The sequence below is a fragment of the Cydia fagiglandana genome, chromosome 12, assembly GCF_963556715.1.
Source record: "Cydia fagiglandana chromosome 12, ilCydFagi1.1, whole genome shotgun sequence".
Lineage (NCBI taxonomy): Eukaryota > Metazoa > Arthropoda > Insecta > Lepidoptera > Tortricidae > Cydia > Cydia fagiglandana.
In genome coordinates this window covers 14622134-14766312 of record NC_085943.1, presented here as the reverse complement: position 1 = coordinate 14766312, position 144179 = coordinate 14622134, and the positions used below count along the sequence as shown (strand labels likewise).

At 36.0% G+C, this 144179-nt stretch overlaps 1 protein-coding gene across 1 annotated transcript; it reads right to left on the bottom strand.

The window, feature by feature from the left end:
* Positions 1–26494: 26494 nt before the first annotated feature.
* Positions 26495–106689, bottom strand: LOC134669653 (limbic system-associated membrane protein-like). Its single transcript, XM_063527328.1, has 7 exons — positions 106589–106689; positions 88045–88237; positions 80038–80174; positions 63593–63803; positions 55035–55134; positions 36670–36827; positions 26495–30964 (listed from the first exon to the last, which is right to left on the bottom strand). The coding sequence occupies exons 2-7, from the start codon at positions 88082–88084 to the stop codon at positions 30696–30698; spliced, it is 915 nt and encodes a 304-aa protein (XP_063383398.1). The 5' UTR covers positions 88085–88237; positions 106589–106689; the 3' UTR covers positions 26495–30695.
* Between the last annotated feature and the right edge of the window lie 37490 nt (positions 106690–144179).

Below are 144179 nucleotides of genomic sequence, written 5' to 3'. Positions count from 1 at the left end.
GTCTCAGCCACGTAAGTAACTTTAACTTGAGTAAGTATATCTTCGTAACATCATTTTATATCCGGCCGCGTCGTAACTCTACATGCGTGTCCGCAAGTATTCCCTTTTCTTTTCTTTTTCTTTTTTTAAAGGATGGGGTTCCCATTTTTTAAGCGGGGTCAAACCATCAAGCATCTGTGTGCGTGAATGCGTAAAGGTACTTAAGTATGCGACTATAGGTCCACTTAATAAAAATAAACTACTATCAATCGTGACTAAAAACTCGTAAATACTCGTATCTTGTTCGATCAATTATGTATGGGATGCATAGAGTTACTGCGTTTTAACTTTGAGTAGCAGTGCAAGATACGAGATTTTTTCAAAGCAATGACGCTATTTGTCTGCTGTATGACATATATCATATATGTCAGTAACAGTAATTAGTATAAGCGTACTTGGGATATAGCGACTGTCTGACGGAGTAACAGACAGACAGCGGAAGCTTAAAAAGGACAGTTACTTATACTTGTATCTTAATATTGCATTGGTCTATTTGCAAAAATAAATAAATGACGACCGGTCTGTCGGCATTTATTTGTGTGATGAACACAGATATTTATTCCTAAGTCATGGATGTTTTCTATGTATTTACGTATTTGTATGTTATATTTAACGTTGTCTGGGTATCCACAGCAGAAGCCTTTTTGAGCTTACCGTGGGACTTAGCAATTTGTGTAAGAATGTCCTTATAATATTTATTATTTATTTAAATGTCGAATTAGTTGTGCGCGGCGTCTCAATAAAGCCGGTTCGGATCAAGACAATAGGATTTGAAGGATTGGCAGTTCTGATATCCCATCGACATTACGTAACGTAAATGAAGCCATCATTGGAGTCTCGAGGAACAATCTGATAGGCAAGTTTAATGGCAGCGACTAAAACAGATTATGGCCAGGAGACCCGAAGATTGGTCGTAAAACTTCTAACGATCACGCTAAATTACAATTGGGTCCAAGTAAGTTTTTCGAACAATTTAATTTATAGGAACCTTGGACCGCACAGTCACATATTAAAAGGGAATCGAAAGAGATTTATAAGATGAAATTAATCGTTACTACGTCAATTTTATGATTTAGTGAACGTTTGAGTCATGTTAGAACGTGCATTATAGAATGGCTATATTTCACGCGTTGAGAAAAAAGTTCAATTGTTTATTCTAGATTATATCTAGTTGATTGAGGAGCAAACATACGAACTTTAATAACTATAAATAAATATTATACTTAAAACTTTATTAGGATATTTTTACACATATTGGCTGAGTCACACAGTAAGATCAAAAAGGCTTGTGTTGTGGGTACTTGGACAACGATATATACAATATATAATCACACAACACACAAGACACAACAACACACAACAACAGCCGACACAAGAGCAGCCGATGCAACGGAGCCACGCCGTTTTGTCGACTAAATAGTGTTTAGTTTTAAGTTTATAAAATACATTATGTGTGTTAGTCTGTAAGGTATTTGTAATATGGCTTGTTGCCTGAATTAAATTTCTAAATAAAATAAATAATAAATACTTAAATACAAAAAGAAAACACCCATGACTCAGTAACTAATATCTGTGCTCATCACACAAATAAATGCCCTTACCGGGATTTGAACACAGGACCATGGGCTTCATAGGCAGGGCCACTACCCACTAGGCCAGAGCGGTCGGTATAATACGTACCTATTAGTAGGATACCTAGTAAATCACAAATACATGAAAACGCTTTAATTCTAGAAAAAGATGATGTTCATAAATTGACTTATATAAATATTAAAATCAAGTTTTTGAAACTTCTTTCCACTTTGCTGGATAAAAACTTATGTAGTATATTTAAACGTCTATTCACGAGACTTCTTCTGTTTTTTGTATCTCCTTGAAGGAGAGTCATAGTGATGGGAAAAGTTGTAAGTGCGGGGAGGATTGAAAAGTTGAGAAATAACTCTCCAAGGCAATAAGACAAGACCGTTTTGTTACCATTTGTAAAAAAGTTTCCCAAGGTTTTTAAAGAATTTCATTTATCTACAGTTTAGTGAGCACTTTTGTGTACTTAAGCATTCTCTTGGGATTCCATTGGAATAGTTTTGAATTTGAAACCTTCTCGAGAAAAAAAGTTCAGTTATCAAGAAATTTTAAGGGAATTTAATTTTTTTTTCATTGACTGCTTCAGAGGGTGGACAAATCCAGCATTTTGCGATTGTTGTGTTTCTGTTGCCGAAATGGCTTGTTAGATTTTTATACAAGGGGGCATTTAGTTTTGTGACAGATCAGACAGATGTATTAGGGGCATGGGTCTAGATCAATTTGGCACCACGTGCACCACAATTGATTTAAATATGTACATCGTATTAATTTCATCACCGTGTTATTATTTTTGTTTTATATTGTTAGTCTTAACTACCAGAGCGTAATTAGTTTTCGATAATTTTTTAAGCAGTGGCAATGTACCTAATTGCGTCCATAATCATCACTCGTGACAGTTCTGACATTATGTCAGTGTTAAACTGTTGCAACCCCATTAGGTAAATAGAGTTAGACCAAGAAAAGAAAGTAAGGGGGAGGCCTGTCTTCAGCAGTGGACGTCTTATGGCTGAGATGATGATGATGATGAAGAAAAGTCTGCAACGATTTTGACAGAATACGCAGTGCAAGTGTTATTTATACGTTATTATTTCATTAAAGTTTAACGTTTAAAATAACACTTGCACTGCGTGTGCAATCAAAATCGTTACAGACATGTCTTGATTTTACTCTGCATCTTTAGGTATTTAAATAAAAGTAAACAAATAATTTGTACATTTTCGGGTAGTTATAACATTTATTGGTTAACCAACTAAATACAAAACTGCCTGGATCTGTCACTGAACCTGACTTTATCATGTAATGTTTTCATCTACCCTTGACTTAAGGAGCCATTTGAGGGTAGATTTTGTTAACGTTTATTTAAATACCTAAAGATACAGACTTATAACTCTAAGGAAATTTTGGCCTGAATTAGTAAAATTTTAACTAGGAATGTTCGTGGAAATAGAATTCAACTAACTGAATATACAAACGCATAAATAACACAGGAATGTCACTTAATCTCTTTATAAGTAGACAGAGGTTGACGACGGGTATACGTGATTTTTCAGGAAAATTTTAAAATATTTATTTGTGCACATTACGCACATTCGTTTACATCTTTGGATCCCGACAGTTGGCGATTTTACTTTTTTGTTTGTTAAAAATATTTAGTATTAAAACAGTTAAATAGTACGATTGCATCATTAATAGATTTTAAATATAGAGTACCCAAAAGGTTATCTGGAACAGATTACTTCTTATCGGTAAGGCCGCGTGTTGCTTCCGAATTGTACTCGTGTACTCGTTGTTGTTTTGATTCGTCCCTGTGTAACTTTTCTCTTTATTTATTAATTCATTAATTTTATTTATCGTGCGTACTCGTTTATCGCCACTAAACTTGTCAAGTGGCCTAAGTACTACGTACGATAATTATAGCTAATTGTCACAAGCAAATACTTTTGGTACGACTCAATCGAAATAATAAAACAGACTTGATATCCACATCTTGTGTAACTTATGTGTAAAACCTAAGTCCCGCTGCAATGAAGTAGAAGCCTTTTCAGTCAAACGCTAGTTCATGTCTTTTGATCTATTGTTTCGTGGTTATAATTTGGTCTACAAACTATTAAAAATTGAAGTTGACGAGTAGAACAAACGTATTTTTAAGCTATTGACACCAAACACTTTCAATTTTAAGCCAAAAAATAATTTAATGTAGTTATCAGACAGACATACACCGAAATTTGTACAAAGGTGATAACCACTTCGTTATTTTCTTGTCGATAAATCAATGTCGACCTTCTTTTCTTTTAATGCATTAAAATAATTCAAAGCTCCGTCGGCTGGGCAGTTTCTTTTTGTACAATAGCAGTGAATCACGTAGGGCATCCATTTATCATCGGAGAGGGTTTCAGCATCCAGAGACGTGTCGCGATAACGCCACAGAGGAACTTTACAACGAAGCTGCTTCTACAGAAATTGTGGGATCGGTGTAATGTAAGAATTTGTTACGGTTGTAAACGGTATCTTTACCACGAGTTTCACACTGACATATTCGCTAGCTACTGCTAACTCACAATGCGCCTCCCTCGTACCTACTTCCATTGTTAACTGTACGTGTACATTGGTGGATCTTATGCCTTTTGTAACAAGGTCCACCGATGTAGAGTTAGGAGTGTTGTTGTTTGTACTGACATCGGTGCCAGCGAGTTGCACTGCGTTTAAGTTAACACACGCATTGTTACGCGATTAAATTGTATTTATGTTATTTCCCATTTTGTATAACATGCCATGCCATAAGACTAAATAACATTTTTATTTTCTTACATTACTGGTAACGACCAACTTCTCAAGCATCAAGCGCGCGAGTGCCAAAACTTTGCATTATATCTGACCTACCATAATACTCGTAAAATAAATATCTCCCACTTAAAGCGAATGAACCTTCTTTCGTACCTTTTCGTAGGGCTGCTTTCGTACTGATAAAAACGGGCTCTGAAACCTTACACAATATACCTAACTCTCGTACGTGTTTTGGGAAAACATGCTGGTCTATTGAGATAGAGGTACTTTTAAAGGACACTGCATACAGCCTGTTTGATACGACGGCATAATCTAATCTAGTGGAAAGTTAATTAGTGTAACTAGGCCCTTATGAACACCCTTTCATACGTGTTATAAAGAAATGTTCGACTGTATTTTTTTTAAATAAAATAATTCATCAAGCAACTCGTAAACAACATACCGAAGTGGATCTTGGCCTCCGTCTGATACACATGTTGGGGCCAGCGCGCCTTATCTTGTGATAATTCTTCCTAGTTTTCTTGACAAAGAGGCCAATTCTCACTTACATTTTGACATTAAAATGAAATTTTAATGCCATTTTGTTATAATTTGACCGTTCGTCTCACTCGCGGCAATACACGTATGAAGAAGTATGTAACAAGTACGAGTACGCCAATTTGAACTAATTAATTTAGATGTCCAAATGTAAGTTAAATTGGCCTCCAGGTCTCTCCCGTAGCTGGTGCAAACAGATGGTCGCATGTTGCTTAAAACATTGTTTTATCCTCCAGATCCAATTAATCAACATTTATATGTACTTCAATAAGTGATTCCCCTCCTCGGTGCTCCTGCTTTTATTGTTCTTCCAAATTGTCCAAATGCAAAATAGAACCTTCCTTATTATTGAAACCACTAAACATATCACAATTTAGAATTTAAACCAAACTTTTATAAGTTTATAAGCAACATCAGTGCCTGATGTCAGCAGTTGACCACGACACTCTGCAAAGAGTATAACGACTAAGAAGGTAGAGAAGAGAACAACAATTTATGACCCATTTCGTATCTTGTCACAGTGACAATCAATATGAGTCGCTAGAGACCTCATACTAATTGTCATTTTGACAAGGTACAAAATCGGTTATTAATTAAAACTTTTCGACTGTACCTCTACCGATATCATTGTCACTGTAAACTGGGAACGTTGACCAAAACCGCAATCTACCTAATTGCATAATTTACCTGCGGATAAACAAATTGTTTACAACTTGATCAAGCTAATTTTGAACTAAATATAGAAACCTTAGTGGGCTATGTTATTGACGGGCTCTTTCATCTTTTAATTACTTTCTGACGAGTTACAGAGCCTTTGTTTCTGAATTAGCACGAGAAAGGCGAAAGGTTATATTTTAATTTGTTAAAAATAGAACGTTGTCCACCCTGGGTGCTCGTCACTCACTCATCTACAAGCATCAACAGAAGCACCAGCCTCCCAACACTCCCAAGTTTTCTTATAACATACAAATGTGTTATTATTAACTCCCAAACCTCCCAGTAATGGTGGTAGCGGTATCCAAAGAGAATATAACCACTATGCGGTATCAAGGAGGAGGAGGTAACCTGCAGCAGCCCAGCCAGCGTGTTCCAGTCGCCGTGTACGTTCCTGACTTCGGAATCATCGAGTTATACAGTCTACGCTCGACAAACGTAATAAGGAAATCTGCTTGAAATAACACGAAAATCATAATATTAAAATTTAAAAGCTGTTTCATTGAAATGTAATATGACGATTTATATATTAGATAAATAGATTTACAGCCATAACAAAGCCTCATATACACACACCACGTCTTTTTTATGAAAACAAGACTTTTTAGTATATACATTGTACAAGGACTTTGGTACTGTATATTTTTGTATACAGATTATAATTATTACTAAGGTGCTGGGGGACAATTTCGACTGCGTGATAATTTCGGCTAATCGAAATATCTTCCAAGTTTTACATTGTTAACTAGAGTCACAGTAGTCACACTCAACACATCTTTTTCGCTGTCTGGACAATATGGCACACTAGTAAACAATGTAAAACATGGAAAATATTTCGACTAGGTAGTTTAAATTGCCCTGCTGTAGAAATTTGACCCCCTGCACCGGCTGCACCTTATCTACTTATCTGTAGAGATGACATTATAATTAAGTAGGTTGTATAATATATTGTCATCAGCATCACACTTATGTAGCTTATGGCCACTTGCACCATCCTACTAACCCGGGGTTAAGCGGTTAAACCGTTAACCTAGTGTCAAATTGTACTAGTAACCATGGTAACTCCAGGTTTAACCGGTTAACCCTGGATCAGTGGAATGGTGCAAGTGGGCCTTAGTATATTAACTCAATACACTATAACTAACTGAATACCTTCGTATAGTCACTCGTTCAAACATCGCACTTCAAAACTGCACTCATATTTGAAATTCGAACGCAGAACACTGAAATTGACAATTTGCGGTTTGCATGACAACACGTCAGACCCATTGACAAAGCCTTGCGGTTCGGACATTTTTCTTCGGCGTTTCCCGTATAAAGCTGGATCGATTTTCAAACGGAAAATACTTTGACAAAAAGCGTCCCACTAGACTTTCGGCGCGATTCGGAAAGTGAATTAGAGATTAACTAGATACGATTTAGTAAAGATATGTGGCGTCCCACGGATAAAGGTACCTTATGGCGGTTGGCGCTTACGATTATTAACGTCGCTCCAATATTATTGCGGCGCTATGCGACGTAAGCGCCAGCCGCCATAAGGTACCTTTTGTCGTGGAACGTCACATAACTTTACTATTTCATATCTAGTGAATCTCTAATTAATTTCCCGAATCGCGGCGCCAGCCGCCATAAGGTACATTTTGCCGTGGAACGTCACATATCTTTACTATTTCATATCTAGTGCATCTCTTATTAATTTCCCGAATCGAGCCGTTTATCCTTTGTCGGGCTTGAGATAATATGATATTGCGAAAAAAAACTACTGCTACACACAGCCCTTTCTTTTGTGTTTGTTAATCCCATTGCGAAGCATCACAATGCGGGATACTACGAACACACTACGAATACATAGGTTATCGGGTCGGTAGTAGAGTGTGTTCTACGCCGGTGTTGTTAATACTTAATTTAGGATATAATAGATTTGAGGACTTTGTTATATTTAGTTTGAAATTGACAGGTCTGGCTCAGATAATTTCTCCCTGTCAATCTCTACATAGTACCTATAGTAATAATAATAATGCTGCCCGCAGGGCAGCTTGTGGCGAGCTGTTGGGGAGTAACGACCCCACGGACCCGAGTGCTCCCGAGAGTCGGTCAGGGTCTCCGTCTCCGGCGTGTCTTCGTCGGTCGGAGTGGACACCAAGGGGACCCGCAGGACTCTCAGCTCTGGCTTGCCTTAATTGGCCGTTCAGAGAGGAGTCGTTAGAGCTATATGTTCGAGGGGTGGAAGTGAAAGATGCATAAGACGCGAGTTGGCACAGTGGCTGTTACTTGATAATTTCCATAATATTCGCGACACTAATCGCGGGAGTTGAGGACGGTCATTATCCGTAGACAATAGGACAAGGAGCCCACGGGTCGGCATTCAGACAAGCATAATACCGCTCGCCGCATGACAAATTGTGTGGGTAGTCCTCGTCGGACAATCGCCTTAACGACGGCCCGCACAATGCACACGTCTGTTTTGGCACTGTCAGTGCCTTATTAGGATAAACTATTTGACAGTCAAAATTGCATGGCCTAAACTTTAAACTGCAGCATTTAATAAAATTATTTAAACGGATTATATCGCTTATATTGAATAGGTACATACTATAGTTTGTATTTTTTTGCATTGGAAAGAACTTCGCAGAAGCTGTCGAACGCTGTAAAGGGTTCGAAACGTCGAGATGTACTATGTATTCAATATACGCGATATAATCCGTTTCAATGGTTTTATTTCATGCAGCATTTCAATTATTATTCTATAGGAATTTCAAATGGAACAATGAAACTAGTCCAGTATGATATCTAATAAATTACAGACATGTATACAATATGATGTAATCTATCCATGTTCATGCCACCGAAAAGCGGCATATAATATGGGGATCTGATGAACATTTAATATTACATTATATTATAATTATGCACATTATGCACACTCTTATTGAACGTAAATAATTACATGCACATTCAAATTTACGTAAAATAAATTCTAAATGAAATACGAGTATTATTATAAATAGCATTATTTTAATTTATTCAATAACAAAACTTATACAAACTATTATTAAAATTAAGTATAGACTAAATAAATAGCGACATTCTCGGTAATTGTACGAGTTCTCTTTAATTCTCAAATAAATTTTCTCAATGGAAAAACAATATTTTCGTTCGTTAGTCAGATTCTGCGTAAAAAAGTTCGGCTTCAGCCACGCTTTTGATTGACTCGGCTGTTACTCGTGTTCAGTAGGTACCTACATCGTTTGTAGTGAAAACGAAATATTTACATGTAAAATTTATTTTACCCAAAGTGCCTTAATTTTTGGATTTATTTTACCCAAAGTGCCTTTTTTTTCCTTCGTTAATTTCTTGCTGTTTGTTTGTCATTTTTATATAAGTATTTAGACATGGGACAAGGGCAGGAGAATGATGATATAAGTATTTAGACACTTAAAAAATAATAAAGTATTTTGAAGTTTTTTTTACCTTCAAGTTGACGATGTTTCCGACGAGATTAAATGATCTCTAAATACATATGTTTTTAGATTTAAACGAATATATATACCTAAGTCTATAAGTACATCTTATAGTAATTTATATTTTTATGGAATTTACGTTACATACTTCTTATGTAACGTAACCTAAACCTACCTATACCTAATGGGGTATCGTGGACCGAACACCGCACCAACGTCTCCATAGTCCAAGAGCTCGGCATCAAGCAGCGTCTATCCTCCATCGTTCAGGCTCGCATCCTCACTTTCTTTGGACACGTTTCTCGATGTGGAGATGTATCCATAGAGCGACTGGTGGTGCAAGGCAAAGTAGAAGGTATGAGCCCATGAGGTGGACGGACCAAATAAAGGCAGCAATGGACGGCCCCTTGCACGAATGCGCTAAACGCGCAGCCGTCAGGGAGGAGTGGAGGCGAGCCGTCAAACGTGTCACAAAGGGAGACTTCTAATGATGACCACGACCGCTCTGTCAAGAGTGACCCGATCAAGAAGAGACCTATACCTATGTACTCGTAGATAAAGTAGTAACCCTCCAAATTTCAGAAGCATTGACTTAATAACCATTCCAAGCTATAAATATAGTGTACACACAAAATATGAGCTATAATTTATTATTTGCAATGATTGATGTTTGAACCTCTAACAAGGAATTATTACGCTATAAATCACCACCGCTCCTATATTGCTCCTAAACTTATTATATTGGGTACTCGTATGTCTAGCAATACGTAAACAATTGAATCATCGGCGTGTGAGTCACAATAAATCCTTGATTGAACCAGGGATGTACAGTCACCGCTCGGGAATGTTATGCCGTTTATGGTTCTTGCTAAATTGGAAATTCTATAGTGTAAGTAACAACCAATTTAGCTACAACCCTAAATAGCGCAACAATCGCGAAGCGTGATAGTACTAAGAACCGAATAGCACTATCACTTTTTTAAATAATTCTTATCACTGAGCAAGCCAGTTGGTAATAGGAGATTAGAGAAAATGATCCGAAATATAGTATCAAACGTAAAATTTGTGGGGTCGATTGTAATTTAATAATTTGTTATGGATCTGAACTGCGTCTCTTCACTGAGAGAAAAGACTAACAAATACACACTTAGAATCACAAAAATAAAACTTAATCCGGGGACAAGGAGAGTCAACTAATAGGAACAAATTTGAAATTTCTATTAGTTCTTGCAATTTCTATTATCTGTTTGTTGAAATTGGATTTAGGATTACTGAGCTGTTTGTAAAAATAAATAAAATTTACAGAAATAGTGAAACTTCCATAATTATTACTAAACCTTCATTTTTTCCCCCAGTACAGAACTGTTTTTTAATTCCTGGTGATGATTTCTCTCTCAGTGTTTTGCGTCTCTTTCTATAATACTCAATATCATTCCGATTTTGATCGTACATTTGATATTTAACAGGCAATCTTGTACATCAATCCTAAATCTATACAGGTCTGTGGATTGAACTCGACAGAGCGGGTATTCCGTCAGGCTTACCGCTAGTACATATTAGCCGGTGGACGCTGCAGGAATAACAATCTGCCTCTTTATGATAATAGCGAATTAACTTAGGCTCATCGCTAGACAGGTTGAGATGACTACCGATGAGGATATATATTACAACTTACAGACAATATCCTACCTACGTCAGGTTTCAATCCTATTCAAGCCTTTTCCGAGAAAAACATTATGAGATACCGTTCGGATTCAGATTAGGTACATTATAGTAATCGTCATAAATATTGTAAATATCAACAAATTTTTAGTGGGAACTGATTCACCCTGTGATCCGATTCGCCTCTTTGTTCTTGGAAACCTTTTTAACCTGAAGAAGAATAATTAAAAAGACTTTAACAGCGTGTTCAAGACAATATTTTACGTTAAAAATGTAAAATATTTGCTGAATTTATCTTGATATTCTAGATGTTTCAATTTTAAAAAGTTGTACTTAATGAAATCTCCAGTACAAAACATCTTTAAGATTACGTTTCGTGACTTCACATCTAATTTGACTGCAAAAGTCAATTGCAGCTCTATCACTATCATAATTGTGTACATGTCTATTGTCTACATCAGTTTATTTTTCTTCCGAAATCAATAAATATGAAGAATCTGTCACGTATCAATTGGATTCGTATCTTTTATGACGTACATTTCAATGTATAGTTTCATTACTTACCTGCTTTGTTCTTACACGTGTTCACATACTAAATAATATAGCTTTTACGTAGTTAAACTTATATTATTTACCTACAACAGTAGTAAACATAGTGTTATTTAACATCCTCCAATCATTAATTACTATTTACATTACCCTAACCAAATATAGATACTCGTGTTTTCCATAATGTCAAGATATCAAACCTATGCATCGAGCATGTTATGAAAATATTAAGACCCAACAAGAGGTCACCTATATTTCGTCAGTACAACGGTTGACAAACGAGCGGGTTGGTGACTTGCTAAACCTCATACTTTCAACACGAAAGGTCGTAACGACCACCTATTTACTCATAACATACGATGTTTAATGAAGATTTATGTCGGAGCTAAGCCGTGACCTGTGCACAATGAAGCCTTTACTAATATTTTTCGTAGCCCGATTTGAGCCTTACGACGGTTGTCGTAGAGTTAACATTTTTACTAAGGCTTTAGAACTTTTTTAAGTTTATGTTTGTGTTACGTAGATGTAAAAGAGATACTATGAAGGTGATTTTTCTTAAATTTTAATTTTACTCTATTTCATCTTAGGAAGACAGGTAAAAGTGTGTAGACTAGGTACGTACTCGTACCTACTTTTTAACATAGGTAGGTACTTACATAACTATCCACTTTATGTAATTATATTTTTAAAAAATGCGACTGCGCATTAAGATATAGTGTATCGTTTAAGGCAGCTTTGATTTCATTGTATCTTAATTTCGTAATACATATTTACAAATATACTTAGATGTCTAAACTAAAAAACATCGAAAGTAAATTTATCACACACTGCTATCTAAATACCCCTCTCACAGAACTGAGGCAATAAGTCCCACTCTAACAGCTTACATACACAGTATCCAGTGATACGAACGTAAAAGATTTTTCCAATTTGGCAAGAAGGGCGCGGAATGGTCGCACAGCGGATGGCAAAAATACATACATTCTATAAACGTGCCAGTAACTTGGCGACTCAGGGGAGCGCCGAACATGACATGACGCTTACGGACGAGACTATCCGCAATCCGCAACCGTAATCGACTTTTAGGGCCTCTTAGGTTGAAATAATTTTTGTAGTAACTCTAAAAGTGCAAAATGTTTTTTCGGCGCAAGTCACGTTTAAAGACAACTAGAGAACATAACAAATATATTATTATTTCGTCAGGTGACAAGCAAAAGTCACTAATTACTAAAGACTTTAAATAAAAATCGACCTTCTTTTAGTACTAATATGGTTCACTATGGCTATGAACTTGTGGTGCTACTTAGTGACTTTTGCTTGTCACCCGACGATTTATAGCCGGTTAAACAATTTTGTCAGCAGAAAAAGGCGCGGATAAAATTTTCTATGGGACGATAACCCTTCGCGCCTACAAATTTTACATTTACCGCTCTTTTCTACTAACGGAAATGGCTTAAGAGAATATATTAAATACTAGCGACCCGCCCCGGCTTCGCAAGGGATAACATATTATACACCGAAATCTTTCTCAAGAATCACTTTATTGGAAGGTGAAAACCGCATGAAAATCCGTTCAGTAGTTTTTGAGTTTATCGCGAACATACAAAAAAACACACAAACGCATAGACGCGGCGGGGGACTTTATTTTAAAACGTATAGTAATTTTGATTTGTGTTTTTTAGTAGTACACATTCCGGCTTCACGGCACTAGGCCACTTTTTAGTATATGACATCTATTACAGCCCAAAATATTTTTTTATGATAAAATATTGCTGTAACTTGATCTCATTAACTGTTTTCAATAAAACTGAAACGCGCCTCTAGAATATGCATGAAGGAGGAATAAGTTTTTTCTGCGAGGTAATAAAATTATGACTAATGGTACTTTTTATGGCATGCTAACTTGGCATTGCTAGGCCGAGCCGCCATGTAGCACTATATTTTCGCGTTGAATGGAAAGAACATTTAATAAAACATTAAAAATCATTTAACGTAAGTGTAGAAAATACAAAACGAAAACACATATCCATAATATATTTTGATTTTGAAAAATTAAAGCATGTGAGAAGCGAGTTCTAAACCTTAGGTCGTTTGCGTCGTCGTAGCGAACGAAGCGCTAATGTATCTTTGTCGCACTAATATGGAAGAGTGTGCGAGAGAGATTACCTTTTCTCTCAGTTGTCATTCTGAGGTTCCATTCTGAACACACAATAATTCAGTCGAAGCCAAAAATATTTCCAAGGACAAAATGCTAAATGACTGTAAACTTTAAATCTAACATAAATATTTGCAGATACTTGTTTATAGGTTAGATATCTTAGTTACGGACCTAATCTAAGCGCATTCATATTTGTAGACATCTGCTACTGACAAGTTTGTGCCTCAGTTCAAATGCGTTCGGCTTATCTCCTTTGAACTCACAGACGGGACGAAGCCGTTGAGTGTCAAGTTCCAAAGTCATTATTCACATCGTATACCGTCCACGTATATTCTAACAAACCAGTTTACATTCCAAAATTACACGAACGGGTCTGCCGCCATTATGATTAAATTGTTTTTACCTTAAGTTCCAACGTTTCAGCTGAGTTGCACCAGCGTGATCACGGAAAGACTGACATCCTAGCAAAACGTCAATGGTGATATATGTAAGTAAATAGCACTATTTTAAACTCAAGTAATTCCGTTCACAAGTTAAAAATAGGTAACGTTATTTTTGGCTAGCTACCTACATAAAAAAGTTCTAAGTATAAGTAGTAAGTAAGTAGTTATTTCAGTACCAAAGTTACAAAAGTTGAATCTATAATAAATCGTATATTTGTAACCTCCAATGGAGAAATGTCCAGCCCAGTCCCACTTAAGCTTAGCGGTCTTGACACCTACATCTACAACTGCAAGCTTAAGTGGGACTGGGCTGGACATGTCTGCCGCATGCACCCTGAAAGGTGGGCCAAAATGGTTACGGAGTGGGACCCACGGAACACCATAAATGGTGCTGGCCGGAGTGCAGGCAGACCGAAAAGGAGATGGCGGGACGACTTGGACGCATTTTATCCGGATTGGCGGGAAACTACAAAAAACAGGGTCGAGTGGAGGAAACGAGGGGAGGCCTTTGCTCAGCAGTGGGACACTCAACCAGGCTAAAAAAAATAAATAAAAAAAAATGGAGAAATAACTACATCTATTTAAGTTATATTGAACTTTCAACCTGAAATAACTGAGTTTGTTTCACCAAAGGAAGTAAAATCGATCACCGCAACTTCTTGATGGATGAGTTCTGATTCGAAACGTTACTTGTTTAATCTCCTCAGGTTGTTAGCTGGGCCCTATTTCACCAACGTGACAAATGTCGCATTTGTCGACATCACTGTTACTGACGTCACAGGCCTCCATAGGCTACGGTAACCGCTTACCATCAGACGGGCGGTGTGGTTGTTTGCCACCAACATGTTAATTAAAAAAAAACTCCACTATATCGCCAGTAACTAAGTATTTATTTTGCGAAGCCAATGACAATTGTCACAAGAAATACGACAATTGTCACGAAATTCCGACACAGACAAGAATTACCGAAAGTTCTTTGAAATCTTGTGACAATTGTCATCATTATCATCATAAACATCACAAGAGAAATACCTGTTTTTTGCCGATATAATAAAGTTTTTTTAAATAATACAATGATGGTGACAAACAGGAATACGGCCCGCCCGATGGTAAACGATAACCGTAGCCCATGGATGCCTGTGACGTCAGCAACAATGAGACTTGTCGAATTGTCGCACCTGTCACGATGGTGAAATAAGGGCCTGAAGAATACACCGCAAAAGTTAAAAGACGTATCTCTTTCTAAATCTTAGTCGCATACGACCTTTTAACTAATGCATATATTATTTTTATCTAATTCAATGACGTAAACATTGCTTGGACGTGGCAGCTTTCCGGAAGAAAGAAATCGGTTAGTACGTCGAATTTGAACCTTAATATTGGACAATTAGGTTCAAAATAAAGTGAGTAAGTATATGGGGTATTTTTTTACACGTGTTAATTTACTTTATTTTTACCTTATTTACTATTACCTTATTTTTTACACGTGCCTACCCTATGCCCTTCTATTTTTTGACGTCGAAACAGACACTCAATTACATTGATGAAATATGTCACGTTCATTACATTACTGCCGCGATTGTGATGTTCAAGCTTTCATTTTATCAAGGAACAGTGACTATCGGCGCGATTCGGGAAATGAATTAGACATTCACTAGATATGAAGTAGTAACGATATGTGACGTTCCACGTCAAAAGGTACCTTATGGCCGTAATAATAATGGAGCGGCTCTATAATAATAGCGTTTAAGCGCCGATCGTCATAGGGTACCTTTTTCATTGGAACGTCACATATCGTTACTATTTCATATCTAGTGAATGTCTAATCCATTCCCCGAATCGCGCCGAGCGTCCGCGTCAAGCCGCAGCAGTAGGTAATGTAGCTGCAGTTGCCATCCCGATGTCACTATCAATCCTACCCTTTACAACATTGTTACTCCCGTGAACGTGTGACCTATCTGGGAAACTGATTTTAGGTTAGGTTAGGTAGTGATGAACCGAGAGCATGTAACTATTACGCTACGTCTTACGTAGGCGAACAACGCGCGAACGCGGCGCGGCGCGGCGCGGTGAAATCAATCCTTTGATGCCCATAGAAGTGTCCTACGTAAGCGATCTCGTTGCGAACGCGGTGCGGCGCGATTTGCACGCGAATGTCAGGCGGCGCGGCGCGGCGCGGCGCGGCGGCGGCCGCTTTCGCCGCGCCGCGCCGCGCCGCGTTCGCGCGTTGTTCGCCTACGTAAGACGTAGCGTTACGGACAGAGAACGCGAAAGTATCTGATACCGCGAATATTCAATAGCATTCCCCCGGAAAGTGACTGCTCATCTAAACAAATATCTAAAAATAAGGTAAAAATGTCATTACCAGAAAACTCTGTGAAACAGAACCCAAGTAATTAGTCTGTAGAATTAGTAAAATAAGTAGTGGAATATTGCTCGAAGACGTATCTGCATGTTTAAAAAGTTTATTTAGCAAGTAGGATTAGATTCACAATTAAGTAATTTATGTAAGCGCACACAATAGGTTAAGAAAAGAGTGTTTTTATTCGCCAATAAACTGTTCCGCAGTTTGGCGAAATTTCAAATCTGTAAATTTGTTTATTGTGTATGTTACAAAATATTATAAATTAAAAATTAACTGGTTTGCAAGACCAAAGTGATCCCATAAGTGTTCCGTGAACAAAGTTTTGTACGGAACACTAAAAAGGTACTTACCATCACACTTCACTACACTCATCACTTTTAGTTAAATACATAGATGATTAACACCCGCGGCGGTGATTGCGGCCAGATTTGGACCCGATGTCATGGCTCCTCTACATGATGGGCCAACGCCGGCCACTCCAAGGGACGCATTTATGCGTTAGAGGGATCAAGTGATATTGCTATCTCATTCTACCGCACGGCTGCGTCCCTTGGAGTGGCCGGCGCTGGCCCATCGTATAGAGGAGCCATCATATTACGTTCTTCGAATCAAAAAATCTTTGCATTAATCTGATAGCCAATCAGAGATATTATCACGACTTGATTAAATATTTCACGTTGAATATCCAATCGAGTGAATGTATCTAAGTACTTAATTATCTGCTCTTTCATCTCATAGATCTCTAACTTATTTAATTATGTTGTAAAGTATTTTCACTCGAATATTCTAAAATGACTTGTGAAGTGACCCATACATTTTGGATTATTGTACTCCTAGTGTAAATTTAATTTGATAGCGTGAAGTACGCGTTTGCATTAAGTGTCATTATGTAAGAGATTTTGAGTTTCCAAAACGTCCCGCTTGGCGCGCTGTTCAAAATCCCATTTAAAATGAGACAACGGAAACGTCACGTCATGCTTTCGAATGCAATAAATTTACACTAGGGTTTCGGAAATCTTACATTGATTTTAAATTACAATCCGTACCTGTAATCACTTCGCAGTAAAAAAAATTAACAAGCTTTTATTAGGTCGACTTGTATGTAAGTAACTATGTAATGGAATCTAAGATAACTAATTTAACCATCTTCCAAGGATCGTAGCGTCATGAAAATTGGCAGCTGTATGTAGTTCTGATGACAATACAATAATATGGTGCTGTCGAACTGATCTGATGATGGAGACAGGGGGTGGCCATAGGAACTCTGTGATGAAACAACGCAACCTAATTGTGTTAGGGGTTTCTAGAAATGTCTCGATGATTATTAGTTGTCTGTCGTAAGAAAAGTACAGTTAGCGATAAAAGCTTGTACCAAAAATGAATTTTTTGCCAAAAACTTATTTAAACTTACAATATCAGTATATAATAGAACCTAATCAAGTAATCATAGTATAGAACGAAAAACCAAATAGTAAGTAGTTGATAAAGTGTCCGCCCAATATGAACACCCCTTACGCATATATCAGCCTAAATGATTCCGTGGCGCACATATATCTAAGACGATAGGCTGAGTACTTACTTCTAAAACGGCTTAACTCCCCGCGATTTCGTATGCAGATAAGCCCTTTGTAATAAATAAGTCAGAATTCCGCGTTTCTGCTCCTTTTCATTTAGATACGCTCCGTTTCGGGCCTTTATCCCCTCCGTCGATGCCTTCATCTCTGCAATACTTAGAAGAAGAAGGTCTTAATGATATGCAGATCTCCATAAATTTATCAGGTTGTTCTTTTCAGTGGTTTGCTCCGAATTACTTAATACAATGATATTTTTCTTCTTTTTAACTTGTATACTTTGGGCATGTTTTGTTTGTTAAGTTAAACTAGATTCTGTTCATTTTTGCTTTATTTAATTTGGAGTCTTAGAATTAAATGAACAGAGAAATTTATTAACTTTAAAAGTTTAAAAAAAATACTGTCTACATAATAATTTGCATATAATTATAAGTACTGGTTAGTTATGCACATTGTAATTTTAATGAGGTGAATACATATTTTTCCTTAATCTCCCGTTTACCAGAAATGTATTTTACCACTGCCTTCAGCCAGAAATTGAAATTTTTGAGTTTTGCTATTCAAAATTAATTTTAATTATGTTTATCGACAGCTGTAGGTGTAGATGACCAACATTTTAATACCTAAGTTTTTATAATTCTCGTCTGTATATCCTGTTATACTGCCGTATTCGAACTTCAAGATATTCACAAGAGACGACACGTACTAGATCCATTCTAGATACGTTATAGTTTAGATATCAATTAGTTCTCTTTTGCAGCGCAATTCGGGCAACCAATGTCACTTTTACGTTAGATAGAGTAAGATATCTATTAGATGTGAATTGGATCTGTAAGTCATATCCTGTGAAAATCGTTCAAGAATGTCTCCAGAATCGCCCAAATGTCAAATTTGACAGGTTAGATCTTAAACATATCGTTATCGTATCTTTGTGATGTCTAAAAGATATCTAATAGATGTCTATTTCAAAATCCGAATCGGGCTCTTAGTCCTTTCCACTAAGGGGAAATGATCACTTCTCCACTCCGTTACATAACAACCAATGTTATTGTAGTGATAGCGGTACAGCCTGAAATTCGGGAATCAGCTGCAAATGGTGTTAAAGGTATGAAAATCAGCACGATTAATCTTTAGGCCATTTGAATCAATTTGACCCGTAGCACCAATAAAAAAAAACTAACGGAAAGGAGTTATGACGTCATCTTTTTTTTGAATGGAAAAATAAAAATTATTGTTCAGAAACCTATCGTGTGTGGTATTCAATGAAAGGGCATTTTGAGCCGGTTCTAAAAATATATCACATTATTATATTTCCGTCACTTGCATTCAATTAAAATAAAAATAATTTTCAAAACATACCAAGTTTGGACTCCTCCAGATACGAAACTGTTGAATTATTTTTTGCGAAATATACCTCAAGTAATACCCAATATCCTCATATCTAACCCCAAGCAACCAATTTCGAAAATATTTAGTTGAAGTATTTTTTTTTTTAATTTTTTATTAATACAAGTTGTGATATATCAATCTATCAATGAAACGGCCTCCTAGCCTAGTCGATAGTGACCCTGCCTATGAAGCAGGAGGTCTCAGGTTCGAATCCTGGTAAGGGCATTTATTTGTGTGTTCACCATCATCATCATACAAATAAATTCCCATATACACATATACAAGCCCTGGTAAGGGCATTTATTTGTGTGATGATGATGATGAACACACAAATAAATGCCCTTGACAGGATTCGAACTTGGGACCTCCTGCTTCATAGGCAGGGTCACTATCGACTATGCTAGGAGGCCGTTTCATTGATAGATTGATAGATCACAATTTGTAATAATAAAAAATTTAAAAAAAATACTAAAACTAAATATTTTCGAAATTAATTTCTTGGGGTTAGATATGAGGATATTGGGTATTACTTGAGGTATATTTCGCAAAAAATAATTCAACGGTTTCGTATCTGGAGGCGCCCAAACTTGGTATATTTTGAATATTATTTTTATTTTAATTGAATGCAAGTGACGGAAATATAATAATGTGATATATTTTTAGAACCGGCTTAAAATGCCCTTTCATTTAATACCACACACGATAGGTTTCTGAACATTTTTTTTTATTTTTCCATACAAAAAAAACATGACGTCATAACTCCTTTCCGTTTGTTTTTTTTATTGGTGCTACGGGTCAAATTGATTCAAATGGCCTAAAGATTAATCGTGCCGATTTTCATACCTTTAACACCATTTGCAGCTGATTTTGGTCAACCGCTACTACTATTGGTTGATTTCCGCACGTCGCCTCTGGTTGGAAACCATGGTCAACTTGTTCGGAAGCTTTGTTGACGACCGTATAAACACCCTTTTGGTTGATAGGTATCTTCGATTTTACCAAGTTTCGATGATAACTTAAGTATCTGTAAATCTATGGTAATTGCCGCCGACTTGTGTGAGGGCTCGTCTGAGTGCAATAAGGGTCTTAATCTCATTTCCGGGAGCTTTACCTTTTAATTACCATCTCGGATGCTTCATGTAACGAGAAGGGACTAAAAAGATAATTGCTACTTAATTCAAGATGATTTTCTAATTTCCTGATTCATTATGTTACGGGGATTATTTCTTTATTTATCGTAGGTCTCGAGTCAGGTTATGAATCTATCTATACATATAATAAAGCTGAAGACGGTCGAAAGTCTGTACATGGAAGATATTTGAAAAAAGTTGGCTGGGGATACTTAGAATCGATAACAGAACACGTTCCAACAGTTTTTAGATTTTTTGTCTGTTTGTCTGTTTATTTGACCGCGCATCACGTGAAAACGGCTGAACGGATTTTGATGAAATCTTTACTAATCTGTCGAGAAATCGCCGGCCAGGTAGGCTATAAAAATTCAACCCCTAAAAGGGGGGGTAGCCACAATACTCGATTGACTTAAGTTTGCCCCTGCATCTTATGGCGCTACTTAGGAAAGAGGGGCAAACTTTATTCAAATATGTGCTACCACTATAGAGTACCGTGGTAAACTAACCGATGGCGCTGAATTTGATACGTTGTGATATGAATAAGCTACTGAGGAAGGATTTTGTCAAATTAACTCTAAGTTTAGAAGAGGGGGTACGGATATCAACAAATTTAATTGAATAATTGTGTTGATTTAATAATACAACAAAATTAAACGACAATAAATTAATTGTCACACATTGCACAGTGCCATCTTTTGGGGAACTGAGTAAACATTAAGTAGGTAATCAAGAAAACTAAAAATGAGTTTACATAGTTACGTCCAGAGATGTGAAAAATACTTTATAAAAAGTATTTAAATACAAAATACAAATACTTCCTTGATAATACTACAGTGAAACCTGGATAAGTGAGATCTCAAGGGACGAGCAAATTTATCTCACTTAAAGAGGTTTTCCACTTACCCAGGCTCCCAATTATCCAGGTACAAATAAATTTCTGTCTCATTTACAGAGGGTCCCATTAATAGAGGTGAGAATAGAGGATATATCTCAGTTATAGAGGTGGTTAATAAGATATTTTGTAATTATCTTTGAATGTTTAGGTAAAATAATCCTTGTCCCTAAATATTTTTTAAGTCTGTTTAAATATTTCGTTGAATTGAGGTAAAATACACTCTGTGTCTCAATTATAGAGGTAAATGTGACTATAAAATCACAACAACTAATCCCAGTTATAGAGGTTCGCTTTATCTCACTAACAGAGGTAATTCAGTGCTAAAGTGTCGGGACCGCACCATGAGTCCCAGCTATAGAGGTTTCTCACTTATCCAGGTCCCACTTAACCAGGTTTCACTGTATTTCAAATGCAAAATACAAAATAGTTTTTGAATTTGTATTTAAATACAAAATACGAAATAGGTATTTTCAAAATACTTATTTAAATACAAATACTTTGCGATAAAAGGTACTCTGAGTAGTGAATACCTAGTCTGAATTAAAATGTATTACTCGGAATTTCCGAGTTGAAAAGACTCTCTTTATTATTTCTCTTTATTATTCTTTGAAATCAATCCTCTATCTAAAGTGTAAATTTCTAGTTGTTTGGTCATATTAACCGGTAGGATGTAGGTATGGATGATGGTTTTTAACGGCCAACTTGTAAAGCATTAATTTGTAATGTTTTACAGCTAGTATAGCCTCGTTAGTGTGATGAAAACGTTTGTGTTTCACCAGGGCAGAAAAGTTTGTTCTCCTCTCGTGCCTTGAAACCCTCGCAACACTCAAGATCCCACTTTTTTAACCACTCGCTACACTTGTGGTCATGTGCGACGTTTCTAAACAGATCCAACAGTTCACTTCAACAGATCAAACAGATCCAATGTGAAAAGAATGAGAGAGTTGCCAGGATTGTAACATCAGAAGAGATTGTAACTCCTACCTACATTACCTACCTACTATAAAGTATTTTGTATTTTGGAAATAGAAAATAGGGCCCAAAAACTATTTCAAATAAAATACAAAATAGTTTTCTTCAAAAGGTATTTAAATACAAAATACAAAAAAGGTATTTTGCATTTTGTATTTGCATTTTAAATACAAGTATTTCAAATAAGTCACATCTCTGGTTACGTCGTGGTAAAATAAACACACATAATTATCAACACGAGTATTATTTATTTAATTATTTAAAATTATTAATTTTCTCCGTCATGAATTATACCTAATCGTAATTATATCGCATCCATATCAAATCCATATTCATACGTATAACTGGGTCAAGCAAATCTTGTCAGTAGCAAACGGCGGCAAATTTGAAAAATCGCGGGTTAGCAACACTGTGTTCGAATAATTCGAAAATCGCGTGTCATATGTGCTTTATCTGTGGAATGTGGATCGGGAATGACAGCCATCATCTTTGTTTACATTCTGAATCGATTCTATTTCAAGAGATATTTCTGCTGTGTCACCATTAAATACCAATATATTAAATAAGATTGTGCTTAATCAAAGCTAAGATGTCTACAATGCCTACGGTGGCAACTGAGAAATCTAATAAAATATTAAAATCCAGTAGTAGGACATCTACCTGCTGAAGCAATGATTTTATTCATACATTCTTGTTTGACGGCATAGTCCACTTCTAATTTTATTTTGAGATCTTCAAATTAGTTAATCATTATTATCAACATCACACACCGCTTTTAAATTGTTCGTCCATACCTATTAATAACAATTTCAAACATTGTCAATAGAGAATCCGCGAGTGACAATTTGAATTGACGGGCGCGCTCAGCGGAAAAAAGTTTAGGTTCGATGTACATTGTACATTGCTGCTTTTCTTAGCGCAATACTACTCTTTGAGTGTTGCCCTACTTTAGTTTGCTTTACATTGCTACTGACAAGATTTGCTTGACGCACTATATTAAGCACTTAATAATGGCCACGAAAATGGGTATTTAAAAAAAAAACATTGACCTCTGTCATTTGCAGTGCCGGATTAACCTTTTTAAGCAAAATAAGCACTTGCTTAGGGCACCACGTCTAGGGGGCACCAAAACCATAGGCAAAATAACGCGCAGGCTGCATCATGAGTGCATGCATGAGTAGGTATCTACATGAAACTTTTATACGTGTACATGTACCCATCTAATAACGAAGGGTCGTAGGGATCAAGTAAGAGAGTGAGGGTAGGGTACGTAAAGAACATCTCCAACGTAGGCTTTCGATTTGACCTTACGCGGAGACCCTTAAAGTCATGGAAAAAAACAACGGGTTGCACTCCGGGAGTGCCGACAGAAGTGAAAACTCAATGACTAGTCCAAAATGTCTGCAGCACTACGTATAATTGACCCATCCTCCTTTCTATTGAAAAACTTTAGTTCCGAAATTGCTGGCCAGTGAGCTTAAATTCGTAGCGTTAATTGTTTAAAATTCAAATAGAAATTGTAAAGTTACCTTGCAGACCTCGCATCTAAATATATTTGGTCATGATATTTTGAGCTTTATTCACCAGCACTAGAGTTCAATTTTATTAGCGATTTCATCAAGATGTAGCTTTATTGAATTATATTTGAGTGATATAAAGTTAATGTTCTAATCTTGTACGGGCTGAAATACGAGGATCTCACAGTTACATTCTAATTGTGAGATCCTCGTATTTCAGCCCGTACAAGATTAGAACATTGAGCTTTATTGCTTAATATAAAAGTTCAGTTTTAAATAATTTACCTGATTATGATACGTTATGACTCTTTGGTTATGACTAAAGTTCTTTGGAGAATAACATTGTCCGTGACACATGACGTCAGCGTTACGTTACGCATTACGCTGAATCGAGTTTATCATTTTTTCCCCACTTCAAAAAGTGCTCAGCGCCGCTAAAGAAGTTTTCACTTAAAAAAAAATCTTGCTTTCGGGCTTGCGGCCAGCCGATTTTTTCGACATACGTTACCGATTTTATAGCGAATTTTGCTCTCTTGTACGCCAGATTTGTCGGCCAAGCCGAGTTGCTCCTTAGCCGCGATCCTGAGACCTAACTGTCAATGTGTTATAAGGGGCACCGTGAAAGCTGAAAACTAGGTAAAAGCATCTTATCAAGTAGCGCTTTCGAAAGAAGCCAAAGAGCGAGCAGTAGAAGAGTCGTGATTACATGCATAGATTCGATTTCAAGCCACTCTTTTGCGGTTCGACGTTAGGTTTTATGCGAGGCCTTCTGCCTTACGGCAAAGTTGATCTTCTGCATTAATTGGCGTGGGCGTGGATCCAAATCCAAGCTTTCCTCTTTCACAGCTGGGCCTTCTGCCTTGCTCACACTTCGCCAATTCAATTCACTTGGTCAATTCCAAGCTCTGCTTTCTTGCATCTTTTCTGCATGAAAACAACCTCGCTGAGACCCTTAAATATCGAGCCCTCTGCGAAGCTAGGCTGATAGAAAACTGTCCCATCCCTTCTCTGTATGAAATCCTGGATTCGCTTTTGGTTGGGACTAAAAGTAAAATTGCGTTTTATATATCGAAAAATTTTCGCACTCGCTTCACTCGCGTTTTCAATAACTTTCTGCGACTGCAGCAGCATTACTCTGTTACAACGTTACTGCTGAAGCACTGTCAATTTTCGTGATAAAATTATGTGACTGATTTCTATACTAAAAGTAAAAATGTACAACTGTCTATCAAATTGCGTTTTTATATCGAAAAATTTTCGCACTCGCTTCGCTCGCGTTTTCAATTACATTTTAAGATATGATATAGGTGACATTCGGGGGGCGACTGCAGCAGCATTAGGTACTCTGTTGCAACATTACTGCTGCGTCACTGTCAATTTTCGTGATAAAAATGATGTGACTGATTTCCATTCTCAGCTGTAATGCGGCCATGAACTGCACTCAATTTACCAAAAAAAGGGGCACCATGGTCTAGAAATGCTTAGGGCATCAAAATATCTTAATCCGGCACTGGTCGTTTGCGGAGTCAAACGATTTGGGGATTTATACGCACTACCATGCCTCCCGAAAAAAATCGAATAATTCGCGAAAGTGTCGCAAACGCATTGAAGTTACAAGGGGCACGTGGTCTTCCTCAGGAGACTGAAGAAGACCACGGTGAGTGGCGCTCTAGCCAGGCAGGCCGCTTCGCTTTCGCTCGCGCGCGTATATCCTACTGTATCATCCGATATACACCTACTACTCTCGTTTAAATCACGTGTAAAATTTGAATAAGGGTTAAAAAAACTATTGATTTTGAAGTATAGTTTTATTTAGTGGTACCTAATTGTAAAATATTTTATCTGGACTACAGTCCTCTAGCATATCCATCTGTCAACTTTACTTCAAGTTCCGCCTCCAGGGGAGAGGGAGAGAAATAAGATTAGAAATTAGCCGCTTACTGACCCAGACCGAATTCCACGCGGGCAGACCCGCGGGCACAGCTAGTAATATGAATATAAATATTTAAAAAAATATACAAACATACAAAATACACTATACATATTACATGTTATAAAAAAAAAACTTTCAATAGTTTGTGGTCAGAGCCCCAGAGACACAGAGAGACAAGAACAATCGACTTACTTTACGCGCCGTGTCCTAGATAAGTCTCTAGCAGTGTTGCCAACTCGGATTTTGAAAAAATACTAGACTAATGTCTAGATTATGCCAAAATTATGCCAAATATTTTTGAAACACCTATGCTAAAAAATGCTAAAATATCACTTGAAATTAGACACTTAAAACACATACTTTTTTCAAATTTACCGCCTTTTTCTACTGATAAGATCTGCTTGACCAACATTATATAGTCCGTTGACGTCCATCCGTCCACAAAAGTCAAAATTCATATGAAAATATGAACCACATAAGGCGATGGCGCATATTGTTGCTGCCAAATTGGTGCAAACTTGGCTTAGACTAAATTATGCTAAAAAATATGCCAGATGCTAAATGGAAAATTTTGGTGCCAAAGCGAGTGAAAATATGCCAGATCTGGCATGATTTATGCCAAGTTGGCAACACTGGTCTCTAGGTATGTCGTGACACTTCGTTCGCTGACACAACTATCGGAACAATGATCGTCGAAACGACATCCCACATGGCGGTTATCTCGTGAACCAAGTCTACATAGGTACCTGAGGGAATCATTAACATTATGGTTGTAAATAAAACTAGATAATATATGCTTTCGAATAATTTATGACTAGTTGTTATTATTCTTATAAATCATTAAATAACATTTTTTAAATACAACTACACTTTGATAATTTATTACACAACCCATTTCATTATCTACTTTTAAACGACTGCGATGTTTGCAACATTCGCTTTAAAAACAACATGAATTATTACACAAAATTATATTTGGCTGTCACAAAATTACAAACAATTTTTAATTTTTAGATCTAAGTTTAAGTTTACTCTATTTACATATGTTATTTCACGTGTATTATGTACATTTATTTACAAGTACAATTCCTAAACATGATAGAATTTTACCAAACTAAAAATAGGAATGCAAACATTTGTCTTCATTCATTAGGCCAGAAGTAAATTTGAATTTTAACACTGATTCAAATGAAGTAGACTTTTGAGTACCTCATGGGAAGATGGCTTATACCTATTTCTTAAGTATAGGCTTACAACGCTTTATGAGAAGAAAATATGGTATTTACTTCTCAATAGGTTTTTAAGCCCTCTGGCTGATATGATGATGATGATGTTGATAAGGTTATTAAGCTGGTAGTTATTTTCTTCACATTGCACCCATGGAACCCACAGTCCTTAACAATAAAATGTAGGTATTGTCTTAAACATTAAAGTTGGGCAATAGACAGTTAAGCTTAAACATATGATACAGTTATGTCTATCTTATGCAAGTTGTAACACTAGAAATTACATAAGTATGTACAAATATATAAGCACGAAATCAACATTTTTTAACTGATAACGTATCCAAAGTTGAGGTGAATGATTTCATATACAAATGACTGTCGTTTAAAACATAAGTTTTTATAGGTATAATTTATATTCAGTTATAAGTTCACCTCATTCAATGTTAATCATATCTACGAGTTTACTCGGGTAAAATTAAAAACAACTAATTAAAACTTTTAAGTAAATAGTTAAATCAATCTAAAAGACCAGCGCTTTATGCTGAGTGGGTTTATTGCGTGATGCACACTTAATGACTTCTTCTTTTCTTGCTGTTCTTGTCTGTGCATGTTCGTACATGTTTTGTGATCGTCACGAATATACGGTTAAAGATTCTTTATTCTCTTAAGAATTACACATCTTTTATTTATCTTTGTTTATTTATTTGAAAAGCTAAAAAGAACAGCACAAACGACGGCGCTTTTGCTAAGTGTACACCGGTAGAACAAACTATGAAGAATACTTGCAAAGTAGAACACAAAGGAATGAGATAGCCAGTTTAATATAGTTTATTATTACTTCAAGTATCGCGGACAGTCTGCCTAGTGATGTCGTGCTCTCTGAGCAAAATAATGAGGGAAAAGTAGTACCTCGGTTATTCTTCTATCTCCAAAGGGTCATGTTAACCATGTAAATATGTACAACCATTTTGTGTCCTTCTCATATTTCAAGCAGTTTGTTAAAATACAGGATATCCAGCGGCAGATTTTCGATTTCAAAACTAAAAAAAATATAAGCTGAAATAAATGTCATGTACTTACTAAGAAATATGACACCAAACTACGTCTGGTTTGATTCTTAGTACCTATATGATATTTATTTCAATTTATAAATAGTAGTGTTTCTACTCGAAATAAAAACAAATTAAAGTATTTTCTGAAAATAATTTAAATTGTTCTAATACTTCTCATAGTAAAAAATATTACTATTTCTTTTTTCACGGAAATAAGATGAACTGCGTACGCACTAAAATCGTAAATCTGCCGTTGGACAACCTGTAGATATTCCGAATCATTAATAGAACACTACCAAATCAAAATGGCAATATACTGAAATTGGAGGTGCAGACTAACTTACCGAACTAAATATTTCACTGGTTCTGGAATCTGGATCGAACTTGTGGAACGGCGCGCGGCGGCACTTAGGGATCCCATTTGGTTTTCTTCAATAACCTTATTATTTTGCATGTGATCGTACTATCGAATTTTCCTTTGATTTATACAATATATTGACATTGTCATGTGTACTTCTTTTTATTCCGCCTTGCCAATTTGAAAGCACAACAAGGATGTCAGAATAGGTACATAGTAGAAGGTTAAGTATTTATATATGTGGCGTAAACACAAATTTCTGGTTTGCAAACAACAAGATAAAGCACATTTTATTTAAGCCACGGATTAGCCTACTTGCTTTGATTGTGGTTTCGAGAATAACTAACAGCTTAGTCATCCCACACACAAACAAGCCTCTTCGCATTGAATCTTGGTTCATTTTGATCCGAATAACAGGATCGTTTTGCTCGTAATCTTCGTCGAGATTAAGGTAGAAGGAAAAACAAAAGAATTGAAGAGTCAGTTAAGTACGTATAAGCCCGAAAATCAACTGTCCATAATGTTCTCAAGTGACGGTAACCTACTTACTGCCTGATTCGAACTTTAAGATACGTCTATTAATAGATATAGAAACAATATGGATTATATGTGTCACTGTGAAATGGTTTTAGTTTGAAGAAACGTTACATTTGACACTGACATTGGCATATCTAATTTATATCGTTTCTAGATATATTAACTGACGTATTGTTATATACTTAATAAATGCATGCACGATATTATATCATAACAACTATATTTTTCAAGTCAGTGTCAAAACTTAAACATCAACGGTTGCTAGGGTAATACGCATACGAGGTCGTTAAGTGGGAGGTTGGGCTATGACACGCCTCCGCCGCGATTCCGTGGAATTCCTGTAGCCGGGAGCAGCTGGTCCAGGTGTCGGATCCACACACGTCCGTCGTCAATTGCCACTTCATAATGTAGGTTCCCGAGCCGGCGTCTCACGGTACCGAATTGTCACTTCTTATCAGATACAGAGTAACTTCGCGCCTGGACTCTACTACCTAGATGCCGAATTGCTTTATTGTAATCGGAGTTAGAGCTGGAAGGGGAGGGGACCAAGGAGGCGCACGGATTTTCGCCGTCAGTCTTGTTCTTACTTCTCTCCCGAACATGTAAGGGAGGAGCGCATGTAGGGAGTATCTCCAGAGCTGCCTGGGGTACCTCGGAGTATCCTCTTCACTTTTAGGATCTTCTGTGTTAGCACGCCACTGACATAGCCCAACCTCCCGCTTAACGACCTCGTATACCCTATCGTATTACCCTAGCACCGTTGATGTTTATGTTTTGACACTGACTTGAAAAATATAGTTGTTATGATTTATCGTGCATGCATTTATTAAGTATATAACAAATTGGCGACGAGGATGGGATATGACACGTATCTTAAAGTTGACGACCAGTCTGGCCTAGTGGGTAGTGACCCTGCCTGTGAAGCCGATGGTCCTGGGTTCGAATCCCAGTAAGGGCATTTATTTGTGTGATGACACAGATATTTGTTCCTGAGTCATGGTTGTTTTGTATGTATTTAAGTACATATTTATATATTATATATATCCTTGTTTGAGTACCCACAACACAAGCCTTCTTAAGCTTACTGTGGAACTTAGTCAATCTGTGTAAGAATTGTCCTATAATATTTATTTATTTAGTTCGAATCGGGCCGTTAGATTCCATCATTGATGCCGCTTCTCATTCATGTAAAAACAAACCGATTTTAATTAAGACTCGGATTTTTATGAAAATCAGATTACGTACGAGTTCCCATATCCACAAACTGACATAATGTAACATTTTCTTAACCTAGTAATCGCTCATAGCTTTCTTTTCTCTGTGAGTAAGATATTTCTCCAAAAATACCGAAGATTGGTATTACTATACTTGTTTAAAACTAATTAATATTACTGTACAAATCCTTCAACGCATTAATTCTACTCTTATAGTTACTCGTAAGCATCAAACTATACAAGTCAAGTTATAACTTGCCTTAACACATTTCAAGTTGATATGAACGAATGGGTGTATGATAAATTTTTGTATTTTAATAACTGATCGCATTTTTCGCTACGGTAGCATAAATTACAAAGAAAGCCTAAAATGTTCAATAATTCAACAGGCTCAGAGCTTCTATGAGCAAAGTTTTTATAGAATCACCATTAAAATTGACGATAATATTTTGACAATAAAGATTGAATCGTAATATCAACACGAAAAATTAGTATCTACATTATAGTCGTTGTATTTAAATACATTCAACAATGGTATGGTTGAAATTGAATACACAAATGACTAGAATACATTCCCTTATTGTTTAAAACTTGTGTAAGAAAATTGGTCATCTCGAATTTAACCCTTGGTTCACTACATAGTTGATGAGATCCAAAGCTGCGCTGATTAGAGCAATGGCAACTAGTAGAGTGATGGTGGTGACTTGGGTTGTGACAGCGGGGAGCGCGAGTACGAGCCACAGGCGAGGGCTGGAGACCGTAGTAGCGGTGGCGAGGCCCAAGATCGCCCGGTTGAGGCCGGGCGGGGACGATCCGGAACTCTGCATGGCCGCCGGCCGCTCTCCGCTCAGTACGTGCACTATTACCGAGGCGGACTCTGCAACAAAAATGACGCCATTCAAGACTGGTACGTGACAGGTGTACAGAGTGAGCCTTGCCCCTTTTGAACGAACTTTTATTTATAAATAAAACAGCGAAAAACATGACACAATGATTCAGTGGTTGACAACTTTGTTAACCTAGTTGAGTAATGCCAGTGTTTAACGAATACAGCAGGGAATACGAAATATTTGAAACGGGCATCCGTTTCAAATAAAGTAATGCTTTTTGAATAGGATATTAACCTCTTGGTTGATCTAGTAGTTAAACAAAATAACACTAGTTTTGAAACTGGGTCTTCCATAACAAGCCCAACTTTAGGGTCCGGACATGGTAATGTTAAGCAAAATAATGTAACTCTACTTGTTAATTGGGAAATAATAAAATATATGTTTTGTGGCTGTATGTAACTTAAATAGGACAAGATCTTAGTACCGGATACCATCCCTATATACATTTTGTAAATAGAGCAGTACTTAGTCGTATTTTGAAATGATGGTTTGGTGCCAGTTATTTTGAAATGTGGCGTGCTGTCCTAACCAAAGAATTAAAAAAAAGTGTGAAATGGTGTTTAGGTTAAATTATACAGGTTGGTACGGAACACGGTAAATCCCCAAATGCCAACTTTCCAAGAGATTCCAACCGTGAGCCACAAAGATTTATTTAAACAACCTGGCTCCAATTACCTAATTGAGCATCGGAATTATTATTGGCCGGTTGATAAATACGTACATTTAATAAATGAAAATGGGCATCGGCTTTCCCACTTATTACAAACAATAATCTGACGATTACTCTTTATATTTATTGTTAAATTTTGCAATTTCTGTTGATTAATGAGTAGCGTAAGAGTAGAGGTTACTAAGGGATATAATACTTTTTTGTTTCGAGCAATAGTCGAGTGATTCATTTGGTGTAATTTAGTTAGCCAATTTATGCCAGCATGCAGATGATATCTACAAAATGCAGTATTATTCGGGCGATTTGCGAATCCGCTCTGTGAGCTAACCGCAGTCACTGCTGATTTATACGCAAAATTAATGGATGGCTTGAACAATCGGTAGTTTTGGATGGTCGACGGCTGGAAAAATGTTGATGATCCGAGCGTTTATCGGTGGTTTGAAAAATTTAGTTTTCATTTTTGTGGCTGTCAATATTTAACGATCATACATAGATTTTAAACAAAAGTCTTTCCTTGTATAACTTGTATACAAGTAATGCTGTTATAGAAAAGAAAAGAAAAGGTTTATAGACGAGTCGGACTCGCGCACGAAGGGTTCCGTACCATAATGCAAAAAGAAAAAAAAAATAAGCAAAAAAAAAAACGGTCACCCATCCAAGTACTGACCACTCCCGACGTTGCTTAACTTTGGTCAAAAATCACGTTTGTTGTATGGGAGCCCCATTTAAATCTTTATTTTATTCTGTTTTTAGTATTTGTTGTTATAGCGGCAACAGAAATACATCATCTGTGAAAATTTCAACTGTCTAGCTATCACGGTTCGTGAGATACAGCCTGGTGACAGACGGACGGACGGACAGCGAAGTCTTAGTAATAGGGTCCCGTTTTACCCTTTGGGTACGGAACCCTAAAAAGGAACACCCCTTTATACAGACAAAAGGGCCCTTAAATTTGGATATGTCCACAGGATATAAAGCTGGCTTCGTACTTAACTAAACGAGTTCTCAATGGACAATAACATACTATTATTTACCTGATTCTACCTGGATAAGTCTAACACTAAATGCAGTAAGTTAAATAAGAAGTAAGTCCGCTAAACCCTGCTCTCATGTGTTATAAATAAAGCCGTGTTAGGAAATGTATGTTTAATATACATATGTGTTAAATATACATTTCTTAATGAGTGAATTGCAAAAATATTGTAAGTAACTAAGCGCAGTTAAGAAGCTGTGATTAGTCTTAGCTTAATTGATTCATTTGTATTACGAAAATTAACTATGTAAACTGTATTGTATTTAGTGTACTTAATTCGTACACATATAAGTCTATAGCATAGGCTAACACACACTTTCATGCATGTAACTTAAATAGAAATGGCTTAATTGCTATGGTAACACAATGGAATCAATTAACTTTAGACTAATACAGGTGCTTTTAACTATGTACAAATTTTTCACCCTAGTCGTGTTCTGTAAAAGTTGCAAAATATTTTTTTTCATTGGATAGGTTTTTAAGATAATGTCACGATAACTTCGCATACAAAGTTATACCGGGTGTGGCCTGTAACATGAGCAAATAATTAAAACATAGATTGTACTCCTCAAACGGTGACACTTTTGTTCTACAACTTTTAAAAATTATGAATTATTTAGACTCCCTATTTTTCATACAAAATAAATATTATCTTCAATGGACGCCATCGCCACGCCATATCATTGTGATTGACGTTGCTTGTCACGCCTTAAACAAAACAAAATTCGCAATACATTGCGTCTTAGAATAAACTTTAAAGTGTATTAAAAATCAAACCACAAGTTATTTTTAAAAGTCGCTGAACAAATGTTAGTCAGTATGAGGAGTACAGCCAACAGTTTAATTATTTGCTCATATTACAGGCCACACCCGGTATGCTGCAACATATTTAGGTTTCAGTTTGTGAAATTCACTGAAGTATTGTCGCGTGAAATCGAATCAAGTTACCTAGTGTAACCGGAAAGCAAATAGTAAAAATCCGTTTGTGTAACAGAATATCTAGGAAACCGTAGGCAGACATCGTTTTGCTTTTAGTAGTAATTTTAAACATCAATACATTTATAGCGTTGAAAAGAATACATATATGTATATTTATTTTTTACTCTTACTATTACCTGCATAGTTCGGATAGAGTGAGCTATTTACCTTATAATTTGACATATTTTACGTCATATTTTAAGGCAAATAGCTCACCGTTCCGAGCTTAAATTAATTTGCATTTATCGGATGTAATTTCTTACGCATTTGGACTTCAAGTAGCGATGATCAATATAAACAAATTACAAAGTTGACTTTATCCGTAACTTCTTCGTATCGAGACGAAAAACATGTAAATTAACTCTGGAAGTATGTAGATTACGTATTACCATTTTGACGCAAATAACCTTAAATTTTTGCTACCCCGGCACAAAACAATATGTAGGTTACACTAGAAGTAATTAGGACCCAACTTTATCATTTGTGCACAATTTGGACCGGGGAAAATATTTAGATAATAATTTTACCGAGAAATAGATATTCATTGAATTCGTAATAAAAAAGAGCTGCCTAAAAATAGTATGTAGTAGTAATTACGAAAATTATACTAAAATCCTAAATGTTGAATATTTACGCCTATAAATCCCATGATACCTACAAAGTGGAATTGAGTTAATGCTACATACGGCTCGATTCGGAAAATAAATTAGAGATTAACTAGATACGATATCGTAAAGATATGTGGCGTTCCATGGCAAAAGGTATCTACCTTTTTTTTGCCAACCCTTATTGTTTTCAATGAACTGCAACATTGTAACATTGATAACGGGATTTGGCGAACAGAATATAGATAATACAATGGGCCCGAGTCGGATTTTGAAATAGACATCTATTAGATATCTTTTAGACATCACCAAGATACGATAACGATATGTTTAAGATCTAACCTGTTAAATTTGACATTTGCGCGATTCTGGAGATACTCTTGAACGATTTCTACAGGATATGACTTAGAGATCCAATTCACATCTAATAGATATCTTACTGTATCTAACGTAAAAATAATATTGGCTGCCCGAATTGCGCTGCAAAAGAGAACTAGTTGATATCTAAACTATAACGTATCTAGAATGGATATAGTACGTGTCATCTCTTGTGAATATCTTGAAGTTCGAATAAGGCAGAATGTAGTATTCAGTCACCCCTTAAAATACGAGTAGATTATGCGTTGATCCGAAAATATGATTGGAAAATATTTATAGATTTTTCGGGCGCAACAAATATTTCCACTCCGATGAAGTCACGGGTACGGGTTAGATTTATTGTAACGGGGTGAAAAAAGATTTGTTTTCACACTTTTCGCTGTTGTTTTGGTAAACATTTGAACATATTATAAGAGAAATCTCGACACGATGGATTGTCGCTTTGGTAACTAGAAACTGACAGGCTAGGAGTAAACATTTAAATAACTCGTTCTCGCCCGAATCGTGCGGCGCGCTGAGTGAATTCTTTCGATCGAATTGGCCTGTTAGTCTCAAGTGCATTTATAAATACCTACCTATATATGTATTTATGTATTATTCATGTTACTGTAAATAATGTTTGAGTTTTGAATTATTGACGCCCGGCCGGTCGGTCTAGATATCGATGGCCGGATGTCGTGGACGCGGATCTACTCGAGCTGCAGGTTGAAGACTGGCGATAAACTGGACAGGACCCGTGGCAAGCAGTAGTGCTGGAGACCAAGATACATTTTTGGTCACTGCGCCAGAGTAGTAAGTAAAAGTTTAATTCTACTGTCTCTATGTTGCACTTCGTTTTCCTCATCATCATCATTATTAATTTAAGAGTTATTCTCTTGTCGGTGGAATATCTTCCAGCTTTCTTTATCTTGCGTCAACTCTTTGACTTTTTGATACGACACGACCCCTACTTTTTCTTTCACTTCTAAAAAGCTGCGTCTGGGTTTCCCTCTACATCGTTTGCGTCCTATCCGCCCCTCCAAGATAGTTTTAAAGAATTAGTCGTTCGTATCAAGTGTGCACTCATTTTCCACGTCTATTTGCAATTGTGTTCAGCTGTCCTTTCATTTACTCTTCTTAGCACCTTCTCATTAGTTATCCTGTCGCTCCAACTAATGCCATCCATACGCCTCCAGCACCACATTTCAACTGCTTCCATTTCAAATGCTTCCATTTCAAATGCTTTCATTTAGGGTGGTTCACGTTTGTATGGGAAAAATTCAAACTCTAGCTGGAAGAAGCGGCACCCTCTCATTTTGTTACACTTGTTCTGTTGACTAAATATGCCAAGTTTTGTAATCTTATCTCAACTACAAGGGGGTGGTCAAACACTTTGAAATTTTTCAAAGTTGTATGAAATTCAAAAAAATCAAGTTATTCTTTTTTTGAGTTTTATGTAAGTAGTAGTTTTCACATTATTTGAAAGTGTAATTTAAAAGTTATTTGGTGAAAAACCATTTTTATTTCTATTTTGTATGATTTTTTTAGGTGAAATTCTAAAAATCTAACTTTGGAAAAATTATAAAAAATAGAAATAAAAATGTTTTTCTACTTAAAAACTTATAAATCACATGTGCAAATAATGTGAAAACAGATACTTAAATTTTCTGAATAATAAATAGGTACTTGTTTTTTTTTTTTGGTTTTCATACAACATACAAAATTTCCAAAGTGGTTGAGCACCCCCTTGTAGTTGAGATAAAAATACGAAACTTGGTGTATTTTATCAGCATATTACGTGTAACAAAATAAGGGGGTGCCGCTTCTTCCAGCTAGAGTTTGAATTTTTCCCATACAAACGTGAACCACCCTAATGAAAGCATTTGAAATGGAAGCATTTGAAATGGAAGCAGTTGAAATGTGGTGCTGGAGGCGTATGGATCTAGTACGTCTCTTATGAATATCTCGTCGGAAAATAAAATAAAATGTTTTTTGAACCACCCTAGCTTTCATTCATCGTTCTCCTGGTAACTATGAATAGGTACTAACCGGAGCTGCTTGGAGCGCACGTATAGTTCCCCGAGTCATGCGGCGCAGCGCGCGCTATGAGCAGCCGGCTCGTGCGCGTACGTTGCTCCGTCTCCACGCTGATGCCGCCGCGCTGCGCATAGTTCACCACCTGGTCGCCGCGGTACCAGTAGATGAAACTGAAACAATACACAACATAAATATTCTAGTCATTTCCTTATACATTGCCTAGTGGGTAGTGAGTGTAGTGACCCTGCCTGTGAAGCCGATGGTTCTGGGTTCAAATCCCCGTAAGGGAATTTATTGTGTGATGAAACTGATGAATATAAATAGGTATTTGTTTCTGAGTCATGGGTGTTTTCTATGTATATAAGTATGTATATGGTCACGTAGCACCCATAGTACAAGCTTTGCTTTGTTTGGGGCTAAGTTGATTTGTGTTAAATGTCCCCTAATATTTATTGATTACAATGTTTTCGAGTTTCATAGAGATACATTACTAAACTGTGGAATGAACTGTCGCGCGCGGTGTTTCCGGACCGATAATATGACCTTCAAACCTTCATAATAATAATAATTTCTCCTGGATGGTTTGCAAACCAATGCTAAGAGGACCATCACTCCTGTGACGAAATAGCTTATTGCTTCGTTTGTGGTTTAGGGTCGGTTGCACCAAACTGTTCGTATCGTAAAAGAGTTCGCTAAATTAGTATCTATGGAAAGATTCATAGTAAAGCGTTGGGGCGCGCCGGCTGACGTTGATCAGTCCGTCAAATGTGGTTGGTGCAACTGGCCCTTAGCCGCCTTGTACAACACCCTTATCCTATGTGAGGATTGGCGCTATTGTAAAGCCGACCACCACACGGGCAACGTATCGTACCGTAGAAAAAATACAGTACCGTAAAGTAGCAAACAATCATATTATTTGATTTATGAAATGGCGCATTCAGTAGAAAACTATTTACTATTTACTGGCGCTGTAAGCATAATTTTGCCATAAAAAGCTAGTTTCCGGTACCTATAACATTTTACTAAGCTAGCTTGAATTAAAAACTATTTCAAACTTCCTTTCAGCAACATTAATGTTATAAAGTGTCACATTCATTCCGCGCTTGTCCGTAATTTTACTTCAAAACTCGAATATAATTTAGCTTCAATGTTCTTCAAACGCCATTTTACTGAGCCATTTAATACGAAATGTTCATAAATAAAGCAATTTGCGGCATTACAAAAGGTTAATTAGAATCTAATATTTTGTATTAATTATTTAGGATCTGTGAGAATCAGGTCATCAATTTTTTTTTAGAAAAAGCTCAGAAACACATGAATCTCTACCTAGTATATTTCTGTCATTGATAATTATCCATTCCAGGTGATTTCAACAAATCGAGTGTGCCGTATGATTTTTGATTTGAATAAAAAAAATTGAGGATATACTTCATGGTGGCAGAAGTGCTGAACCACCACCAGTTTTTTTTTTAATCTTTTAATTTCCAAGTTTTGCCCATTCGAAGTTAACAGTGGGGTTAAATTCCTGCTTGTACAAAATCAGACCTAACTTTTTTTCTATAAAAGGTAACGAAATAATTATTACTTTTTTTGATTAGGTAAGAAATGTGGATATTATACTGTATGACAAAATTTATCTGAATTAACTACAAAAAAAATGGTGACCACCCAAAGTGTATACCTAATTGGTCAATTATTGCAATTTTAAATCGGTTCTTGTGCCAATCCTGGTGCATATCAAATATTACTTTTTTCTGAAATATAAAGTACTTGCCGTGTTCATCTTGTAAAATTAATATGATTGTGTTAGATCAATTACTTCTAATAGAAAAATATAAGTGAAAATTGAGAAATTCGAAAAATGATCGTGTTTGACTCTAAAAAAATCCATGTGGAAGAGAAAATAAAAATTTGATTTTAGTCAGCAAATATTGCTGATATCTTCGTTAATTAGATTTAGGAAAAAAAGTTTTGTTATTTTGCCTATTTTTTGAAATATGATTTTTTTAACATGCTACTTTTTACAACTATCGATACAAAATGTTTTATGTTATAAATTAATAAAAATGGGACGGTAATTGGTCATACGGATATTATTTACGTTTTTTATGTTCAAATATTTTTTTTGACATGGCAATAATTTCATTTGTAAATTTAATGAGGGTAGAAATTCGACAATGCACTGTTACCTGACAAGGATTGTGAATCACTTGCGAATGTTTCTTAATTTAGCCGTGTAGTGAATAACCGACGCCTCCTGACTTGTTAACAAGCTTTATTTGCATGTTAAATGGCTAAATTACGAACATAAGTAAACGGCCCAATAATCGGCTCATACATTTTCGTTCTTGTTGTATTTATGCAGATTAAAATACATATGACCTTAAACTTATAAATATGAATGAATTCGATGGCAAAATATAAATAAAATCCAGACGATTGAAATTTACTTTATATATTTATAAAAAAAAAAAAACATTTGCAAACCTTTGCTACTTCAAAATTTTCTGAAGTTGAATAACGTCGCACTTTTAATTCATTTTGAGAAATGGGAACGAAGCTATGATAAGAACGTGTATTTTTTATGGTCCTTATATTTTTAAATCACTCTGATAGATGTACCTCAGCTTCTTCGACATTTGATTTTGAGACGAAAAAGAACTTGATCCCATGAATTTGAACAGTCAACTATTAATAACACAAGCACTTACTACAAAGAGTTTGCACCACTTCATTATCTCCTAGATAAATACGATTTCCTATAGAACTTCGATAAGGATTATTGGGCCGTTTACTTATGTTCGTAATTTAGCCATTTAACATGCAAATAAAGCTTGTTAACAAGTCAGGAGGCGTCGGTTATTCACTACACGGCTAAATTAAGAAACATTCGCAAGTGATTCACAATCCTTGTCAGGTAACAATGCATTGTCGAATTTCTTCCCTCATTAAATTTACAAATGAAATTATTGCCATGTCAAAAAAAATATTTGAACATAAAAAACGTAAATAATATCCGTATGACCAATTACCGTCCCATTTTTATTAATTTATAACATAAAACATTTTGTATCGATAGTTGTAAAAAGTAGCATGTTAAAAAAATCATATTTCAAAAAATAGGCAAAAGAACAAAACTTTTTTTTCTAAATCTAATTAACTAATTTTATCAGGTATATTTTCTGACTACAATCAAATTTTTATTTTCTCTTCCACATGGATTTTTTTAGAGTCAAACACGAGCATTTTTCGAATTTCTCAATTTTCACTTACATTTTTCTATTAGAAGTAATTGATCTAACACAATTATATTTATTTTACAAGATGAACACGGCAAGTACATTATATTTCAGAAAAAAGTAATATTTGATATGCACCAGGGTTGGCACAAGAACCATTTTAAAATTGCAATAATTGACCAATTAGGTGTACACTTCGGGTGGTCACCATTTTTTTTGTAGTTAATTCAGATAAATTTTGTCATACAGTATAATATCCACATTTCTTACCTAATCAAAAAAAGTAATAATTATTTCGTTACCTTTTATAGAAAAAAAGTTAGGTCTGATTTTGTACAAGCAAGAATTTGACCCCACTGCTAACTTCGAATGGGCAAAACTTGGAAATTAAAAGATAAAAAAAATAAACTGGTGGTGGTTCAGCACTTCTGCTACCATGAAATATATCCTCAATTTTTTTTATGCAAATCAAAAATCATGCGGCACACTTTTTAATTCAAATTTGTTGAAATCACATGGAATGACCCTAATGATAAATTGATAAACCAGAGTGTTTTATTAATTTCACATTGCAGTGTAGATATGACTTGTGTAGAACTACAATTGCTGATAATAATCTTAACTTATTTGAATAAAGTCGCTGACTATAAACTGTTTTGTCTTTTATTTATATCCCGATTATTAAAGTATCGTTCAGTTTCAAGTACATACTAAAGTCAAGTTTGATTGACCAATCTAGTACACAATCTTTGAATTTATAATTATTTTTATACTAAACTAGGGAAACTGGCTATCAGATTTTTGTATTAGATATACATTATAAAAGCAAAGCTTCACATTCTGCAAGAAAGTATAAGGCCTGACTCAATAAATTACATTGTAAAGAACTACTACAAAGAGCCAGGTAATAATGACATTACGGCCGAGTACTCGTAATGTCATTGTGTTTTGATATAAATCGTCGTAGTGCTCGTCACTTGATATCATTCTGATTTTGGTCGCACTTTTATTTTTTGGTACAGGGAATCTTGTAACTACATTGTAGATCTGTTGGTAGTCAACATCTTTATTAAATCTAAAGAGATAATATTAAATATCCACAAATACTGCCGTATTCGAACTTCAAGATATTCACAAGAGACGACACGTACTAGATCCATTCTAGATACGTTATAGTTTAGATATCTTTTGCAGCACCATTCGAGCAACCAATGTCACTTTTACGTTAGATAGAGTAAGATTCATATCTATTAGATGTGAATTAAGTCATATCCTGTGGAAATCGTTCAAGAGTATCTCCAGAATCGCGCAACTGTCAAATTTGACAGGTTAGATCTTAAACATGTCGTTATCGTATCCTGGTGATGTCTAAAAGATATCTAATATATGTCTATTTAAAATCCGAATCGGGCCCATGTTCCCTGTTTGAGACTGACAAGTACTTTATTTTCTTTTCCTTTTGTAAGATTTGATTTGTTTTCTGAAAGAGCTACGTATTTGTGATTTCATGTACATATATATTTATTTTTTATATCAAATTCTATAAAGTTATGTACTCACTGAGTATAATTGCATGAATTCTATAGTAATTTAAATTGTATTTTTCTTAATTACTCGTAATGCATGTTAATTATAAGATGTAATAATGTTTTGAAAAGATGTGTCCCGCCGAGTTTGTTGCCGGTCCCATATTGGGATACCCTCCTCCAATTGAGGGGGGATTTAAATCTTCTCGGGGCAGAGGTGTACGGTTGGAGCCGGTAAATTTATTTGACGTTCATAAGCGCATTGTAATATGCCTACTTGAATAAACTATTTTTTATCTTTTATCTTTTTTTTTTATCTTTACTCGGCCTAATTAAAATTTCGATTAAAATAGGTATTCATTACGAATCTAGCCCTCTGGAAATTCATTAATAGATAACGTAATGGAATAGATTCACTAAACGCTTATTAACGTTTAATAATGGTAGCATAATTATTATGTACTAAACTTAGCCAAAAGCTTACTATTTAGGTAATTTCGTTCAAGAACGTTAGTTAATAACAAGACTCGTTTGTTTGGTCTTGGCACACAACGATCTATCAAAAGCGGTACTCTTACTTTGTTCACAAAGAACAACACTTAAATGCTATGTTTGTAAGGTCCATTTTCCTTTGCAATGACAATAGAAATAAAGCTTTTGAGAAGTGGTTCGTGTAAGCTTTTCTTCGGATCTGGAGCGGCCGTCGCAGTGTTTATGTCGCATTCATGTCAATATCGGAGCGCATTGCTGTCTCTCGAGCTCGATAATGCCCTTTATTCAATATACGCAAAGAAATAACTTGAAATACAGCAAATTTACAATACGCTGACATGCACAAATTTATAGTCAGACCGTAAAAAGTCTGCAGCGATTTTGATAGCCCACGCAGTGCAGGTGTCATTTAAAACGTCAAACTTCTATGAAATTATGACGTATACATAACACTTACACTGCGTGGGCTATCAAATCCGCTGCAGACTTTGTTTGGTGCGACTATATGAGGATCTCAATGTAGGATTTTGTGGTTTGCAATATGTTTGCCGAATTAACTAAAAAAAACCGTCTGTACTTACACTTGTACCTATATTTCGCCAGGTGAAACCTCAGTAAGAGTATTATAATAACTTATAATCTTGGCAAATTTTTATTTTGTGGACGAATTTGTTTTTTCGTTAGACGCATGCACGGATGAAAACAAAATAAGATCAAAATTACAAAATAGATAGTAAGTTCGAATCGACCTCATTTCCTATTGAATTGGTATTGATTATTCGTTTCTGAATACAGAGAGGGTAGAATAGCCTATTGTTCGCCAACGAATCAGGAAGGATAAATGCGATTATCTAATTTACTACATAACATAAGGCATCGCCTAGAGGCTCTTTAATCGACTTGGGATCATTACGTAAACGCAATAAGTCATAATGCGTCGTTAATATGATTTACTCCGTTTTTTTAATGATATAAGAGGCAAAAGAGCAGAAAAATCGCCTGATGGTAAGCAAATTACCGTGGCCCATGGACACCCGGTACACCAGAGGGGTTGTAAGTGCGTTGCCGGCCTTTAAGATTATAGAAAGTAAGCTATCTTCTTGTTAGTAAAAGTAAACAAAAGTCAATCACTATACTCGTAATACAGACCAATCAGCCACCACCAGCCAACCACAAATCAAGCCAAGACCAACGCTAGTTTCAGGTTTTTTTTGGTCTATCACGGAATTTGAAAGTTTGTCACTTTTCGATTCTATGTAATGACATTAAGGTTCAAAAGTGACCAATCTTCAAATTTCGTGACTGTACATGTTGATCCGGGTATGTCCTTAAACTACGTCCAAGACCACCAGTGGACGGGCAGCAGCGTCCTTCAAATTCGGTGTACTCGACTGCGATCGCCAACCCGCCTGCCAAGCGTGGCGATTATGGCATTCACCCCCCATCCGGCACGTATGGAGGTCCAAGGGGGAGGCCTATGTTCAGCAGTGGACGTCTTATGGCTGAGATGATGATGATGATGACATGTTGATCGTCACGAATGAATATCTTTTATCTTTTTATCTCACTAAGCGTCACTTGCACCATTCCACTAATCCGGGCTTAACCGGTTAAACCTAGAGTTGCCATGGTTACCAGTACAATTTGCCATTGGGTTAAAGGTTTAGTCGCTTAACCCCGGGTTAACGAGATGGTGCAAGTGACTCTAAAGTATTTAATTACTGGAGTCGCCTTCAAGAGCTTACCCCTCTGCCGAAAAACTTGGACAATTGTGCAAACTTTTGTATGGACTGACATGCCTATTTACAAATACGTTAAGTACAAATCAAGTAAAAATAGCAATAGATTAACAAATAGCAATAATATTAACATTAATAAATTGCTCTGATAATTAGATTACGATTAATTACTATTCATAAGAGCTTGTTGCTAGGCCTACATGAATAAAGTATATTTTGAATTTGAATTTGAATACATTTGACCTCCCCTCCCCGCAAAAATTGGCAGACTGTTTCTTAAATAAAATTACAGTGATGACACCTCCAGTTGATTTTATTTTTTATTTTATTTTATTGGTGTTCAACTCTTGCGGGCTTATAGGTGGCCCCAAAACGCTCACAAGATAGTACAACATAAAATTACCATATAAACAATGTCAACTTACCTAATAAATAAATTGAATAACAGTTACTGCTCTAAGCACTAAAGGTACACAGAATCTGTAATCAACAAAAGAACCCATTAAACCTCGTGGTCTGTGTAAACTTGATCAACTTACTGGAATAAATAAACCTATTTATAGCCTCACATAATCCAGGTCTACATTGAGCGACAGCCATTCACTTCGGTTGAAAATTTATATTTAATTGGATTATTATCACCTTGGTATGACTTAGGGCCCGATTCGGATTTTGAAATAGACATCTATTAGACATATTTTAGACATCACCAAGATACGATAACGATATGTTTAAGATCTAACCTGTCAAATTTGACATTTGCGCGATTCTGGGGATACTTGAACGATTTCCGCAGGATATGACTTAGAGATCCAATTCACATCTAATAGATATCTTACTCTATCTAACGTAGAAGTGACATTGGTTGCCCGAATTGCGCTGCAAAGGAGAACTAGTTGATATCTAAACTATAACGTATCTAGAATGGATCTAGTACGTGTCGTCTCTTGTGAATATCTTGAAGTTCGAATACGGCAGTTATGTTTGAATTTGCGCTAAATTATCAATGCAACTTGAATTAAATTTCGCAACTGTTAAATCTTTGATCTAATATTACAAATGAATTCTTAACATAAATCCAACAAGGGTCGCGGGATATTTATTGCGTTGACTGGCAAACCTTTTCTGTCTCCTCTTAAATATTATTAGTGACATTCTATGGGTAAAGGGACCCACTGATTACCAGTTCGCCGGACGATATCGGCCGGTCTGTAATATGTATAACTGTAAACAGTATAACTAACTATACTTATCGGTATCAATGAACATGATCGTCTAACCACCAACCGCCGCGATGGCAGGAAATGGCTCCCACGAATAGATGCATCATCAATATTCAATGCGGCCTTCTGCTCGTGATTTACAACCAACAGTCCGATGATCTTGTTAACTTCGCCTGCAATAAGCGTTTGTATCGCAAACATTCTCCGGTTAGACCTTATTTCTTTCTCACCTTATTTGGAGCGGAAGAAAATTATGTACATACAAAATTTATCGCACTTTTTTGTGGTTCGCGTTAAGGATGCTCTGTGGGTAAAAATAAACTGGGGTGAATTAAAAAGGGGAACGCTGGGATAAAATGGCTTGTTTTGGCCTCAACCCAGGTGCGGCGGATTAAGTGGCAACTGGGTTTTGTTTTATGTAGACGACTTTCTTTGTATTTGTTTATATTAATTGCAATTGTATTATTCTCTATGACTTGCATTGCATGGTAGGTCTGGGGCAGTGAGATGATGGGCAAATTTTATTGAACCATCTTCATCTTTCACAACGTAATACTAAATATTTTTCATTTACAAGAATACTTATAATATGAACGTGTTTTCAGAATGTTTATAATAAAAACAAGCCAATTATTTACTAAATATGTACTAGGTAGATTCTAAAAAAAAATTAAGGTCTAGTCTCTCTCACGGTCTTTACTGCTTGAGATGTCATATTTCCAGAATTCTTTTGTAAAAACGCCAAGCACCTCCCTCATGATTTGCATTATAATAGAATTAGGATAATGGAACAACATTTAAAGAAAAAACACTTCTTGTTACGTTTAAGGCGATATGATTCGACTCATCAACGAATCTGAGGGGGTGAGGTGCGCGGCAAACCGTGAAGCCCCGCCCGCGCGTCCCGACCCGCTCGACGAGCTCGTGAGCGCGCGCTGTGCGCGGCGGCGATATCAAACGGGTCACAGTATAAGGATCTTATGATGGCAGTATTTTAACCATACCGTGCAAGGGTCACGTTTTTATAGTTTTTATTGTATAGGTATGTATTTTTTTCATTACGTGTTTCTGATCATTATATTTAGAATTATTATTTTTACAGAGCCATGTGCACTTATTATTTAGTGATCGGTAACAACGTTTTAATTTAATGGCAGCGTAGTAGAATTAAAGTACCGAAAGGAAATAAACATTTTTAAGGTGACGGTCAATTAAGGTAAGGTCATCATCATCATCATCTCAGCCTATATACGTCCCACTGCTGGGCACAGGCCTCCTCTCGAGCGCGAGAGGGCTTGGGCTATAGTCCCCCCGCTAGCCCAATGCGGATTGGGGACTTCACATACACCTTTGAATTTCTTCGCAGATGTACGCAGGTTTCCTCACGATGTTTTCCTTCACCGAAAAGCGACTGGTAAATATCAAATGATATTTCGTACATAAGTTCCGAAAAACTCATTGGTACGAGCCGGGGTTTGAACCCGCGACCTCCGGATTGCAAGTCGCACGCTCTTACCGCTAGGCCACCAGCGCTTCAAGGTAAGGTATTGTTCATATAAAGGTAAGGTATAGGTAGGTAGGTAGGTAGGTAGGTAAGGTAGGTAGGTAGGTAGGTAAGGTAGGTAGGTAGGTAGGTAGGTAGGTAGGTAGGTAGGTAGGTAGGTAGGTAGGTAGGTAAGGTAGGTAGTTAGGTAGGTAGGTAAGGTAGGTAGGTAGGTAAGGTAGGTAGGTAGGTAGGTAGGTAGGTAGGTAGGTAAGGTAGGTAGGTAGGTAAGGTAGGTAGGTAGGTAGGTAAGGTAGGTAGGTAGGTAGGTAGGTAGGTAGGTAAGGTAGGTAGGTAGGTAGGTAGGTAAGGTAGGTAGGTAGGTAGGTAGGTAAGGTAGGTAGGTAGGTAGGTAAGGTAGGTAGGTAGGTAAGGTAGGTAAGGTATAGGTAGGTAGGTAGGTAGGTAGGTAAGGTAGGTAGGTAGGTAGGTAGGTAAGGTAGGTAGGTAGGTAGGTAGGTAGGTAGGTAGGTAGGTAGGTAGGTCGGTCGGTAGGTAGGTAGGTAGGTAGGTAGGTAAGGTAGGTAGGTAGGTAGGTAGGTAGGTAGGTAGGTAGGGTAGGTAGGTAGGTAGGTAAGGTAGGTAGGTAGGTAGGTAGAACCTTAATCAATTGGGGTGAGAGATAAGCATTTTACTCTTAAATACGACAACCTGATAAGAAAACGCAAACATAATCGAAGAGTTTGTATACTACATTGTAAAACACCGGTTGAGTAGAGAGTAATTTTTTATATGACAAATGGTATTCGGTTTTTGAGTATCGAGGCATACCTAAATAAAGAACACTATTCAATAAATTTCAGCAAATCGCTTGAAAACATCCCGAAAAACAATACATTAAAGAAAAATAATATTAAAATCATAAGTCAAAAATTGTTACTAGTAGGATGTTGATACTCAGCAAAAATATCCTTCATTATAAGAGGTACTCACAAAAAAAATATGTAAAAAATTTTTTATCGGGTTTAGGGAAAACTCAGTTAAAGGTCAGATGGAGGAGCGGATGATGGAATTTAATTGATTGGCAGCGCTAGACAAAGATAAGTCTGCAACGATTTTGATTTGGTCTAACTCTATAGGCTTAGTATTTATAACATATTTGTAACGTTTGGCACCCGTGGGTATAGAAACCTACAAAAGAAAACACAAAATACAGAAACAGTCTAATTATTTAACAATCACTTTAAGTTTGTATTGTAGCTCTGGTTTTGATTTATTGTTAAAAAAAGGCGTAACTTTGGAATTTTTTTCTATCTTTCTCTAATCTCTATTTTTCACCGTGTTCATTTTCTCGAACAAGACTAATACAACCAAGCGCAAGATGAACTGCCTGTAGGCACCTTGAACTCTCAATTATATTTAATTCATGTCGACCGTGGTCAAATATTAAAATTAGTGATATGTATTTAGTTCTTAAATAATTGTATTGCGATATGCCTATTATGGTAATTTTTTCAATTATTTCAATTTGACATTTTATATTTATATAAATTTATGATTATGATGATGAATTTGCACGCTTGACGGGCCTGGCACGTTGCATGCGATCCAAAGCCGGGCGCCTTCGGCACCCTCATACTAAAAGCGTAACACTATACATCCCCATACTGTGTCAATCCAAATAAATAATTTCTAATTTTCAAAGGAGTCAAAGAGCACGAAGGAATATAATCATTTTGCAGATCTGACGTAGGTATATCAGTAAAGGTGAAATACTGTAAATATATCATACTTACATACTCACAATTATATTATCTAGGAATATAATATTATTTACCTACATTGAAATTGGTTGCTGACCTAGTGAAAATACTGAAATATTTTAACTGTTGATGTAGTAAAGCTAGGCGCTTTCAAACACCTCGTAAAGTATTAGATGCTTCTGTTATCAGAAAGTGTGTTTTTATAGCACTTAGTGACTTTTTCTTACGTTTCATATGCTTTGTTTTCCATTGTTTGTAAGTGGTAAAATCACGTGACCGCGCGGAACACACTGACGCAGGTCCGTCCTCTACAAGCGCTGCCGCGCGACTGAAGAGGGCGTAAGTGCGTTCGCGAGCGATGGCGCTTGCGGATTTAGTAGGTATTGAAACATATTATTTTAATGATGTTACCGAGACAAAGTGATCCAAAACATCTAGATTATCTTATTACCTATACATTTATGTAAAAAACAAGTCAAAAAAGTTTGTATTGTAGCTCTGGTTTTGATTTATTGTTAAAAAAAGGCGTAACTTTGGAATTTTTTTCTATCGAGCAAAGTTTATCTAATCATGTTTTTGAGATCCAAAACGTATCTGCCAGATCCTTAAGTATAAGATATATTTTTTTCACAATTTTAAAACATTGTTTCTTATATTTCCCATGGATTCAAAAAACTGGTTCGCTTAGCTCCTACGGAAAAAGCACGCCTTAAGGTTCAGCAATCGTATCGTACATTTAAATGCAGCCCCAAGGTTTGGTTCGTGCTACCAAAGCAGGACTATGTAAATAAACATTAGTGTCAGCAAACTGACATCGCTTTATATCGATTTGATGTATTTTTAGCTGTAAGATGATTACATTGGTTGCGTATTTGCTTTGCAACTGTAAATTGTAATCGATTTATTTTGTCGTTGTCAACTGTTTTCAGTTTCGTTGTCTACAATTTTTATATTTATATGCAGGGGTGTTCAGCTAATCGTTTTGCTGACTGTACACATACTTAATAAAAAAATATTATTGTATTGTTTACTAATAAACGATTCTTACCTTTTTTGTATTACTGTTAATAATTGGATAAAAGCGCGAACTCGCATGCGATTTTAGTTACATTGCGGACTGTTGGTTACGTCCAATTCAACCGACCGATCAAAAACCGTAATGTAATGAAACTCGCATGCGAGTTCTCGCATCGTCTAAATGAACCCTAATTCCTTTTTTTATAAGAAGGTAGATAGATATTAAATTATTAATACAATATCTACTACCTACTCAGAGCTTTTTCAACTTCTTTCTTTATTATTCTCACTGTGACTGTTTTTATTAAACTGTCGCCGCGATTCGGGAAATGAATTAGATATTCACTAGATATGAAATAGTGAAGATATGTGACGTTCCACAGAAAAGGTACCTTATGGCGGCCGGCGCTTACGTCGCATAGCGCCGCAATAATATTGGAGCGGCGTTAATAATAGTGTAAGCGCCAACCGCCATAAGGTACCTTTACCCGTGGGACGTCACATATCTTTACTATATCGTTTCTAGTTAATCTCTAATTCATTTCCCGAATCGCGCCGTGTGTCACTACACACTATGTACAAGGAAAATATTCCTTTGTTAGCTCTTGACCACAACTAAAAAAGGAATATTTTCCTCGTTTTATACTAACACATCCACCTCACATTGTTAATTTCCAAGAAATCATATCAGATTGTATTTAATCTTTGTACAAAAGAGAGTCGCGGTACTTACAACAGGAAAAAGAAAATATTCATTAAGAAAATTTTTGGAATACATGTCCGTTCAAAATTGATATTAAATGTGTGTTATGTGAGGGATATCTTTTGTTCGTATCATAACAAGACTAACCTTTTGTGACATGAATAGGCGACTGATACGAGAAAAAATAAAAACATGGCAGGCGTCGAGACAGTAATTTTATGATTCGTTTTATTGCTTCTGAGAGTAATGAAAAATGTATTTCTTCAGCCAACATTACCATTACAGTAAAACAACATATTATACATATGTACAGATGTAGTGCATAATTTATATTCCGTCGTATTTTTTCGGAATTGTTCGTATTTGCCATGCTACTTCAGTCAACCTCAGTACTTTTTGTACAGTCGCCATCAGATATATCGGAGCGGCCAAGGTGTTCAGAATATCTGAACACGCACTCTAACGCCTTGACAAAAGAGGCGTGTTCAGATATTTGTGAGCGCCTTAGCCGCTCCGATATATCTGATGGCGACTGTACCGAGACTGACTGAAATAACAAAACACGTTCGTGCGTTTCCGTGGAAAATACTATGATGGAAAATAAATATGCACTACACCTGTAGACATTCGGCGCGATTCGGGAAATGAATTAGAGATTAACTGGATACGATATAGTAAAGATATGTGACGTCCCACTGGTAAAGGTACCTTATGGCGGTTGGCGCTTACGCTATTATTAACGCCGCTCTAATATTATTGCGGTGCTATGCGACGTAAGCGCCGGTCGCCATTAGGTACCTTTTTCCGTGGAACGTCACATATCTTCACTATTTCATATTTAGTGAATCTCTAATTCATTTCTTTAATCGCGGCACCAACCGCCATAAGGTACCTTTTGCAGTGGAACGTCACATATCTTTACTATTTAATATCTAGTGAGTGTCTAATTCATTTCCCGAATCGAGCCGATTGTGGCTTAATGCAGCTGGTTATGCAAAATCGTGTCTTCGTTTTATTGCAATCTGAAAACATAATACGGGATGTATTACTTAGTAATTGAATTACGAATATTATTGGTTACAGTACCTACAGTAAAACACATACAATATTTGCAATTCGTGTGTTGTTAGGTACCTACTGTTTTGTTTTGACCAAGTAATTTATTTTTGTGTAAAGGTGGCCACTGACGAGCCTTCTAACAGTCCAAATAGCGTGGCTGCAATCCAAAATCGGTCCGTGAATGTCAAAAACGTACAATGTTTAATATTAGGATGAATCCGTCCGTCCGTCCATTTGGATGAATCCGTTGTAACGGCATCCATAAGGAAGGCTCGTCAGTGGCCTGCTTAATATTTAGACATTGAATTTTCTGCAATATTTTGACATTAGAGTATAAATATTGAATTGTTAGTTTGTTTTTGTACTTGTAGCTAACTTATTGTAAATTTTGCATGCCTTCCCTGGTAGAACATAAGACACGCTCTTAAAAATGCTATCACCTTTAAGTACATAATTCAACTATGTTCTCGCAATAAAAAGATATTGATTGATTAATTGTGTTTGTTGTGTGGTTGTATATGTGTGTACACTGTGTACCTATTCACATTTGAATTGATTAAAAAGTTGATTAAAAATATCGTATTCACGTACAGTGAATACGAAAATATAATACTTTGAGATCCCGACAATAGATTAGGTATCCTGTTGGTGAACCAAACATTATGTCAGTATCATAAAAAAACCCCATTGATTGGGGTAACCCGCGCGGGGCGTATCACCCTATCAATATTCAAATTGAAGGTTCTCGCTGAAAGATCTCAGACATAGACCATTATACGGTGATAGGCAAAGAATGCCTCACTTAGGGACCCCAACCGACCCTTTTATCTGAAATAAGCTTATCATGTTTATAGCGTATGTGTAGGTGAAGGTACACGACAAACATACTTCCATTATAGAGTGTGCGGTGACATTTTCAGTCTATTGTACCGATTTATTTTGTAGAAACTTAAAAGGAAAAATGCTTTGTATAGTTTTTTTTTACAGAATGACGTCGTTTTCTTAGTATTATGTATTTTTTGACGACTTTGACGTCATTACAGAACACATTGTTGGTATTCCTAAGATATAAACCGATTAAGAGTCTGCCTAAGCGCGTGTATGAGGCAGTGGACCACAGTCGTTCGTCAACGGTTCGATTTTATGAGGATTGAACGAGGAATCTTTCGTACTTCAAAATGGCAAAGCCATCTTGAGTATATATTTTTTTTGTTTTTAGGGTTCCGTACCCAAAGGGTAAAACGGGACCCTATTACTAAGACTGCTGTCCGTCCGTCCGTCCGTCCGTCTGTCTGTCACTAGGCTGTATCTCACGAACCGTGAAAGCTAGACAGTTGAAATTTTCACAGATGATGTATTTCTGTTGCCGATATAACAACAAATACTAAAAACAGAATAAAATAAAGATTTAAGTGGGGCTTCCATACAACAAACGTGATTTTTGACCGAAGTTAAGCAACGTCGGGCGGGGTCAGTACTTGGATGGGAGACCGTTTTTTTTTTGCCTTTTTTTGCATTATGGTACGGAGCCTTTCGTGCGTGAGTCCGACTCGCACTTGCCCGGTTTTTTTGCTCATTAATGTTTTTATTAAAGTGTACCTATACAGTAAGTAAACGAACGTGGAAGTGTGCAGCTCAGCATCAATTAGAATTAAAAAATAATTTATCTCATCCATCATAAACCAAACATTTACATCACGATTCATTTCAATAATGCTGTCGAAGATTGAGCCGTCTCCAACATACATGTTCACTTTCAATACATTTAGTCTTGCGGTGTTATTAACCCTAAATTTGTAAGCATGACTCAGAACGGTTGCTCGGCATATATCGGTTCCAGATTAATATACGACCTTGATATTACTTAACGATGTCGCAGACTTCATAGTACAATCGGTTATTTTTAGAACAGTAAGAAAGCCAAGTCTTGCACCAAACTGTCTGTCACCGTTAAAGCGTTCGCTAAACTTTATTGCATGAGTTTCATAGATCTCTGCTGCGTAACGTTGATCAGTCTGTTAACTGTGGTAGGTGCAACTGGCACTTATGATGACGTTCGTATGGACTGTAGCTGCATTTTATTGCTACAGCGTTACTGCTGCGACGTTGACGCAAGCGCTGTCACTGTCAATTTCTCTAATAAAATAGCTGACGTCAACGCAGCACTTGCAAGTAGGTAAATATTATACATTTTTCTAATAGTTTGTTTTCTTGTTTTAACTTTAGTTTTAATATAATAAAGTTAAGATTCAAAAGTTATCAGCAACGTGATCTGAGGTATATACCTAATGCAATTTATGAAAATAAATAACTATTCTTAATACACGACTTGACACGATTTGACGTTCATAAGCGCATTGTAATATGCCTACTTGAATAAATTATTTTTTATCTTTATCTTTTATATTATACATAGGATGCGATAGACGCTTCTTATCAAGGCGGGCCGAACTACGGCTGTTTGCCACAGTGGTATTAAAAGCTTGGAAAATTTCGTCTGCCATTGTCATGACCATACGGGCATGCCATGAATACGTGGTAGATTATTTTCTATCAAAGGAAATTGAGTAATCCTTAGTTTTAATTTGTCTGTGTTGCCGATCCTGATTATACAATTTGTTACTCGGTAAACTTGTATATTATTATGTCTTGGATAATAATATATTTACATTTTCAATTAGCGTACTTTATTCGATATTTTTAAAATGTATTAACTCCATTTGTATTACCAATTTCGACGGAACCTTCGATGCCCGTATGCCCGAGTCCGATTTACACGTGGACCTTTTCCTTTGAAGGAAACGGTTGAGTAATTACTTATTCTGTGGTAATGGTTACTAATTTTATTGATACACGAGGTAAAATTATTTGATTGGAGTGATACATTTTACTATCAAAGCAATTTCGTTAATGCTGATAAATAAATAGATAACTGAGCAAAACTTGTACCATCACGCGCCGCGATCGTTGCGCCATTCACTTAGAGGATATAACCAACGGAGACGCCATGTCTATAATTTTCGGTACAAAATAGTCTGCCGTTTTTTGCGGGGGAGGGGCACATCAATTGTATACGTAAATTAACATAGCCATGTCAGATAGCCGTCAGTCCATACTTGTGGTTGACATGTCGTTGACCATTGGCCGCCTATTTTCGACAGAGGGGAACGCCTGTTAATGGCCACTCCGTTGGTTATATTCTCTAAGGCCATTCAGGATCCTAGCTAAATAATTGTTTGTTCAATATTTACGCTATACTTAGAATTTCCAATTTAGCAAGAACCCTATACTCTGTATCTTTAGGTATTTCAAATTTAAATATACAGAGAATTATTTGTATACTTTTATTTATATTTTAAATAAAAGTAAACAAATAAAGTAAAGTAAAAGTAAAGTAAGTACAGTAAGTAATTAATGTTATAACTACCCGAAAATGTACAAATTATTTGTATACTTTTATTTATATTTTAAATAAAAGTTTATAAAAGTAAACAAATAAAGTAAAATAAAAGTAAAGTAAAGTAAGTAATTAATGTTATAACTACCTGACAATGTACAAATTATTTGTATACTTTTATGTATATTTTAAATAAAAGTAAACAAATAATTTGTACATTTTCGGGTAGTTATGGCATTAATTGGTTAACTAACCAAATACAAAACCGCCTGGATCTGTCACTGAACGACCTGACTTTAACCTATATTATTTAACCATGTACCTAATATTTTCATCTACCCTCAAATGGCTCCTCGACTTTTATTTAAATACCTCAAGATACAGACTATAAATGACATAACAACCCCGCGTGATGACTGTACTATAGGTACTAGGCGACGATATACATACATAATTAATACACAACAGTAGAAAACACCCATGAAAGCATCGATTTATAAAATTAAATTGCAAATAATTATTATAGGTACCTAACAAATTATTTATACGTAGGTATTTTAAGTTGATTGATTTATGAAGTCCGATCTTATTTTTTATGGTTACTTTGATACATAAAGGATCTGCGGCCGCATTTTTATCGCTTGTCACCATGCCTGTCACGTTCTAACAAGTATGTAAGTGCGAAAGTGACGGGCATAGAGGTGATAAAAACGTAATCATGATACCCATTACTTACCTCGGAGGATCCGGAGCGTATTTGGCGACGCAGGTGAGGTTGATGTCGGAGCCCGCGCGCACGAACAGCTCGGGTCCGGACAGAATCTCCGCTTTTGACACTGCAACAATATAGACATTTAAATAGGGAATATTAGGCAAACTGCCGTATTCGAACTTCAAGATATTCACAAGAGACGACACGTACTAGATCCATTCTAGATACGTTATAGTTTAGATATCAACTAGTAGTAAAACATGGAAGATATTTCGATTGGTTAAAATTACCCTGCAGGCTAAATTGTCCCCCTGCACCTTAGGTACCTATTACTTTAGGATTAAAACCGACCCAGTGGACTTGCACTTCGTGGGTTGTTAAATGTTGTTATCGTTTTGATACGACCTTGCATTGAGTCTTATGTGAGATGCGCACTGCCGTATTCGAACTTCAAGATATTCACAAGAGACGACACGTACTAGATCCATTCTAGATACGTTATAGTTTAGATATCAACTAGTTCTCTTTTGCAGCGCAATTCGGGCAACCAATGTCACTTTTACGTTAGATAGAGTAAGATATCTATTAGATGTGAATTGGATCTCTAAGTCATATCCTGTGGAAATCGTTCAAGAGTATCTCCAGAATCGCGCAAATGTCAAATTTGACAGGTTAGATCTTAAACATATCTAGACTCCAAACTGCAATGGCATGCACATATAGGCACTCTAGCCGGAAAACTTAGTTCAGCAGCCTATGCAGTGAGGAGAATCAAACAGCTGACAAACGTAGAGACGGCCAGGCTGGTATACTTTAGTTACTTCCATAGTGTTATGTCTTATGGAATTCTGTTGTGGGGAAAAGCGGCAGATATTCAGACGATATTTGTGCTGCAAAAACGAGCTGTACGTTCCATCTATGGACTGGGCGCTCGAGTATCCCTAAGAGAGAAATTCAAAGAAGTTAACATTCTTACCGTTGCATCTCAATACATACTAGAGAATATTATGTATGTTCGGAAAAACATCCACGAATTCAAGGTTAACAGTGATATCCATAACTATAACACTAGAAACAAACATAAACTTGCTGTGCCCGCCCACCGCCTCCGTAAGGTTAGTACGTCTTTCGTCGGGAACTGTACACGTTTTTATAACAAAGTCCCCACTGATGTAGTAAATTTACCACTTCACAAATTTAAGTCGCACATTAAGCGCTCCTTGTTAAGTAAGGCGTACTACACTGTAAATGATTTTATAAACGATAGAGATGCTTTTAAGCCGGTAGCTTGATTTCATTAGTATAATAAGAGTTAAATAAATATTGTATTTTTTTTTACATTGTGAATTAAATATGCTACTTAGTGTCCAGTAGAATTGACACATGAGACAATGATGTTCTCGCTTGATTCGCACTCATGGTCAACTAATAGCGTATGCGGATGATAGTGCTTTTGTTGTTTCTGGGACCAACTTTACGGAATTACAGTCTAAAGTGAATTACTTACTTATAGATGTAAAGAATTGGTTTACTGTGAATGGAATGCAACTTAATCTAGACAAGACTAATGTAATTCAAATCAATCTTAGGGGTATGCCACTACAAACACTTAAGATTGAGTTGGATAACATTGCCGTTCCTAGGGTAGATAAGGCAAAATATCTGGGTTTCGTTCTGGACTCTGGTTTAAAGTGGAGTGACCACATTGACGAACTTTGCAAAAGATTGGGAAAAGCGTGCTTCGCAATATCACGCCTAACAAAAATGCTGGACAATGATTGTGTAAGAAATGCTTACTTTGCGTATTTCCAGTCAATCATCGCTTATGGTATTGACATGTGGGGACAGGCGGCAGATAGACAAAGGGTGTTTATACTCCAAAAAAGAGTAATTAGGATAATGGCTAGGGTGCCCTGGGATACGCCTGCCCGTAACCTTTTTCGGAGATTGAGAATCATAACCATTCCAGGTCTGTATATATTAGAAGTGGCAAAAGTTGTTCGTAGGAATCTCGGGGAATTCAGAATGCGTGGTCCAAACTATCGTCATGGATATAATATTCTCCCAAATAGACACAGACTGACAAAATCAGAGCAATGTGTGTGGTATATAGGTCCCAAAATCTACAACCGATTGCCCAATGACCTAAAACTAGTTGAAATGTCTGACACCATATTTATAACCAAGCTCAAGGAGTACTTAATAGAGAAAGCTTTTTACTCAGTAGATGAATTTATAAATCGAATAGACTAATGTAATATTCCAAATGCCTGTGACATTATTAATTTTTATATTTTATAATTTAATGATACCTAATAATTAAAATTTAGTTTAATGTAATTTACCTAATTTCTAAATGAATGACGACTTATTTATATTTATAATTGTAATCTTTATTGGAATGTAAAGTGTGCCACACAGAAAATGTTAAATGACGTGTAACGCTTGTTATCAATAAACGATTGATTGATTGATTGATTGATTGATTGATTGATTGATTGATTGATTGATTGATTGATTATATTGTTTAATTTAATTTTAGTTTTGGACACTTGGAGACCTTATACATCTCTAAGTACATATTTATTTATTTGATTTTTATTTTTGATTGTACATACCAATATTTTTAATGTTTCTGACACTTAGAGACCTTTACATCTCTAAGTCAACTTAGGCTAGTAATTATGTGAAGCTATACTGTCTTTTTATGTAACATATGAGCACAAAATGCCGTGTCTTACAGCTATATATTATTACTATTTTAATATTAATATAGGCCGGTAGCTTGAACATGTCATGCTCGCTTAAAAGTCTTTGCTTACGGTGGCGTCGTTGATCGGGTCGCCACTTTCCCGAATGAAGGTTGAGGGAGGCGATGGCTGAGATATGCGTCATACTCGTGAATGGGTGCTGTTTGTAGAGACTGGTCTGTTTAAGCTAACACGAGCTATTATACTTAGTAACTAAATTTTTATTAATTAATTACAGTGAGACGCCTCATTCTGTTCTCGTATGTTTCTTTTCTCTTAATGAATGTATTAATTATACAGGATATTGACTCTTGGAGGCCCTATACATCTCTAAGGATAACTTGATAAACTATATAATCTTATAGTTCTGACACCTAGAGACATTTACACCTCTAAATATTATAGATTTTCTTTCGTGTGTTTTTTTATCTGTATTTTGTATGTAATTCGACATTAAGAGACCATATACATCTCTTAGTAATTGTAATACGTTAGATTGAATTGTTAGTTTTATTTTATAAAATTGTTGATGTTATTATTTTTGTTTTTATGTAAATTCAATGTTGACGTGTAAAAGTGCCCTTGTGGCCTATTTGCTGAATAAATGTTGATGTTTGATGATGATGTTTGATGTTTGATATCGTTATCGTATCTTGATGATGTCTAAAAGATATCTAATAGACGTCTATTTCAAAATCCGAATTGGGCCCAGAGTATAGTGTTACAGTGCGACATAAAATAGTAGCAAATAAATGTGGGCGTCACTTTCTACGTAACTGTTACATTTTTAACGTAAAATTAAACATGGCAACAATTTAGTATGGATTTTTTTAGTTCGATTTTATTTACTTACTAATATATGTCGAGCTATATGTAGAGGCATTATGTTATTATTACTATTGAGTAGGACAATAATACTCCTTTCTTCCGGCTCCATATGAAAAATTTCGGGCAAGCTCAAACTGTAATAGAAACTCCATTAAAAGGATCCCCAAAACCTTTTAAAGAACATTATCTAACAATTCAGGTAACCTTCTAATAAAACGCTTGTGTTCGTACTTAGATTTAATAGACCATAATTTTAACGGCACAATAATATTCTATTGTACAAGCTTCGTAGCAAGGTAGCGTAGAGCTTCTACCCGCTCGTAACTCTCGTAGCGGTTTGCGTAGCAAGCTACGCGTATCAGGGGTAACAAACTAAACTTCGAAACAATAGTGATAACAAACCGTTGGTTATCAGATATCGATTGTATGATACAAGTTCTTTGACTTTTACGATGTCCAATGATAATATCATGAACATGGCCGTTACAGCGGAATCGTAAAAATGCCTATAAAATCACTACTTTTTCTTTCGTTTATCGTTATGGGATCTTTTTATAGTTGAACGTTTTATTAAAACATAATAAATTTTCACATATTTATGTACCAAGCTCACACAAATGTGGTAAAAAATAAAGAAAATTCATTGGGGTTAGTTAGTACTCGTAGTTTCTTGTTTTTCAGCGCATAAATTGATTTTCAACTTTTATAAACCGGTACCTATAAAACTTTGTACTTTTTTAATTTTTTTAGTTTTAAATTAAATCAAAATGACATAAAAATAGTAGGTGTTAGATGTTTGCAAATACATCTAACATTAAACTAATAAAATGTCGTGTAAAATTCAGTCTAGCGGAATACTTTGGATGAAACATTTGGGTCAGGAATTCCGCCTGTGACCTTATTGCTTTCCGAGGGCTATTAATGTTTTTATTTTCATTTTGTTTTAAGAGTCAGGAGGCTGATTCTGTTATATACTGTTAAAAAATATACCTAAATTATATAATTGAATATATGTATTTATTTATTTACATACAATATATATACAGTGGTACTACTAAACGAAATTAATAACTGGCTTAAATCTAAAATAGGCCCTTAAGGCATTGCACCAAGGATGCTGGCGGCATTTCCTCGCTGTATCGCAATGCTGATACGTTGTGCGAGGTAGCCGCCAGCTTATCGGTCACCAGTTACGTCAACCAGACGCTTCGCGATTTCTGCGAACAACTTATGCGCGCTGGGACCCCACGGACCTAGAGTTTCAACTCCGAATGGTACAAAATGGTACTCTTTACCGAGGCGAGGATATTTGTTACGTTTTAAAATTTTGGCGCTTTCCGCCGCCCCGCCCGCTTTTACAGTACTCCGTTGGAGGTGGGACGGTGCCAGCGTGTCTACGCAGGTAGCATCCCACACCAACATCCGTCCCAAGCTCCAAGGAATTAAGGACACCCCATATAATTACAACAATTATTATTATATAAATACAATTATATAATTTAGGTATGTTTTTTTACGAAGGCTCACAACAATCGAATCCCTATCTTGTAGCAAAATAATAAAACTAATAGTAGTGTATAATTAATTCTATATGACTACCTAGACTCCTTAACTCAAAAAATCTTTTTAATTTAAGATTAATAATTAGGTTTGTAAATATGCATGCTTTTTTATGAAATAAACAGATTAAAAGTTACCCGATATTATACTTTCGTGAGACATATTTTAAATTGTTTATACGACAACGGTTTCACTCACTTGCTTTTTTTTTAAATAAATAAATACTATAGGACATTCTTACCAAATTGACTAAGTCCCACAGTAAGCTCAAGAAGGCTTGTGTGTGTGTGTGTGTTTTAATTCATTCAATTCTGATTTCTTACCGTCTTCGCTGGCTCGGCCACGTTTTAAAAACGGAGGAGGATCGCGGCGCGAAAAGGGCGTACTTGGGACGCTCGGTAGGGCGGAGGCCGATCGGACGTCCCAGGTATCGCTGGGGCGACGCGGTTGAAGCGGACTTGCGCGATCTCCATGCCGATAACTAGCGGGAGATGGCACAGTGGGCCTGATTCGGATTTTGAAAAAGACATCTATTAGGATATCTTTTAGACATCACCAAGATACGATAACGATATATTTAAGATCTAACCTGTCAAATTTGACATTTGCGCGATTCTGGTGATACTCTTAAACGATTTCCACAGGATATGACTTAGAGATCCAATTCACATCTAAAAAATACCCTACTCTATCTAACGTAAAAGTGACGTTGGTTGCCCGAATTGCGCTGCAAAAGAGAACTAGTTGATATCTTAAATATAACGTATCTAGAATGGATCTAGTACGTGTCGTTTCTTGTAAATATCTTGAAGTTCGAATACGGCAGAGTATCGAGACAACTGGCGTGAACTCGTGTCGGAGGCCATGACTCATTTTGGGTCGATGCGCCATTAAGTCAGGTATGTTTTTATCTCATTTGGATATGACACTGAGTCGTGTCAGTCATCTCACGCGCACCAATTAGCGCGAGCGAAAAGCCTCAAGAATCGAATCATGATTTAATTTAGTCAGCACAGTTCGTTTCAAATCAAAATAAGATGAAAACCATTGTATTTTTTTTAAATAGAATCGGCCTTTATATATTTAATACTGTCTATGTTGGAAACATTAAAAGGTTCTTGATGAAAATTGGAACTCAAGCTACTTTGATTGATCGTTTGGATACGATTGTAAAATGAACACAGAAATTGATCTTTACAATTTTCAAATATCTACACTGTGGGAGGGAATTTTATGTTAGTATTGGCCATAGACTAGGAATCCTCTAGACCGAGTTTAGAGTAATTATTTCATGCAACCGATGATGCCAAAAATGCGGGGGTGCGCGGGACGAGGTGAGCGAAGTCCCGTGCCGTGATTGGTCCGTTCAAAGACACGGACGTCACACAAAGACACTTTCGACTCGAACATGGAGTAAAATTACCATATGCGTGGCAGAGGGGGTAGCGCTATGCTCGGTCTAGAGGATTCCTAGTCTATGGTATTGGCCCTATTCAAACTTTAAGATACGTCAGTTAATAGATCTAGGAGTGTCAAATGTGACGTTTCTTCAAAGGAAAACGTCACTTTTGACACTGACACATCAAATCCATATCGTTTCCAGATTTATTAATTGACGTATTTATTAATAGTCAGAAGCATGACTGTTTAAATTCGAGGAAATTGTTAAGAATTATAAAAATCTCCGCATTTAAGTCCTAAAATTAACCAAACAACTAAATAGGTAATAACAAAAATCCCTCTTCCTGTTCTGATATAACAGAACACTGATAAAACAGAAATTCTCGTATTTCTGGGGGATTCTATTGGAAATAATTGACGTGATATACAGATGACGCGAGTATGTGGCCCATTTCGTGATAAAAAACTAGGTCAATGTAAGCACCTATGACCTCCGTGGTCATTATCGAGTTTAGTTATGCATAACATGCTAATAAATAACTGCATTCTCGTTGCCAGGGAAGTTTTGGGATTATACTGTAAGCTAAAAAAAATTGGCTGTTTCACACATTTTGCCTGGTCCTTTTTCTATGGGAGGGTAATTTTTTTTGCGATTTCGAGGTTGGTTCTATAGTAAAAGTTCCTCGGTATAATCCCAAAACCTCCCTGGCAACGGGAATGCAGTTTTGGTTTAGCCTAGCCTAAGTATATATAGCTCTATGTTTTATCTTGTGGCTGTTTCATTCACGATTTTCCGTAGCTCTTTTCCTGAACTATCTTATCTTATCTTATCTTATTGTCTTTGGGGGCCCTTGCGGATACACTTCGACCCATAGGCATTTCATGAACTAACTCTATTTTACTTACAGAGCCTAAATATAAAATCCGTAAGTGTAAGTGCTTCTTTTCGGCACCCCATTAAAGATAACCCAGTATTAGATGTAACTATTTACGCAGCACTTACGTTGTCTATGGAATCCCTTTGGGAATATTTTCCGAAGGTTACAGATTCAGCGCCTGTTTAATAATAGCAACTACTCGGGATTCCATTTGTTTGTAACTTGATGACACAACTAGATTTATAGAAAGGAGATATAGCATTTCTATTAATCTAGTTTTTACTTTTACATGTCTTTGACATTGCATTTAGTATGCCATTGTAGTTAGTTTGATCATGCTCTGACATTCTCTGACATTTTATTTTACTGTATTTGATTTTTGCTTTTAATTTTTGTTATAATGATTTGATTGTTTTTAATTTTCTAATTAATGCTTAATTATTTTAATGAATTATTATTATTGTTTACAATCTGACGATCTTTTTGAGTTCATGTTATTTAGAAACATAGTGACATTGTTAAATATTATGTAATTTTCAATAAGAAATAAATTAATCTATCTATCTATTGAGTTTCACTAATGTACCTACTCATATATTCATGTTTGAGTATAAAACATTGAGCGCAAGAATCACTCGTCCTACAACAGTTACCCGGACTCGGTACCTACGCGCCTGAGTCATGCGGCTGGGTGTCCACTCACCGTAACTTTATGCGCAAACCGCATATACCTAGCACTAAGAGCGCGGTGCGTTCTTACTATATTTTTCTCAACAAGATCTGTGTCTATATTACCTACGTCAGTCAGCCGGAACGACCAACGGGTTTTTGGCTCTATGGACAAGTGTCCATAGAGCCAAAAACCCGTTGGTCGTTTACGCGCCGCGCCGCGTACGCGCCGGAGTCTCTCGGCTGGGCTGGTGACACGTGCAGCATCCAGTCATCTGAGTGCGTTTCATAACATCCTACTACAGTATGGTATAAGGACTATAAGTATCTCTTGCCTACGACAGTCAGCCGGAACGACAGACTGATTTTCGGCTCTGTCGACACCTGACACTCGTACGCACCGGAGTCTTTCGGCTGGGCTGGTGACACGTGCAGCGTCCTGTAATCTGAGTGCGTCTCACTACAGTGTGGTATAAGGACTGTAAGTATCTCTTACCTACGACAGTCAGCCGGAACGACAGACTGATTTTCGGCTCTGTCGACACCTGACACTCGTACGCGCCGGAGTCTCTTGGCTGGGCTGGTGACACGCGCAGCGTCCACTCGTCGGAGCCATCTGCGTGGAGCGCCGCGAAACGCGCGTCGCTGCTGTACGTGTGGACGCCCACGGTCAGGATGTGGAGGTCCCGTTTGCGAATCCAGGATACCTGGGAACAAAAGGGTTTTTAAGAATGTCTTAGATAAAACCCAAATCTATTATTCAGGCCGAGTCAAAAGTTTCACACATTGTAAAATCAGATTCAGCCTTATTTTTTATACAGTAAATTTTCAGCTGTTAAATAGGATGCTTCAAATCTACAAACAATAAATTTTCATTATTTACCACGGCATGTAACAGCACGTATTTATATTTTGACATTTCTAGATAAAGAAAACCTAACTGAGCATCTAGAAAATGATAGTTAACCCTTATCTTGGCAAGACTCAAAATATCTTAAATATAAACATTTTTTTAGTTTTACGACACCTTTTGAGCATACTAGACTATTAAAAAATAAGGAAAAAAATCCAGGATTTTCCAGTTTCGGAAAATCATATGTATCATATTTGATACAATGCCAATCCCTCGACAAAATAGTTACCTACTTTTTAAAAGAAAAATGTGGATTATAGTAAAAATAAAACATGTAATGCAACAAAAATTAACATTTATTGCTAATTAAACGCAATCTATAGCATCAGATGACTATTGCACCTGTAAAAATGAATTATATCTACGAATACCTGATCACATGGGCGGAAAATTTGATCCCGTAAAGTTGCAAAAAAGTCGTCAGCAAAAAGTTAAGTAAAATATGAAAAGTAAACAAATAGAGTGAAAGTAAAAAAAAATATGTTTTTTTACTTTGGGGCCATTTTTTGCAATTCATATATTTTTCCGTGCTACGTGCTACGGCGTAGCAAAAAGGCTACGGCGTCCTAATATACTGTTAAATAACATCCATTACTTAAAAAAAAACAAAGCTCACTAACTAATTACTATGATGACTAATATGGAATATTGGAAACATATATTTCAACCCCTCACAAATATAAAAAAATTAAAAATAAAATAAATCATCTACAGCTATTTTGACGACAACTTGGCAATGTATTAAATATAATACACATGTACTTTTATGAGTTCTTGGCAATGTATCAAATATGATACGTAATAGTTTTATGTAAATATTTTATGTGTTAAATGTTTTTAAATGGGACCACTATGTGAATCCTAATACACTAACAGATAGTAAGTGTATTAAAATGTAGATTATGCAAAAATATATACTAATCTAAGAAATAAGTGCAAAACTTACAGCACGAAACAAGATCTGTTGTTTCCGTGGCGCCATGTTGATAATTATTAATTAATTTACAATGACACTTGTATGTATTATTTTTTGCTATAATAAAGGAGGGTAGATCGACATATCTATAGCAGAATTATTTTGTTAAGTAATAAAGTGAACCTGCTAGATTTTTTTATGTTCCATGTATCACGGGTGTTACGATGCCAAGATAAGGGTTAATGACTAAAAAAAACTATTAGTAGTTAACCGATTCCTACCACGTAACAAAACGCAGTAGGTAGGTTTTAATTTTTCATTATCTCTTTAAATTTGTCGGGTAGCGTGTTTTACATTGTAAAAGTCGTAAAATACAAAAACAGCAACAAAAACTTTCATAGTTGTGCAGATATGGCTTAAACAACGATTTGGCAGCATTCACAACTCTATTTATTTATACTTGAGGTCTGTATAAACTAAACTTCTCTCCTAAATTAAGTGCACAATTTCTCTAACTGAATTATATTTTACAGGATTCAGTGAGCTAATTAAAGTGCAAAGTGACGAGCGAGAGTGTGAAAGCATTAGTACGTGCGGTCACAAGCACGGCGTCGCATTTGGGGATGAAATGTTTCAATGCAACCTAGGCGACAGGAGAATAGTACATTGTGCAACATGGGGCGTAAGTTGAATATTGCAAACGAGAGTAAGTTAAATAGCGACGGCTTGCCGGAGCGATTTATAGACTCGAGTTTGCAATATGATTACGCCCCGAGTTACACACAATGTTTTTCATCACACTTGCGATACAAAAATTAAGTATAAAGACAAAAAACTGTTAATTAGTGCACTCCCTAGGGAGAACGCTTTTTCTATAACTCTCGCTAAATCTGCGTGCAATTCCACATTTACTGAGCGAGTGTGATGAAATAGTATTTTAAGTTGATGTAGGACTTGCATTCTAAATTTTTTAATATAAATTACCAAATTCAGAAGAAAGGGATAGCCTCTCCTTAGAAAGTAGTCATCAATTTCTTTTCTGAATATTACTCACCAAAAAAAAAAAGCAAAAAAAAGCAAAAAAGAGATAACGGGATGACCTCGACGCTTTTTGCAGCGACTGGCGCGAGCTTGCACCAAACCGTGACGAGTGGCGGAAGAAAGGATAGGCCTTTGCCCAGCAGTGGGACACAAAACAGGCTATCAAAAAAAATACAAAGTATGTTTACACAATTTGATGTATGGTGTCCATATTTTGCCCCTACCTTTGCCTTTTTTTCGATTTTATGATCATTATTTCATAAAAAAATGTAAATGCTCCTAACTCTTATATGTATTTATGAAAAGTAAAAAAAAATTACTTAAAACCTACTTAGTTCCTATGAATTAGTGACATAATAAAAAAAACCTATAACTCCCAAAGGGATTATAGCTTTTTTTACAACCCATAACTCCCGCGGAAATAATATAGATTTTGTCCTTCAGTAGCCACACAATAAGATCTTTTTGGAGCAAATGTCGTTTGGGACGGATATTATTTATTCAGTTTGGTCATAATGAAATTGCCTTAGCTATCATGTAGGTAGAAATGATCTAATATTACCTAAACGCGATAAGAATCTTCACCAATTATTCGATTGTTATCGTACATTAAATATATATATGGAAAGGTTTTTCATTATTTGGAGTGTTCATAAAATACAAACGATCTATTACTAATCTAACTAAAACAATATAACTATTTACATATTTAAATACTCATAACATTACTAAAATGACCTGGGGGCCGATTTTTGAATTTCGATCGCTGGATTTCGTCACTCGAAAGTCGGTGGAAAACGGCCAAATGCTAATTTTTGAAATACAAGCGATCGAAATTTGGAATCTAGTGGTATTAACCACTCGATTTCAATTATATTAGTAGAATTTAAGTGCCGCGTATTGGAGATATTATTTAACGAAATACACGAAACCGAGTGGTCGAAACTCAAAAATCGGCCCCCTGATTCGAACTTTAAGATACATCAAAAATTTGCTAAAGATACGATATGGATCGGATATGTCAGTGTCAAAAGTGACGTTTTTGGTTAAAGAAACGACACTTTTGACAATGATGTCCAATCCATGTCGTATCTTTACGAGTAGCGAATTTTTGGCGTATCTTAAAGTTTAAATCAGGTGGCCGAGTTTTGAATTTCGAGTCCTCGATTTCGTATCTTCACTTGTAGAATTGAAAACGAGTGGTCAATACCACTAGATTTCCAATTTCTATTGCTCGTGGGTAAAAATAGAATCACGGCGTTTTCCACAGATTTTCGAGTGACGCAATCGAGCGCTCGAAATTCAAAAATCAGCCCTCAGGCCGTAAGTGAGACGCGAAATTCCTTCCTTCGGGCAAACTCGGCTCCGTTCGGCTCAGCATTAGCTCAGCAATTATTAGGGTTGACACAACTTGAAGTCCCTTTGGGTGCACGACCACAGATAAGATAATGGCTTGAATTTTGACAACCCTAAATAACCGAAAGGGATATTGCTATATATTAGAAAGGGACAGGATGATTCGACCCCGAACCGCTGTCAAACTTCGGTTTAGTAGGAAGATTCCTTTCTGTACGGTAGTACTATTATTTATTCTGTGGCATTACTGCTGCTATAGTGACGTCCAATCTGTTACTCATTTTATTAAGGAAATTGACAGATACATAGGCGGAAATTTGGCAATTATAGCCAACGTTGCAGTTGGCGTGCAGTCGGCGTGCAGTTCCCATACAAATTGCAGTCAGGTTGCAGTCCGTCTGTATGCGCCCTTATGGAGCTGCAGCTGATATCCGAATGTCACCTTTAAACAGTCCAACCAATTTAACTAAAGCTAAATAGTCTTTTGTCCTAGAATATGGCGTTAGTGATAGGTATATATTGTAAAGATTATTACCAGGTTTAATAACAGGTGAAAAATAAGTAAAAAAAATATCCTGGTCTTCCAGACTCGGCAAACTACGGTAAAAACCTTAATATCTGTCATCTACAATAATACTTTTGCCTAAAAAATCGAATATGCCCGTGCATATAGCAATATAATAGCAAATTAATATGAAATTCACGGGAAATTTATATTTTTATAATTTTTAACAGCAAATATATATCCAGCAATCCATTAACTTCCACTTCCTTGTTTAAAGCTCGTCCGCTTATTTTTAGGAGGTTATTGAATAAGCTTTTACCGGCTTTTTAATTTTCGAGGAAACTCTTGCAAATAACACTCTTAATGTAAAATCGGGGATAAAAAGATTACCTTTTTAGCAGTAAAAAACTATTCAGTAGATTATTCACCCGCACAGACCACAGGCGAGCGTTCTACTCAGATACTCCAGTTTAAAATAGCCTTGGGTTTACTGCTTTTGCTGCGGGTGCTTAAAGCTCAGCTGCTCTGGTTCGGGCCAGTCGAATGCTTGCCCACCCTCAGTGATACAGTGCTAGGAGAGTGGGTAACCTTTTATGTGGCTTCCGATGCGAACGGCGAGTGAATAGTGGCCAAATTGCTAGTGAAGAGGCCGACTCATTCCCTCTAGATTGCGTCGATTCACCTTTGACCCACCGATTTCATTTACGGCGACAAAAAAATCACATAAAAAGTATTAGCACGGAAGCTATTTTCGGAGGGAGGAATTTGTTTGAGATTTTCTTTTAGTGCACTAAATACATTTTCAGTTTTGATGAAATGTCCGAAATTGTGTTTAAATTACTTCGAAAATTAATTAGGCCCTTGGCCCGTGGGGTTCGAACGCATCTAACTACGCTATTTAAGGATTTATCCAAAAGAATAACAGACGCCACTGGTGATCGTAGAGCTGGCAGCTTCCTCGCACAAAGAATAAGTATTGCGATAGGTACAGCGAGGAAATGCTGCCAGCATTCCGCAGGGTAATAGTTTGTAATTATTTATTTTAAGATTAGTTTTATTTATTTTTAGTTTTAGTTTTATACGTTAGTCATTTAATTATGTTTTGTTTCTAGGTATGTATTATACTTCGAAAATAAATATTTTAATTTGTACTTCGAAAAGCCTACAAGTAATTAAAAATATTTTTTTCATGTAAACTGACCGGCGATTGACCCTAGTCACACCTAAAAAAGTGAAGACAAAGCCTCTGATGGAGCTCACCGTACACCGGTTCAGTAAAAATAGCCTATTCATTTTTACTTTGAAGATACCGAGGTCTTACACACACACCAGGAATACAGATAGCTATTCCATATAATAATATACATACATAACCACGAGTGTGTTCGATTTTATATAAACTACATAGAAATTAACTAACCCATCATAATCTCACGTATTGACGTGTTGCAATCAAAAATTTAAAATAGTTACGTATCCATTTCCTTGTATTACACAATGAATTCAATCCGGCTTGATCTGGGCTTGACCCATAAAAACTCGAGCGCCGAGAAAGAATGGGATATCCAGTTATATCCAGTTAGTGCCGTCTCCGCTTTAAACCGCCGAAGAAAGTTTTAAAACCTCGAACGAGACGCCTCGAATACAAATTCAGATGGAGCCCGTGATCCGACCACATTAAATGGAAGTGTCAAAGTCTATCCGCGCTCTTTGTAATAATGTCCGTCGTAAATTAAAAATGGTGTATTTTATGGAGCTTTTTCGTGCTACCTTGGAATTGAATTCGAAAAATTTTCACAATAATTATAACTGTGTTGGAACATTATATTTTTCCACAATTCTAAGAACATAATAATCATTTATGAAAATCAAAACTAAACTTGTAGATACAGTCACGTTCCGTGATTGTTTAGCCATTTAGGATCCTAACGAAATTGGTTTTTAGTACTTACGCTATGAAAATGTCCAATTTAGCTAAAGCCCTAAATGGGTCAACAGTCAAGGAGCGTGACTAAACTATTTACTTAATATAAAATAAAAATATAAATGTTCTTAAGTACCTATGTATAGTATACGTACATGTATAGGTATAGTGTATACTGTATGTTATGAAATTCATTTAGTTTTAAATTTTTACAGGGATAATCATTTACTTGAACTATCCAAATATGTATTACATAAATTACGTTATATTTATTTTTTTAATTTTTTAATTAATTTGATCTTCTACTAGGAAATCAAAAATATATTAAATAAATAAATAAATAAATAAATAAATATTGGGGACATCTTTACACAGATCAACCTAGCCCCAAACTAAGCAAAGCTTGTGCTATGGGTACTAGGCGACGATATACATACTTATATAGATAAATACATACTTATATACATAGAAAACACCCATGACTCAGGAACAAATATTAGTGTTCATCACACAAAATAAATGCCCTTACTGGGATTCGAACCCAGGACCATCGGCTTCGCCGGCAGGGTCACTACCTACTAGGCCAGACCGGTCGTCAAATATTATTTATCATATATCAAATTCCCTTTTTGGGATAATTTATTTGGGATAGATTGATTGACAGTTTATTGATTGATAAAATATATAAATATAATAAAATACCTTTTATAAATAAAATAGGTATATTTCCTGTTCTATCTTTTTTTAGATTACTGCGTTGGTAAAATCGTTTTGACTAACTTAGTTGAGCTGCTAAAAATAAATACTTAAATACGACTCCATTTATTGTTAATGACTATGATTAATTTTCATATTAACTTGAGACCTTTCGGAACACTGAGCTACCGAAGCTTGCCAGAAGCGTGTGAATCTTTCTATTCCTTCCTTTTTAGGGTTCCGTACCCAAAGGGTAAAACAGGACCCTATTACTAAGACTTCGCTGTCCGTCCGTCCGTCCGTCCGTCCGTCCGTCCGTCCGTCCGTCCGTCTGTCACCAGGCTGTATCTCACGAACCGTGATAGCTAGACAGTTGAAATTTTCACAGATGATGTATTTCTGTTGCCGCTATAACAACAAATACTAAAAACAGAATAAAATAAAGATTTAAATGGGGCTCCTATACAACAAACGTGATTTTTGACCAAAGTTAAGCAACGTGGGGAGTGGTCAGTACTTGGATGGGTGACCGTTTTTTTTTTGCTTTTTTTTGTTTTTTTTTTTGCATTAAGGTACGGAACCCTTCGTGCGCGAGTCCTACTCGCACTTGCCCGGTTTTTCTTTAACTTGCGTAGCGACACTTACCGTAAAATTGTTCAATGTTCACGGCAGAGCAGCGGAGTCTCAAGTTCTAACCCATAAGCCCAGTGCCGAAGCGGTGATTTTTTTTTTATTTAACATTACATAAAAAAATTGTTACTCTCGCAAACGAATCTGTTTGATAATAATTCGTTTATGACTATGACTAAATGGGAATTCAATATTGCGCCACTTGCGCTTTAGCCCAATCGCTTAGCTACCATTCAGAGCGGGCACTCTGAAGTTGACTACTCGAAATCAAACATCCAGCCATTGCCATTGGAATAATTTCCCAGCACATCCAGTATAACTCCGGGGTATTTGCTAAAGGTTTTGCAACTACGAAACGCAGCAAACTCCAAGTAGGGTACATCGCCAATTATTAGCCAGTTTTCAATTACTGGCCACCTATACTAAAATGAATTCTGTGTATAGGTGAATAGAACTCATTTTTGTAAGAGGCGGCCAGTTATTGAACGAGTGGGTTGTGGATAAATTTCAGTTACTGGCCATTTTCCTTATACTGAAAATGAGTTTTATTTATCTGTAAATAGAATTCATTTTTGGAATAGGTGGCCAGTAATTGAAAACTGGCTAATAATTGGATTTTCGTACCTTATATACTAAAATGAACTTTGTTCACCTATAAATAGAAATCAAATTAAGTGGCCAGTAATTGGGGGGTGGCTAGTAATTGGCGATGTACCCTATGTCGACACATGTTAATCGAATGTATTGCGTCCCAATTCCTCTTAATCAAGCATCAAGTTTTGGCTACACATTTACGTTCCCTGGGTATTTGGTGTTTAGTCAAAATGGTGTTCAAAGCAATGCGGCAAATAGGGTAAAGACTACAGGAAGCGAGTACCTAAGCGTAGTGTGTATAATATTATGAACATTAATGAACAGCCTACCTCCTAGCCTACTCTTAGTCGTGATTTTCTGCTGCTCTGATGATTGAGTGGCAGGTTTCCACTAACTTTTATCCTACATAATATGTTAAGTAGGTACTTACTTTGATTAGAATACATAATTATAATTAATGAATGCTAACATTTTGGCTTTTCCGTTTCAATATGTAAGATCCTTTTTTTTCAGTGTCAGTAATCGTACTGACACTGAAAAAAAAGGATCTTATACCCGTCCGTGGCGACAGATACACTGAAAATCGTAATTAGATTCCAAAAACAGTAAGATAATGTTGCCACTTTTTACTAGCGCTTTATGTATTTATGTAAAAATAAGTAAATAAAAGTGCTTTTTTAAATCGTAGGAGTAAAATTACCAATAAATAAATTATCTTAGCGTGTTTATTTATAAAAAGGAATTTACTATTTTACAAACAAATTATTGCAGTGGCAACATTATCTTACTTTTTTTGGGATCTAATTACGATTTTCAGTCTAGATAGTCAGGAAAAAATAATAAGTTTTCTATCACTGTAAATTAGGTGAGTGCATAAAGTATAAAATCACTCAGGTATATTTATTTTGATACACTTGATAACAATGAATAAGGGCTCATTTAGACGATGCGAGAACTCGTATGCGAGTTTCATTAGTTTGCGGTTTTTGATCGGTCGGTTGATTTGGACGAAATCAACAGTCCGTAATGTAACTAAAATTGCATGCGAGTTCGCGTGCTATGCTATCAACCCTAAAGCAGTAAAAGCTACCCGAATGAGTTTTCTGTTACATTATGGAGTGATAGGACATAAGACAGTTGGTTGATTAAGTCAATGAAATTTAAAATTGATTTCATTAATAAATAACACATGTCACCGAAATGGTTACGCTAGCATAATCTAATCAAGTAACTCTGGTACGTTCTTGTTTATTGCGTTCTTGTACAAAACACAGCAAAAAAATACAACGCATAAAATACGAGTGTGCCGGCACGGATTGACCTCGCATAGTTACTCTGGCTTTGTATTGGAACGACCAACAAAACCAGACGAACTAACCGTTTGTGTGACTGAATGGCTAAATGACTTTACCCGTGATAGATGTATGTGCAAAATAAGAGCTTCGGCTCGCCAATTGTAAAGGGTTACCGTATAATATAAACGTACTTGTATTTCTAAAGACCTTAATTTCAACTTCAATGCTTAGAAATCAAGAAAAAGAGGAAATCTCAGTCTCGAGGACTCGCGACTCCAGAATATCAGCCTGCCACGCTACCAACTGAGATACCGATACTTACCAGTTGACAGGGAATATTTCCACCATATCCTTAAGTGCCTTAGGAAGGAGGCGTCTATATTATGTATATGTCGCAGTACGATAGATAAAGCCGTTATATAGTTATATCCCTAGGGATATAATTATATGTCGTAACATACTTATACGAAAGCGATTCATTACTATCTTAGTAGGAATATAACTATAATAAGTACGTCTTTAGTTTAGTGATATAGTTATATTACTGGATAAAGTTTAGTGAAATAATTACTAGGAATATGATTATACTACTACGGCACTATGGCGGTACTAAACGGCATATAACTATATCCCTAGGGATATAACTATACCTCCGCCGCACCGCCGCACTCCTACCTACAATTATTTCACTAAACTTAATCCAGTAATATAACTACGAGTATATCACTAAACTAAAGAAGTATTATAGTTATATTCCTAGTAAGATAGTAATTAATCGCTTTCGTAAAACTATGTTAGGACATATAACTATATCCCTAGGGTTATAACTATATAACGGCTTTATCTTTCTTACTGCGACATATACATATATTATGCGTCTTTTGTATGTATATATTAATTTTGTTGTTATATTTATGTTACCTGTCGTGATTATTTCACCGGATGGTCTCATCGGAAGATCAGCGCTGGAAGTCGCCAACAACATGCTGAGGTGAGACCATTGCGCGTCACTTCCTCTTTTTTTATGTTTCTCTGCTTGTATAATTTTCTATTTTTTTGTGTTTGTGCTCACGAATAAAAATATTTCTATTCTATTCTATTCTATTCTATATCGACATCTACTGTAAGAATATTACACTTTTCAAACGGCTTAGAGTTCCGAGTTACCTATATTGAAAATTCACCAGCGGAATAGTTTGTTTTTGCTTAATTTAAAATTAATTACTTTGAAAACTTTTACCTTTTACTACCTTTCTTGAAATCCCGTCTATCTTCCTTCGTTTTAATCCCTAAACTTTCTTTTTATTTTATCATCTTTGCTACAACATTTCCAATTCTATTCAAATAATTCAGACTAAAATGCCCAACAATAAAGCCATTGAAGTTAGAAGGAGAAGTTATGTTGTGAAGCGAAAATTATTATGCTGAGTGGAATTTAAGCATCGGTACATTGTTTATATAGTTTATGTTTAAGTAAATTAATGCTGAAATAATAATTATTGTTTGCATGAGTGTGAGTAACTTTTTGCCATTAAATATTTGTATCTTGGAAGCACTGGTGGCCTAGGGGTAAGAGCGTGCGACTTTCAATCCAGAGGTCGCGGGTTCAAACTCTGGCTCGTACTAATGAGTACGTAACTTATATGAAATACAATCTGATATTTACCAGTCGCTTTTCGGTGAAGGAAAACATGGTGAGCAAACCGGACTAATTCCAACCAGTTCTAGTTGCACCCTTTGGGTTGGAAGGTCAGATGCTCAGATGACAGTCGCTTCCGTAAAAACTAGTGCCTACGCCAATTCTCGGGATTAGTTGCCAAGCGGACCCCAGGCTCCCATGAGCCGTGGCAGAATGCCAGGGCAACGCGAGGAAGATGATTAAATAGTTATATTTAGACAAGTGACACTTTTGGTACATGATCCTACTGATAAATCCTTTAGTTGTTGCATTTTTAATACAACACAACTTAAACAAAGCGTGAATATAAGTATTTGAGAGCTATGCTCTTGTCGGTCGAGTAATCGCCACTCTTCTTTTTGCTGGGCCAGCCTTTTAAATCCCTAGTACGACACGACAGACACTCTTTCTTTTATTTGGCTGAGATATGTGAGCCTGGGCCTTCCTCTGCGTCTTTTCCCCTCAATCTTGCCCTCCAGGATGTTTAAAAAGAATCTGTCGTGCCGTATCAGGTGGCCAACCATCTTGCCCCTTCTGTTAGCTACTGTGTTTAACAGGCATCTCTAAGTAGTAGTCGGAATATGTAAGTATGCGTTATAAAATTAGTAATATGTGAAACTGCGTTAAAACATACCTACAATAAATGATTCGGTTAAATTATGTTCTAATGTATGGGCAAGAAAAACTAATTATAGCCAGCATTCTATGAATGTAGTATGATACCTTTGGGTATGGTGCTTTACGCACACTAGCGTCCCTCCCCCTCCCCCTGACGCAACCCCCCCTTTTAGCATGAAATATGTCCCGGTTTACGGTTTTTTTTTTTTTTGAGAAAAGTATTAGAGTTAGGAAATAAGTGTCAAGGTAAGAAATAATCCTTAATAAATTTTAAACAAAAAAGGTTATATACAACTTTTTAGTAAGACTCACCATATTCATGTATTAACTTGTTGAAGTTCATTATAAGTTAGTACGTGATAGTACTGAAAAAAATCTTATACGGAAAATAAGCTTGCAAGGTTATTGTCCTGTATGATTTCTTTTAGTACTATCACGTACTATGTTATATTGATCTTCTGCAAGTTTTTCAACGGTTAAATTTTGTCGAAGTTCATCTAGCCATAACATGAATATGGTGCGTCGTATCAAAAAAATGAATATAACCTTTTTTGTTCAGAATTTATTAGGGAACATTTCTTTCATTGACACTTTTTTCCTATTTTGTATACTTTCCCCAAAAAACAAAAAAAACTCGCAACCGGGACATATTTATGCTAAAAGGGGGGGGTTGCGTCAGGGGGAGGGGACGGGATGCTAGCCTGCGTAAAGCACCATACCCAAAGGTATCATACTACATTCATAGAATGCTGGCTATAATTAGTTTTTCTAAAAACACAATTTGACAGAATGCATAAGCTAAACTTGAAATACAATAATGATCGTCAAGTAGTTATAGATAACATCTATAACTACTAGAAGACAAGTACCGGACAAGTGCGAGTCGAACTCGCCCACCGAGGGTTCCCTACTTTTTAGTATTTGTTGTTATAGCGGCAATAGAAATACATCATCTTTAAATATTTAAACTCTCTAGCTATCACAGTTCATGAGATACAGCTTGGTGAAAGACAGAGTGATAGACGGATAGTGGAGGCTTAGTAATAGGGTCCCGTTTTTGCCCTCGGAATCCTAAAAATGAGGAGTGCGGCGTCGTTGTAAGGACTTGATTTTACTCCCGTCTTACTACGACCTCGTTTGTGTAGGTACTTATCCAATTCATCGAGGTTCGTGACCCGTTCTATCAAACAAATGGCAATTTATTGGAGCGTTCATAGAAGGGCTTTCACGCGCGATTGCTCGACTTGGGTGCTAAATCAATCATACGTCGATGATTACATGGTACATGGTGCAACACACAATAGTTGCTCAAAATCTGAGCGTACTTTAACGAAATAAATGTGTCCCATACAGAGATGGGCAAATTTCATTCGAATGACGAATGACGAATAAAAATAACAAAATTTATCGCGAATGACGAATAAATATGTCGGATGATTATTCTTATTCGAATAAATTATTCGGCGAATAATTTATCCGCGAATAATTTATTCGTCGAATGAATTGCCACGAATAATTTGTTTATTGAAATACCTTAGTAAGTTTTCACGGTTTAGAAAGATTTGGCAAGTGTGATGTGCAATTCAACAACCTGCAACTACTTAAATAGTTACTGATACGCTTTAAGATTCGCTCTGAAGCAAACAACTGCTAAGAAAATTTGGTTTTCTCACTCTATTATTATATAGCTATCTCTTTCTAGGTCAGGCTAGAAAGTTACAAACTTTGTGTGTGTGTAATTCATTGTTCACGCTAATCCTTTGTTTATTATACTACCTGGGCTTATCCTTTAACACTTAACAATCTTTAACTTCAGAACAAACAAACAGTAAAAATGTCATATGAAACGTGTTATTATTCGTATTGTTTATTTGAATAGAATAAGCCAAAAAACTTAAATATTTTTCGTGGATTTATTCGAATGAAATAACGAATAAATCATTCGTCATTTGAAAAGTGGTCGACTGATTCATCCGCGGGTGAATGATTCGCGAATAAAAAAAACTTGAATTATTGTTTATTCGAATGATTATTCAGATAAAAGTTTATTTGAATGATGCCCATCTCTGGTCCCATACAACCATTTTCCGTCGCCGTTACGCCTCGTGTCTCATTTTAACCTCCTCTTCCTCACGTCCTGCTCCCCCCGTGGAATCAGACCTCTCTGACGGCGTCCTGCCATTGTCCGGTTTTGGGCTGGTGAAACGTGACGTGCTGTTAGATGTCCGGAGTGGAATGGGCTTGATCTGCCCACTTTCTTGGACTGCGATCTAGGTAGTATGCCATCAAACTTGTCAGTAAAAATTTGGTGATTGTGGCCTCCGTTTTGTCTGTAACGACCAATATAGTCTAGTATTTCAAGTAGAAACATCGTTGAAGAGAGTCTGTTTTTGAATGATCAGTTTGTGTAAGATCGTCATATTGTTTGTGCGAAATGCAGTCCAGGGAAGCAGCATTTTACTTCAATACCTCTCATTTTAACCAACAAAACTCGTTTGGCTTTATTATGTTTTTTTTTTTACCACGGGTTTAAGAATGTTGGCTTGGATTGTCTTCACTTATAGCCCCCCGGGACAACGCCGCCTGCGGACCATTTTACGTGTTGCCTCTTCATTAAATAAAAAAGGGTTTGGTAAACACACTACTCTTGGGGTCCTTAAATTAACCGTAAGTTTTATACTGAGAGAGCGTGTAGAATCAATTCCACCAAAATCATAAAATCTGAATGAATACCATGTTCGTTAACGGTTTCGTTAATAAAATAAGTGAGATTTAACGTGCCAACGTTTAGGTAAGTACCTACTTATATTCCTATGTCAATAATTTAAGAGCATATTAGATATAAAGCCAGTTTCACGGAAGCTGTTAAATTAAGTGCAACCAAATACCCGCGCGACGTTCCGCTATCTTCCGTTCCAGTATCTATGTTTGGTCAGACCGCGAGTCACAATACCCGTGAGGCGTAATTCTCTCATTGCATTATTAATGATATATGAGACGTTCCATTTTCTAGATAAGATAGAAAGAAGCTGTCCCTTAAGAGCCAACGGGAGTGGTCATTTCTCCATACAAACGTACTTGACTGTTTCCTCCGTAGGTTTTGATGCTAGAGCAATGATTTTTCAACACAGATTAATATTATCAATATCTGTGTCAGACCGTTTTGCTCTTTTTGATATTTTTGTTTTTTAAGGCGCTTAGCCCTTCAAAAATGTCCAAAATGGCCTCATTGACTATGTCGCAATGAGAGGCGTAGTATTCAAAACTGATATCAATTAGCCAAAAAAGCAAAACGGTCCGACACAGATAATTTCATAATCATTTAGATTTCCAAATTTTGTTACGATTGGTTAAGTTTTGGAGGAGGAAACAGTCGAGTACGAAACCTCGATTTTTGAGATTTTTACACAGGATTTTTCGCCTTGTCCTTATCGCACTAGTTTTAGGAGCCACTTCCGTTAGCGAGACGGGTATATTTACCTAAAATATTTAAAACTCAGCTCCTGTTTCGTCTTAAATGGCGTGGCGGCCATATTCCGTTAAGGGTTCTGACGTATCCTGATAAGGTACTACTAGTTTATAATTTTGTCTTCAGAAAGTCCCAATATTATGTATATACCATCGTATTTTATCCCTTAATTAGTTTTATGTTGAAACTTGTATAAAACATGCTGAAAGCCCTGAAAGGTGTAATATTTAAATCCATCTAGAATAAAAAAAACATCTAGTTATCGATGATTTAAACGTAAGCATACTTGTAGTCCAAAATGTTCGTGTCCTATTTTAATAAATGTAATGTAAAAACCGCTTTCATTTTGTCTTATTTTCAGACATCGTAGCAGTAATTAAGGTACAGAATTGTTGCTTTAAAGGAATCTGGATATCTACTAAATTCCGGCTGCAATTTCATAATTATTATGAAAGCCGGACTTAATTATTCGTTCATCTCTCTAGAAATTGTTTAAGGAATTCCTTTACTTCCACATACGCTGCAGCGAAATTAGTAAACATTTTCGGTAACCCATCTGGTAATTATTTATGGAGTAATTTTAAATCATATACGCCATCATTTGAGTTAATAAAAGAATTAGTAAACAACATTAGGCCACAAGAAGGAAACTCATCATTCGCTTGTCCGTCATCTCATCATTAATAAGTGTCCTTTTTTTCCATATCGTCTCGCACAGAGTCCATCTACTTATTCTTGCCCTTTACATCTCTTTCTACATTAATTCCTAGTAAGTTTCTCGTCACATGCACCTCCGAATGAAATGACAAGTGAGTGGGACTCACCGGAACACCACTGATGGTCGTCGGGGTAAAATCAAACCGAAATGGAGATGGTGGAATACCTTGAACGCATCCTACCTACACAGAATGATGGAAAACAAATAGCGAAAAGATGGAATGAAAAAAAAGAGGGGACGCCTTTAACCAGCTCTGATACTAAAATTAATACCTACAATACAAATAGCACTTAGGAATCATAAACTGAAATAGTTAATTATCATACACTAAAGAAAAAGTTACCAAGTCCACCGGTGTCGAGGCAGGAATCGAACCCGCGTCTTCAGGTTATGCGGCTAACGTCCTGCCCACTAGACCACCCGGCCGGCGGTAACCGTCCCAAACTCTCTGGTGTATTAGCATACACGCGCCTTTGACAAACTCTAATATATATAGTAGCGTGACAAAACAAAACAAATCAAAAAATATTTCATAAAATAATTTGATTTGTTCCCTAGTTACTCAGAAATAAGTTTTTGTCGACTCACCGCTCTATCCGCCAGATTTCTCACTCGGCAGTGCAGGTACGCTGGCTGGCCCACGGCGGCGGTGGCCTCTCGCTTCGTGCTGTTGTCGAAGTAGGGCTGCCCAAGTGGCTCCCAGCCCCCGCCATCTGCTGATACACCTGTAAAAAAAATATGTAAAAGCCTCTGTCCGGGTTGAAGTTGTTAAACGGCTGCTTTACGGAAACTGGCATAAAATTTAAAATTTGTCGTTAACGGAATGGACGGTGCGAAAAATGTGTGTGTTTTGGGGGAAATAAGTCATCTGTGAGGCTTCAAACGCGTCAGATATGACAGAGTGAATATAAATAATAGTTACGATGATAACTTTTGGTAAAATTGTCCTAAAAACGGTTTGGGTACACCCAGCTGCAAAACTATATCGCCACTTTATCAATGAATTCATTCATAATATGTAATATGTTCATGCAATTTTACAGCTCGCTGTACCTACTTCTCAAGTACTATGTCGGCCCCCGTTTGCAGATCGCTTGCTAGTTTTCACCGAAAGCGGTACTTAAGGGGCTACCTGAGGTTTTCACAACCTGACCTAACCTGACCTGAGGTTTTTGACAAGTTTTGAATCGTATCTCCTTTTTTTGCACTACAGATAGAATTATAAGACAAATGGCTGTCGGTTTTTCAATCTTATATCTCCGGTTTTGTCCACCGGATTTTGAAAAAAAAATTTACTTATTTTTTATGAATTTTTTAAACTTTGTCTAAAAGAACACTTTTTTCGTATCTAGTTTGCAATGTAGGATCTTACAATCATGTACGAAATCTACATATTTGGGTTCGTCTTTGACGTCCCGAAAAACGTGTCCAAGGTTTTAATTTTAAACTAATTAACCCAAAAGTTATGGCCAGAAAACCAGTTTTTTAGCCTAAAATTGTTCAACTTTGATGCCAAATATCTCGAAGACAATGAACTAAGAAGTAAATATGGGATACTATATTGCATAAAGCCGTTGCTGTTAATATAATAAGCTACAAAAAACATTTGAAAACTAAGGAATTCAGATCGAAGGTCATTGGCGTGGGGTAGCCCCTTAAAAAAAGCGTAAAGTATATTAAACAGGTTATGACCCAAGCCTGACGAACTCCTTTGGAAACAACGAACGGCTCTAACGCCTTATCGTTAATAACAACTGTGTCCTTCATGTGTTCGTGGAAGAATGCTACGAGCCTTACTGCCGTATTCGAACTTCAATATATTCACAAGAGACGACACGTACTAGATCCATTCTAGATACGTTATAGTTTAGATATCAACTAGTTCTCTTTTGCAGCGCAATTCGGGCAACCAATGTCACTTTTACGTTAGATAAAGTAAGATATCTATTAGATGTGAATTGGATCTCTAAGTCATATCCTGTGGAAATCGTTCAAGAGTATCTCCAGAATCGCGCAAATGTCAAATTTGACAGGTTGGATCTTAAACATATCGTTATCGTATCTTGGTGATGTCTAAAAGATATCTAATAGATGTCTATTTCAAAATCCGAATCGGGCCCTCAGAAGCTTAGATGAACACCCAATGCTCTCGAGAGCTGTGTATACCCTCCCAACTGACCGTTTAGGTATACGTTAACTGAATTTACGGCAATCAGCATGCCGATGCGTTCACATTTCCGCACGGCACGCATTGCATTAATCGGAAACACTAGCAAGGCTGAGACGCTAGGTATGCGCAGGTATGGGGCAACTGATTACTGAGGAATTTAAACTGTTGTGAGACATACTAACATTGAATAATTTTACGGTTTAGACTCACTTGTTTTTAGTCACTCGCGCGACATGTTTCGGAGAGCCTAGGTCTCCTTTCTCAAGCACTAACTGTTATTTATTTATTTATTTATTTATTTAATCTTTATTGCACAAAAGAAAAATCTTATAGTACAAAAGGCGGACTTAATGCCATAAGGCATTCTCTACCAGTCAACCTTAAGGCTAAGCAGAGAGATTGTGAGCGGTGCTATAATTACAACAGCAAAACGAACAATAAACACACACACACTGCACTGCTGTGTGCGTCGCACTGTGACACAACAAGTGAGTCTAAACCGTAAAATTATTTTCACCACACCAGCTCGGAAAGGCTTACTTTGCACTTCAAAAATTGATAGCAAAGTTGCATTTTATTCACATGTGAGGCAAAGTAATCAAATGCAAATTTTGAGTTGTTTTCTTATGTTTGCTGGTAGAATTTACTTTTAAATGGTGGTTTTGGATGATAAATATTTAATAATATTAATTTGGATTTGATTTTGTTTGATATTTTACAATTTAATATTTGCTTCGGGTTGGTGTGGTGAAAAATTTTGTGTTTCACTCGGGGGCAAATTTTGTTTTACCCTCGTGCTTTGAAACCCTCGCAACGCTCAAGATTCCATTTTTCGAACCACTCGCTGCGCTCGTGGTTCAATTTTGGAATCTTTCGCTTGCTCGGGTATCAATATTAGCACGAGCGGTTAAACAACAACTTTGCCCCCTTGTAAAACAAATAACTATCAATGATTACTGAGGGTTACATGTAGGGTTTGCACGACGGATCCGAAATGTATGGGAATATCCGCGGATCCGGATCCAGATCCGGATAATTTCATACATTTCGGATCCGGATTGCAAACTCTAGTTACATGGTTAGAAATAAGTATGGATGGTATTAGTCACTAGTAGGTACTATAATATTTTTGAAACTGGAAAGGTACGATAGTAGATGTCATCTCCATAGAATTTATAACCGAAAAATACAAAATTGTATTGAATTGACATCTATCAATCCCCAATCCGCATTGGGGTGGCGTGGGGACTATAGCCCAAGCCTGCCAGGAGGCCTGTGCTCAGCAGTGCCAGTGGGACGTCATCTCAGCCATAAGACATCCACTGCTGAACATAGGCCTCCCCCTTTTTTGGGGGGTGAATGCCATAATCGCCACGCTTGGCAGGCGGGTTGGCGATCGCAGTCGAGTACACCGAATTTGAGGGACGCTGCTGCCCGTCCACCGGTGGTCTTGGACGTGGTTTAAGGACATACCCGGGTCCTGGACGTAGTTTAAGGACATACCCGGGTCCCGGGTCAGTGGGACGTATATAGGCTGAAATGATCTATCTTTCGTACTCTCCCAGTTTGAAAAATATTATAGTTCTATTAAATTACTTTAGTTACTCTTTTAGGTTAGCTTGAAGAGATTTCTCAGAGGGATAAGATAGCCTTTGTACGTTTTCATATATCCTAACTGTTGTTAAGTACCCATAGTAGGTAGCCGGCCGAGTGCTCGTCACTGTTCCAGTAAATAGACTCAGTGAGCAGACGATTCAAACGGAGCCACATCTTAAGAGCCCATCAACGTGCACACTAGCGCCACTGCTAAATAATCGTGATTATTTAATTTAATGAAATATACTTAAGAAAGGGGCTGCTACGTACTGTATTTAAGTACCTTTTGAATACATCAGACTAGTTTTTATGTTGCTGGATTCGTCGATTTATGAACTCAAAACAAAAACGGCCGTTTTAACTTTGGACGCATAGATTGACGAATCCAGCAACATAAAAACTAGTCTGATGTATTCAAAAGGTACTCAAATACAAAATACAGTACGTAGTGGCCCCCTTTTTATTAAATATCTTACGTTAAATTTAAATAATCACGGTTATTTAGTAGTGGCGCTAGTGTGCACGTTGATGGGCTCTTAATGTCGACAAAATATTGTTTAGTTTAAGTTTATGAAATGTATTTACGTATGTTAGTCTATAAGGTGGTCTATATATGTGATATGGGCCTTGTTGACTCATTCAAGTTTCGAAATGAAGTTTATCTTTTGAGATCTACCCGAGCCTTAGGGCTCATTTAGACGGCGCGCGATCTCGCATGCGAGTTTCATTACATTGCGGTATAGCCAACCAATCAAGGCTGAATTGGATGTAACCATAGTCCTCGATGTACCTAACTAAAATCGCATATGAGTTCGCACGCCGTCTAAATCACTCATTCATCTGGTAAATAACAATAACAATTGACGTGACGGAGCCGCTGTCGCCCCTGTGGCCGGATGCGGCGAAAAAAGAATTATGATAATTGTAGAATATCCCAACAAAAACATAAATGTTAAATGAGAGCCAAGTTTAATTAAGAATATGTGTTGTTGTTTACTCGCCGACGAAAGAATTGAGATCTATATGGGTGCCAAGTTCTGTGTTGTGTAGAAAATCCTGAAATTATAAAGGATTTGACTTGGCTAGTTTTTACCAACAAACCAAATTTTAGAAAAATAGCTTATACGTATTTGTGGAGCACTTGGTCAATTTTCTTAGGTATCCCTAATTGTAATATGATTATGGTGCGGTAGAATGTACATAGTATGTTGTTCTAACCGCTATTCGTGCTTACTGCACAACCGGCTATTACCTAATTTCGGAATCTTCCCGACTACTCCCGAATCCCACCGATTTCACCCGATTACGCCCAAACAGCTTCCATTAAAGCGATCCCTTCCCACGATAAAAACGCACTTTGTTTCCCGTCACGTGCCGTTATTTTTTATGCCCCACTTTTTGGACATTAACCGGGCCGTTTTGTAAATATTTCATTTTGTATTCAGCTTATTGAAAAGGAAATTTTTGTGAGATAAACGAGTCTCATTTGTCTGGATTTGTAGTGAGGCGTTTGGGCATGACTGTTGGTTGGGGTTAATGGAAACAACGCCGTTCGCGTGATTAACACTCGGCCTTTGTGCGGGAACGGTGAAGCCGATTCTTGTTTGACAATGTGTTAGGGTCTTCACCCTTTTTAGGGTTCCGTACCTCAAAAGGAAAAAACGGAACCCTTATAGGATCACTCGTGCGTCTGTCTGTCCGTCTGTCCGTCTGTCACAGCCAATTTGCTCCGAAACTACCAAACCAATTAAGTTAAAATTTGGTATACATATGGAAGTCTGTGACCCAAAGACGGATATGTAACGTCAACAAATGAATTTTAAATATAGGGGCTACTTTTGGGGGGTAAACGATAAAATTAAAAAACAAAGTTTTGAAAACAATATTGTGTTACATATCAAACAAAAGAGCTCATTGTGAGAATCTCAAATATATTTTTCTTATAAATTTACAATAAAAAATTTAGAAGTTATTCAAGAAAATAGACAAAAATTGACCATTCCCCCCCCCCCCTCTATCTCCGAAACTCCTGGGTCTGAAATTCTGAAAAAAATAGACAAAATAGTCCTTTACCTAAAGATGACAGGAAAACCTATTAGAAATCTAGAGTCAAGCGTGAGTCTGATTTAAGAACAAAAATGCAGTTACGTTTTTTTAGGGACACAGCCGCAATGGTTAAAGTGAAACGTGATGTAGACAGCTATTGGGAAGGCCCTAGGCCGATATCCGCATAAGGCCGAAGGCCCGAAGCGTCCCGAAGAGACGTGCCTTTAGCTTCATGCGTGAGTCGGACTGAAAATAAAAAATGCGACTAGGCTGTATCTGGCACACAGTCGCAATGGTACTTGTAGTACTGATTGATTAGGTTACTATTGTTATGTACGTGTTTTAAAAAGCACTATACAGGGTGGCTAAAAAAAAAGTGTATTCCCGTTGCCAACGTGCAACCCCAAAATTTGGCTGTTTCATACATATTGGCTGGTCCGTTTTCTATGGGAGCATACATTTTTTTTCGCGATTTCGGGGTTGGTCCCATACTAAAAGTTGCTTAGTATAATCTCAAAACCTCCTGGGCTACGGGAATGCACTTATTTTTTGGCCAACCTGTAGGAATTATCTCTCTTCGGCATTCGCTTTTGGGTCAATTTTTGAAGAGGGTGTTTTTTCGACATTTGTATGGCAATTTTTTATTTTTGAGAAATCTGATTTATAATCATTGTTTTAGGAAGGATTTTTAACAACAAAAAATATACTGTAGGAGGCACCTCTGTACTTTTTATAGTTAGCTAGATATGGACGTTTAAAGATCGACATTTGTATGACACTATTTAGCCATTTCTAAGGCGCTTTTGACATGTATAAGGCATTTTTTCGACATTTTATGGCAGTATCAACATGTATATGCCACTGTTTATTATGTTTTTTGCATTTATAAGACCCTGACGACATTTGTATGGCACCTACTCGACATCTGTATGACACTATATCGACATTTGTATGCCACAATCGACATTTTTATGGTCAAAATACCCGTATAAATGTCGCCATACAAATGTCGCGACATGTTGCCAATAATATTTTTTTGCGATATTTCCTACACAATAGAACCGATTTACTTATGTATTTTACTATATATTTTAACACTATATTTGCAACTATTATTATAAAATAAACATTTTTATTTCAACGATATACCAATGTATTAAGAGTCCATACAAATGTCGAAATGTCGTACCAAAATATATCGAAAGAGATTCTTACCTGTTTTAAAATAAATTAAACTGTTTTCGCGTCTACATTCGATGTCAATCGATGCCCAAATAACCGCACTATTGCGTCGTAAATTTAATCTAACCGTTATTCAATAGACAAAGAAGATAATAGGGGGTATATTTAAGTCATAACAAAATAGGTGCCGCGCGGGACAGCGATAAAAAGGCTTCTCTTGTTTAATTAAATAACGCATTAATTTATCAATATGATTAAATCAATTCACTAGAAAATGCTCTTTATAAAAATACAAAGTTGTTTATAATATGTTGCCTACATCCAAAGTTATGATTTTTTTTATTGCGCTATGCCGCCACTGGGACACGCGAAAAACGGCAAATTTCGCCGTTTTTGGAACTTCAAATGCGATTTTTTCAGGAACAAATAACATATTAGGTACAGTTGTGCATGATTTTTAAAGCTTATAATACATTGAATGAAAATATATACATACCCAGTCTTATAGTCCTATGGATTTCGAGTTTTAGCCGTGGGACAGCAAAAAATGCCTATTTGAAAATTGACCCTTTTATAACACTTTCGGAAGTTGTAGGAAGCACGACCCGTCGGACGCTCCGAGTTCAGCTCTATGCGGAGCTCGGTCTTCAGTCTTCGCATTTGGACACTTGTGCTATTGTTCGGCATTTAATCTTCAGAGTTGTAGAGATGTAAGCTACCACGCCAGAAAACTTCATCTTACATCTGGTTTTTGATTGACCCGTTCGGGTTTTTCAAGACGTTTCACTCACGTCACGTTACACGTCCAAAAAAATTTTTGAAAATTGTGTGATGTGATGTACGGAATTAACCCTTGAAACGCGAGTCCGACTCGCACTTAACCAGTTTTTTAATAAGACCTTGACGATATCTCATACTTAGAGGAAGATAGGTACCATTCAGACACTATTTAGATATTGATTTTTCAAAAATTGGTCTTATATTAACTTGTCGAGTATGAGAGAATAAAGTTATCTTAAATTGGACTAGATACTTATAATGTAGTTCGCATTGTAAATTTATTGTGGCCTTCTAGCGTAAGCTTGGCAAATAAATATTGTCTACTACCTACAAGAAGTGGTTGTGTCATTTAAATCGACGAGCACCAACTCCAAAAATGTATTACCTAATTACTAGAAGCCAACACCTGTTTACTAATTCAAAATTATTTCACAAATCAATGTGAATACATTTTAATATTACACTTTTACGATGAAAAAATAGAAACCTCATCCGTTTCTATTAAATTTTACCTATATTGAAATAAAGACTCAATTAACGTTTCCCAAAAACACCAAACTTAATTAACGTTTGTTAACATCAGCTGTGTGTTTGGTAGGTTCATGATAATTGTTTTATTCCGTAGTCTAAAGTGGCAATCGAACTTTGTAAATCATAACTCGGTTCGTAATTGATGTAGTTATTACTCTCAGTTCGTCTTGTTTATGATATGTGCGACATTACAATTGAAATTGTTAAATTAGCGTGAGCGTCTTCAAGGTCGTGTTATAATAAGAATAAAATGTTAAAAAGCCGTCGCTGAAGTAAAAGTGCAAACTTACCGAACAATATGATAATACAGCTAAGCTCCGCCGTCCACATCGTGCTCGGCTTCACATGTTCCAGCCACTTCACAGTTCACTGCACATAACACTCGACACTCAGACACTTCACTCGGCGTCCGGACATTGTTTTTCGCTTATTCTCCCATAGTCAATTACTGGAGGTGAATTTGGAAGTCTTCAAATGTGGGTTCTGAAACAAGGGAGGGAAATAGGTTAGGTGCTTGTTTAAAATACCTACTACATTTTATGCACTCTGTATACCGGCATACGCCCATTATTAGCAATTAGCAACTGAGGTGATCGGCTCTTTAATCCGGTAGTTTACAAAGCCGAACGTTGCGTTACAAAGAGCGGTTGCATAACAGTTATTTACGATACACATGTGAAAAATAGGAAATTACCTATTCGCGCGTGTATCGTAAAACGTTTTACAGTAGGTACAAATGTGGCCCATAAAATTTTTGACGTAGTTACGTAATGTACTTATTATAGCACCGGTGTCGTAATGTAGCACCAGATGTACCTACTGTAATAGTACAATACGATACAAGTGCGACATTCCCAACGAGTGGCGATAAATTATAACACGACCGAAGAGAGTGTTTTAAACCGACACGAGTTGCGAATTATCTTTTCGCAAGTGTATCGTACAACGTTTTACAGTACATATGGCCCTGTAATTTTCGACATAGGCACATATTGTGCTAATTACCGCACTAGGGCGGTAAAGTAGCCCCATAATATTTATATAGTGTAAAATAAATAATATTCAGAATTCTTTCCCTGGATAACTAACCGTAAAACATGGCAACACCCGATAAATTTATTGTAAATATTCTGCTTTGTCGACGATCGTACAAATTTGCACGAAACATTGCAAAGCAGCCATTTTTAAAATGAGATTTACATGCTACATCCATTTTTTACCCCACGTCATGTTCAGCAAACACTCCAGGGCGAACCACAGCGACCACTTGACTTTTTCAAGTTTTGTGCTGTATTACCACTTTTGAGTTTTACACGGATAAAAGGACACATTTTTAACGTAATACCTATAGCCTGATGGGAAGCAGTCATCGCCGCTCATGGACATTTAAGCAGCATCAGGGGAGCCAGTGTGTTGCTAACCTTTGAGAACCATTAAGTATATCACCTGCTTCTTCAGGAACGTAATTTGATATTTTTAATCGAAGTAATTATTCAATACCCAAGTATTTTTAGGTACATTTACCTTTTTAGATGATATTTTTTATAGCCAAAAATATTACATAGGTATAGGTAAAATAACAAATTGAAACTTTCACTTTTATAGCATGTAGGTACAGTCACGCTTCGTGATTGTTACACCATTTAGGGTACTAGCTAAGCTGGACATTCCATAGCGTAAGTATGAAACAACCAATTTAGCTAGGACCATAAATGGTGATGGTAAATGCTATAAAAGTTATAAGGTGTATTCGGGTAATACCGAATGTCGGATAATTCCGAAATTCTGATGAAAATCACCCTTAATTCCATCATAATAAAAGTCTCTTTTCGGAATTATCCGACAGTTTTCGACATTCGGAATTACCCGAGTAAACCTTAGAAGCTTATTACGCTTTGTCAGGGTAAACCGTAAACTTTTTTGGCGCTACGGGTACGGGCATTTGGGATTTAACAAGTTAGTTATCGATATTTTTATTGTTGTTTAATATCAACTTTTATTTGTTTACGATGCAAACATGAATTTATTAGTAGTCAACGCAACCTAGTGCAGCCCATTCAAATTGATATTATATAACTATCGATTAACCGGCCTATTCTATTTGACGCGGCGCGTGACCTAGTATTGCTTTTTCATGGCATTTTAATCCGTTGCTATAGCAATTATATTATTTGCGCTTTCTACTTGATGAATCAAATTTTCTTGACACTCGTGCTCTCCTAAGTTAGGTACTGTTTAAAGGCCCGATTCGAACTTTAAGATACGTCAAATAATACGTCTAGATACGATATGGATGTCAGTGTCAAAAGCGACGACGTTTCTTTAAACAAAAATATTATTTTGACACTGACATATCTAATGGATGTCGTATCTAGACGTAAAATTTGACGTATCTTAATGTTAGAATCGGGCAGTATAACCTAGTTTTTAAGTTTTTAGTACTTTCACTCGCAGCACTAGTGCTACGAGCGTAGCCGATAAAGTTGTTTTTCCGCTTAGTAGCGATAAGCGCCTGACGGACACAGAACACAAAGAATCTTCCTAGGGAGGGCTGGCAGTGAGTGAATGTGTTAAATTCACCAAACGGCCTGATTCGAACTTAAAAATACGTCAAAAATTTGCTAAAGATATGATATGGATCGGATATGTGAGTGTCAAAAGTGACGTTTCTTAGAACATAAACGTCACCTTTGATACTGACATATCCGATCCATATCGTATCTTTAGGAAATATTTGACGTAAGTATCTTAACCTAATTCGAAAATTAGGCCAAATCATGGTTAGTGTAATAAGCCCTTTCTGTAAGCGTGTTAGTTTATAGTACCTGCAATAATATATTACTCTTCGAAGGCCGCAAAAATATGTGACTCGCTCTTATAGCCCTACAAATAATATCGTGTCAGATGTTTTTGCGGCCTTCATTGTGCAACATGTTGTCGCAGGTGTCTGTAAGCGACAGAAAACCATCAAGATATATTAGATCCACCTATACCTATACCTAATCCACCGTTATAAATTAAAGTTACTTCCCCTACGTTCCAATCCAGTGAAAGGGCTCCCAATAAGGTTGGCTGCGTTGCCCTTTTGAGTCCCTAATCCTTGCTTTCTTCTTACATTCTAATCGTTTTTCCGGTTTAAACAAAAGGCTGTTATTTCCGGAATGAGGGCTGCGCTCGACGAAATTTTCCAAGAATTAGGTAAAGACTTAATGAAAGCTTTTGCCATTTGACCTTCTAGGGACTGAATAAATTATAGTCTGTCAAGCCATTTCCATCAGCAGAAAAAAGCGGCACATTTAAAATATGTATGCGCGAAGCGAAGGGTAATCGGTCCATATAAAATTTGAATTTCGCGCCTTTTTCTACTGACAAAGTTTTTTGACCGGATATAATTGTTACCATGATGACGTTTTTCCCCGAAAACTTTAATATCTATTAATGAAATATACATAAAAATATAGCAGCAACAAAACACACAACGTTTACCTACTAAATAAGAAAAACAAATATTGTTTGAAATAATTCCTCTACAACATACAACATTTTTAAAAAGCCCGTGTGATAATACACAACTGTTAAATATTTTGTGTCACATTTGTGCAGTAAGTACGCCAATACCCATCTGCAGGTAGTTAGAAAAACTCGCGCAGCTAGAAAATGATGCTGTCAACATTAGTCAGTCTTCCTCCCGAATCACGAAGACAATGTCACCTTCGAAAGGTCAGAGGTAATATTTCTTTTAGCTTATTGTATGCTATGAAGTCCCGTTTTAGGTACTACAAAATAATAAATACCTACTCTTCATTAACAAGAAAGAATCGTTTGTTTACTTAAAATCACCAAACAAAATGTAACGCTTACGTACAAATATTTTATCAATGGTTAAAGTACTCTAATCTCTTTAAAATAATCAAAACATCAGAATTGCGTATGTCTAACCTAACACAATGTTTACCGTCAAAACGTATTGTGGCACGCAATATTATAAAAATGCCAATGCCCGTCGCATCGAGAATAAAACAACAATTTAATAAAACCTCCACCGATTGAAGTCGTATCGATAAACGTAGGTAAAAGTGACGTGAACCATTTATGTTTGTTCTCTTCTACTTTGGATTCGACGTTTGTACGCTTGTGCGGGAAATTCAAATAGTCGTTCAATTTGAAAGGAGTAAAGCTAACGTTTCCACAGATTCGTTAACATTCTTTTTTCGTGTCAGATGAAAAATAACCGGAATATTTTGTTGAATTGTTTGTATTGTTTGCCAGTGTTGTGGTTTGCGGCGTTTTAGGAATTCCTTTCAATTCTGTTTATTTTTTCAATATTATTTATTAACAGCGATACATTTGCTAATTTGTAGTGATACTAGCGAAATATAATAATATAATAGTTACATAAAATTTGCAGAAATTGAGATACAGTGGCAAACTTGTCCCTATAAGGGATCTCTTCCAGCTAACCTTCAATATATTATTATTTTACCTTTCATTATAAATATTTTGCGGAAGGTGCTGGGGGTGGGATACGGCGTTGCGTGAACAAGAGATTTCCTTTGGCAGGATTGGTCCTTAGGATCCAAAGATGGATTTAAGAAGTGAAGCCACCGAGATTTTTGATGTGAATTTTTAGGGGGCGGGCCCCCCTCTAAACATAAAAAAACTCAAAAATGCGCGTTTTCCCAGAGATAAGACCTAGCTAAATCAATTTATCGCCCACGAAAACACCCATATAGCAAATTTCATCGAAATCGTTAGAGCCGTTTCCGAGATCCTTGTTCGATAACGTTTTTTTTGACATGACGCACGAAGATTTATGCAAATATTTTTATATGTTTATATAGTGGGTATTAGTGGCTACTCATGCATATTTTTTTTGTAGGTGTACCTCCGCGAATAGTACAAAAAATAATGAGAAGAAAAATAAAATGTTTTTTTTTTTATAATGAAGTATAAGGACATGATGCAGGTTAAACATATTCATTTTGTAGTCTATTTTATTGTTGTCAAATATAATTTTGTTTGGTTAATCTAACTTGAACGGTTTACAAAATATGACACTTTCAATGATACACTGATGATTTTACATTATCTTGAATAACTCGAAAACAAAAGAAGATCCAGGACTGATATTAAGCATAGAGAGTTCTTAGGACCTGCCAGTACACCACCTGAAAGAATGACCAAATCCGTCGTTGGGGGCACTTCTTGTTCGCTTAGCCTGCTAGACCCTTTGTATGTGTAAGATTATATTTTTTTTTACAAATATCTAGTTGTAAAAAAAATAATATCTGTGATATCACATACTTAATTAAAAAAACAGAGATAAACAAGCTAATGCATGCTAGTTATAAAAAAAAAGTGTGTTAAAAGGTGCATTTAAGAAAAAACTCAATAACCCGTACATATTTTTTTCTTTTCATTCATCTATCGACACCCGACGGGTTCGCTCCATCACTCATTCTCAGAAAGTAAACGGCTAATACAAACACTCGAGTGGAAAGTGCCACTTAAAACCTTAGGGTGGAAAGTAATTTTAAGGTTTAACTAAAATATTTAAATTATCCCATCCCATGCATAGAAAAGCAATAAAATAAAGTCGAAATTTTTATAACAACGTTAATTAAGAAATTAATTAGAAAAGGAGCATAAAATAAAACGCCACGCCACTTAGATATAATTGGCTACAGAGTTTTCTAGACTTTTTAGTTAATTAAGGTCGTGAAATGAACTTATCTAACATGGTCTTAAATTTATTTGTCAAAACTCAATCACCAAGTTAATTATAAGTAGAAAAGTGCATTGTGTCAATGTTTAGATTCTTTTTTTATCTGCCTAAACATGTCTGTATTTAAAGTCAATTTTTTTATTCGGTAGACTAAAATGACATTTCATAGTATGAAGTGACATTTTATGTTCATACTATGAAATGTCATTTTAGACTACCGAATAAAAAAATAGACTTTGTCTTTCGTAAATCTAGCACGGGAAGTGGATAAATCTTTAGAAAGATAAATATTATTAATAAAAAAAATAAAAACCAAAATAGGTAATCGTATGAAAAAAAAACTTCATACAATTATTTTGCTCTTAGGAAAAGCAGGAGTCCAATTAAGAGAAGTTAAGTTCCAGCCAGTACACAATGATAATTAATATTCAACTGCATTAATTGGTTGGCGTGCGTTTCACACTTGTGGTTTACTTGCCACGCTGCATGAAAAGGCATTCTATATTTATTGCTTTTAAAGTTGATTCATTTCAACATTTGAAAAATAAAAAAAGTAAGGTTCTACGCCATTACCTATGTATTTTGCACCATTACCCATGTAATTAGTAGGCTTAGCAGGAGAGCGCCGCGACGCCACGGTATCTTACGCACGGTATAGACTCTGAGGCGTAATCTGATAATAGTCATAGGTTATGGATTTGATTTAAATATGCTATGGGATGGTTAAAGAACTTATTTATTGCTTGAAAATAGAGACCTAGCATAGGCTCCGAAACAGCGCGAGTGACTACAAATTAGCTTAGAGTTAGTATGATTCACGATAGTTTAAATGCGAATATCTGCAGGAGTCAACAACAGGTATTAAACCTTTCAATCAAATTATAAGGCTTTAATAAATACGATAAGTAAATACAGACGAACAGTTTATCTGAAATCAAATTACAAAGATTAAAACCACTTTAACCAAAGTTTTAATCTGCATTTTTATCCTTGGTTAACAGATCATCATTTCATATTAAAAATGTACTCTTGAAATTAAAGAATCTTTCAGTTTTCTCGTGTCCCAATCCCAGGTCTATTTGATTTCGTGAAGCAATTTATCAATTTTAAAAAGCTAATTTTGATTTGTTAATGTCATGTCTTGTAATAAAGTAATCTCTTCTAAGTAAAATGTAATTTAAACTTTCAATGCTACTACACACTCCACACATATAATAAAAAATTAACTTGGTCTAAAATACTTCTACGGTACAAATTTCTTTATAATATTTTATTGAACGTTAAATAAAGAGGATTTGTATTGTATCGTAGGTATGTATATATTTGTAAGTAGGTGCCTACTTAGAAATGACACACGTTGATAATCTTCTGTTTTCAGAAATCGTTGTCACCTGAAAAGGTTGTTTTAATAATATATCATTAAAATTTAAGATATTTACATCATTATCAGATTAGATTTTTATCTTTTGTTAGTATTTTTTTCTTTCAACGCACCCGCTCTTTAGTATAGCAAACCATCTAAATAATAAACCAAGAGAGCTTTTTATAAGAATAAGAGCCATGACAACTCGCGTGCTTGCGTGATATGAAAATGTACTTTGCAAATATGATACTCTTATCAAAGGGGGAATGGAAAATATTGGAAATGATATGAAGGAGCTTTTATGCTTTCGGATACCATTACTTTAAGTATATTTAGTCAAGTTTATACGTAGACTTGTATCTTTACCTTTAAACATACGAGCCCCGATGCAAATTATTTCGTCTAGTTCCACGTAACAATTTTGTTTATTTTAATAAATTTTACACATGAACATAAAATGACCCAGTAATGGGAACCATAATAGTAATGTTTAATGTAGTTTATTTTGATCGTATAATAAAATTGCATGAGACTTTTATTGCTGAAAAAACGTACTTTTCAAAAACGTTGTCCTAATCATATTGTCCTCTCCTACAGCACTGCTGCATGCAGGGGCTCAAAATAAAATTGTGAGTACATTGGCAGAGCCCTGTCGCTTTCCCTAGTAATAGCCCTTTTCACATATGTTGTAATCCTACCCGTCAATAAAAAAATAAAAAATCGTAATTTTTTTTCTTTCAGTACTACCGGTATTTCTTGTATTTGGATTTAGTTATTGCAGAGTATTACATTATTTTTAAACAAACGCGAGTACCTCAAAAAATGGTCTCACTAGACGAAAACATGTGCATCGGGGCTCGTAGTTTTATTCTTATTAAATCTTATTTATTAAATTACAACCGGGTCTATCGCGAATTTATTTTGTAGCTTACCTTTATTTACCGACGATTAAAATCAAGAAACACCCCAAAAATTTTAATAGGGAAGATGGATTGAACTAATCACCAACTTGGACGAGTGTGGTGTGATCCATAAGTTAAAGCCAAGGGATCTATCTTCGGATGTGTGCGTGGATATTGTGAGATTTGTGAGTGCAAAAAGTGATGTCTATTCACACACTTTTCGTTGGATAAATAAGGGCCAGTTGCACCAACCACATTTGACAGACTGATCAACGTCAGCCGGCGCGCCCCAGCGCTTTACTATGAAACTTTCCATACATAAAAATTTAGCGAACTCTTTAACGATACGAACAGTTTGGTGCAACCGACGCTAAGTGACACAAATCTCTGTTTTGACATTTTGCTGGAACATCAGTTAGTCGCGATCACGACATTGAAACTTGTGTCGACACGTCGTTTGAAAACGCGAAAGTTTTAAATGTGATAGTTTCATACTAAATATAATGGTATAATGGCGATTCTAAATAGGGGTAGTTAAATGGAATAATCGGGCTTCACACGCACAACGCATAAAACTTAAACACTTTTCGGCAAGTAAATCTATTATGTAAATATAATTATTTAGAAATGGGGCCATGCATAATCGAGGGTTTTTATGACTGGCCGTTAAATGCTCTCCTTTGTGGAGTGAAAAAGTAATAATTATCATTCACGAGAGTAAAAACGAGGCGTTGTGCGGAACCGAATGAGGTCTGAATAATTTTGCGAACGTTTTATCCTGTTGCGGTCCAAAAACATATTATTTTAGCAAAAAAATATTTATTCAACAACAATAATTCGCCTTATAAATGCGAAGGTCAGAAAGAAATAAAAGCTGCTTAAAAAAATCACATTGAAATAATTTTGTCATGAATGCTTAATGGCCAAATCTATCACAACCCTTAATATACTAAATTAAATAGGTATTAAATTGTTCGTAACCTTTAGTAGTAGGTACGTTTGAAGCAATTTTAGCCATTACATATTCCTCGGTACGAGACATAAACTCTTTAAAGCAAGTTTAAAAGAAGTTTAGTTTTCAAAGAAACTTATTCATTTCTAACTTTGACAAACTCTTCAATTCCTATACAACTGTCTTGTGGCTTATTTAAATAAATACACGTTTCAGAGGCTGATTCCATTTTATAAATTGAATATGGTTATAATCTCATTTTGGTACCCTTCGAGTCGTGTCATCAAACATCTCACGCGCACCAATAAATAAATATTATAGGACATTTTTACATAAATTGACTAAGCCCCACGGTAAGCTCAAGAAGGCTTGTGTTGTGGGTACTCAGACAACGATATATATATAATATATAAATACTTAAATACATACAAAAGAACCATGACTCAGGGACAAATATCTGTATCATAATACAAATAAATGCCCTTACCAGGATTCGAACCCGGGACCATCCGCTTCATAGGCAGGGTCACTACTCACTTGGCCAGACTAGACCAATAAGTGAAAGCAAGATGCGTGATGAGACGTTTTTGAATTTCGTAAGCACCAATCAGCGGCTCATGCTGATCGGTGCTCACTTCGTCACGGTTGAAGCCGTATCAAAACCATATCAAATTATCTAAACATAATCGGCTTCCAAGAGGTCTGGCCGCATAGCCAAGATGCCAATCGCTTATGCTCCGTAGCGATCGAAACGCAACTGTCACTGTCGCGCTAATATGGAAGAGTGATAGAGGGACATAATGCTTTTCGTTGTCGAAGCGATAGCGATTGTAAGGCTAGGCCGGCTGTTCGGGTAGTAATTTCTTGTTATCATGTCCATAACCAACACACAGCTAACCTGTAAAATGAACCGTCGCCTACGGTATTTCTGAACGGAAGCGACGTCAAAACCAAAAAAAAATAGAGCTAATAGGGAAAAAATACATAGAGTGCTCACTCCATACATCAGTTTTAGTATTAAAACGACCATTATTTTCGTAGTAGACATCTAGCATCGAGTAGCGGAATTATCAGTACCTACTGCTACTTGACAATAGATGTTTCAACGTCCGAAAAGTCTAATGTTCAACAATTTTCGGCTAATATTATAACCGGATTAACCGGAACTCTATTTTCAACTCCTCTGATGCAAATTTTCGTGAGTCGTGACAGTCGTGACACTACAGAATTCTAGTATCAAGTAGCGGTACTGATAATTCCGCTACTCGATGCTAGATGTCGACTGCGAAAATAACTAACGCGAAAATAAATAATTTCGGTATCAAAACTGATAGTATGGAGTGAGCACTCTATTCTTATTATATTTCTCTAAGAAATCTTATGATAGAGCGTACTCTCATCTTGAACTACCCGTTTGCAACCCATCTAGTATTGTATGCAGGAGTGTCCATGGGCGACGTTTATTACTAACAATTAAGAGTACCTAGCCAAAAGTAACCGTTTCATAACAAGAAATTAATGCTTCTTGCTTTGACGTCGCTTCTTGAATGTTTGAATATGCCTCCATTTATATAAGTATCATTCAAGGAGCGAGTAGGCGACGCTTGGCCGTCGACTTACAAATGAGGTCACGGAAGTGCCATTTGTAACGAAAACTCCCATTTGTTTGACACGTGACGCCTTATCCACGTCTTTAAACATTTTAAAGTCATTTCGTTAAGTTGTGGGACGAGATTGTTGATAAGTTTAAAAAACTTTCTTTGACACGGGAATATATCTTATAACATAATGTTTTACTTAAATGGGTTTGTCACTTTTATTGCTTGATCGATACGTTTTTATATTCAATCGTGTTGGTAAAAAAAACTATACTGCCCCATTTTTTTTAATATATGGGATAATTACTCGTACCTCCAGTCTGTTTTTTTTTTCTAAAACATAGTGATTTCGAATCTAGTGCTTAGTTCTCGTGCACCGTTTGCTTGGCCCGGTGTTCTAAAAGCTCACAGGCTCAAGTCTTGCCTGAAAAGACGATTTTTCCTTTAATTTATTAAAATACAGTGTAGTTGTCAGATGTATGCTGCAGCAATGTTAAAACGGACGAATTGCGTTGTTGGCTTTGCTGCAGTGCCGCGATTAAAACGTACAGAATCGTCATTTATATTGTCAAGAAGATCGACAATGCCAATATTGTCAATGCTCCAATCCCCTATGCACATAGGTCGGAAATCACGATTTAGGCCGCCAAAAATATTTTATTGCATTTTTGCGCTTTATATACGATTTCGAACTAAGAAAACATATTTTTAGATAATTACAATTATTATTTTTAAATTTTGGGCCTTTTTTCCAAAAAATGTTGATTTTGATCCTCCTCGCTTGATTATTTAATATAGGTAACGAGTATTAATGATAGATAATATAGTAAATAAATATGTATTTTCTTCCATTGAACATACAAATAATAAAATATACATATATTTATACATATATATTATATTTAGGTATAAGAGTAACATATGTATTACAGAAACTAATAGAAATATACAAAGGTTGTTATCTAATATTATTACGATTGATACATTTACCCAAAAAGATTAATATAAATAAATAAAACCCTCGCCACATTTAATCATCATCATATCTTAAAGAAAAATCCAGCATCGCTTGGATAGCATTGATCATTCTCCGCTCTCGCCTTATGTGGTTCAGCAGAAATCAATAGCTGCATAGTTTCTGACAGAAATAATTTAACTCGAGGTTTCGTTATCTTTCTCGTAGGTACTGCTGATAAGCGGATCGGAGGTCAGAACCAACCTATGGTAAATGTCCAGGCAAAACTTTCGGGCATAGTTTAAACGATATGGCCGAAAGTGTTTGTTTCGGGCTTCTGCAGCTTCCTCCGAAAGATGTCCTAAGGGAACTATTAAGTTTTCAATAATATGTAATTCTGCCATGGATCAGTATTTTGTGCATTGTCGGTGTCATCGGATGCCACTCATACAAATTTATATAAAGCTTTGCCGTTTCCAGAGCGTATGAGCGGAGCGGCGGAGCTTCCTTCCAACCAAGATTCATTAGATATCAGAAAATTTTCCACAATGCGACGTGATCTAATCCATCTCTTTTTAAATTCTGATTCAAAATGTGAAAATTTACGCTTCATGTTCTTTTTTTCTTCATCTCCGTCACCTGAGCGCATAAGGAGATAATTTTCCAAAAAGTCCAATTTTTCAGTTATTGACTGAAAATTCTGTTCATATAACTTATCAGACAGGTATTTTCAAGCCACAACTTTTAACCTAGAACCTAGAATAACAGAAAAGACATTTTAACGCTAATGAACACAATAACGTAATAATTTGCCTTTTCCGAAATTTTTTTTTTAAACTCGATATTTTACGAAGTGCCCAAAAGTGCCCTCCAATTTTTTCATAAAAGGTAAAGATATAGTTGATTTATAGAATGACATAAAAAATATAACTGGGACGTGCCCGGAAGTATAGTATTTTCACAATTGAATATGAAAAAATAACAAAACTTTCATCAAGAAAAGGGTCATGTTTAGTGGGTTATATATATATCATAAAATAAATATTTCTAATTCAAAATAATTTAAAATAATAGAAATTTACCTGAATTTTTGATATCCATCACTTTCACTGACAAATAAACTCCACAAAAATAAATATTGGCTTAGAAATGTTTGCTTCGGATAACAGTGCTAAGAATCGCGCGTGCAACGTTTGTGATGACTGAGGTTTGAGAACCTGGTAGATGACCTACGTAACTGATAAGGATGGTGGTGGGGTGGGATTAATTCCGTGATAGTGTGGTGTTTTTCGAGAACTAATTAGTTTTGCGATAAGCCGACTTTTAGAAAGTTGACTTTTGGCGGCCTAAATCGCGATTTCCAACCTATGTGCTATGCTGCAAAGCAGCAAAAATTATAGTCGAAATTCGATTGTAACCTTAACGTTGGTTAATAACCGAAGGAAAACTTCTAATTATACAAAATTACAATAATTTCCAAACAGATGTTTGTTCCCGAACTTTGTGGGAATATCCTTTAAAGTGGTAAAAGGGAGGCCGAAAATAGGTACTAGTTAAATAGGAACCGTTTCAATTTCGATTTGATATTGATTGGTTTACCTATATATTTCATTGGGTTTTCAAACAAATTGTAGGTAACATTTACTTTTTATTCGAATGAATAACAACATTTGTGTTATTTATGTACTCAGAATTACGGGGTTTATTGATTATAACAAAGGAAAAAAATGTCCATAGTTTTTTATAGATACTAATTTTGGGTGTCAGTTTCATGACAATCCATACAAAACTAAAAATTCGTGCACGAGATTGCGATCACCAAGACGATCGTCAAGATCGTATCAAAACGTAACAAGTTGTCAAATTAAAATTGACATCCTGGTAGGTACTTTTCGCGTGTCCCTAGACTAGATGATTAAAAAACCGGGCAAGTGCGAGTCGGACTCGCGCACGAAGGGTTCCGTACCATAAAGCAAAAAAAAAAACGGAAAAAAATGCAAAAAGAAAACGGTTACCCATCCAAGTACTGACCACGCCCGACGTTGCTTAACTTTGGTCAAAAATCACGTTTGCTGTATGGGAGCCCCACTTTAATCTTTATTTTATTCTGTTTTTAGTATTTGTTGCTATAGCGGCAACAGAAATACATCATCTGTGAAAATTTCAACTGTCTAGCTATCACGGTTCGTGAGATACAGCCTGGTGACAGACAGACGGACAGACGGACGAACAGCGAAGTCTTAGTAATAGGGTCCCGTTTTACCCTTTGGGTACGGAACTCTAATAAAAAAGAAATAAAATGTATACCTACATCTTTGTACCTAAGTACAGATCGACTTCAAAAATATGTTTAAATTTTAGCTTTACTGCAAAAGAGTAAGTAAAGTGCAAAAGTATAAACACATCTTTGACTTCGACTGTACCTATTGATGTGACATAGATCAAGGGGTCAATCGACTGACCGACATAAACTTTCTTGAAAACAAGACAAATTGTGTCCCAAAGAGGGCAAAAAATAAATCGCAAAGGACCGGGCTATAAAGCTGCAGGCTTCGTATTAAGCTCGAAACAAAAGTTGTGGATTGAAGTTGGTTTAACTAAAGAAAAATGCTAGGTTCTGAGAACCGGGAAAGCTGATTTTGATTGGACGTTAGTCGCAGTGCAGAGTTCATGTTTATATATGGTTGTATTGATACTATTAATGTAAATTGTGAGTATTATGAAACCTTAAATAATTAGTTATTAAAGAATTGAACTAGGCTTAAGAAATTGTATAACGTTTTTAAATCAATACTACTTACTCAATAAATAGTAGGTACTTTAATTAATGAATTATTTAAGACTATTATATTACGATCGTGTTTTTAATTTTAAATAAAGAGTTTATTAAAAATAAAATGAGTTTCAATATACTGATAATCATTTTAATGTTTGAAGTCTCTGGAGGTAAGTAATTAAATTTATCCTACACTGTAGGTTATAATTTATCCTACACTGGCATTTATCAAAATTTCTCAATCAATTAAGTTAAATCAACAAGCTAGTACTAATTTAGTTTAGTACGTATACAACTGTATATACTCGTATTTTTTATGTAAATAAAGGCATAGGCACAAGATTGGAGCCGGTGTACCTTTATTTGACGTTCATAAGCGCATTGTAATATGCCTACTTAAATAATAAACTATAGTAGTATTTTTATCAAATCAATTAATATCAACAATTATATTAACAATCAATATCACTCAATCTTTATTTATTTTGCAAACTCGCAAAATAATTAAAAAGTTTTCGAAAGTGCACCATCTAAAGTCGTGTCAAGTCTTTGTCAAGGAGTTAAAGTTATACCAATCCGAAGTTAATACTTCAATAAGCAACAGTCTATGACGAAGATCCGAAAATCTTGAATATTTTATCCGGCAAGATCTGCGAGACGCCGTCTGAATAGACTACAAATACGATTTTGAAAGATTTATTTAATGTCTTATGTTTACTCGAAATATTTTATTTCCTTCAGTCACATGCACTAAAAGTAGTACGTTGACGATTATACAAAGAAAATATTCAAAATATTGACACTGTAAACGAAACAAAAAGTCTCATAGTTACAGCGTGAAATACAAAAGAATAATTTGAGAAAATATTCTTGACATCTAAGGCAAAATTATACCACGTTACGGACCTTCCAAAGATGCCTTTCAATATTTTCCTGTTCGCCTTTATCATCTCACGTTCAAAAGGCTTGGCTTTCTATGGAAGTAGTTTGGCTATAGATTGATAAATTATTTTGCCAATAAGTAATGTTAACGTCGAAGTTTTGATATGAATGTGAAGAAGAGGACCAAAAATTGTGTTAAACTGGCCTAAATTGTTGTGATTATTCTGCATCTAAAATGCTTATCGCTTAAGAGCGAAACAATTTTTGGAAGCTCCTTTTCCTAACTCTTTTAATAATAAAAACATTGACAAAAAATCAAACGAGGGAGCATAATTCGATTCACGGCGGCAAGAAATTGATAACTCGAGATATAAACGTGAAGAAATTTTATCTTAAAGTAGAATTACATAAGGTTGAAATTTCTTAAATTTTGTGTCTGGAGTTGTCAACTACTTCCCGCGTGTAGGGAATTATGGTTAAAATATTTTCTATAAGTATACTTAAAGTTAAATAAAGAGGAAAATGAGAATATCTTTTGAATGGAGATGCGGTAGCGCGTTGTGGTCCACCCTCCTCTTAATTTTTAGGGTTCCGTACCCAAAAGGGTATAAACGAGACCTTATTACTAAGTCCGTCCACTGTCCGTCTGTCCATCTGTCCGTCTATAGCTAGGCAGTTGAAATTTTCACAAATGATGTAGGTATTTCTGTTGCCGCTATAACAACAAATACTAAAAAAAGAATAAAATAAATATTGAAGTGGGGCTCCCATACAACAAACATGATTTTTTGCCGTTTTTTGCGTAATGGTACGGAGCTCTTTGTGCGCGAGTCCGACTCACACTTGACCGGTTTTAATTTTTTTATTGATCTGGATTAAATAAGTGAGACATTACTTTTTCCCTAACTATCTTTGTGCTATCCTCAACCTGCAGATATCATCAATCTGCAGTAATCTGTGGCTAGCTTCGGACCTACACCACAAACCCTTTTATAAAAGAAGTCTTCGTCTAGACCCAGACAGACCCACCAGTGGGAAGTATATATGTACATAGACCGGTAATAAGCTTGTTAATAACACGTGAATCCAAACGATTGGACTTATCAGCATGGATATGATGGTCGTTCTTGATAAAACGGTATGCGTCAACTTTCTATCTCGAGGTGTTAAAAAGTGACGTGACGTATAAGTGAATTATTTTATTACTTACAAACTCCTTACAATATTGTGTAAATACCTACCGTGCCTTCGAAGCGTTATCTTAACGTGTAATAAACAGAGATTTATGGCAACGGCCGATAAAAATACGGTACTTCTATTAATGTTCCAAAGCCACAGTGACAAACGCGATAAAATTAACAAACGAGCCATCACGGCTGAAGAACAAGCTCGCGTGATAACTGCTGATTAATGTTGGCTTTCCATTATTATTCCACTTATTTTTGGGCTATTCTACGGTTTTACGCCAGTTAAATTTAAATGGAAATAAATGTGATTTCACTGTCATAGTACTCGTAGTAAATACATAAATAAATTTATTATCTAATACTATAAAGATAATTGTTATATTATCTTTATGAAACAGTTACGTGCCTACTCAAAGCCTGTCAAAATATTAAAAATGTTTTTTAATAAAAAATTCACTGCTTTTGGCAAAACCTTTCCCTCATGATCAGGTCATCTAAAAAGCAAAACGCTTAAGTAGCAAAATGCCTGAAACGGATGTCTAAGAAGCTTTATACCTAAGAAGTAAAATACATTACAATCATAATGCCTAAGACTTAAATCATCCAAAACGTCAAATGTCTGAGTAGCAGAGTCACAAAATATGCTGTTGCCTAATTTATGTAATGTCTAAAACGCAAAACAGCTGAATGGCAATATACTTTAAATTAGATTTACCTAAATTGTAGTATATCTGATAAGCAATTGTCCTGTATACACCAATAAGTAAATTATCTTGACGTGTATTTTACAAAATAGGGATCTATAATACGAAAATTTTGTTGCTGTGGCATCATTATAGTAGATTTTTTAGTCTTGAATTAAAAATTGGAGTATAGAGCCACCCGGCACCCGCTACAATTGTAGTGTTATTGTGACAATTTGACAAGCTCTTCGCGAAAGTAATATCTGTTTATTGGCGAAATTATTAAGTTTTTTTAGCACACATCCCGCCCGAAGGTAAGTGGTAATTGTGGCCTATGGACGCCTGCAAAGCCAGTAATGGACACTTTCACATTTGTCGCACCTGTCACCGTGGTGAAATAGGCCCTTGGAGGGCTTAAATCCTTAAAAGTTAGCTTGTTTTAATTAAAGGAAACATTCCCTTATTTTAAATTAAAAGCGGCCAAGTGCGAGTCGGACTCGCCCATGAAGGGTTCCGTAGCAGCAAGTAACATATAACATAAAAAATATTTATGACGAATTAAAAAAAAACTACTTACTAGATTTCGTTCAATCCAAATTTGGGTGGTAGTTTTGATGGTAATGTACATCATATACGCAGTTAATCCCATGATAATTATCTCATCATCATCACATAGCGTGATGTGCAAGTCGCAAAATGTGCAGGCTACGCAGGATTCATGTTCTATTAAAACTTTGTTGTACAGTTGCAATCAGACATATCGAAGTGGCCAAGGTCTTCACAAATATCTTAACAAAGCCTTTATTTGGTTATAAAAATCATGGTCTGATATTTTTGAGTACACTGACCGCTTCGATATATTTGATGGCGACCGTACCACGCGTTTGGCAGGTAGTGAAATTTAAAATGTAATTTAAAGTCAATAAAATAGGCTTATCACAATTAATATCTTATAAATTACTTTTATTAATTTGCATATTGCTGCTGCTGGTATGTACATTTTTGCTGACTGTACAACACTGACCGCTCCGATACATTTGATGGCGACTGTACAGTCAGCGTCATATAGTTCGTAGCAGTCAAAGTGTCAAAATAGTCACACCATACAAGTTGTAGGGATGAACTATATCGCTGACTAAAAGGTAGGTAGGTTACCTGTTAGACGACATGGTGCGTTTCTGGCATTTTGCTACTAGGTCCTAATGCGATTTAGGTAATCAAAAAAGCAGACATGGTGCGTTTCAGGCATTTTGCTACTAGGTCCTAATGCGATTTAGGTAATCAAAAAAGCAGACATGGTGCGTTTCAGGTATTTTGCTATTAGGTCCTAATGCGATTTAGGTAATAAAAAAAGCAGGCATGGTGCGTTTCAGGCATTTTGCTAGCTAGCTGTTGTGCGTTCTAGGAATTTTACTACTTAGGCTTTTGCCTTTTTAGATGACCTGATCATGAGGGAAACCTTTCGGACCTTGCGACCTTTCGGAGCACCGTTCCAAAAAGCCGCAAGTCAGATTCTTTTTTTAAATTTTCCTTTAATTTAAATTTGTAATATCTCTCTCACTGATGTATATGCTTGATGAAGAAATTAATGTAAAATAATGATTTATTTTTCATGCAATATAGCTTAGCACTAGTTTCGACATAAATAATATAAACATTTTGTAATTAATTCTCAAAATAATTAGCCCTTATTTGTATAATTAATAAACTACAAAATTGAAAATAAAACCTCTATAAATTATTTATCACAAAATAACGCTTAGTTAGCGTGCGCTAACATTACTCATACACGACGTTTACATTTTACGCACCGTGAGCTTCCTGGTTTTAAACTTTTTCACCAGTCACTTCGCACTTTTAGGTTAAACTGTTTACACTTTGCTACGTGGAGGCGTGACGCGGGTCGCGATCGCGGTGCTACTGGCTTCGGCGGCCGCGGGCGGCGGGCCGTGCATGCGCCTTGCCAACAATCCCTTACGACCATTGTGAAGCGCGCCTTACGATTGTTCGACCGAAGAAAAAAGGTCCGGGATTACAATTTTGGTTGCTCGTTGGGAACAATCCTCAAGGAGATTAAGGTAAGGTTAGATTTTTTCAGTTCAGTTTTCTATCGAGCTAACTTTTTGTACTTGTGTAACCATAATATTATATATTGTAACTACGTCACAAGATCTGAATATAGACAGCGCAAAGAGTAAGAATATACAGTTGTGTACCGTAAAACGGGGTGAGTAGGTTTCGCGGGGAGAGTTGGGTTATGAATGGGGAGAGAAGGTTTGAGAGGGGGTTGAGAAGGAATTTTAAGGCTACTGCTACAAAAATAATATATTCCAATTTAAAATGGGGCTATAGTAATACGCATAATAAAAAAAATCGATCCAACAATCTTCCAAAATCACCTTTGTATGAAAAACCCTCTCACCCCAAATACGAGGCACTATGGGGCGAGGTGGGTTTTCCTTTTTATGGTGAAATTTATGAAATGGAACTACCCAAAATAAAATACACTTATTATATACACCATTTAATTTTTTACATGTGAAAATAAAATTTTATCGAGGTTTGAAAGTCAAATTTCACCCAACTCACCCCATTTTACGGTATAATAGGTATTTATTTTCTATTTAGTCTATATCGCCTCAAAAACAGTTCAAAACCATAACATGGTAATTCAAATAATTAAGTTAATAGTAAATTGGAGAGCCAAGTTCAATACAAAATTATGCTTGGCTTGGCTGTGGGCTTCGCCAAGTTCTATGCAAAATCCAAATATGTATTTATAGGAACAAAATAACGTTATGATACTTATAACAATTGCTGTTATTAAAAAAAAAAAGTGAGATCTTAAAGTAGGTTAGATTTGACCTCATCTTTCTAGGTCATCTGGAAGTAGGTTAGGTTTAGGTACTATATGTCATTCACAATTAAAAATTGTTTTTTTTTGTACGGGGACCCCCCCGTATATATCAGTCAATCAGTGCTAAAATTTACGACTTTTTGACCTTCATATCTTTATAACCGTTTGAGCTAACTTCATGAAATTTGGACTTCTAGATGTGCTTATGGATATAATTAAACACACGTAGTTTTATGTGTTTACGTTAAAGAGGTTTTGAATTATAGAAGGGTCAAAAGTGGCACCGAGTGGTTCGTGTAATATTACACTCGGCGCTGGCTAGCCAGTTCCTTTGCTTGAACTTGGCTTGACACGCTGCCGCGTGTCTAGATTTGTTAACCTAGACAAACATTTACCTAGGCTTATGCAATTAAAGTTGTTTAAATAAAGTTTTAGTCAGGGTTTGCGATAAGATAATATTGTCTGGTAAGTTTCATAGCCTAACTTTAAACTTTTCTGAGTAAATTACTTCTAAATTTCTTCAAGCGATCAGAAATTATTCTTACGGCCTGATTCGAACTTTAAGATACGTCAAAAATTTGATAAAAAGATATGATATGTCAGTGTCAAAAGTCACGTTTTAGTTTGAAGAAACTGCGAAAAATTTATTGTAGTTACTGAATCGCAAAAAGTGTAACGTACGGTATGCTTCATAAACGCACGCACGTCTGAAACCGTAAGAAATTAATCGCAGTGCGTTCTAAGCCCTAATATATTTTCAGCAGACTTTTGTGACATCTCAACGATCGCGACGTCGCAAAATTGACCTTTTCAACGCCGTGCCAAACACAAAAGCTGTCACTCGGACGCCACGTCACTGAAGTGTCAAAACTGAAATTGAACTTTATGCATATGCACGTAGGTCTATGTTGCTCTGTGGTCTGTGACCGATTTATCTGGCTTTGACGTTGGACCTGCGGTGCGGTTATATCGGTCGTTGGCGTCCAAAAGTTTAACCAAGTAAAGGCGACATGCGTTGATGTCGCCGCTGTATCTGTCAATTTTCTTGACAAAATGATTGACGTTCGCCGACACATTATTGACGCGAATTATGACGTTCATACCGTTAATTATTGTAAAATGGGAATAAAAACAATATTTATAGAAGACAATGTCACCGTTCTATTTATTTCTGAACTCAATAAATAATAATGCATCAATAATAAAGAAATACAAACAGCTTTTGGTAGCTGCACAAATGCCATTTTCAGTTTTCACAGGTGTCAGCACATTCAATTTAAAATACCTACATTGGCTTTATTTTATTCCATTATAAAAAACGTGAGCGTAATATCCCTTAAAGCACCAGACGACCGGTCTGGCCCAGTGGGTAGTAACCCTGCCTATGAAGCCGATGGTCCCGGGTTCAAATCCTGGTAAGGGCATTTATTTGTATGATGATTCAGATATTTGTTCGTGAGTCATGGTTGTTCTCTATGTATTTAAGTATTTATATATCATATATATCGTTGTCTGAGTACCCACAACATAAGCCTTCTTGAGCTTACCGTGGGGCTTAGTCAATTTGTGTAAAAATGTCCTATAATATTTATTTATTTATTTCTCCAAATGTACTGGTTTCACAATGTATGTATAATCTATCGAAGTCAATTCGAACGAACTTTTCGATGCCTAAATGAGGTCAATTAGATACCATATTCTCGCGCGCATATCGGTCGTATTTGTCCGTAAATATAATATGAGAGACACGGATATATGAGAGACATTTTGATGTCTAGCGCTTAAAAAAGGCAAAATATCAAAAAGCGTGTTTTACAGAAACGCTTCATTACTATGGATTTATTTGACGCCTTGTAAGTTCACGACCATTATTATTTTAGCTTGGAGCTGAAACGTTGCAATATCATAGAATTTTATCGGCTATTACGTCATTTTAGAAGTAATATAGTTGAGTGAATAAAATCTGTTAAAGAGCTTAGTTTCATGGCTTCAAAAAGCAGACGTATTTCACAAGTTTTAATTTAACTTGAACTGATCGTCTGTCGTAAACTTTTTTAACATGAAGTTCTTTTATGTTGCCTTTTTTATATGCAATATTTTAAAGTTTTAACTGGTGGTTCGATGGTAAAGTTGTAATTAAAAAAATAATTAAACAGGTTTTAATATTAAAATTGTAAAGTACCTAACAATAAGAATTTGTGATGTGCCTAAGAATAAAATAATGTCGAACTAACCGAGGTTTTATATATTTTAATATTTAATGGTTAGCTTAGAAGAAAGTTAGGAAGAAGCAGAAGTTAGGTTGTCTGGAAGAGATCGCTTCTTAGCGATAAGACCGCCTGTTGTTACCTAGCTTTTAATGTACATTTAATTTTCTGTGTATTTTTAACTGTATGGTGCACAATAAAGAATATTTATTATTTGTATCTCCGTTTTAAAACTCTCGGGTCTTTCGAGCCCGGTCATTTATAAGGCGTGCGTGGGGATATGGATCCAACACGTAGAGGCCGTTTGGAGAGATTTGATGTCATGTAGAACGCCTGCTGGAACCCATTCACGGGTACATCAATATACCCGTGAACCGGTTTCAGCAGGCATTGGAAGCTATTGTAAAGAATATGGTCAGAATACTGGTCTATGGTTTAAGTTTGGGTGGAAAAAAGACTGGGCTATTGCAAAGAAGTCCGGACACCTGCCATAACACTGTTTGCACAAGTTATCGAGACAGGTGGTGACTCGCCACTCGTTAGATGGGCACCTGATGCGCCATCGTAAAGACGGCCAGGTGCAACACCGGCGTGAGCGGCTCAGGGGTGTCGCTGTCGAGAGGTGGTGCTGTGCTTTCTCCGAAGTTACTCGCGGCGTTATGCCCTTTAACACTTCCACCCCTGGAGAATATAGCTCTAGCGACTCCTCTCTGGACGGCCAATGAAGGCGAGCCAGAGCTGAGAGTCCTGCGGGTCCCCTTGGGGTCCACTCCGACCGACGAAGACACGCTGGAGACGGAGACCCTGACCGACTCTCGGGAGCACTCGGGTCCGTGGGGTCGTTACTCCCCAACAGCTCGCCACAAGCTGCCCTGCGGGCTATTTATTATTATTATTAAGAAAGGGCATTTGTTTTATTGGAACCTGGCCGTTTGAGACTTAGGCATAAATAAAAATAAATAAAGTATTTTATATTAGCTAGGTACCTACTTAAAAACGTTAAAAACCCTTTTCGACACGCACGGGCGAATGCTAACTAAACGACATTTAAATATAATTTTGATGTCGAAATGTAAGTTCAAAGTTGAAGTCGATATGACATGCATGCAGTACAAAGGGCCTGTCAGTTGTATGTTTCGTATTTGAGGGAGCATATGCGTAGTTTGTACGGTAAAACAAAAGCAGCTTCTCCTTTGTCTTCGATACCGTACAAATTCAAAATTCAAATTCAAAATATACTTTATTCATGTAGGCCTAGTAACAAGCTCTTATGAAATTAGATTAAGATTAATTACGATTCATAAGTTATGAATCGTAATTAATCTTAATCTAATTATCAGAGCAATTTATTGATGTTAATATTATTCCATAATAACCATACATCGTTATCGCGGGAGCAAATATAAATTTATTAAAGAAGTGGTAAAACAGACTGCCCGTTTAGTAAAAACAGACCTTTCTGCCTACACATTATAAGCCTCCAAGAAGTTCATCATACATAGCACGAAGTTTTTGTTGCATAATGTTCATAAATCTTGCTTTACACTCTGTTAGTAAATAATGACCCGGAATCGACATATCAAATAAATATTCATGATTTATTTTGTACAACATTATTTAATTTTTGTTGATGGGTCAATTTCACCAAACGAGCATTTGTGTCTAATTCCCATGGAATTTTGAAATACCAACATTACACAAAAAAAAATATGCTGAGAATTTGATAAAAAATATAATAAATATTAATTTTCTTATGGGATAAAAATATTCAAAAAACTATAAAAGTTATTTAAATTAAAAATTTTGGTCAGGGCACGGGAATTGGTGTGTCCATGGAAATTAGATTTTACTAGGACAGAAATTAGAACACGGCACGGGAATTGTTTTCTTAACTTATTTTGGTACTTAAAACTATTATTTATGTATATTTTAATCTACAATAATATACTGCAATCATACTGAAGTGGCATCGGACATATTTACCTTCTTTAATTTTAGTTTCGAACGACAATTCTACGAAAGTATGTTACACTAAAAACTACGTATTTGACTAATCCTTTCCTTTATTTTAATGGCAACTAATCTCTCTTTCTTAGTAAAATGTACATATTTCAAAACAATACTTTGAGTAGCTTCGTAAACTTGTCCGCCTTTACATACAAAACTATTCATTAAAAAGTGTCATTATGTATCTGCATGTAGATAGGTACTTAGGTGTATGATCTGGTATATGGTCGTATAGGAAATGATACTAAGAAATAAATAGGGGCACAGTGAGAAGAAGTTATTGTGTGAGTTAATCTGAAGAAATCGAATATGCTGCCTTCATAAATTAATAACCCAAAAAATTGTTTGAACACATATGAGGTAAGGTGGGGTAAGACTATCAACGGGGTAAGACTATCACTTGTATGGAATCCTCATACTGTTAGTCTTGCCCCGATCAAAATAAACTAAGTTAGTCTTACCCCGCCTTAATTTACACATAGGTATACGGGGTGTCTCTGCCCTGCGGGAAAATCTTCAAAGTGTAGGTTGGTAAGTTAAGTAATTTTTCAAAAATATCATAATCTTCCTAAAAAAAACTTGCTTACAAAATACCCCCTGGCACTGACTAAAATAACCGACTTGGTTTCACATTACATCCCAAAACTTTTTTGTAGTAGAGTAGAAGAACTGCGTTGCGAGATTTGCATCTTTTTACATGAATTGAAATGATCCCATCTCTTTTTGTAGGCTGTCCTTCTTTTCGGGTAATCATACCCATACCATACTGATACTATGTATATACATATCATAATACATCTTTATTCATACTCACATCGTCCATCGTAGTGTACCTTTACTTTCCCTACTAATTGTAAGAATTAAAAGGTTACGTTGTTATCGCATATATTTCTATAGGATTACAAACTTAATTTATGCAATTATCTTTAGAACGTGACTAATAGTGCAGTATTATTAGATTTTTATTAGCTTAAAAAGCTAAAACCTAATTACGTTTCAAATTCGGAACTTGTGGGTATGCTAGAAGTACCTTAAAATAATATTGATTGAGAGTGATTGTGCCAGTGACAAAACTAAGGGATTTTAAAGTGTATTAATTCTTAGACTACATGCTCAAATTAAATGTTATTTAGATAGAATGTTATTGAGATTTGATGGTACGGCCGTGCCACTTTGTTTTGCTCGACTTGGCGGCGGCACTGCCGTGCCCCCAGATCCTTTGTCCTTCTTCAGGCCTCAAACTATCTCCATGCCAAATATGTATTATCAAGATGATATTGTTTCAGCGGCTTAAGCGTGACGAGATAACAGACATACAGACAGAGATACTTTCGCATTTATAATATAGTAAGAATAGGATATATTTAATTTTTCTTGTACCTATTAGAAAAGCTAATTTATAACAACTAATCTATTAAACGAGCAATTCTTGTATATATTTCGGGGATCTCGGAAACAGCTCTAACGATTTCGATGAAATTTGATTATATATGGGCGTTTTCTGGGATGAAAAATCGATCTAGCTAGGTGTCTCTGGGAAAACGCGCATTTTTGAGTTTTTAGGTAGGTATATGTTTTCCGAGCAAAGCTCGGTCTCCCATATATTTAAACTTTATACGGCTTACGCTGTCAGCTGTCAAATTTACAAAAAAAAACCATTGTAAATTTGATTCATTTTGTTTCATGTAACCTTAGGTACGGGTTTTATAATATGTAATAATTCCAAAAATAGTTTTATGTTTATATAATATTTTAATGTTATAATATGATCAATGAATAAGGTAAGGTGGCGCAAGACTAACAGTACAAGGATTACATACAAGTGATAGTCTTACCCCGGTGTCGTCTTACCCCATCTTACCTTACGTATTAAAATTGCCCGGGTTATTCGGGTCCACCCTGTAAGTATGTACTATAGTACTTATACTAAAAAACGTTCATAGATTTTTGTGCATTCTTTGAGATTTCCTTAAATGTAAAATAGAAAGATATACGTCATATTATTATTACATATAATATATATTCAATGCAAATATATATGTATGTAATAATAATATGACGTAAACATTGCCAATTAACTTACAGTGCCCCCAATTAAAAATTTGTTGACAATAAATGTAATACTTTCTAATTCCCGTGCCACTTAATCAGCTGTTTTAGGTAAATATTCCATGGGAATTAGGGCACGGAAATTAGAATTCGTAATAAAAAAAATCGCCAAAAATTTAAATCGTGTTTAAACAAACTGTTATGTTATCGCTTACATAAAGATACATAAAGGGCACCTAAATATGACAATTTTTATTGAAAAGCTATGTGGGAAATAAAATTTATAAGGGGCATCGAAATTAGAAAAAAATTGTCGCCCACCCGGATTCCGAAATACTTATGCGATTTGCTCGAACACGCCGCGGCTTGACGTACATCCGCTTGCTTTGAGAAACAGCCGAATACTGCCAGTACAGGTGAGGCGGGACACGAGGCGGTTCAGATACAGACGTCGACTGTCAGAGCCCTTTGAGTTTTGCCGACGAAATTTTACTCGCGCGCTCGGACAAAATTTAAACTTCGATCACGAGTTATTTACCACAATGAAGTTAATAGTGTATGTGCTCAGTGATAGTAAATATCATCTAGTTTAAGTATTTGACACCAAATTAGTGATACTAATGTAGAATTTTTCGTAGGATTTTTCATTATGCTCAAAAGTAGATTCCGGACAGGGCACGGGAGTAGTAATTTGAGCCTTTAGGTATTTTTAAGTGTACTCTAAAAACCAATTAATCAGTGAATTCATATGGAACCCGGTGTGAAAGTGTGGCTTCTTTATGTAAAAAAAAAATGGTAAGTATTATTTGATGCTAACCCGCGATTTTCATCACGGACAGAAAAAAAATCGTGTTCAGAAATTGACCCTGATCTTAAGTGACTTTCGTAATATACGACATAAATTTTCTCTATGTTTTCTACTCTTAATCTGCGGCGTCGTGCAGTAAATATCCATTTTAATTGGCTAAATGATCTTTCGACTGCTACTGTTGTAATGGGTGCGTTTTTAAAACGACGGAAGTAATCAAATGTAGAACGATATATCGTTGAATCTAGTACTATCTCCTTCTCCGATATCAGTTCACACATTTTTTTCATAACTTCATATCCGGCATTTTTTTGCAAAACCACTTTGAACTTTTTTAAAATCTGTTTTCCATCTTTATTCAAAATTAATTTGGATATATGTTTGTATGTATTTTGTACTATGGTCAAACTTTCACTAAGAGATAGATTTTGGCACTGCAGTTTATTTATAGCATCTGGTATTACTTGCAGATACTTTGCTATGAAATTTACATCTTTTCGAACTTTTGCACTGAGTAAAGATTTTTTTGCTTTGACGATGCACTGTGCGTCTGAATTACGAAATGTGTCTATAACGCTTTTTATTTCATCAAAATACTTGTTGTAGTAAGTGGTAGCCTCGATCCATGTTCCCCAGCGAATAATTGTTGAGTTTGGAGGCAAAGGAATTCCATTAAACATTTCTCTTAATGCTTTTACTCTTTTCGGAGATTTGCGAAATACTTTCTTTACATTTGAAATTAATAGGTTAACTTCTGGAAAAAGAACACGAACTTGATCGGCAACTCTGTTAAGAGCATGGGCTAAACATGTAACATGGACAATGTTCGGAAAAAGTGTTTTCAAATTTCTGCCAGCTTTCAACATATACCCCACACCATCAGTCAATAACAACAACACCTTGTCATGCTTATTGTGACCAGGGCCCCACAAATCATCCAGGGCATTTTTTACAGTATTAGTTATACTGATATTGTTCGTTTCATTTAAACATTTGCTTGACAGCACGTGTGGAGTTCCAACATCATCTTCAAGCATAGCACCTACTATAACGTTAGCGATTTGACGACCTATAGCATCTGTGGTTTCATCAACACTTACATATATATACGCGTCTTTTAATTCGTCTCTAATTATATCCATCTCTTTGTCGTATAATTCATTCACGCAAGTCTGCCTCAGCAAACATTCTGAAGGGACCTGAACAGTTTTTTCAAATTTTCCAGATACACAATCTTCAATGAAATTTTTAAATACAGGGTTCTCTATTTGAGACCACGGTATGTTACAGCTTACTAGAAATTTTGTCAGTTCCAACCTAAAATCTTTTTTGAGAGAAGTGTGTCTTTCAGAGTTAAAATGACGTTTCACGGAAGATTTAGTTTTAGAAAAACTAATATTGCACTTCGAGCAAAATAGATTTGTATCGCGAGCCTCTAGCTCAGGATAATCCTGTATAAACAACCCCACAAATTCATCACATGTTATTTTCCTTCGAGGCATTTTAAAGGCAACTTCTATTTGATTATGTTGTTAATTGTATGTGTTATTGTCAAATCGTATTTGCTCCCGCGTTAACGATGACAATACTGAAAGATTATAAAAAACAGTCAAAAACAGAAATGACATTCGTATAGAGAAACGTTTATACCTACGACCTTAAAATGTATAATTATTTTATTGAATATCAATGCTATCTTACCTCCATACTTGACTTGATTGGTACTTAAAAAGATTACCTATTAGGTACGCAACCTTATCAGTCAATTTAGACATTTGTCAATCTTGACTGATTTTTATTTGTAACAACATAATCAAATAGAAGTTGCCTTTAAAATGCCTCGAAGGAAAATAACATGTGATGAATTTGTGGGGTTGTTTATACAGGATCATCCTGAGCTAGAGGCTCGCGATACAAATCTATTTTGCTCGAAGTGCAATATTAGTTTTTGTAAAACTAAATCTTCCGTGAAACGTCATTTTAACTCTGAAAGACACACTTCTCTCAAAAAAGATTTTAGGTTGGAACTGACAAAATTTCTAGTAAGCTGTAACATACCGTGGTCTCAAATAGAGAACCCTGTATTTAAAAATTTCATTGAAGATTGTGTATCTGGAAAATTTGAAAAAACTGTTCAGGTCCCTTCAGAATGTTTGCTGAGGCAGACTTGCGTGAATGAATTATACGACAAAGAGATGGATATAATTAGAGACGAATTAAAAGACGCGTATATATATGTAAGTGTTGATGAAACCACAGATGCTATAGGTCGTCAAATCGCTAACGTTATAGTAGGTGCTATGCTTGAAGATGATGTTGGAACTCCACACGTGCTGTCAAGCAAATGTTTAAATGAAACGAACAATATCAGTATAACTAATACTGTAAAAAATGCCCTGGATGATTTGTGGGGCCCTGGTCACAATAAGCATGACAAGGTGTTGTTGTTATTGACTGATGGTGTGGGGTATATGTTGAAAGCTGGCAGAAATTTGAAAACACTTTTTCCGAACATTGTCCATGTTACATGTTTAGCCCATGCTCTTAACAGAGTTGCCGATCAAGTTCGTGTTCTTTTTCCAGAAGTTAACCTATTAATTTCAAATGTAAAGAAAGTATTTCGCAAATCTCCGAAAAGAGTAAAAGCATTAAGAGAAATGTTTAATGGAATTCCTTTGCCTCCAAACCCAACAATTATTCGCTGGGGAACATGAATCGAGGCTACCACTTACTACAACAAGTATTTTGATGAAATAAAAAGCGTTATAGACACATTTCGTAATTCAGACGCACAGTGCATCGTCAAAGCAAAAAAATCTTTACTCAGTGCAAAAGTTCGAAAAGATGTAAATTTCATAGCAAAGTATCTGCAAGTAATACCAGATGCTATAAATAAACTGCAGTGCCAAAATCTATCTCTTAGTGAAAGTTTGACCATAGTATAAAATACATACAAACATATATCCAAATTAATTTTGAATAAAGATGGAAAACAGATTTTAAAAAAGTTCAAAGTGGTTTTGCAGAAAAATGCCGGATATGAAGTTATGAAAAAAATGTGTGAACTGATATCGGAGAAGGAGATAGTACTAGATTCAACGATATATCGTTCTACATTTGATTACTTCCGTCGTTTTAAAAACGCACCCATTACAACAGTAGCAGTCGAAAGATCATTTAGCCAATTAAAATTGATATTTACTGCACGACGCCGCAGATTAAGAGTAGAAAACATAGAGAAAATTTATGTCGTATATTACGAAAATCACTTAAGATCAACAAAAATTAAATAATGTTGTACAAAATAAATCATGAATATTTATTTGATATGTCGATTCCGGGTCATTATTTACTAACAGAGTGTAAAGCAAGTGTAGTGTAGTCAGATCATACACAGCTGCTATCAGCTGATACAGCTGATACTTGATGCCTATATCCCACATATGTATTTTACTACTTTATAGAACATTAAGTTAACGATGCCATAAACCTTGACTTACTGTAATTTACTATACAATGGTTAATGACCATTGCCATAACTTCCACTCGATTAAACCTGTTAAAACCTTAGTATATAAGGCGAGCGCTTTCTACCAATATATTCAGTATTTACTCGACTCTTGTGTTATCATTATAACCCCTGAACTCCGAACACTTCATGGCGACCCTGCCAGTCGGGCTGCTCGAGGCAGCCACAGCTTACACAAAATTATCTAGAAAACTAAGTTATGATTTAAAAACAAATCCAATAACGTATACAATAGGAGATTTGGTATTAGTCAAAAAGGAAGATAGAGATAAACTGGACCCAGTGTATAAGGGACCATATACAGTTATTGAAGATCAAGGTACAAATGTAAAAATATTAGTTTTAGGTAAAGAACACATTGTACATAAAAACAGAACAAAACCTTACTATGCATCAATAGAACAACAAACACATTAAATACACGTATAATATAATATATATATATAACAAAAAAAAAAACAGACCCATCCCATTGCATACCACCATCCATATAAGGAACCACTATCTCCATGACACAGAAAATTAATCAATAATGCCTAACAAATAAATATCATATTAACAGATTCAATAAAAGTAAACACATGTTAATGTAACAATGTATTCCATAACCATATAAGGAACATGTAATCTTAGAAATAAGCATGTAAGCAAATTGCATATCCAAATAGCATTAAGATTTTTATTACATTCATAATTTTAAGAACCAATATGTATACCATAGATATAAGTTCACTTAAGCAAAAAAAAATAATACTTGTTATATATTTTTTGTCTTAAAAAAAAAAAAAAAAAAAAACGGGAAAGCTGTAGTGTAGTCAGATCATACACAGCTGCTATCAGCTGATACAGCTGATACTTGATGCCTATATCCCACATATGTATTTTACTACTTTATAGAACATTAAGTTAACGATGCCATAAACCTTGACTTACTGTAATTTACTATACAATGGTTAATGACCATTGCCATAACTTCCACTCGATTAAACCTGTTAAAACCTTAGTATATAAGGCGAGCGCTTTCTACCAATATATTCAGTATTTACTCGACTCTTGTGTTATCATTATAACCCCTGAACTCCGAACACTTCACAAGATTTATGAACATTATGCAACAAAAACTTCGTGCTATGTATGATGAACTTCTTGGAGGCTTATAATGTGTAGGCAGAAAGGTCTGTTTTTACTAAACGGGCAGTCTGTTTTACCACTTCTTTAATAAATTTATATTTGCTCCCGCGATAACGATGTATGATAATAACATTGGATTAATATACAGATCAAATTTAACACTGAGAATTTCACAAAAGGATCGTCATACATTAAAAAAATTGTACAAAAAATACTAGTCTAGAATTTCTAGAATAAAATGTAAATGTCAAAAAAAAAACATAACAAAAGAAGAGAAGTAGATAGTATTACATCGGAATATCCATTTCCTCATCAATAATCAAATATATAATCATTTCGAATAACAATGAATCCCACAGTCAGATAACTTTAAATTAGTCCACAACTTACAACTATGTAATGGTCCAAATACAAGTTCCAGTAAAATATGTATAATTATTATTTCAAATTATGTTGAGTATATAATATAGAAAGAACATTAGTTTAACCAAGCTGCAAAATAAATTTAACGAGTACAAATCATAAAGGCTCGTTAAGAATCAGTATTAAAAACTGGACCATAGTTGTACTCAAGCTATTTCAATGCCATCATTAAAAAAAATGCTCTAATATACTTATTATTAAAGTATTTTCCTAACCTAATTTTTTTGCGATTCAGACCAAATACTCATAACGCGTGCTTTGACTTCACAATTCGGAATTTCGAAACTTCAAATCATCCGTCTCCTAAACATATTATTATAATTATATGACGTATATCACACGTCGTAAGAAGCAATATAACCCTTATGACAATATAAACGAGCGAGGGTTGCTATTTTCATTAGAGCATTAACTCAAGCTGGCGAGGGATTAATCTGTTTACGAGATATCAAGTTATGTAACCAGCTACCTGGTACGGATATATAAATACGTACGGTACGTACGGACGGGATAAATTTATTCGAATAAGTAATAAGAATAAAATTAGTTATTCGCTAATAAGAATAAACTTTGGTGTAATTAATAATTTTCAATAACGTATTTATTCAAATAATTCTTAAATATGAATCGATTTACTCGCAAATGCTGAATAAACAAATCTAATAATTACTAACCATTATTTATTTATTACAGGTATTAGTTAATTATTTAAAATTTAATGTTTTTTATGTTTTTATAGTTTAAACTCGTTCCCAATATTATACTTAGACAACGCTATGTACTCCATAATTGTCGTACTGTATCAGGTGAAGTACTTTGGTTCTATTGTAATGCAACATATGTAATACATACGATGTGGTTGTACTTAAAAAAAAAAATAAAAAAAATTACAAAATATCGACATAAAATTGTCAGTAAAAATGCAAAAAATATTTACTTGACGTATATTTTACGTCAAGTAATTTTTTTTTCTATATAAAAAGTGTAGATATGACCCAATTAAATAATAAATAACTTAAAACATTTAGAAAAAAATAGACTTAACTAAATTAAGTCTATCTCTCTGACACTTTTTAATGTCAAGGGCTTATTTTCATATAAGTTTAATACTATTCCTGTTTGATATTTAAAATATCGGATAGCTACATTATTGCAGCGTTTTCCTCGTATAGCTTAATATTATAATGTTATTGTAATTACATATCAGTAATCAGATAGAATTTCCATGGCGCATAGCGGAGTTATAGTCGTTAATTAAGTTTCAACTGATGTTATTTGAGTATCTACTTACTTGATATTTCACATGTCTATTCTCTTACAACGCTGCCACCACAAACACGTCATGGATGGGGTGAAGTTATCGATGTAATAGGTATATCATTGGCCACAGCATCTTGACAGATGATTGTTGCAGTGACAATTTATTAAGAAGAGGTCTGTGTGCCGTCGGAGATCGGAGGTGCGGCACACCTTTTCCTATGGCTGTAAAGTCCAATCGCAGCACGACACTTTCTGCCACAAAGATCGCAGGTGAAACGCGAATCTGTTGATGGTTCCTATGAAGCCCGAAGTCTTTTCTGCTTTAAATCATCGAGCTAGACTTCATCATGCTTCGCTATGCCGTAATTTAAAAGTTATAATTACAAAGATTTTATAAAATGAATGAAAGAAAATGGAATCACACCAATTAACCAAGTGCGTACAATAAGTAGCTTACAGATTTATGCCCGTAAAAAAAAAATAAGTGTTAGGTACCAACAACTGAGTAACAGGCCAATTGTAACGTAGGTACACCTGTACGGATATGATGGTCGTATTTGTCTACGTGACAGCGTGATAAAACGGTGTCCGTCTCTTTCTATCCCGCACAGTTAAAAAGTGACAGTTGTTTTATCACGTGGATAAATGTGGATATAGCGATCCATAATAGGCTTGCAGATATTAGACGGACAACTAACTGATGTCATTCAGTTCAGTTGTCGTGTATTTCGCTTGTATATGACGCACGATAACGATAAGTTTAAACGATCCAAATCTGATCATTCTGATATCAGTGTACATTTCATTTCGTCTGCAAGTTGCTCAGTTATATTTAATTTTATAAATAAGCAATTTATTATTATACCGCTGCGATCATGTGACTTATATTATTATGTATTTATAGAACAAAATTCAAATTTTAAAATAGGCTACGTTTTTTAATTTATTTCAAAATCCCATTAAATCACCCGTAATAAATAGCTTCCAACGCAAAGCGTTCTATTTTTGGTATTTTAGGGTACGGAACCAAACAAGTGGCAAAGTTTTGTAGGTAAAAAAGAGTTAAGTGGCTACAATTCCTGCAAAGTTACTTTTTGCGCCACCGAGTCAGAGTAAGAGACATTAGTGAAGTTTCTCGAAGCATTACCCAGCTTATTGGGAAATAGTTCGAGACCTTTGAAAAAACGACGTAATTTCATACAAATAGCTTGTCTCTTACGCCGGTTTGTGTTAAACGACAGTTCAGGTTTTTGTATCGAAGTAACAATAGATACATTTACGCTTCTTTAGCAGCTAAAAGTTTTTCACTTTTGTATTCGTACTTTTATCGTTTTGAGACATATTGACTTGGCAACCATTAGGTTTAAAATTTGGTAGGATAAAAATAAATAAATAAAAATAAATAAAGCGTTTATTCTCAAGCTTACTTACATCTAAATACATACAATCTTCTGCCAAACCACAATATGTTGTTGTTGTGTACGTCTACGCCTAGGCTAGTCTGTGGCCATGAGTAAGCCCATTCATAATAAAAAAAACTACGTGTATTATTTAAGCAATGTACCTTACCTATATCACAAGTTGTCTGTATAGGTATTTTATAATTCATGATTCCGTTTCGACGACAAAAAGTTTAAGAATAGCTTTCAAATGTTTTGTTTCTGTTACTTACAGGACATAAATGATTTAAAGTTACCAAACACGGTAAGTACCTTTTTATCGTTACTTACGTGATCCACATAATTAAGTTAAAGGTCTTTTTTTAAATATTTGAACTAAATACATATCGTTTCAAAAAAGTGGAGCGCAACATGACTGCAGTTCAGAACAACCTATTTTAAATATTGTATATTGCAATTTATTCTTTATCATTCTAAATAAGTCTTTTGCCAGAGACTTGAGAAAGACAACTAACCGGACATCAATAGGTTAGAAACTAAAGATTTGATAGCAAAAAATATATACCTTTGTAGCTAAGTTAGAATAAATCTAATCTTATGTATTGAAAGTGTATCTAGGTTTCACCTTCACCTTGTTTCTATGTGTACCGTAAAATGGGGTGAGTAGAGTCAAAACTGAAATTCAAACCTCGATAACATTTTATTTTTACATATGAAAACTGAATGGTGTAATAAGTGTTCCGGACGTTTGTATTTTAGTTTTTATTTTATTTTAAGTAGTAGTTTCATTTCATAACTTTGACGATAAAGAGGAAAACCCACCTCAGCCCGTAGTGCATCGTATTTGGGGTGAGAGGGGTTTTCATACAAAGGTGATTTTGGAAGATTGTTAGATCGTTTTTAGGGTTCCGTACCTCAAAAGGAAAAAACGGAACCCTGATAGGATCACTCGTGCGTCTGTCTGTCCGTCCGTCTGTCACAGCCAATTTTCTCCGAAACTACTGCACCAAGTAAGTTGAAATTTGGTACACATATGCAAGTCTGTGACCCAAAGACGAATATGTAACGTCAACAAATAAATTTTAAACATAAGAGCTACTTTTGGGGGATAAAAGATGAAATTTAAAAACAAAGTTTTGCAAACTAAATTGTGTTACATATCAAACGAAAGAGCTCATTGTGAGAATCTCAAATATATTTTTTTTTATAATTTACGATAAAAAGTTTACAAGTTATTCAAGAAAATAGACAAAAAATGACCATTCCCCCCCCTCTATCTCCGAAACTACAGGGTCTAAAATTCTGAAAAAAATACACAAAATAGTCCTTTACCTAAAGATGACAGGAAAACCTATTAGAAATCTACAGTCAAGCGTGAGTCGGATTTAAGGACATAAATGCGGTTTAAGGTTTTTAGGGACACAGCCGCAATGGTTTAAGTGAAACGTGATGTAGACAGCTATTGCGAAGGACCTAGACCGATATCCGCATAAGGCTGAAGGCCCGAAGCTAACTTCAAGCGTGAGTCGGAATGACGACAAAAAATGCGACTATAGTTGACCGTAAAAAGTCTGCAGCGATTTTGATAGCCCACGCAGTGCAAGTGTCATATTAAACGTCAAACTTCTATGAAATTATGACGTATTAATAACACTTACACTGCGTGGGCTATCAAATCCGCTGCAGACTTTTATTGGTGTGACTATAGGCTGTATCTGGCACACAGCCGCATTGGTACAAGTGTAGTACTGATTGATTAGGTTACTATATTGTTACGTGTTTTAAAAAACACTATACAGGGTGGCCAAAAAATTAACTAAGTGTATTCCCGTTGCCAACGTGCAACTCCGAAATTGCGAGGAAAAATTTGGCTTTTTCATACATTTTGGCTACTCCGTTTTCTATGGGAGGATACATTTTTTTACGCGATTTCGGGGTTGGTCCCATAGTAAAAGTTGTAAAGCTCAGTATAATCCGAAAACCTCCCCGGCTACGGGAATGCACTTATTTTTTGGCCATTCTGTAGGTATTATCTCTCTTCGGCCTTCGCTTTTAAAACACTTGCGGAAGTTGTAGGAAGCGTGACCCGTCGGACGCTCCGACGGCCCTAGGCAGAGCTCGGTCTTCAGTTTTCGCATTTGGACACTTGTACTGTTCGGCATTTAATCTTCCTATCTAAGCTACTTTGCATAGTTGCAGAGATATAAGCCACCACGCCAGAAAACTTCATGTTACATCTGGTTTTTGATTGACCCATTCGCGTTTTCAAGACGTTTCACTCACGTCACGTTTCATGTACAAAAAAAAATGTTGTAAATTGTGTGATGTACGGAACCCTTGAAACGCGAGTCTGAACTCGCACTTGACCAGTTTTTTTTTATAATGCGTATTACTATAGCTCCAATTTAAATTAGAATACATTATTTTTGTAGCAGTAGCCTTGAAATCCCTTCTCACCCCCCTCTTGAACCTTCTCTCCCCATTCATAACCGGCCACCTCTCCCCGCGAAACCTACTCACCCCGTTTTCCGGTACTTAAACTCTCAAGTAATCCTTAGGCTTTGTGTATTTTAATAATAGTTTTAAGTCAATTGAACTATTAGCGAAGTAAGAAAGATACACAAGTTGAATTTTATAATAAGTATTTATCTACATTATTAAAATACATATTAACTTTTCTTGTTTCAATAGAAAACTGTTAAGCGCGACCAACTTTAGTAGTAGGTACATTCTTTTCACGAGAGTTGATGTCTATAAAATGCAGATTTTTTTTTGGAATAACAGGATATGAATCGTATTCTAGATTTTTTATTCACATTATTAGTCATCACTTTTGACACACACAGATCATATCCACAACAAATTCAAATAATATACATACCTAAATATAAGTTGAGAGAGAAAGAGCAAAATACAGAAAGTTATTTCAACAGTACTAAGCAAAAAAGTAGTTGAATTTTTCCATTGATCAGAAGGTAAGTGTTTTTTTTCAACACAATATAAGCACAAATAACAAGTTATCGTCTTTTGCCTCGTAAGGAAAAGTTTAAAAAGTTTTGATTGACAAAGTAAAGTTTTAGGTAGTTCAAAACTTGTTAACAAATTAAGCATACATATGTTACGATTCTCTCAGCGCAGATGTCGCCTTTATTTTAATTTCGACAAAAAAATAAAAACATTTCATGACCTTCGATGGTTATTTAATAAGTAGGAACACCACTTTTATATATAAATGATTAAGGTACAGTAAGGTAAAAGAACTGAGTTTTTGAAAAGTAGTGGTTTTTTAGATAACAATACGCTTGTCAAAAATTTGGTCAGCACTCTTGAGACCTTTCTTAAGTACTTCAGCGATTCACATTTGACTTTCGCTTGATAGAAATAAAACACGAACATAGGTCTAAAATGCACTTTGAAAAATTATAATACATTTTGCACAAAAAATAAAATGAACATTTTCATAATAATGAGCAATAGTATGCTCGAAGGAACTCAGCGATTACTTTTATAAGTTTAAATATTTTTTATACGGCTTTAGATTTTTTTTGCATCGCATCCTCAATCTCGTCATGGTTCGTAAAGTTAAAAGGAAGATTATGATACTCAAACAACGTACAGTCAACATCAATAATACCGGATGAAACAACACGCCTTTTTTAATTTATTTCTAACATACGCAATAAACAAAACAGATTTGAAATTTCGCCAAACCGCGGAACAGTTTGTTGGCGAATAAAAAACCTATGTGCCACCCTGAAATCTAAACTTTATCCCTTTTTAAGATATTAGAAAATGGTAGATAATTATGACGCGTTATCTAATCCGCTTTAGATGTTAACTGTACACGTTATAATAATGTGGTCTTATCTAAAAGATTATTTCCGAATATCGACTTTGAGATTGGTAAAACTAACATTAGGTGATAACAGAAATTATACGTACATCATCATCAAGACTTTAAAGGGGCCCACTGATTAACAGTCCGCCGGACGGTATTGGCCTGTCAGTTAGAACACAACTTTGACAGTTCCGAACAACTGACAGGCCGATACCGTCCGGCGGACTGTTAATCAGTGGGCCCCTTAACATCTTGACAGATGATTTATGCAGCGTCAGTAAGCGAGGAACAACGTCTCTCGTGGCTGTATAAGCCAATGCGGGACCGGCATTTGCGACCGCATTTGTTATATGTATTTGCAGAATAAAGCCTTCTTATTAATTGAAGTAATTCATCATTCATCGCCTAATATGTATAAAATAACGATTATATGGTTTGGATAAAAGTTTCCTTGTTTTAATTGGTTCGGAAGGGCATTTTATCTATAATAATAAAAAACACAATTATATTCGAACGTAAGCCCCTATACTTTTATTTATAGATAGTTTAACTATTAAGTATAAACTAAAGTTACACTTAACTTATAAGAAAGTACATAATCTTGACAGGTAGCCGTTAAGTTGGTGTTGAACTTGTTGGTAAATTGTTTGAGTTGTTATGACAAGTAATCGCTTTACGTCAAAACTTAAAATACAACGAATATTAAATCAACTACTAATTTTCGGCAGAATCTCGTAAGAATCTTAAGAATTCTTTGAAAGTTCTATAAGGGATGACTTTCATTTTGTTGTAGGTATTTATTTCGTCCGAATTCAATAATATTGGATAAATAGAGTTCTCTAGTTTGTATATTAAGCGTAATTTCACTGTAGGTATGGTATTTCGCAACGCAACGGAAAATTATATTAATATCTACAAAACAACTATATCTAAATAATAAGCCACGCATAAGCATAGCACCTAAATAAAAATAAAATAAAACAATCACCATGCCTATCCAACAACAATGACAAAGTTAAAATCAAATATAATCCATATGTACGAGAATCGAAGATTTCATTGAGTATTTACAAAATATATATTGTTATTGTCATAACACTTTTCTTATTGTTAAACTATGAAATACGACAGCAGGTAGATTATCGTTAATGGTCACTTTTGTCGTCGGAATTAATGCTCAGCTTATCGCTTCACTTAGAACAAGCCGGGGTATTCAAATAAATACTAGCACAATTTGAAAGTTTGCCTAACAATTTACAACATGGTTTTTCATAATATGTATTAGCAAGACATTTAGATCTGCGACGTTTCAAAGATGGCTTTGTCCCCGGGTCTCGGGGGAAAGATATTAAAGTTTAAAGTATATGTATACGCGAGTAAGTCACGTTAAAGTAAATAATAATGAGTGAAAATCGTGAAAGTTTAAATAAGTAGCAATACAATCGACTCGACCCCCCCCCCTTGACTTGTTGTAATACAATTTAACAACTCCTGCTAGTGTACAGGTGCTTAAATACGTATAAAAGTGGTGCACTAAACTAACCTGGACTCGGCGACTTGAAATTTATAGCGTAATCGTGTGGTTTAATATTGGGTTCCTGTGTATCACATCCCAGGGGGCGTTCCCCCCGTATGAACCATGTAATTTGCATTTTGAGTAAACGGTACGCAGTTAAAACTTTCGCTGGTAAAAGCCGCAACGTCTGCTGCTATTATATAAAGTTTATCTTCCCGAAGCGTTTTAGCTGGTTAACGTGTGACTGTGGTATTCATATACCTACTAATTTTAATTAAATTTTAGCCGGTTAAATAACATTTCGCCAAAAAAAATGTCGGATATTTTATTTTATTTCAAATCTTGCGTAATTTCAGGAGATATTTTGATTGATGCTTTTGGAAAAATTCATTTGTCCAAATTAAATGATAAATTGGAGAAAAAATTTTCGGAGCATCGAGAAGACTCCCATTCCAATTACTGACATTTATATGCGTACGAGTATTAAATTACATGTACATCAAATGCTTGATAATAAATGTTAACCACATGTGTATGTATGTGTGTACCTAATTGACGACCGCGTTCGACCGGTTCGGTGGAAAGTTAGCTTATGCAGACAGTAGTGCCATCTGTCTTGAAATTTACGAGAAGAGTGACCTGATAAAATCCACACCCACAAAACAACATTCGTCGATGAACTACAAACCTTATATAAAACTCCACCATGCGTATGTAACAATAAGTAAATTAGAGACCGTGTTCACCAACGCTCCGTAAACGAAGTTTCGCGGTCTGTACGTGGCTTCATTTCAGCAACGGTTTTATGACACGACGTCCCATCCGGACCTAAAAGGACTCAAGTACATGCAAACGTGTAGGAGATAAGACTTTTTGGCGCAACATGTCAGCGTAGCTTATGGCTGCACCATATCGGGCAGTATTGTTTTTTTTTTGTTTTTTTTTTTTATCATAAAGTACACAACACTTTTATAAACATTATATTCCTCGCCAAACTGCAATTGCAATGTGCGGTCGTGCGTACTGGAACATGTTTCCGTGCTATTGTTGTCTCACGTGACAGAGATAGCCTTGTTTCGGACTTTTTGAATATCTTAAAAGTCGATCGAGCAAAAATGGAACGAGCGCTGTATTTTGACCCACGTGGATTACTTACGGTACGCCGAACCGAGCTCGGAGTGAACGTCGAGCGTGCTGTCTACTTATTTCATAGCAACAAGAACGCTTTTCAGAGCATGTAAGGGATTATAAGCGTAGGTATAGGTATAGGCTAGCGTTCAAGTTATGTACGAGCATAGACGCGCTTATTATATAATTAATACACTCAAGAATCGAACTGATTTAAGTATTGTCTAACAACTAGTAAATATGAGCGAGTATGCTTTAATAACTTAAGAAGCATTGTATAAGCACTACAAATGTACAGAATATATATGTATGTAAGCGCGTAAAAATACTGGAACGAACAATTGTAACAAAGTGGGAGACGTGGATATCGTCATCACCAAGCTTAAATGGAGCTGGGCGGGACATGTTGCTAGGCAGAGTGATGGCAGGTGGACCAAAATGTTGACGGATTGGTGGCCGCTTTCGGATAAAAGAAGCGCCTGGCATCCGTTGGCTCGTTGGGTGGATGATATGCGAAACATCGCTGGGCACTTTTGGATGAGACTATAGCGCAGGACAGGGATAAGTTGCGTACACGAAGAGAGGCCTATGCTTAGCAGTGGGCGACTGAAGGCTAAAATGATGATGATGATGAACGCAGTCGGCAGTAATATTACGCTGCAAATACTGTGGGATTAATGCTAGTGCGGTCTGAATCCGAACGTCATCTTAACATAGAATAAACATGAAATGATCCAATTACAGGAACACCCGAGGCAGTCTACTCGTATATTTAAACGCCCTATGCCATGACATTATCCTTTGGCCACAAACGCTTCAACCTAAATTACGTTCATTATTACTTCCGCGACCCGAACTACGTAAGCTTCAGGGCTTATGATGTATTAGTTTTCGAGAGTACCTATTAGTCATCGCCTCATCGGACAGAATGCGAGGCAACCCTGAAAACCGATTCTGACATAACAATTTTTTTCAAGATTTGATTTTGTTTTAATATTAACCTTCACGATGACTCATGCATGTTGTGACCACCCAAACTAATGACAAAAGTCTTTACACTTCCTGGTATTACCGTGCAGTGTAAAGAATTGTATCATCAGTAGTCTCCGACTGAAACAGGTTTTTTTATGCAAACCAAAATTTCGGTTAGCACTACCAAAAACACAGCGACACTCGCGACAGTTTCTTAGCCGAAACCGAACGTTTGACTGAAACACTTGTTTTATGCTGAGACTGTAGAAACCCAAACAGATGACCTTCACGATGGCTAACGCTGTGTGTGTGCGTGAAATGTAAAGAGCCGTGTCATCAAGCATCTTCCTCACACTTATTAATGCGCATGGTAAGATTAAACTGAGAATCGTATCAAGATCCTATTATAACAACATCAAAACTGTATTACCTAAATGTTAAATCAGAATTGACCTTCCTATCATATGTAGGTCTACCACTGATCTCTGGCTGTTAGTTAAGAAGTGGCAAGGTGATTTTTTTAGTTGAAGGTAGCCGAGTGTTGGTATAAATAAAGCTGGTTTATATATTACACTTATACTTTACAATGATTACAAAACCGCTTTATGCAGCCACACCTTCAACCAATCTGTCGTCTAATAACTTCTTACCAACCGCTTCAGCGGTAAATCTATGTACAGTCTACATGCGAGTCAACTCTAAAAACCTCATTAGGGTTTGCGCGTCATATCCACAAAATTCAACATGGCCGCAGTAAAACTTGAAAAGAGCCTATTGAAGCATCTTTCGGAGTTGTGACAGCGGTGTCTCGAACAGAGCTGGAAGTTTGCGGGGAAACTTTGGAGACATCATAATATATTTCAGGGCCCAGTGTTGCCAACTTGGCATAAATGATGCCAGATCTGGCATATTTTCACTTGCTTTGGCACCAAAATTTTCCATTTAGCATCTGGCATATTTTTTTAGCATAATTTAGTCTAAGCCAAGTTTGCAGCAACTTGGCAGCAACAATATGGGCCATCGCCTTATGTGGTTCATATTTTCATATGAATTTTGACTTTTGTGGACGGATGGACGTCTACGGACTATATAAAGTTGGTCAAGCAATTCTTGTCAGTAGAAAAAGGCGGCAAACTTGGAAAATGTATGTGTTTTAAGTATCTAATTTCAAGTTGACATTTTAGCATTATTTTTAGCATATTTCAAAAATCTTTGGCATAATTTTGGCATAATGTAGACTTTAGTCTAGCATTTTTTCAAAATCCGAGTTGGCAACACTGTCAGGGCCACCTTACTAAAATTTATGTCACGCAGCTGACGTTAACTATGTGAAACTTCAATCATTTGGGACGTGTTTATTGATGGAGCCTGTGTAAATGTATATTTAGAAATACTTGTTTTAACGTTATGTATTATTTAACATAATTAATGTCATTAACGGGTTATTAGATTTCATTATTTGACCACAGGTCTTCCACGGAAGACATGTCCCAGCAAAATGTCATCAAAACGACATTACTGCTGCGGCTTCAACGGCGCTCCTGTGTCTGTCGAAGAAATTAAGTTTTTACATAGTTTCTTTGAATATTAGTTTTAAGAAGGCCAATTCTGACTTACCAATTTATTATTGAGTATACGAGTCGTACGACCTTGATCTTGTTATTATACGACCTTCATAAGACTCACGTGTGCTAATAAATTTTTTTTTATTTGAGATTTGTATAATTGGAGTTTATATTTTCTTGTCTCTTTGTGATTAAATATTAAATCTGTCCCAGTATCATGGTCGCAGTTTTACGTATCACCAGATCTGTCATGCCATGCGTCAATTTAGCACTTACATATTTGTTAGAACGTGACAGGCATGGTGACAAATGATAAAGAGCCGAGCATCTTAGCCCTACTGGTGCTATAATGTCAACTGCTTGTATTAATAAGAAGAAGGAGAAGTCGTCTTCTTTAAAGATCAAAGTCGTCAAAATTGTTAAATCAGAATTATCTTCCAGGCAGTAATCACTTTATTAAGGCTGATTGAATTCTCGATTTTGGCGAATCTTAAGATCATACTAATCCATTTAGAGCATAAGCGCCCGTAAACGGTTAATAACAGATACTTATTTTCATTACCGCAATTGCTCTTACTTACGTTTATTTCACTGCCTTCTACAGAACAGCGTCATAACAGATCACAACTACAAGATAAATCATTATAAAGTATGTATCAGAATGAAAGGCAAAGAAAGAGACCCATTAATGTTTAGGTCATAATGAGCAAGTTTTACTATGGGATCAACCCCGAAAACGATGAAATAAATTGGATGTTTCATACATTTTGCTGGTCTGATGTTGAAATTTCCTATGGGAGAGTCAATCTTTTTTCCGTGTTTTCGGGTTTGGTCCCATAGTAAAAGTAGCTTAGTGAGACCTAAACATGAATGGCTCTCTTTCTTGGCCTTTCGTTCTGATACATACTGTTTATATAGCGAACCAACGAGCGAACTAAATCATGTAATAAAATCTCTAAATACGGCAACGCAACGGCGAGACCAGCCTCATTCAGTTCCAACGCACATCTTAAATTATATCATTATTATTATTGAGAGCCTGTTCTGTCCCACTGCTGGGCAAAGGTCTCCTCCCGCTGTTTCCATTCCTCCTGGTTAAAGTTTAAATAGATAGGATACTTTCATTTTACGATTCATACCTAAAAATGCATGAAAGTTTATGGAATGTTATGTAACTCCTACTCTCAGTATCAAAAGTAGCGGATCAGGCAACGTAGCGTAACAAAAAGAGATATAAATTATGTATCTATTATGTATAAAGAGTATTGTATTGTATTGTAGAACATTTACCCCCTTATTTATAAACGCGCTACAAACCTCAATTAGCTATATAATTGTTTGTCTTTATTTGTCATTTTGACTTATGTATTCGTAAGAAAGGGATAAAACATAATTTAACTAACTCTGGCCCGTAAAGTTTTATGCATAAGGCCCTTACAGTAGACTGTAACAAATACCCCCTTATGATAATACTTCTGAAGGCATACTCTTCTTCATTCCCCTGCCCTTATCCCACGTTATGTGGGGTCGGCACAACATGTTTTTCTCTTCCAGTCTCCTCTGTCTTTCGTGTCCTCAGCACTCACTCTTTTCTTTCTCATATCATCTTTCACACAATCCATCCATCGTTTTTTGGTCTACCATACGCTCTCGGTCCATCAACATTCATCCCTAACATTCTTTTGCCTATATGGCATTCATCTTTCCTCATTACAGGCCCATACCACGCTAACCTAGTACTCCTCATTTTCTCCGTTACTGGAGCTACTTTCAAACTTCCTCTTATATACTCATTCTTAATCCGATCCTTTCTCGTCACTTCACACATCCATCTCAGCATTCTCATTTCCGCTGCGTGCACTCTTCTTTCATCCGCTATTTTCGTCGTCCAGCATTCTGATTCATACATTACAACAGGTCTCACGATGGTTCTGTATACATATTTTCCCCTTAAGTTTAAGGGCATTCGTGGATCGCAAGTTCCTGTAGGCATACTGTAGAGATTTATCTGTATTAGGAAAAATATTCCAGGGTGGCAGATACTTTTGGCGCTTTGTTTTACCTGCAACTATTTATACTGATTGTAATACTTCAAGAGAATTAGCCGTGATTCATAATGAGGAATCCAGTAAGTGGATATCTATGCCCACAACAGACGGCTCCTGACTAATCATCTAAGTTCACGTGAAATATTCAACGATGCGGAGTGTTTAGCCAATTTAACTTTGTTAATCCATTTTATTTCGTGAAGCTTTAATTAGATTAATTGAAGTAACAGTTAATTAAATGAAAATAATTAATAGAATATGTTTTAAAGCTTCTTAGTAGCCTTGAGATTATTCGATGGCCAACTAGTTGATTTACTATTTTTGTCGCTTGGCAATGGTATTTAGAATTTCAATATTTATTTCATCCTGTGGCTGACAACTTTGCTACATTTGCAATATCATTATTAAGGCAAAATTTTGTAAAAATAACTAATTACAGTAATTACCTTATTTTGTTTTGTGTTTTAGTATTATTGTTCTTTATTGTAAGATAAGATAAGCGCTTGAATTTTGAAAACCCTAAATAGCCGAATAGGATAGTGCCTTAATTATATTAGAAAAAAAACAATGATTCGACCCTGAACCGCTGTCAAACTTCGGTTTTGTAGGAAGTTTACTTTCTGTACTGTAGAACTATTACTTATTCTGTATTGATTGGGGGCACATTGATTGGGGGCACCCGGGCATGAACGGGTTAATATTAAACATAACATCAGTAGTAATTAAAACAAGTCGAATCGTCTCTAACTTTGCGCACGCGTGCCACAGAACGCAATCACACATTTTTCCTAATAAACATTACGCGGCTGGCTTACGGCTGTTTTATCCAACGCGGACTAAATGGCCCATTGCGGTGCGAGCGGATTTCAGCTGAATTAGCTTAATAGCACTTCTTTAATTCACATTTTATTTCCATTTCACGGTTAATTTTTACTGAGGATCAATTAAATTTGGTTTATTCATCTTGCCAACAAAGTTGAAATGTATCGTGAGAGCAACCCCGTTATCAATGTTACAATTCATCGAGGAAAAGGATTGCGATTGTCAAAAGTACACCTATCCTAAATTCCCCTTTATAGTTTTATGTCATAGGTAATTTATCTGAAGCTTTGATGGTTTTGTAGGCGTATTTATATTATTTGACATTAAGGAATAAGCATCATTACTAATACATTATAAGTAATTTAAAAAGAATTAAAAGTTGGGGACAGATGGCGTAGTTAGTTATTTTCCACTTTATAATAATTTTTTATTGTTAAATTAACCCGTGAACAGGTAGCGGAGGCAGCTAGTGTCCTGGAACGAGAGGCCTCTAGTTTAGGTCTCAGGATCAACCAGGCAAAAACTGAATACCTCCACATGAAACGTTACAAGAATACACGCATCCAGCGTGATAGTCTTCATGTTGGGGGTACCGTCTACCGTGGAGTTGAGAAGTTTCGGTACCTGGGATGCACTGTTACCGACACAAACACCAGAGAGGAGGAGATCAACATACGCATCCAAAACGCCCTGCGGTGCAGTGCAGCCCTCCACAAGGTGTTGGTGTCCAGGCTTCTCAGCAAACATACAAAGTTACGGATATATAAAACCGTTATACGGCCTATCCTAATGTATGGCTGTGAGGCCTGGTCCCTAACACTAAAAGAAGAAGGTCAGCTCCTGGTAGCAGAGAGAAAAGTTTTTCGCAAGATCCTGGGACCTATTCAGAGAGATGACGGCACCTGGAGGATCCGGAAAAATGCCGAGATCGAGGAGTTAGTGGCCGAACCCAATATCATCGGCGAAACGAAAGCGCACAGACTTCGCTGGTTCGGTCACCTACTCAGAATGGGAGAGGATCGGGCTGTCAAGAAGGCGTTCTTGGGACGACCGACTGGTAGCCGTCCAGTGGGTCGGCCCAGGTATCGCTGGGAAGACAGTGTGGCGGCGGATCTGCTTCAGCTTCGCGTCAGTAACTGGCAGGAAGTTGCGCAGGATCGGGACAGGTGGCACGCTCTCGTTTCGGAGGCCAAGATTCTCTTTGGATCGCTGAGCCAAAATAGTTAGTTAGTTAGTTAGTTAGTTAAATTAACCCTCATGCCTTGAAATGCTCAAAATTCCACTTTTCGAACCACTCGTTACGCTGCAATTTAATTTAGGCATCATCGCTTCGCTTCGCTTGCTTCAGGGGTTAAACAACAACTTTGCCACCTTATTGAATTTTATTAATGTCCAGTTAAGTAGTGATATCATGATCGCATTTTTATCACCCGTCATGCCATGCGTCACTTTCTCAGTTAAAACCTGACTCACTGATGATCACGCGCCATGTTGCGGAATTTCACTGAAACTATTTTTTTCATACTATACTGAACTGTCACCCTATACATGAGAATAACAGCGCCCTTTTGACAATGAGCATATAATACTGGTCAGGTTTTTAACGTGACAGGCATGGTGACAAATGATAAAGAGCCGACCTTATTAGCCCTACAGTATAACATAATACTGAAGATTTGACTCATGAGATTAACACATGTTTATCTCGAAATACACTCCCTCAGTAGTATCAATAAGCATCATAGCCACATTGTGGCGACATCGATCAGCGGCGGTCTGCCTGCAAATTTGGCAGCTGGTGTCCAAACGGGATTATGTCACTACACGCGCGCGGGTAATCTAATTCATGTGCCAGATGCACTACAATATGCACATAGTGCATCGTTAACTTATTTCACTTTCCTCATAAGTAATAAGGAAATTTAAATAGAAAACCGATAGCGTAAAATTCACACAAGAGACAAGACAGAGACAGGACATCAACAAGAATAAGAAATGTTTATTCCAACTTTACAAATGAAACTTATTTGAACTCTGGTTACCGCGATAGTTACTAATTAAATAAAACTATGTAAACGGATTGTATCGCGTATAATTAATTTAAAATAGATCCCGACGTTTCGAATCCTTTAAGGCGTTTTGGGACGGTCAACTGCGAGACTTCTGAGAGAGACGAAGAAAAAACTCCTTTAAAATTATTTGTCAACTTGAGCCACCCTGAACATAATATACCTGCTTAATAATTATTTAAGTAAAAACAAATAGCTAGCAGCTAAATTTAAAATACTTTTTATAATACAATGAACAAAGACAAAGAAAACTTATAAATAAGTATAACTTAGAACGCACCAGACTAAAAAATACACAGAAGCACAGGGCAGTTAGGAGACGGCAGGTCAGGCTCCTCATTACTGCTCTGTCTAATGATGCGCTTGTTAGCCTTGCACTCAGAGGGGATGTTCCAACTGCTTTGCAATGCACGGCAACTTGCCGAATGAGGCATCTATCTATGCATATACCGTAAAACGAGGTGAGTAGGTTTCGCGGGGAGAGGTGGGTTATGAATGGGGAGAGAAGGTTTGAGAAGGGATTTTAAGGCTACTGCTACAAAAATAATGTATTCCAATTAAAAATGGAGCTATAGTAATACGCATAATAAAAAAAATCGATCCAACAATCTTCCAAAATCACCTTTGTATGAAAACCCCTCTCACCCCAAATACGAGGCACTACGGGGTGAGGTGGGTTTTCCTCTTTATCGTCAAAGTTATCAAATGGAACTACCCAAAATAAAATAAAAACTAAAATATAAACGTCCAGAACACTTCCTATATACACCATTCAGTTTTTATATGTAAAAATAAAATGTTATCGAGATTTGAATTTCAGTTTTGACCCTACTCACCCCATTTTACGGTACTTGCCGCAAAACTATGTGGCAAATATGTACTTTTTAGCAAAGGTAAATTGCTCACCATCAGGCGATTCGTATGTTTGTTTTGTTTGAAATATGATTATGTCCTATATCATAAAAAAGGAGAAAAAAATTAGTGGCTGGTAGGCAATGAGCTACCTAGCAAGTCTACTTTTTAGGAAAGAGCGATTCTTTAATTCGAATTATGGCACATGCTTAGAGCATTTATAGTAACCGGAGTCGGCTTAACCCGAAAACCTTGCACAAATGTAGTCAGTCCATACTTTTGTATGGACCGACGCCGACGTTTATCTGATATGACTATTTGTACAAATAGCCGTATGCCGTATTTGACGTGCCCTTCTCTCGCAAAAATCGACAGACTGTTTTACACAGATAATGACAGACAAATCATCTCCCGCTACTGTCTCTAAGGGCACCACCCTTTGTATTGTAGGTTACCACTATACTGGTGGACTGAGCCCACAATAAGTATGCAAATGGGAACCCGCGGCCTGAAAGCTTAGTGCGTCACCGAGTAGTCTGCTTTGAGCCACTGCAAACAAAATGAGATATTTATAAATAGGGGTTTGTTTTTGTCGACTCGTGAATACACTTAAATATTAAAAGATCCATATTTTTCGCATGCAGAATGAATTGTTTTTTTTTTACCGGAAAAATACAAGTTCCTTTACCTTGACGACCACTTTTCTAAACAAACGGCTAAGGTAACAATTAATATTAACTTGTGGTGAATATTGATGCGAAACATTGAGAGCCTTTCCAAGTGTCAAAATTAAATTCATATTAAATAACTCGCATCAAGACTGTTCAGCTAACAGTCTTATAAACTAACCAGTCCAGTCTTATAAGCTACAGTAAACCTAACAGGTTCTCCAATAAGTCTACTTAGTATACGAGTACATAATACTTATACTTAGCATACGGAGAGTAGTTTTGAGCTTTAATCAATACCATGCCAAAGAAAATACTCGAAATACTTTTTAAATATGGTGATCAAATTGAATAAAAGCAGTTTTAAAGCTCACTGAGTAAAACGATAAACAAAATTGATGTCCATATTCCGTGAGTGTCCCGTTAAAATAATTACGACAGTTAATAACGTTTCAATGCAATTTAATTCTGGTTTCAATGCGCAACAGTGGATATTAATGTTTTGCCCTCTTTCAATCAAATTTTGCACAGCCAGCCAGGCCAATTCGAACGTGTGCGACCTGGCACCAAAACGATATTTGAATCATATCAGTTAGCAGTGATGAGCGCGGGCGCTTTACACAATTTTACACAATTTTCCCATAGTAAGTTCAATAGGACTTGTGTTGTGTGACAATGTTATATTAAATATATTGTTATTTAAGTATTTATACATAGAAAACATTTATAACTCAGGAATATGTTTTTGTGATATTTATTGATAAATAAATGCCAAGACCAGAATTTGAACCCAGGACAACTGCTCCGCTCCGTAGGCAGAGTCGCTACCGACTAAAGGGGCCCACTGATTAACAGTCCGCCGGACGGTATCGGCCTGTCAGTTAGAACAAAATTTTGATAGTTCTGAACAACTGACAGGCCGATACCGTCCGGCGGACTGATAATCAGTGGGCTCCTTAACTAGGCTTGGAGGCCGTCTTATAAGGTTTACACAGAGCCACTACAAAAACTACATACAAAAACGTTACGTTACGTTATGAAAATATAACTCGTATGCGTACATTAATATTTTATATTAATAATGATTATCACTGTAGTATTAATTATCAAAACAAAAAAAATATTCTGATATTAAGAGCGCCATCCACTCAGTTATTTTCTGCGCGCAAGATAGGTCAATATGTACCTACATTTTAAAATAGAGCACTTCAACTAAGACCCCTTTTCAAAGCACATTTGTATATAAGGTACTTGCGCCTAATAAGGCCCACTTTTAATTTATTTTTTTATATTTTTCATTTTTGATATGAACTTGCAATTTTGTCTATGGTACTAACCAAACATGGGCGAGAAATTTAAACTCATTTACACTTATAAAAGTATGAAATTTTGAAATTGAGCAAGCTTTAAAACTGGGCCTTATTAGGTGCAAGTACCTTACACTCTCATGCAAAATCCTTTTAGCTTCTAGTTCTGTCAATCACGGCTTTATGTAGGTGAGACGCGACTTTGCATCAAGTAAATCACTTGTACTGAGTACGTTTATTTCACTTCAGTTGCAAAATTTAAGCTTAATCCTTGTTGACGGGTTAAATACCTACACCTACTTACATACATACCTTTGACGCTTACGCAGCTTAATGTTTTATGTCTGTATCGTTTTTCCCTAAGACACCCTGATACCGTGACCTTGCCATTTATATCGTCTAGACCTACCTTAATTTTCGTTACCCAACCTTTACATGACCTTTGACCCTTGTTTTGTATTTTTTCTTAACCAGAACCATTATCAAGGAGGCTTGATTTAACTAATAATCTAGTTTTTTTTGTACCAAATTATTGGTGAAACGTTAAGAATCACACGTAGGTACCTAACCGCCGCCATTCAATCGAAGTTACACTTACATTCTGAAATTTGAAACGATAATAATACATATAAGTAACATTTATATCTAGGTATGTCTGGTATAGATATATCATCCTATCATCTTGCCTCGTAATTATTTTTAAGGTAAACTAATAACAACGTAATAATGAAATAAACACGATCGACCTACTTTATATATATTATAGACACTGACACAGCAATACTTGGTTACTATGTGTAAGATAATGCAATACCTACATATTTATGTCTCAATGTTCATGATTTTAATTTATTTATTGTTTATTGTTCTTTAAATTAGAATATTATCTCTTTGCCTGAGATACAGGATTATATTCCTAGTTCAGGCGCACGTAACAATGTACGTAAAAAGTAAAAGTTCACGTTCAATGTAACATTAGAAACAAGGTTTTTTTACATGTGTATTTTTCCTACACTCCGTAGATTATATAAGACAACCACGCGCTTAAATGTTGTATTGAGAAACAAAAGACACCCATGACTCAAATACAAATATCCGTGCTCATCACACGTATAAATACCTTTACCAGGATTTGAACCCAGGACCATTGGCTTCATAGGCAGTGTCACTACCCACTAGGCCAGACAGTTGTAACGTGACGTTAAACGTGGTAATAAAGGTAGAGCTTATATGTAAGTGAAAAATACAAGCATATTTATTTTGTTTCATATGAATAGTTACTAGCTTTAGCCAGACTAAGTAGATATAATTAATTTAATTGGGTAAACGTACTCAATATAAGACCCAAAGGTACAATAATGTCACCTTGATATAAAATATATTATTTTATATTCTAATATTGTTGTAGCTAGAATAAGTTTATTGATAAGGTAGATACAAATATTAAAAATGAAAATAAACTAACTTATCTATAAAATAAAACTAAATTAAAACTAAAAACTAATACTAAATAAAATACGATAAAATTAAAATATATCTAAGTAATTGGGCCCCTTTAGCATGGTGCCGAGGACGCTGGCAGCATTTCCCCGCTGTATTGCTAAGCTAATACGTTGAGCGAGAAAGCTGCCAGCTGTTGTAGCTATTTATAGGTAAATACTTATCTAATATGACTACCAATATCTGCATAATTAGTTACTAAGTGGGCCCAATTTCTTAGATATATTTTAATTATATTTAGTATTCGTTTTTAGTTTTAATTAATAGATAAGTTAGTTTTTTTATGTCCCTGAAACAGAAAATAAACAGTTACTACAAGTGATACTAAAGTTTCTTAATAATTATATTATAAGCTAAGAAATCGATTACATTCACCTATTTATTTGTTAATTACCTATATAACGGTGAAAGATTCTGACCTCAGATTCAAAAACATAATATACTTAATACTTAAGAAAGGCTTATTTTAACCGGGCAACTAAAATATTAAACAGGAAATTTCACTATATAATCTGGCTGTGCATTAATATGTTTAAACTACTCAAATTCGATTAATATATATAATAATTTATTTCGACGTAAATAATATATGGAGGAGACAGTAGGAGTTTCATAAAAAAATATAGATAAGTATATATATTTCTTGAGGGATCTTCTCTCTTCAGTATAATGTTCAGTAAAGGATTCCTGCTCCGTCTTCGCATTCTTCAAAAGCTTTGATACGTTAATTCGATTAATTACTTGACCGGTTAAATACGTGCCATAAAGAAACTGAACACCAGGGCTAAGACGGTCGCCTTTTTATCATATGTCACCATGCCTTTCACGTTCTAACCGATTATGAAAGTATGAAAGTGACGCATGACATGACAAGTGATAAAAATGCGACCATGATATCCTTACTGAAGTTAGATTCTAATTTAACGATTTGTTTTGGTGTTGAACTGGTTTTGATGCTTCCTTGACGATCGATCGTCGTTTGATGACAAGCAAAAGTCACTAACTAACACCATTGAAATTATTGGACAATAAACCCTGTTACAAGTGTAATAAAGTGCATTGTTACTTTAATTTTTTTATAGTAAGTACTTAGTGACTTTTGCTTGTCACCCCACGATCTATTAGATATCTTTTAGACATCACCAAGATACGATAACGATATGTTTAAGATCTAACCTGTCAAATTTGCGCGATTCTGGAGATACTCTTGAACGATTTCCACAGGATATGACTTAGAGATCCAATTCACATCTAATAGTTAGATATCTTACTCTATCTAACGTAAAACTGACATTGGTTGCCCGAATTGCGCTGCAAAAGAGAACTATTGATATCCTAACTATAACGTATTTAGAATGTATCTAGTACGTGTCGTCTCTTGTGAATATCTTGAAGTTCGAATACGGCAATGCGCATCTCACATAAGACTCACTTCATTTTGCATGCAACAATCCGCGTGAGATATCTTCAAGGTCGTATCAGGACGATAACAACATTTAACAACCCACGAAGTGCAAGTCCACTGGGTCGGTTTTAATCCTTAAGTAGGTAACGTGCAGGGGCACAATTTAGCCTGCAGGGTAATTTTAACCAATCGAAATATCTTCCATGTTTTACATTATTAAGTAGAAAGCCAAATAATGTACAGATAGCGAAAAATGTTTGTGTGTGACTCTAGTTAATAATGTAAAACATGGAAGATATTTCGATTAGTTTAAATTACCTCGCAGTCTAAATCGCCCCCTGCAACTTACATCATTCATTGAATCCACAAATCAAACTTAAAGTAATCAAACTGCGAGATATGATAACAACCTGGAACGACTAACTTATAATTATATCCGCAGCAAAGATGTACGTAATTAATAATGACAAATTTATGTGGCGGGGAGCACATTTGTTGTCGCCGCAAACATATATTTGGATAGACATCATGGCTTGTTCAACGACCTCATAGCCTATACTGCAAAACGTAATTCAAGACCAAAAAAAGTAAGAAAATGTTGCCACTTTTTACTAGCGCATCTTGTATTTACGTAAAAATAAGTAAATAAAAGTACTTTTTTTAAATCGTATAAGTAAAATTACTAATAAATAAATTATCTTAGGGTGATTATTTATCAAAAGGAACTTACTATTTTACAAACAAATATTGCAGTGGCAACATTGTTTTACCTCTTTTTGGTCATGAATTACGTTTTGCAGTTTAGTCGGTTGAAACCAAATCAAGGTTCAAATCCTGGTAAGGGCATATTTAATTTATATTATTTTATCATTCTTTGACCTGTAAAATAAATAATTTCAGCATATATACGTCCCACTGCTAGGCACAGGCCTCCCTCTCATGCGCGAGAGGGCTTGGGCTATAGTACCCATGCGAGCCCAATGCGGATTGGTGACTTCACATAAGTACACCTTTAACGTGTACTACAAAAAACATTTGCACACTGCTTCCTTATTCAGTTAGGTATGGACATTACTTTCTATAATTTCTACTTCTTTCTCCCAAACCTTACTTTTTATTATTCGTATTGTTTAAATATTTTGTACCTTGGTAGTAATATTGTAATTCTGTATTTTAACTAATTTGAATAATAAAATAAATTCAAATTCATAATATATCCCCACACTAGGCCAGCCTGTGACGTGGTGATCTTAGCGAAATACAGAGTACCGCTATTATTTTACCAGAATATAATTATTATAATATTTATTAAAGCTACTACATTAAAACTAAGAATTTTTATGACTGAGCAACCAACTAAGTACAAAGACTTAAGTCGGTTAAATAAATAAATTATTCAGCAAGATCAATCTAAGGTATATGTCTGGGGCTGTCGCGGGTATTCTGGCGGGCCGAGGTGCTCGCTAAACTGATTACGAGTCCAAATTAAGTCGTAAACTCGTAACACTCAAATTACATCGCATCAGCGTAGACATTGTTTTTCAGCCCGGCTTTAATCTCTTGAGAAATTTCGCGTATTTGTATAACTTTGCTTGAACGGGTAATGCGGTTGGAAATTTGTGATTACATATCGTTTGTTGTAATAACTTTGGAATGCTAAAGGCATTGAGGTAGGTAATTGAGAAAATAATTTTAACATAGTTAGGTCAAAACTACGGAAGGGCAAGTTTTGACGACATTAGTTACGAATTGGGGTCAAGTATTTTCAGCTTTCTGGAACGGTAGAGACAATATTTTTTTGTCTGTGTTTTTGAACCCTCCAGCAGTGTTGGTGTCCAGGCTGCTCAGCAAACATACTAAGTTACGGATATATGTATAAAATCGCCATAAGGTTACCCTTATGTATAGCTGTGAGGCCTGGTCCCTAGCACTGAAAGAAGAAAGTCAGCTTCTGGTACCTAGTGGAGAGGAAAGTTTTTCGCAATATTCTGGGACCTGAAAGAAATAGTGTGGTAAATACGTTAAATAGAGATAATAATAG

What these genes read in the sequence shown, in the direction of transcription:
- LOC134669653 (XM_063527328.1), bottom strand. Translation starts at nt 88,084, where the DNA reads ATGTGGACGGCGGAGCTTAGCTGTATTATCATATTGTTCG. An exon ending in CTGTATTATCATATTGTTCG is followed by an intron (nt 80,175 to 88,044) that starts GTAAGTTTGCAC and finishes TTTTTTTTACAG; the next exon opens with GTGTATCAGCAGATGGCGGG. An exon ending in GAAATCTGGCGGATAGAGCG is followed by an intron (nt 63,804 to 80,037) that starts GTGAGTCGACAA and finishes TTTTGTTCCCAG; the next exon opens with GTATCCTGGATTCGCAAACG.